We start from the raw sequence: 114,892 nt of genomic DNA, 5'->3' as shown, positions 1-114,892 counted from the left end.
AGTTACAGTTCATTAAATTAAATCAGTCAATTGAAATAAATAAATTAGGCACTAATCTATGGATTTCACATGACTGGGCAGTGGTGCAGCCATGCGTGGGCCTGGGAGGGCATAGGACCACCCACTTGGGGGCCAGGCCAACCCACTGGGGAGATGATACCGTAGGTGAAGAAGCCGGATGTAGAGGTCCTGGGCTGGCGTGGTTACATGTGGTCTGCGGTTGTGAGGTCGGTTGGACATACTGTGACATTGTGTTGTGTGACAAAACTGTACATTTTAAAGTGGCAATTTATTGTCCCCAGCACAAGGTGCACCTGCGTAATGATCGTGCAGTTTAATCCGCTTCTTGAAATGACATACCTGTCAGGTGGATGGATTATCTTGGCAAAGGAGAAATGCTCACTAACAGGAATGTAAACAAATTTGTGCACCAAAATTTAGAGAAACAACCTTTTTGTGAGTATTGAACATTTTTGGGATATTTTATTTCAGCTCATGAAACATGGGACCAACACTTTACATGTTGCGTTTATATTTTTGTTCAGGATAGTTTGTAAGTCATTCGTCAAAGTTACACATATTGTTTGTCTACAATCTTTTTAGCCTGGTCTGTTTTTGACAGGCTCTTTCAGAGATGTGGAAGGGAGTGGACAGACACATGGGGTATTGGCTAAGTTCCCATTATGTGGCTTCAGTTGTAGTGGGGTGCTTCCTCCTTCACATCTCCTCTGATCTCGGGCAGTAGGAAGTTCAGAGGGTAGACGAGTGGACCAGAAGCCAGAAGGTTTCCAGTTTGAATCCCGTGCTGGACAATAGGGGAGGTCAACTGGCCACCACAAGGTAGATCACAGATAGCCTCTCCTGCATTTGAGCGAGTCACTTAAGCCCTACAATCTTCCAGGCGCGCTGTTCTGCAGCTGAATCTGTGCTCCCAATTTGTGGCGTCTGTCTGAGCCATTCGGGAGCTTAAGGTAAAATGTCCAACTTTGATGGACTGTCAAAGTCTTTAAAAGTCTCCTCTTTGTCCATGTTTCAGTTTTTCTCTAGACCTTTGTGTGCCAGCGACATTGCCAAAGCAGCAAGGCGCCAGCCCAAGTCTGCAGGCCAAACATCCCCCAAAATCAACAAATCATCTAATATCAGTCTGGCTTGATCAATATTTCCAGTCAGTGGACCTGCTTAATCAACAACTCATTACATAAATATACAGTTTACGTATGGCTATGTCCCAAGAAAAATGCTGGCGAGCCATAATGTCCCAGAGTATAGATTAAATAAATTGCAGGATGTGCACCAACATAAGAACCAGATTCAGAGTGATGCCAAATGATGTATCGAATGATGCTGTATTTGTAATATAAACATACTGTCTAACATGTTGTTCACTTCATTAAACAAATAAATACAATGCCAACATTGTCGGTGGCAATGTGGAAGCCTAGTAGCCTATCAAAATAATTTCAATGGAGGTCTCAAACAAAGTGTTGCATAAGGAGCCAAGATTTAGTCCCACGTCCTCCTACTCTTTGGATGAGTAATTTAGTGCTTTGCAAATCTGTCAGTGAAGCTTAGTGAGACACGGGGGAGAGGGGGGGCTACAGAATGCATCACATCATCACATATAGAGATAAATAGATACTGTAGATATACAGTACTTGTCAAAAGTTTGGACAAACCTACTCATTCAAGGGTTTTTCTATATTTTTATTATTTTCTACATTGTAGAATAATATTTTAGATTATTTTGAAGTAGCCACCCTTTGCCTTGATGACAGCTTTGCACACTCTTGGCATTCTCTCAACCAGCTTCATGGGGGTAGTCACCTGGAATGCATTTCAATTACAGGTGTGCCTTGCTAAAAGTTCATTTGTGGAATTTCTTTCCTTCTTAATGTGTTTGAGCCAATCAGTTGTGTTGTGACAAGGTACGGGTGGTATACAGAAGATTGCCCTATATGGTAAATGACCAAGTCCATATTATAAAAAGAACAATAAGCAAAGAGAAATGACAGTCCATCATTACTTTAAGACATGAAGGTCAGTCAATCCGGAAAATTGCAAGAACTTTGAAAGATTCTTTGAGTGCAGTCGCAAAAACCATCAAGCGCTATGATGAAACTGGCTCTCATGAGGAATGCCAAAGGAAAGGAAGACCCAGAGTTACCTCTTCTACAGAGGATAAGTTCATTAGAGTTACCAGCCTCAGATTGCAGCCCAAATAAATGCTTCACAGACTTCAAGTAACAGACACATCTCAACAACTACTGTTCAGAGGAGACTGAATGGTCAAATTGCTGCAAAGAAACCACTTCTAAAGGACACCAATAAGAAGAGACTTGCTTGGGCCAAGAAACACGAGAAATGGACATTAGACCGGTGGAAATCTGTCCTTTGGTCTGATGAGTCCAAACTTGACATTTTTGGTTCCAACCACTGTCATTGTGATACGAAGAGTAGGTAAACAGATTATCTTGGCATATGTGGTTCCCACCGTGAAGCATAGAGGAGGAGGTGAGATGGTGTAGGGGTGCTTTGCTGGTGATACTGTCTGTGCTTTATTTAGAATTCAAGGCACACTTAATAACCAGAATGGCTACCACAGCTGTCATCAAAGCAAAGGGTGGCTACTATTAAGAATCTAAAATTGATATGTTTAACACTTTTTTGGTTACTAAACGATTCCTTTTGTGTTATTTTATAGTTTTGATGTTGTCACAAATAATACTACAATGTAGAAAATAGTAAAAACTAAAGAAAAACCATTGAATGAGTAGGTGTGTCCAAACTTTTGACTGGTACTGTGCATATATATATATAGAGAGAGAGAGAGTAAGTGAATAAGTGTGTGAGTTAATGAGAGTGAGAGACAAAGAAGGAAATAGACAGAATATAAAGTAGATTGATGGAGACATTATATCACACAAAAGGATAGGATACAGACACATAGACAGGTCAGTGTGTTTGGAGAGACAGAACAGAGGTGTGAGTGTTTGAATGTGAAGCTGACCTACATCTCCCCATTGGTTTGTGAGTTGGGGCGGGAGAGCTGCGCATGCCCCCGGTGCCTTGCCACCAATCAGCACGATGCATCGGCCTAGGCCGAGAGCGCCTGTCTCTCCAGAGCTGTCGGAAAAGACGAACACTCCGTGCCGCAGCAGGCCGGCGTCTACACCGGAAGCGCCGCCTGCACACCCTCGTAGCCGTGAAGCCTCGCGACCCTAAAACTCAACAAGCACTTTGCTTTGGCCCCAGGAGAGACTCATTAAGTCACTGAAAGGCTCTGGTCATCCAAAGAGAGCTTTTCACCTACCGCTCGGGAAGTGAGCTAAAATAGCATAATGCCACACTCAAAAAGAGTGTCACTTGTCTAGTCAGGGAGTGGTTCCAAGCTGGTATTCCCATTTTGTGGTAACATTGAGTGAAAACCTGAAAGGAAACCGCAAAACCCAGAACAATACAATAAAGAGTAGAACTATTCAATTTATTTGAGTCGAACTGATATTTGTGTTTCCAAGCATTTCTATGTGACGTGTGTGAACTGCCATAATGGAGGTCCCATTAGGAAGTTAATAACATGTATAGCTGAAATGTAAACACAATATAAATATGATTCCGAATAATTTCACGAACGCTGGCGAACATGTCTTAGAAACTATCGGCAGCTTACTGACATAATTCACACGTTATGGAGTATTATGACATGCTTATGACATTATCATGAAGGCAACACTATGCCTCCTATAAGTGAATGGCAAACAGCTGATAAGTAGAGCCAGATATAGTAGAGCTTAGTAAGAAGTTGCCCTGAATGAAAGATCTAGGATCAGATTACCCTTCGCCTGTTTTTACTGTGTTGTTTAAGAGACACAGGTCTCCAATTTATTAATGACACAGGTTAGGTCATAGGGTCTCTCAGTACATGTACATACATAGTACAATCGTGACATCTTTTCTGTTTCACGTACAAGGCCTCAGAGTGTTGTGGCGAGTGTTCTTGGAGTGCTATCAAATGGCTGACTACAGCGTCATCCTCCCATGCATACAAACAGCTCTCTTCAGCGTACCATCATCAGCATGATCTGTTACTGGAAGATATCTGACACTCCCATTGTCCATGTGAGCGACTGGGCCTGAATGGAAGCAGAGTGGGGCTTACTATTCTGAGGTATTAACTGATCTTCCCCTTTTGGAATAGTGCAGAATAGTGTAGTGTCATGGAGTACAAAGCCTGTCTCCAGGATGGGGGAGTCAGAGACAGTTTAGGAATTACAGCTGGCGTGGCCCGCTGAGTCATCCACTACAGGCAGGGAGGCAGGCAGGGAGGCAGGCAGGCAGGCAGGCAGGGAGGCAGGCAGGCAGGCAGGCAGGCAGGCAGGCAGGCAGGCAGGCAGGCAGGCAGGCAGGGAGGCAGGCAGGCATGCAGGCAGGCAGGCAAGGAGGCAGGCAGGCAGGCAGGCAGGCAGGCAGGCAGGCAGGCAGGAGACACAGCACTCTCACCAAGTGGGAGGAACTAGTCCTTCAGAAGCCAAGATGCAATCTGACTCATCTTCAGTGAATGACGAATAATCAACTTGTGATAAACAATTATCCCAATATGATATCTCTGATGCAGAGTGATCGGCAACACTTCATTCCAGGTTGATAAGTACTTGATTTGAGTCATTAGGGACTGGAGGTCTTGCAGAAGACATGCTGACAGTAAATGAATGATCAAATCCTCAACTTTGCACAGAGCAAAAGTATGTCCTGTGCGTTGGTGTAGTCTCTATTGATTAAGCAATCATAAAAGAGCGAATTATGACAAATATTTTGGGGAGTTCAAAAGTTATTCGGACTCAAAACCATGAAAAGGAATAACTCAAGGAGGTCGAGATGCAAAAATAATATACTCAAAAGAATGCATAGGGTGAAAGTGGAAGGTGCTGTAAAACAAAACTATATATTCAAATCTAATTTTGGGGGGGTAAATAAAAACAAACTACTGTAAAAAAAAAAAAAAGTCTCTAAACTTAAAACATTTATTAACGTCATGATATGTTCTAATTCAATCCAAGCCAATAACAAACACATATTCATTGTTAAATGAATGTAGTACAAAGTCATTGTTTATAAACTCGTTTCTATTGAGAGGTGGCTGTTTGAAAAAAAAAGCCATTTTTAACACCATTATTTCAATCAAACATCTTGTTATGACATTGAAATATACTGATCTGATTAGGAGTTGTTTTAATCTGTCCCACTTTTTGAAATGGACTGGGATTGCATCCTTCTCCAGCAAGGCCCCATGGTGAGTAGTCTGTCTGCCGAACATCTAATATATCAAGAAATATGTCAAGTACGGTTTTGGGACTAAAATATGTTTACTGGGATGTCCATCTGTCCAAATGAAAGAAAGCCAGCCATATTTTACCTATGGGGATTCTTTAAAGTCCAAAATAAGTCAAAACCAAAATGATCACAACCAAAACAATTGACACCAGAGATATACACTCACCGGCAAGTTAGGTAAACCACCCTGTTCAAGAAACTGGATCGCTCCTACAGACAGTGAGTCACATGGCCATGGCTTGTTATATAAAGCAGGCAGACAGGCATCGAGGCATTCAGTGACAGTTCGATTGAACGTTAGAATGGGCAAAATGAGGGACCTAAGCGACTTTGAGCATTGGATGATCGTTGGTGCCAGGGTGCCGAATCCAAATCTCAGAAACGCCTGCCCTGCTGGGCTTTTCATGCATGACAATGTCTAAGGTTTACAGAGAATGCTGCGACAAACTAAAACCATCCAGTCAGCGGCAGTCCTGTGGGCAAAAACAGCTTGTTGATGAGAGAGGTCGAACGAGAATGGAAGCTAACAGACGGGCCACAAACAGACAAATGACGGTGCAGTACAACAGTAGTGTGTAGAACGGCATCTCAGAATGTACAACTCGTTGATCCTTGTCACGGATGGGCTATTGCAGCAGACGACCACACATGGTTCCACTCCTATCAGCTAAAAACAAGAAAAAGCATCTCCAATTGGCACGCAATCACCAACACTGCAAAGTTGAGGAATGGAAAAATATTGCCTGGAACATGACAGCGAGTTCAGTTTACTTGAGTGGCCTGGTCAGTCCCCAGACCTCAACCCAATAGAACATCTTTGGTATGTGATGGAACGGGCTGTTCGCAGCGCGAATGTACCGCTGTCCAATCTGCAGCAACTGCGTGATGCCATCACGTAGGCATGGACCAACATCCCTGTGGAACGTTTCCGACATCTTGTAGAATGCCCAGAATAATTCAGGCCATTCTGGAGGCAAAGGGGGGTCCGACACGGGATTAAATTGGTCTACATCATAAACTAACCAGTGAGTGTATAGAGGTCTCATCTTTGTATCTTTGCCATTATGGCAACTGTGACAGCACGGGCATCTCGAACTACAGAGGACCACTGTACTGTGCACTACTGTACTGTACTGTACCCCACTGTACTGTACTCTACTGTACTGTACTCTACTGTACTCTACTCTACTGTACTCTACTGTAGTAGGGATGTGACAAATGGAACATATCTCAAACCGAAAACGTGGCCCCTATGTCCTGTATCGAGGGGCCGCTTTCTATTGTGATCACTGTTTAATAGTTTGATAGTGGTTTTGGTCACTCAACATTCCAACTGCCACGTAACAATATTACAAAATTCTAAATCCATTTGTGAGCATTGTCTCCCGTGACCTGTTGTGCAGGTCACTCGCTATGAAACACGGGCACTGGGACAGACACAGACGCACACTCTGATAGACAGTGAGAAAACAAAATGACAAAATGACTTCTCTCTACTCATGCACAAAATATGTGCAAGTATATCGGTCACCAGTGATTTCCTCAGCTGATTTAGCTTGTTGTAGCCTGCCTAGCTAGCTAGCTAGCTTCACTGACAAACACAGGGGCAGGTTGACGTTTATTGTCATGAGTCTTGTCCTGGAAGCAGAACTGAGTGACCTCTCCTTAGATAGGCGAGCTGCAAAGTCAAAATTCGCTCTAAATATTGCTTTTTGGACTTAATTTAAGGTTAGGAGGATAAGCAGTATGGTTAAGGTCAGGGTTAAGGTTAGGATTAGGTTTTATGATTTTGTGGCTGTGCCAGCTAGTGACCACTCTGCAGAGCTGCCTCCAGAACAAGATTCGAAAAACGCTAACCTGTACACAGGGATGGAACTTTAGCAAGCTACAATAGCTACACCCAAAAGGGTTCTTCATCTGTCCCCATAGGATAACTTTTTTGGTTGCAGGTAGAACCCTTTTTGGCTCCAGGTAGAACCCTTTGGGGTTCCATGTAGAACACTCTGTAGAAAAGGTTCTACATGGAACCCGAAAGGGTCTCCCTGCAACAAAAAAAGGGTTGTCCTATTGGGATAGCACCTTTTCTCTAAGAGTGTAAGGATGTTGGGCACTGCACTGATAAACAATGTGTAGCTTGTCACTCATTTGCAATAGTTTGACAGCTTGCTGATGAAGTTCCCAGTAGTCAGTCTGTACTTCAGCATGTTTACAAAGCACCAATCGTTGTAACATTGGGTCAGCTAAAAGCACAGCGCAGCAGCAGACTCCATATACTGACTCAGGGCAGAGCAGGCTGTTCTCTGCTGTCGCTTGCCTTTCTCTGCCACTTCTCCAACTTAATGGTGGTAAAGTGCAGAGCACTTCCTATCTGTGGTAAATCATTTGAAAGATGCATATCTCCCAACTTTACAGCATTGCTGCGTTAGGCATTTTTTGTAATTTACATTTTCCCCTTTATTATGGTGATCGTGACCTGTTGTTAGTGGTCGTTTTTTAATAACTGCACTGGGATTTTAATTTTGTGAGAAAAAACTTAAACAAAGAAATGGTTAAGGATTTTTTTTATGTTAACATCCCAATTTTGCTCAAACATTTTAATGTTTAAAAGTTCACACCCCTATACTGTACTGTAACCTACTCTACTGTACTTCACTGTACTCTACTATAATGTTCTCTACTATAAATTTGGTCTTTAACTTGTCATGCTCTCAACTTGCTAGGTCTGGATCTTGGAAACAATGTCCTGGTATAAATATTGGTCTTGGAACCTAGATATAACCTTAGTTTTTGGTTTACAAACCATAGGAAACCCAATTTGAAGAAGACTCCAGCCACCCAAGTCGTAGACTCTTCTCTCTGCTAAATAGCTAATCATAAATGGCTCGGGACGACCTGCATTGACCCATTTTTGCACTAACTCTCTTGCACTGACTAGTATGCACACACGCTAGACTCTACTCACACACTCACACGGATTTACACTGACACTCCAACACACACATACAGTGCATTTGAAAAGTATTCAGACCCCTTGACTTTTTCCACATTTTGTTATGGTACAACCTTATTCTAAAATTGATTAAATCATTAAACAAAATGCCCCATAAAGACAAAGCAAAAACAGCTTTTTAGAAATGTTTGCAAATGTATACTTTGTTGAAGCACCTTTGGCAGCGATTACAGCCTTGAGTCTTCTTGGGTATTCAAGACCAGGCTCTGGCTGGGCCACTCAAGGACATTCAGAGACTTGTCCCGAAGCCACTCCTGCATTGTCTTGGCTGTGTGCTCAGGGTCGTTGTCCTATTGGAAGGAAAACCTTCGCCCCAGTCAGAGGTCTTGAGTGCTCAGGAGCAGGTTTTCATCAACGATCTTTCTGTACTTTGCTCCGTTCATCTTTCCCTCGATCCTGACTAGTCTCTTAGTCCCTGCTGCTGAAATACATCCCCACAGCATGATGCTGCCACCACCATGCTTCACCATAGGGATGGTGCCAGGTTTCCTCCAGACGTGACACTTGGCATCGTGTTTCTCATTGCCTTAGTCCTTTAGGTGACTTTTGGCAAACTCCAAGCAGGCTGCCATGTGCCTTTTACTGAGAAGTGGCTTCTGTCTGGCCACTCTACCATAAAGGCCTAATTGGTGGAGTCCTGCAGAGGTGGTTGTCCTTCTGGAAGTTTCTCCCATCCCCACAGAGGAACTCTGTAGCTCTAACGAAAGCCCTTCCCCCCTATTGCTCAGTTTGGCCTTGCGGCGCAGTCTTGGTGGTTCCAAACTTCTTCCATTTAAGAATGATGGAGGCGACTGTGTTCTTGGAGACCTTCAATGCTGCAGAAATGTTTTCGTAGCCTTCCCCAGATCTGTGCCTCAACACAATCCAGTCTCAGAGCTCTACGGACAATTCCTTTGACCTCATGGCTTGGTTTTTGCTCTGACATGCACTGTCAACTGTGGATCCTTATATAGACAGGTGTGTGCCTTTCCAAATCATGCCCAATCAATTGAATTAACCACAGGTGGACTCCAATCAAGTTGTAGAAACATCTCAAGGATGATCAATGGAAACAGGATGCACCTGGGCTCAAGTTCGAGTTTCATAGCAAAGGGTCTGAATACTTATGTAAATAAGTTATTTCTGTTCTGATTTTATACATTTGCAAACTTTTCTAAAAACCTGTTTTCCCTTTATGGGGTATTGTGTGTAGATTTCTGAATAAGCTTGTAACGTGACAAAATGTGGAAAAAGTCAAGGAGTCTGAATACTTTTGGAATGCACTGTACACACACAAACACTACATACGCCCACACACACATAACATATGCACAAACTCACACACACACTTTTACACTCACCACATTCGCTGTTGCTGCTGTCTATTATCTATCCTAGTTAAGTGCCTAGTTACTTAACCCCTACCTACATAGCTACCTCAATGACCTCATACCGCTACTGATACTCCCTGTATATAGCCATCTTATTTTTACTCCTTATTGTTATTCGTTATTCACTGGATATTTATTCCTCGTGTCACTATTTCTATTTTTTATTACATTCTTTTTATCTTTAACTCTGCATTGTTGGGAAAGGACCCGTAAGTAAGCATTTCACTGTTAGTCTACACCTGTTGTTTACCAAGCATTTCACTGTTAGTCTACACCTGTTGTTTACCAAGCATTTCACTGTTAGTCTACACCTGTTGTTTACCAAGCATTTCACTGTTAGTCTACACCTGTTGTTTACCAAGCATTTCACTGTTAGTCTACACCTGTTGTTTACCAAGCATTTCACTGTTAGTCTACACCTGTTGTTTACCAAGCATTTCACTGTTAGTCTACACCTGTTGTTTACCAAGCATTTCACTGTTAGTCTACACCTGTGTTTTATGAAGCATGTGACACATTTTATTTGATAATTGGCTTCCAACTCACCTAGCTGATGGTGGAATGGCAGTGTCTATGCTAAAACGAGTTACAGTGCCTTGCGAAAGTATTCGGCCCCCTTGAACTTTGCGACCTTTTGCCACATTTCAGGCTTCAAACATAAAGATATAAAACTGTATTTTTTGTGAAGAATCAACAACAAGTGGGACACAATCATGAAGTGGAACGACATTTATTGGATATTTCAAACTTTTTTAACAAATCAAAAACTGAAAAATTGGGCGTGCAAAATTATTCAGCCCCCTTAAGTTAATACTTTGTAGCACCACCTTTTGCTTCGATTACAGCTGTAAGTCACTTGGGGTATGTCTCTATCAGTTTTGCACATCGAGAGACTGACATTTTTTCCCATTCCTCCTTGCAAAACAACTCGAGCTCAGTGAGGTTGGATGGAGAGCATTTGTGAACAGCAGTTTTCAGTTCTTTCCACAGATTCTCGATTGGATTCAGGTCTGGACTTTGACTTGGCCATTCTAACACCTGGATATGTTTATTTTTGAACCATTCCATTGTAGATTTTGCTTTATGTTTTGGATCATTGTCTTGTTGGAAGACAAATCTCTGTCCCAGTCTCAGGTCTTTTGCAGACTCCATCAGGTTTTCTTCCAGAATGGTCCTGTATTTGGCTCCATCCATCTTCCCATCAATTTTAACCATCTTCCCTGTCCCTGCTGAATAAAAGCAGGCCCAAACCATGATGCTGCCACCACCATGTTTGACAGTGGGGATGGTGTGTTCAGGGTGATGAGCTGTGTTGCTTTTACGCCAAACATAACGTTTTGCATTGTTGCCAAAAAGTTCAATTTTGGTTTCATCTGACCAGAGCACCTTCTTCTACATGTTTGGTGTGTCTCCCAGGGGGCTTGTGGCAAACTTTAAACGACACTTTTTATGGATATCTTTAAGAAATGGCTTTCTTCTTGCCACTCTTCCATAAAGGCCAGATTTGTGCAATATACGACTGATTGTTGTCCTATGGACAGAGTCTCCCACCTCAGCTGTAGATCTCTGCAGTTCATCCAGAGTGATCATGGGCCTCTTGGCTGCATCTCTGATCAGTCTTCTCCTTGTATGAGCTGAAAGTTTAGAGGGACGGGCAGGTCTTGGTAGATTTGCAGTGGTCTGATACTCCTTCCATTTCAATATTATCGCTTGCACAGTGCTCCTTGGGATGTTTAAAGCTTGGGAAATATTTTTGTATCCAAATCCGGCTTTAAACTTCTTCACAACAGTATCTCGGACCTGCCTGGTGTGTTCCTTGTTCTTCATGATGCTCTCTGCACGTTTAACGGACCTCTGAGACTATCACAGTGCAGGTGCATTTATACGGAGACTTGATTACACACAGGTGGATTGTATTTATCATCATTAGTCATTTAGGTCAACATTGGATCATTCAGAGATCCTCACTGAACTTCTGGAGAGAGTTTGCTGCACTGAAAGTAAAGGGGCTGAATAATTTTGCACGCCCAATTTTTCAGTTTTTGATTTGTTAAAAAAGTTTGAAATATCCAATAAATGTCGTTCCACTTCATGATTGTGTCCCACTTGTTGTTGATTCTTCACAAAAAAATACAGTTTTATATCTTTATGTTTGAAGCCTGAAATGTGGCAAAAGGTCGCAAAGTTCAAGGGGGCCGAATACTTTCGCAAGGCACTGTATATCCATCTAGTCCTTCATTTACAGTGCTTTCGGAAAGTATTCATACCCCTTGACTTAATCCATCCACATTGTGTTGAGTTACACCCTGAATTAAAAATGTATTAAATATGTGTTTAAATGGTCACCCATCGACACACTATACCCCATAATGGCTAAGTCAAAACATGTTTTTAGACATTGTTGCAAATTTATTGAAAATTAAATACAGAAATATCTCATTTACATAAGTATTCACACCCCTGAGTCAATACATGTTAGAATCACCGTTGGCAGTGATTACAGCAGTGAGTCTTTTTGGGTAAGTCTCTTAAGAGCTTGGCACACCTGAATTGTACAATATTTACCCATTATTGATTTCAAAATTCTTCAAGCTCTGTCAAATTGGTTGTTGATCATTGCTAGACAACCATTTTCAAGTCTTGCCATAGATTTTCAAAACTATAACTCGGCCACTCAGTCCTCTTGGTAAACAACTCTAGTGTAGATTTGGCCTTGTGGGTTAGGTTATTGTCCTGCTGAAAGGTGAATTAATCTCCCAGTGTCTGGAGGAAAGCAGACTGAACCAGGTTTTCCACTAGGATATTGCCTGTACTTAGCTCCATTCCATTTATTTTTTATCCTGAAAATCTCCCCAGTCCTTAAAGAATACAAGAATACCCATAACATGATGCAGCTACCACTATGCTTAAAAATATGGAGAGTGGTATTCAGAAATGTGTTGTGTTGGATTTGCACCAAACCTAACACTTTGTATTCAGGACAAAAAGTGAATTTCTTTGCCACATTTCTGGCAGTATTACTTGAGTACCTTGTTGCAAACAGGATGCATGTTTTGGAATATTTTTATTCTGTGCAGGCTTCCGTCTTTTTACTCTGTCAATTAGGTTAGTATTGTGGAGTAACTGCAATTTATTTAGCAAAACTTATTTAGGTTTGCCATAACAAAGGAGTTGAATACTTATTTACTCAATACATTTCATCTTTTCATTGTATATTAATTAATAAAAAATTCTAAAACATACAGTACCAGTAAAAAGTTTGGACACACCTACTAATTCAAGGGTTTTTCTTATTTTTTACAACTATTTTCTACATTGTAGAATAATAGTGAAGACCTCACAACTATGAAATAACACATATGGAATCATGTAGCAAACAAAAAAGTGTTTTTACAAATCAAAATATATTTTATATTTGAGATTCTTCAAAGTAGTTAATTATTTTTATTTCAGTTTACTAAATTGTTTTTTCATGATTAGTTTTGGCTTAAATTTCAGTTTTAGTTTACTATAATAACCTTGCTATCTAGTGCACCTGCACTAGATATGATTCATAAGCTGCCTTAATTAATAGTACTGAATGACTAGGAAGCATCTAATTTCTGTTCAGGTGTGTATGCTATGGAATATTCTCAAGTCATGTGCAAATGCATAGGCTGCATGTAATTTGGTGTATGATTGCATGTATAATTGTATTCAAGTGTGTACCTGAATGTGTATTTGTGTCCAGTATATTGGTCTTTGTTTTCAAAGGTGTGTGGTAAATGTGTGCTCATGTTCAGGTGTGTGTAAGAAAGGGTTTGTACTGGTGCTCAGATGTAGGCCTATCAATGATATATAGATAGATGTCGTATATGAGATAGTTCATTCACTTGTTTCATGTGATGAGTAACCTTGCCGGAGACCTGAAAGACTTGTAATTTTGTGTTTGGGCTGAAAGACCCAACAGTCTCGGCTTTTGCTTAGCAGGTTAATGCAGTCCGGACGATACATGGTCAGTAACACTGGTGCCAAGATTGAAAGGAAGAGTGAAAGTAGTGGAGCCAGTTCACCAGACGGCCAGAGACCTAAACAAGATGCCAGAGACCTAAAAAATTGTGTAGTGGCTCTCTCAGAGATAATGTCTAAGGTTTAGCTCAGTAGGCAAATGTGGTCTTCAGTCACACCGACAACCAGTTTCCAATATCCTGTCAGTTGTGTAATATATGGTAATCTACAGACAAAAGTGGAGGCAATAAGCAGTTCCTCCGTCCCTTTCCTTATGGCCCTGTTAGACAATACTTAAATGATTAGGTTGGTGCAAACAACTGGCTACAATGCAACGCAACGGCAGAGCCAAGAAAAATCATTACCCGCCATTAGACACGAAAGCTTGGTATAACTTAACAAAAACGAAAATGTTTGACGCAATTCAATAGGAAACAAAAAAGTTGAGACAAAGTACTACAGTCTCTGCCTGAGGATGAATATGTGCCTGATATAAATGATTGATCATGTTCACAAGACACCATTGTAGTTGATATATTGAAAAGGCGCAAGAAAGGGAAAACCTAGTCAAGTTCCACAACTGAATGCATTCAACCGAAATGCCTCTTCCGTATTTAACCCTCTGTCTGATTCAGAGAGGTGGGGGGGGGGGCTACCTTAATCAAAAGCCTAGGGAGCAGTTGTTCTTCAGTGTACACTACCTTGCTCAAGGGCACAATGCCCACCTTAGGGATTTGAACCAGTGACCTTTTAGGTTATTGGCCCATCGCTCTTAACAGCTAGGCTACCTGCTACGTTATACCAGAAGCTTTGGGGAGTCAGGCTGTAGACCTAACCACAGATGCATCCATTTTCTAGTAATTTCTGTATTGTAATTGACTGTTTTCTATGCTGCCAAAGCGTTGTATTTTCTGAGATCCAATTCCATATACATAAAACACGCAATTCATAAAACCATTCAACTGTCTTCTATCTTCTTCTCACAAACTCTGAAGTTCTCAATCCTTTAATTTTAAACAGTTCAACCGAGTTCTTGCAATGGAATCATACGTAGATATAGCTTCTTCACTCTGACTGCAGGCAATGTACAGTAAGCCGTGACTTCTCCGATGATTACAGCGCTCGTGCCTTGTCAATTGATAACGGTTAATTCGTTTCGAATTCTGTCTTGTTCATCAAATTAGGCATATTAACATTTAATAAAATGCATCCAAGGATTACCTCCTATGTAGGCACAGTTTATGCTATATTTTATTCAAGAGGTTTGCATATAAATTCTAGTCTCTGGTTTTCTAGTCTATGAAGGGTTGGTTTCGCCATGACATCAACATGTTAAGTGAAGAGAAATACAGTTTACCTTAAGCATTGAATTGGCAATAATAAGCCATTTTGTTTTGTTTTAATAAACAGCATTAGTAGCTACTTATCTGGTTCATAAATCATTTAAATAGGTTTGTTAAATTAATCTAATCACCCAGCCTCGAGAATTATGCGTGGATGCTTAGGCTAATGTTGTATTCTTACCTTATGAAAGATTCCACCCGCAGACTATTCCAATCTTTCTGTGATATTACTTTTGCTGTAGTCCACAAAAGTCGTGGTCAGTCTTTACATTCCGAATTGAGGAACGACACCGGCGACCGTTAACATCAATCCAACAGTGTGATTTCGAAAATGAACGGGCAGATTTGAAACAGTATCAGCACAGCTGTACGTGGCCATTATTGTAGCGTGCGCGTCCTTTGTCCTATTTGGAGAAAATAACGTATATTTGACGGCTGGCGGTGCACACCACTAATGGAGTGTCATATCTACAAAAATGAGTCATAAGAAATTATATTGCTTGTAAATTTCCCCATTTAATTAAGGCCACAATGCTCCAAATCACATAGGATGTAGGCCTACCCGCCGCTAAGAGAGGCAGTAACTGAACGATATCTGATTGCGCCGCTGGATGGATGTGGCATGCTTAGTTCCCCGTGGCAGTGGGAGTAAACCGCAATAATAAGAAATAATTTATTGGGACAATATCATTTTCTTGGTTGTCGTCTCCTCTGTGCTTAGCCTATATTTGTAACATCTATACAATACAATATTGATGCGTAATTTCAACTACCCATTTTTTTCTTTCCCCTGATTGAATATTATTATTTGACTCAGAGGAGAAAAGACTCCTAAGATCTATTTTGATCCAGATGTCATTGCAAAAACATTAGAACTATACTGAACAAAAATACAAACGCAACATGCCATTTCAAACATTTTACTGAGTTATAGTTCATATAAGGAAATCAGTCAATTGAAATGAATTCATTAGGGCCTAATCTATGGATTTCACATGACTATGGAATACAGATATGCATCTGTTGGTCACAGATATCTTAAAAAAGGCATGACAATGGGCCTCGAGATCTCATCACAGTATCTCTGTGCATTCAAATTGCCATCGATAAATGCAATTGTGTTCGTTGTCCGTAGTTTATGCCTGCCCATACCATAACCCCCCGCCACCATGGGGCACTCTGTTCACAACGTTAACATCCGCAAACCGCTTTCCCACACGATGCCATACACGTGGCCTGCGGTTGTGAGGCCGGCTGGATGTACTGACAGATTCTCTTAAACAATGTTGGAGGAGGCTTATGTTAGAGAAATTTACATAAAATTAACTGTGGCATAACTGCACATTTGAGAGTGGCCTTTCATTTTACCAAGCACAAGGTGCACTTGTGTAATGATCATGTTGTTTAATCAGCTTCCTGAAATATGAAATATGCTTTTTGTGTGTATGAAACATTTCTGGGATCTTTTATTTCAGCTCATGAAACATGGGACTAACACTTTACATGTTGCGTTTATATTTTTGTTCAGTGTATATTGTAATGCTGGAGAACACAAGTTGACCCGGATGCTACATTTTATGCATGTGTGGTTGCACCGGCAGTGAAATGTATTTTTGTCAAATTGAAGCTATACTGGACAAGACTTTGCATCGATAGCTGAGTAACGACGTGAATTATGAATATACTATATCTTAGTATATCGTTGAGCAAATGGATACGAAAGAGAAATTCTTTTCAGTTTGAGGGATCTGGGATATCCTTCCGCCTGGCGAGATATAAATATCAGAGTAAATCCGTACCATGGGTGTGATGCGCGTGCCCCCTATAAATACCTGGGCGCATAGAGTTACTTCCTCTTTTCTTCCCTCGGCTACATAGTAGAGTGAGAAGTGGATGAAGACTCTGTAGATGAGTTTTTGTTGAGTGTGTAGAGTATACTCTATTCTGGGAAGAGCTTAACCCTCCCAGGAGTGCTCTGCAGTGTTTTGTCGTCAGTTAAGATTTTTCTTACAGGTCGACACCGTGCTACGAAGTAGAGTGAACAGGTTGGGCCAACCTGTTCACGGCACTAGGCTCAGTTTTCTTGTCTGTCCGCATGTTAGCCTCCTGGCTAATTGCGTTACCTGTTGCTTGTTAGCTTCAGCTGGGAGCTAGTCTCTTCTCTGGAGATTGAGGCTGGGTACCGCACCTACCCAGGATAGGGGAAACTCTGTGTGTTATCTAGCTAAACACAGTTGCTCTCCAGAAGTAGGACTGATGATTTCTGAGTCGCACCTTAATTTCCAGGCTTCGCATCCTAGCTAGCATACTCTCTTGCTGGCTTGAGCTGCAGCTGTTGCATTTAGAGCATGTGCGCCTCCGTAATCTCGCAAGAGTTGGCCAGTCTGTTCTCAGGACATCACCTCACACAGTCTGTTACTGTGTCAGTTGAGTTTGGCTCCTCACATCCATACATTTTGGACATTGTGAGTGGAATTCCTCGAATGTATTCTGATATCCATAGAATATATTATTACTTAATTCACATATTTCCCTGAGAGCAGAACTACTTTAAGACTATTATCTGGTCTATAAGACACATCTGTATTTCTGCTTATGTCTAGACGAGGAGAAGATTATCCATGCCATACTTTTGCAATAAATGCAATGCTGGCTTGCATGTTTTGTGCTACTCTTGGCCGATGCCTATGTGATGCACGATTAGCTATGATGAAGGAGACAAATGCTAGAGGCTCCAGGATCAGTCTCAAGCGTAACAACCCTCCCCAGCGGTGGGCCCTCCCACCAAGCAGTCCAAGAAGGACAGGGGACCTACTCTAGATGAGTTGGAGGCCCAGGCAGCCTCTCTGTTTTCGCAGGTCCGCTCTCTCTGCCCGATGGGCCACCTCAGTCATCCTGATGGGTGTGGCCCCGGTATCGGCCTCTTCTCCCAAGCCCATCGGGAAAAGGGGTAGGAGCTTGTGGAGTGCCTCTGGGAGCTGGAAACAGTCCCACAGGGGTACAAACTCCAGTCCCAATGCCGGCCACCATCATTCAGTGGGGTTTGGTCAACACAACAGCCGACTCCTTGAAAAGAGAAGCTCTCCAACTGGAGATTGCCTCCCTGCTGGAGAAGAATGCAATCAGACAACGCGAACCATCAGAACAGCACAGTGAGTTCTATGGAGTATATTTCCTAGTCCCCAAGAAAGATGCTGGCTTTCGCCCCGTCCTGGACTTCAGGCCTCTCAACCATCCCGCATCCTACAGGCTATCAACCCAGGCCAGTGGTTCACCACTCTCGACCTAAAAGAGGCCTACTTCCACGTACCGATCCACCCGGCTCACAGGAAGTTCCTGCGCTTTGCATTCAACGGCATTGAATACAAAGTGGGCCTTCTACACCTGCAGAGGTGGTTCAATGCTCAGGGTTTACATTCCAAGGAACAAAGGTATTGTCACATGACTGTGTCTAAGGAATGTGCAGGAGCACTGGCAAGGTGGCGATCCCTTAAATTCCTTCCAGGCAGGAAACGCTTGGGCAGAGTCCATCGGAGGGAACTGGTTCAAACAGACGCCTCCTTGTCAGGCTGTGGAGCAGTATTGAGGGGGAGGGCAGCCAGCAGGACATGGAGCCCTAGCTGGTCCAAACTCCACATGAACACTCCAACTAGCTCTGCTAAATTTTCTCCCAAACATAAACCACCAGGGGGGTCTGGGTTCCATCTGCCTACACCAGATGGCACATACCCTTCTGCTGTGGTTACAGAAGAATCTGGCCTCACTAAGATCTGTACACCTCCCAGGGATCCTGAACACTGCAGTGGACATGCTGTCCAGGGAAGGCCCTCCGGAAGGTGAGTGGCGACTACATCCCCGAATAGTGAGTCGCATGTAGGGATTATTTGGGGAAGTGGAGGTGGATCTGTCTGCCTCAGAGAGGAACACACAGTGCCCCCTCTGGTTCTCGATAACCAACCCCCGGACCACTTGGCCTAGATGCCCTGGCACACGAGTGTCCGAGGAAGAGGCTATACGCCTTCCCCTCCAATCCCGCTGATTCCAGCGACTCTGGACAGAATCGGGAAAGCGGGCCACCAGGACCTTCTGATTGCCCCGAGATTGCCGAGACGCCACTGGTTCAGCACAATACTGTCAATCCTAGCAGGGAGAGCATGGGAACTGCTTTACCTTGGAGACCGGACCTATTGTCACAGGCGGAGGGCACATTTTGGCATCTGAAACTCTCCCTCCTACAGCTGTGGGCCTGGCCCGCTGAACAGCAAAAATGGTCTGGTTTAGATTTTGAACCCTCTGTAGTTAACATCTTACAGAGTGCCAGGGGCCCGTGCACCACATCAACCGATGACACAAGGTCGAGCGTGTTCTGCCAGTGGTGTGGGGAGCAGGGGGTTGCTCCAGAATCTTGCGGCATAAAAACTGTGCTCCTGTTTTTGAGAGCTTTGTTCGATGCCGGCTGGGCTGCATCCACACTTAAGGTATACACAGCAGCCATTTCAGCATGTCATGATAAAGAGCAGGATGGTCCACTTGGGAGCCATCCGCTCATGGCAATATTTCTTAAGGGAGTCTGTAGATTACGCCCCTCAAGAGCCCCCTCAGTTCCCAAATGAGATTTGGATCTGATTCTGGAGTACTATCTAGACCTCCCTTTGAACCGTTAGACGCTATAGACTTGAAACATCTCTCTCTTAAGACTGTGTTTCTGGTAGCCATCGCCTCTACCAAGAGGGTTGGCGAGCTCCATGCTTTATCTGTTAGTAATGGATGTTATCGCCTGGGCCCGGGTAAGGCGAGCGTTATTCTGCGGCCTAATCCTGCCTTCCTACCAAAGGTCCTGCCCCCCGGTCACGACAACAGGGAATTTGTGCTAACAGCCTTGTCCACCTCCATGCCCCCTCCATGCCCCACTCATGATGTTGATGTACGTGCTCTGTGTCTTGTGAGATCCCTAAACACATACGTGGACCGGACGTTGGAATACAGGGTAAGCCTCTCTCAAACCAACGGTTGTCAACGGTCGTCACATTGGATTGTTCACACTATCCTGCAAGCATGTAGCCTAGCTGGCCACCCAGTGCCATCCTCTATTGTAGCACACCACTAGGGGAGTTGCCACCCCCTGGGCACTGCTTAAGGAAGTCCCCCTCTCTGACATACAGTATGTGCGGCTGCTAGCTGGGCGCCCCCCAGTACCTATATAAGTTCTTACCAGGAGAATGTGGTTGACCCTCACGGTGTGAGCTCAGCTGTTCTTGGTGCTGCCTCGGACACTTATGGTGATGTGTTGCTCTAGGCAGTGACCCACGCAAACCGACTTACTCTGGTATTGTCATCCTTAAGAGTGACTAGCATAGTCTCTCAAGCGAAATAGAACAAAGGTTACTCATGTAACCACGGTTCTATGAGCTAGGGACAATGCTAGTCCAGATGTCGGTAACCTTGTATCCTCGTGAAGTGTCTTGAGGAAGTGACGTGCGGGGGGCTCACACATCACACCCATGGCACAGAATTACTCTGATGTTAATATCTCGACTCATTCTGCCGCCACTCATTGAGTGACACGCATAGTCCTTAGCTCATAGAACCATTACACCCTCATATTTATCAATAGTTTTTTGTCCTCAGCCACTTGTTCTCCAATAATATTCTTTATGCTTTTCTCGTGGTCCCTTTTCGCTGACATTATTGCACTTGTTACGTGACACATAAGACTTCTTTCCTGGTGATTCTGCATGAATGGGTTTCCCTCCTTGGGGCTCAGATTGTACGCTAGTGAGAAATACTAATAAACATAGCTACATGACAACCATGAGAACAGAGATTAAATAGTTGGGCAGCATTATACAAATCAGGTGAAGTTATGTCATCCTTGGCAGAGAATATCCTTTTTCCATCTCAAAGTGAGCTGCACAATGTACTGCAGTGCATACAGGGCCTGACATCTTTTTGTGGGCCCGTTATGCATTTCAACTGATGTCCAACCTGCGATGTGCAGTATGCACTGTAGGCTACTTGAAGGCTGAAGGTGAGGCTACATCTTCCAGCTAAGAGGTAACCATACTGGAAAGCACAATCTGGAAACAAAATATTCTATAGTGTGAATCAGGCAAGAGGATCTCTACTCACCTTTATAATTATTTTATTTCATTTTATTTTATTATTTTCTGGGGGGTGAGACAATGTCCTACACAACAAATTGGACAGTGTTACCTAGTGTTGATTTTTCAGTGTAACATTTCTGGTGTTGATTCAGAGTTACAAATGAACTTTGTAAGTGTTAAATTAACACTCATTGGTGTAAAAGAACCCCAGTGTTGGTGTTAATAACCAGAGTGGGTCAAAACATGATCATATTTGCCAGCATGCTCAAATGTAGGTTGATTTTGACAATTGTTTGTTTCAATGTAAATGTTTTTGCATTTACATTGAATAATTAGTCTTATGCTACTCAAATATAAATAACATAAACTTTTCTAAACTAATCCAATCTCTTACTTGGACTTATTACGCCCATTACTGAAATGGTTGTTCCAGTTTAAATGCTTTAGGTAGTCTCATATTGTAACGGTTCTCTTGTGGTGAAGGAGAGTCGGACCAAAATGCAGCGTGTAGATTGCGATCCATGTTTATTAAACTGAAGTAACACGAATCTAAATACAAACACTACAAAACAATAAACGTAACGAAAACCGAAACAGCCTAATACTGGTGCACATACACACAGAACAAGGACATCAAGACAATAAGGACAATCACCCATGAAACACTCAAAGAATATGGCTGCCTAAATATGGTTCCCAATCAGAGACAACGATACACACCTGCCTCTGATTGAGAACCACTCCAGACAGCCATAGACTTTGCTAGATAACCCCACTAAGCCACACACCCAACACCCCACAAAACCCCAAGACAAAACACACCACAATACACCCATGTCACACCCTGGCCTGACCAAATAAATGAAGACAAACACAATATATTACGACCAGGGCGTGACAGAACCCCCCCCCCCCCTAAGGTGCGGACTCCCGAACGCACCTCAAAACAATAGGGAGGGTCCGGGTGGGCGTCTGTCCATGGTGGCGGCTCCGGCGCGGGACGTGGACCCCACTCAATCACTGTCTTAGTCCCTCCTCGCGTCCTTGGATAGTCCACCCTCGCCGCCGACCAAGGCCTAGTAGTCCTCACCCAGAACCCCACTGGACTGAGGAGCAGATCGGGACTGAGGGGCAGCTCGGGACTGAGGCAGCTCAGGACTGAGGGGAAGCTCGGGACTGAGGGGAATGAGGGGAAGCTCGGGACTGAGGGGAAGCTCGGGACTGAGGGGAAGCTCGGGACTGAGGGGAAGCTCGGGAGTGAGGGGAAGCTCAGGAGTGAGAGGAAGCTTAGGCAGGTTGATGGATCTACCAGATCCTGGCTGGCTGGTGGTTTCGGCAGATCCTGGCTGACTGGCAGATCCTGGCTGACTGGCGGATCTGGCGGATCCTGGCTGACTGGCGGATCCTGGCTTACTGGCGGATCCTGGCTGACTGGCGGATCCTGGCCGACTGGCAGTTCTGGCAGATCCCGGCTGACTTGGGGATCTGGAAGAGTCTGGTTGACTGGCGGATCTGGAAGAGTCTGGTTGACTGGCGGATCTGGAAGAGTCTGGTTGACTGGCGGATCTGGAAGAGTCTGGTTGACTGGCGGATCTGGAAGAGTCTGGTTGACTGGCGGATCTGGAAGAGTCTGGTTGATTGGCAGATCTGGAAGAGTCTGGTTGACTAGCAGATCTGGAAGAGTCTGGCTGACTGGCAGATCTGGAAGAGTCTGGCTGACTGGCAGATCCTGGCAGACTGGCGGATCTGGCTGCTCCATGCTGACTGGCGGCTCTGGCTGCTCCACGCTGACTGGCGGCTCTGGCTGCTCCATATAGGCTGACAGCTCTGGCGGCTTCTTACAGACTGGCAGCTCTGGTGGCTCCGTGCAGACTGGCAGCTCCTTGCAGACTGGCAGCTCCTTACAGACTGGCAGCTCCTTGCAGACTGGCAGCTCCGTGCAGACTGGCAGCTCCGTGCAGACTGGCAGCTCCTTGCAGACTGACAGCTCTGGCTGCTCCATGCAGACTGACAGCTCTGGCTGCTCCATGCAGACTGACATCTCTGGCTGCTCCATGCAGACTGACAGCTCTGGCTGCTCCATGCAGACTGGCAGCTCTGGCTGCGCTGAACAGGCAGGAGACTCCAGCAGCGCTGTAGAGGAGAAAGGCTCTAGCTGCGCTGAACAGGCGCAGTAAACCCATGTCACACCCTGGCCTGACCAAATAAATGAAGACAAACACAATATATTACGACCAGGGCGTGACACATATCTTAGTCTTGTCAATGCTGGAAGTCATTCTGAATGCAGGTTGCGGGTGAATAAAAACTCCAAATGTTGGATATCTCCACTCTGGATACCAATAGAAATTACACATCACTTTTGCAAGCCAGCATAATGTGTACATTCTGATTGTGTTAAGAAATGTCATTTTTATGTTACATATTCAATTAGAATCTCACTTGGTGAAGGCCACAGGATTGAAAATGAACGAATGCAACAACCATGTCTTTGTCACTAACAAATACAGTCATGAGTGGTAACTCACAATTCACTTGAAAGGCAAGGTAGACTGGAAAATATGCAAATAAGGCTTTACACTAAGCAAATTATTAATTTAACATTGAAACGTGTGGACCCATAGACACGTTTAAAGGAAAACTCAAAACAATCTTTTGGTATGTAACTTTCAAAATACAGAAATCCTCCCCTGCATGATGCATTTTGATTGAACCAGAGAATTTGCTGTCTATATCATCTTATATTGTGTTTCCAAGATAGCTCATGAAAAAGGATTTGGGACCTTATTTTGAGGGCCTCTACATTAGGCCTACAATCCGATCTGAAGGACCATGCAAACATGCATTCAACATCAAATATAACATTTCAAATGTTATCCCACCCATACACCACAATTAGCAACAAGGTCACGGGAGGCAACCTATAGCCATTGCATGCATTGCCTTACATGTATTGTCTCAATACCGTTCTGGTGTCCATAGCAATGCATTGTGTTAGGTGATTGTGTGCTCCACGTGACATGCTTGTAAGGAGTAGCATTAATGAGCATCTGTACTGTAACAACATCTCAGGATGGAAATATTCCATTAATTGAGCACCCCAAGCCACTTCAGATGAGCTGAGTAACTATTTGGCTGTCTGTAACATCCATACCAAATATTCATCATTCTGAGATCATTCCCACGCCGGAGGATATTCAAAGTGAAAGAAAAAAACGAATACTGTAGTACTACAGTGTGTGTGTGTGTGTGTGTGTGTGTGTGTGTGTGTGTGTGTGTGGTCTTGTTCTTCTATCCTCGAGGGGACCTGAAATCCTCCAAAGTCCTCGTGGGGACATTTCCCACGTCTCCACGAGGAAAAAGGCTATTTTAAGTTTAGGGGTTAGATTTACGGTTAGGATTATAATTAGAGTCTGAGTTAAGGATTATGGGTTAAGATTACGGTTAAGGCTAGGGAAGATTTGGAATGGAAATCAATTTTAGGTCAATTCTCAATCAATTCTTTATTGTGGCTTAACAAACTGGCATTCCAGCATCCCATCTATCCATAGTAGTAGATACTATTGATTTAATATAAGGAGACCAGTGAGCTTTGATCACTGGATGAGCACACTGCAAGGGTATCACAGGTCATGTATGAGAACAGAGAGAGAGAGAGATGGAGAGATAGTGAGAGAGGGATAGAAAGAGAGATGGAGGGATAGCGATAGAGATGGAGAGATAGTGAGAGAGGGATAGAAAGAGAGATGGAGGGATAGCGATAGAGATGGAGAGAGATAAGGAGAAAGACAGAGCAGGGCCCTTTCCTGTGTGACGCTTCGTGACCTGGAAGTAAAGTGACAGAAGGCATCCCCGCCCACTGTGTCTGCAGGGCAACACCGGGCTGCCCATCTCCCACCTCCTGTGTGAGCTCAGCCAACCTCCCTCAGCAGTCCTACTGTACACACCAGCATTGAATACGTTGGGAACACATTTGAAGGCCTGCTTATTAAGTTCAGAGGTCAGTAGAAGCAATAACAATAACAACACAAATCTACATGACTTCAGGTCGAATCTAAACTAGTCTGTGCTTGTGTTTGTGAAGACATTTTTCAGTTTCTGGCAGCAAAGAATTCTTAAAGCATGACCCTTTAAGCAGCCGTACACTCACTACCCTGCTGACAAAAATTGCATAGAGCAGCATAGCTTGGTCCAGCATAGGTGCTGGTGTTGCTGGGGACCAGCCTTCACTGTGTTGTCGTGGTGACCAGGCTCCGCTGTGCTTTGCTGTTGACCAGCATAAGCTGATCCCCAGCAAAACCAGCATCAAGTCACATCATGCTGGCTTGCAAAGTTATGTTTATTTTCCTATTGGAATGCAACCAGAGTGGGGATATCTAACAATTGGAACTTTATTTCACAGAAATATGCATTCAGAATGACTGCCAGGCTTAGAAAGGAAAATAAGTGTGACTACTCAAACCATCTAAACTGGATCAACCAATTTCAGTAACAGGTGCAATAAGTCCAACAAACAAATTGGATTAGTTTACACAAATGTATGTTATTTATCTTTGTGTACAACAAACAAAAAAGATAATGAAACAAACAATCCTAAAAATCAACTGCAATAGAGCATGCTGGGAAATATGATATTGCTTAACCAGCTAGTGTCTGACCATGCTAGATCAGCAACACAGCAAAGGCTGGTCACCAGTGTCCAAAACACAGCGGAGACTGATCACCAGTGTCCAAAACACAGAGAAGGCTGGTCACAAGTGTCCAAAACACAGTGAAGGCTGGTCACAAGTGTCCAAAACATAGCGGAGACTGATCACCAGTGTCCAAAACACAGTGAAGACTGATCACCAGTGTCCAAAACATAGCGGAGACTGATCACCAGTGTCCAAAACACAGCGGAGACTGATCACCAGTGTCCAAAACACAGCGGAGACTGATCACCAGTGTCCAAAACACAGTGACGGCTGGTCACAAGTGTCCAAAACACAGCGGAGACTGATCACCAGTGTCCAAAACATAGTGAAGGCTGGTCACAAGTGTCCAAAACACAGCGGAGACTGATCACCAGTGTCCAAAACACAGTGAAGGCTGGTCACAAGTGTCCAAAACACAGCGGAGACTGATCACCAGTGTCCAAAACACAGTGAAGACTGATCACCAGTGTCCAAAACACAGAGAAGGCTGGTCACAAGTGTCCAAAACACAGTGAAGACTGATCACCAGTGTCCAAAACACAGAGAAGGCTGGTCACAAGTGTCCAAAACACAGTGAAGACTGATCACCAGTGTCCAAAACACAGAGAAGGCTGGTCACAAGTGTCCAAAACACAGTGAAGACTGATCACCAGTGTCCAAAACACAGAGAAGGCTGGTCACAAGTGTCCAAAACACAGTGAAGACTGATCACCAGTGTCCAAAACACAGAGAAGGCTGGTCACAAGTGTCCAAAACACAGTGAAGGCTGGTCACAAGTGTCCAAAACACAGCGGAGACTGATCACCAGTGTCCAAAACACAGTGAAGAATGATCACCAGTGTCCAAAACATAGTGAAGGCTGGTCACAAGTGTCCAAAACACAGTGAAGACTGATCACCAGTGTCCAAAACATAGTGAAGGCTGGTCACGAGCAAAACCTGCTAGACCATGCTGGTAAACCAGCATAACCAGCTAGACTATGCTAAGACCAGCATCTGACCAGCACTGACCAGCATAGACCAGAAAATACCAGCATGAAATGTATGCTGTTTTCTTTTCTTCAGCAAGGTGCATGGGATTGGTTCATTTAACTCACTCTTTTTCCAGTGGCAGCATCTCGTATTTCTAGGTGTGTGTTCTTCCTCTAGCTCTCAACGAGTAGGCCAATATCCCCTTGTTATTTATCTTCTAGTTTATTTTTCTCCAACAGCAAGTTGCCTCTAACAGTATGCCTGTGAGTAGACTCGGACTGTTGGCCATAGTATACAGCATACTAGAGTTTTAAAATTCAAGAGCTTATTTGTTTTTACATGAACCTTGTGGATGTTAGCTAGATAGGCTGCATTTCTTTGCTATTCATCCTTTAACGGTCGTTTGGCCTTGCCATCAGTGAACACCTTAGTGATCGTGACTCTCCCCACTATGCACAGCGGGTGGAACCTATAAAACAGGCCGGGAGCCAGCGTTGATGAAACCAGATTGCTCTCTCTTTTTCTCTCTCTCTCCTCCGGCTCATTTATTCCCTCCATCCCTCCCTCCTAATGGGTTTCCTCCCATCATTGTGGATAATTCGTCTTCCAAATAGCCTTGTCAGTCTCCACATTGGGTAAGAGCGCGAGGCGGCCGCAAACCCCCTAAGGCTGGGCTGGGAACACGTCCGGGGCCGCACGAAGGAGGAGGAGGAGGAAACGACCTGAGACACAGTCTTTATGAAACAGGTTAGGTTAGAGAATATAGATACACTCCGCAAAGGAGCAGTGGTGTCATGTACTTAAATAAAAAATACTTTAAAGTACTACTTAAGTCGTTTTTTTGTGGTATCTGTACTTTACCATTTTACTTCACTACATTCCTAAATAAAATAATGTACATTTTCCTTGACACCCAAATGTACTTGTTACACTTATTAAGAGAACATCCCTGGTCATCCCTAATGCCTCTGATCTGGTAGACTCATTAAACACAAATGCTTTGTTTGTAAATGATGTCTTGAGTGTTGGAGTGTGCCACTGGCTATCCGTCAATACATTTTTTTTTTTTTTAATTGTGCCGTCTGGTTTGCTTTAATATAAAGAATTTGAAATGATTTATACTTTTACTTTTGATACTTAAATACATTTTAGCAATTCCATTTACTTTTGATACTTAACTATATTTAAAAACAAATACTTTTGGACTTTTACTCAAGTAGTATTTTACTGGGTGACTTTCACTTTTACTTGAGTCATTTTCTACTAAGGTATCTTTACTTTTACTCAAGTATGACAATTGAGTACTTTTTCCACCACTACAAAGGAGTGCCAGTATGCATCTTATTTGTATTGTTGGGAGTGAGGAACAAGGATGTGGGGGTGTGAGGATGGACAGTGAGATATACTCACAAAACGAAGTAGTTGATGTAGTTAATAGAAGGCGTGTACTCAATGCGTTTCAGCACATTGAAAGTTCCTCATTATTACTTTAAACTGGACTGTCTCAGTAAATGCAGCATTTAAAACAATTATAATAATCAAAATGATACTAGTTTGCTCTCCACTATCTGGTTAAGGAGTTGCAGGCCTGGTTGTGTGTATAGCCTGGTATATTAGCAGTGTTATTGAACAGGCCAAATACTTTCCCCCCATCTGAGATAAAACTCTGTCTACAACCACCTTTCCTCTCCTCATATTCCCTCTTCCTACTCTATCCTTCATTAAGGATCAAAAATTAAATGCCCCCCCCCCCCCTAATTTCATTTTCAATGGGAAAATTAAAAGCACACAGCTGTGAAGACAATAAACTTCGGGAGTCCAATGACACACTGTCTTGCTATGTAACCTTACGCCTGTTTAAATAGTAGGAAATACTATCTCAAACAGCCATATAGATACTATCCCAAAATGGTAAAACTATACTACTATACTTTTGATGGCTTTAAGCAGTGGTTAACAACCTTGGCTCATGTTTGTTATACATTTTCTTGATTTAGATGGTGTCTCCTATTAGTTGCATCTTTACCGTAGCAGACAGGTGACTAGGTGAAAGGAAATCTAAGACCAGGGACTTCATCTTCTGAATGTAGAGTTGCCTCGGGATATTTGAATAGCTGTTGATCTATGTTCATTTAGCTAGGGATGTTGGTTGGTCCCGGAAGCAACAATCTACGTGCCAGAGGTCTGTCGTGTTGCATGGAAACCCACCACACACACGCACACACACACACACACACACACACAGGCTAAAATGTCGTACAGTCCTATCAACACATCAGGCAACTGGAGAATCCCTGCATCTATCGAGAGAGAGCGAAAGAGAGAGAAAGAGAGAGAAAGACAGAGAGAGAGAGAGAGAGAGAGAGAGAGAGAGAGAAAGAGGGAGAGATGAAGAGAAAGACAGTGAAACAGTGGAGAGCGAGAGTAGGGAGCCAGATTTAAGGGTTGTTCCACCTCAAGAAGCACAAGAAAGAGGATTTTGACACCCACCATCTCAGATTGTGCTGAAATTGTTTCTGTAGTTAAAAACAAATAAGATTGTCATTCCTGAAACATTATTTTGTTGATATATAATTGGATCTTTGGACCATAATGAATTGCTTTTATGCACAACTGGCTTGACCACACAATTTATTTTCATCATGAGCAAAAGCTATTAGCTTTCTACCTAAAGTGGCAAAGAAAATATTGTGATCCATTTAATTGAGACCAGCAAAATTCATATAAGGGTGTGGCAGCAGCAGGAACAGCGCCACCTAGTGGACAAAACCTGTTACTTTCAAACAAATGTATGAAAAAGAATGCAAGAGACTTCAATGGCAGATTTCTCTGAATAGGGGGAAAAAATATCAGATTCACAGGTTACATGGGATGAAGAAGCAATACTCCAATCCACAGCTCCATACTACTTGTCAGACATAGAGAACTGATACTGTAAACTGGTTGTAGGGGTGGGATTGGCGTGGGATATGGGGGGGTCCGTGGGTGGCTTTTTTACCATTTTATTGGATTCCTCATGTCTTACTCAATGGTAGGAAGAAGTTTGCTCCAAATCGGATGTTGTGTACTATAATTATTGGATATTATATGAATCCCATCATTAAAAAGGGCCAATTTGGTTGCAATAAGTTAGCTTAATTAGCTCAAATAAAAATGCAACAAAATAATGTTGCAAGGAACGCTAATGTCATCTGTTTCTAACTACCAAAACGATTCCTGAACAATCTGAGATGGGGGGTGTCATGTCTTGCTGAAATGACAAGAGAGCGAGTGAGTGAGAGAGGGAAGGAGCAGAGTCATAGCCCCCGAGCCAAGGACTGATTTCTGTGTGAACGACAGAATGCATAAAATATGTTTAGTGGATGCCCTCTCAGCCAAGGCAAGCCCGGGCCTAGGACATCAGTGAGCAAGCAAAGGACAGACACCTCTGGCTACCATGTACAGTATTTATTTACTTTAAATTTATTTATCAATGCATATACAGACCCATAACTTTGCACACAGACTGATCGTCGATAGCCTTCTTAAATAAAAATCTTTGACGATAAAATAAAGATACATACGTATCTCCTTTCTTTTACATACACATATAGACACTTTGGTGTGCAGCAATGAAACTTACATTAAAAAGTCAAGAAGAGTCAGACCCCATCAATTTTAGTTTTAGGTTTAGTAATAAGATAGGGAAGTTTTCCATCTAAGTGCTGTGGGTTGGATGATGGAGTATTCGGGGTTGTGGTGTCATTGTTGGCGCTCCTTGTCTGCCAGTCTCTTTGCCTTATTCTGGAGATATCGCATTTTGCCATCCTCAAAACGCCTCTGCTCCCCATCTCCTTCAAGCTGTGGAAAGAGAAAGGCGGCCATTTTTAGTACAGTTTCACCCAGATCAACAAACACTTACACACACCGTGTCTTTGAGCCCCATCCACACTCACTTCTGTCAAGACTTTTACACCCCTGTCGACACTATTGTTGCGTGGGACTATTTTCTTCAGCCGCGCTGCACTTGGCTGCATCATGGGAAGACTTGGTCGCTGGCTGCACAGTGTTAATGAAGCTGCCTGGCAACCTCATGACAACCTCACGACTAACACAACAATTACAGCAGTGTCAAATATCCTTACATGGTACTGTTTCATCGCTAGGATGTTGCTTCCATCCACTCACAGTGTATAGTGACAGGGACACTATCAATACGTGTGTGTGTGTGTGCATGTGTGCGTGTGACCTATTTCCCTGCATTCCCTGTCTGCTGTGAACATACACACCAACAAAACCCAAATCCTGTCACTTCACTCAGGCTGGTGCACAAGGCAAGCCAGGGTGACACATTGATGGATGGATGCACCCATCACACATGCCTCACTCGTACTGAAGCATATTTCCCCGAAAATTTCTAGCATGAGTTCCACTGGAATATTGTGTGGCTCTGATGTTATGCTCACTACACATTGGAGCGATTTCAGTATCACTTCTGTGTGAAACTGAAGCAATTTCAGTTTGTATAAGCAAGTATAATATCTTCTGATAAGGCTGATAATATGTTGTCTCTCCATGTATCAAAATGTTCTCCCGAGTGGCGCAGCGGTCTAAGGCACTACATCTCAGTGCCAGAGGCATCACTACAGACCCTGGTTCAATTTCAGGCTGTATCACAACTGTCTGTAGTTGGAAGTCCCATAGGGCAGTGCACAATTGGCCCAGCGTCGTTAGGGTTTGGCCGGGGTAGGCCGTCATTGTAAATAAGAATGTGTTCTTAACTGACTTTCCTAGTTAAATAAAATAAAATATCAAGTCCACTGGTTGTGTAATGAGTGAGTAATGTTGAATAAAATGTGTGGGTTACTATAAAGTTCATAAAGGTGTTACAGAACGTTCATGTCAGGGGTTATAAACAGTTCTAATAATAAATCATCATGTTTCATCTGTAGGGTGCAAGTTCTGAATGCCTATACGCTGTGCACTTCTTTCAAATTGTATCACCTAACTGTTCACGTCATGACACATAGAATCTCACACTGCAAGCTCTGAATACAAAATCAATTAACAGCCTGAATCAACCAGTTGCAACCATGGCTGTTGGCACACACACGCATGCACAAACTCGTGCACACAAACACACACACATAGACACACACAAACATACCGTGGGAAAAACTGTGCAATTTCCCATGACTCTGCATATTTGTGCACCTGTTGACAGATGGCATCTCAACCTTATGGCACACCGTGGATTCACCACATCCAGCTACAGGGTCCTTAGCCATGACAAACCCATCTTCACATAACTATTAATCAGCGGGTGGCGGTGGCCCAGTGGTCAAAGCCGCTGCCCTTGGAACTTATGAATCAGGGCTCACATCACATGGGTTCAAAGCTGACCCATGGCTTTTATTGTACACTTCCTCCTCCTACTTATTCTGTCCCCTGTACTAACTGTCATATCCAATAGACAAGATATGGTCCGGTCCATAGAATGATTACTGACTCAGCTCCCAGGTACCTATCAAATTTAAATGTAAGTGTCTATCTGGTAAGAACACCTATTGATATACCGGCGCTGTTGAGTGGAACAAACTACCACAGCAACTGAAAGCAACGCCGGCCATAACTTCATTTAAAAAAGAATGTCAAGTTAAGTTGTGGAATTTCTTTCCTTCTTAATGCGTTTGAGCCAATCAGTGTTGTGACAAGGTAGGGGTGGTATACAGAAGATAGCCCTATTTGGTAAAAGAACAAGTCCATATTATGGCAAGAACAGCTCAAATAAGCAAAGAGAAATGACAGTCCATCATTACTTTCAGACATGAAGGTCAGTCAATACGGAACATTTCAAGAACTTTGAAAGTTTCCTCAAGTGCATTTGCAAAAACCAACAAGCGCTATGATGAAACTGGCTCTCATGAGGACCGTCACAGCAAAGGAAAACCCAGAGTTACCTCTGCTGCAGAGGATAAGTTCATTAGAGTTACCAGCACCTCAAAAATTGCAGCCCAAATAAATGCTTCACAGACTTCAAGTAACAGACACATCTCAACATCAACTGTTCAGAGGAGACTGCGTGAATCAGGCCTTTGTCGTCGAATTGCTGCAAAGAAACCACTACTAAAGGACACCAATAATAAGAGACTTGCTTGGACCAAGAAACACGAGCAATGGACATTAGACCTGTGGAAATCTGTCCTTTTGGTCTGATGAGTCCAAATGTTTTATTTTTGGTTCCAACTGTCGTGTCTTTGTGAGACGCAGAGTAGGTGAACGGATTATCTCTGCATGTGTGGTTCCCACCATGAATGGAGGAGGTGTGATTGTGTGGGGGTGCTTTGCTTGTGGCTGTCTGTAATTTATTTAGAATTCAAGGTGCACTTAACAAGCATGGCTACCACAGCATTCTGCAGCAATACGCCATCCCATCTGGTTTGCACTTAGTGGTACCATATATATCATTTATTTTTTCAACAGGACAATGACCCAACACACCTCCAGGCTGTGTAAGGGCTATTTGACCAAGAAGGAGAGCGGTGGAGTGATGCATCAGATGACCTGGCCTCCACAATCACCCAACCTCAACCCAATTGAAATGGTTTGGGATGAGTTGGACCGCAGAGTGAAGGAAAAGCAGCCAACAAGTGGTCAGCATATGTGGGAACTCCTTCAAGACTACTTCTGGGGCAGCAGCGTAGCCTAGTGGTTTGAGCATTGGACTAGTAACCAGAAGGTTGCAAGTTCAAACCCCTGAGGTACAAAGTTGTTCTGCTCCTGAACAGGCAGTTAACCCACTGTTCCTAGGCTGTCATTTAAAATAAGAATTTGTTCTTAACTGACTTGCCTAGTTAAATAAAGGTAAAATAAAAAGACTGTTGGAAAAGCATTCCAGATGAAGATGGCTGAGAGAATGCCAAGAGTGTGCAAAGCTGTCATCAAAGGCTGGCTACTTTGAAGAATCTTTGTTTAACACTTTTTTGTTTACTACTTGATGTGTTCTTTCATAGTTTTGATGTCTTCACTATTATTCTACAATAGTAAAAAATAAAGAAAAACCATTGAATGAGTGGGTGTGTCCAAACCTTTGACTGGTACACATAACAAAACAAAGAACAGGAAGATATTGTCATAGCCTGTAGCATTGTATACAGACATCAACAGTTGTTTTCTATTGCTGTGAGTAGGTGTATCCAAACTTTTGACTGATACTCTCCCGACCGTTGTATAAATAAGTGGACCAAGGCGCAGCGTTAGTAGATTTCCACATTTTATTAATAGTGAAACTTCCAAAAACAACAAAGATAAAACGATCGTGCAATACGTAGCGCACATAGGCACTAATACAAAACAATATCCCACATTGCAGGTGGGAAAAAGGACAAACTAAGTATGATCCCCAATTGGAGGCAACGATAATCAGCTGCCTCCAATTGGGAACCATACTCACACACCAACATAGAAACACAATACCTAGAACACCCCTAGTCACGTGACAGGTACTGTATGTGTAATTATCCGCCGCCATTGTTGCAACCCCTTTTACCATTCTGTTCAACCTCTCTTTCGTATCGTCCAAGATCCCTAAAGATTGGAAAGCTGCCGTGGTCATCCTCCTCTTCAAAGGGGGTGACACTCTAGACCCAAACTGTTACAGACCTATATCCATCCTGCCCTGCCTTTCTAAAGTCTTTGAAAGCCCAGTTAACAAACAGATCACTGACCATTTCGATTCCCACCGTACCTTCTCAGCTGTGCAATCAGGTTTCCGAGCTGGTCACGGGTACACCTCAGCCACGTTCAAGGTACTAAACCATATCATAACCGCCATCGATAAAAGACAGTACTGTGCAGCCGTCTTCATCGACCTGGCCAAGGCTTTCGACTCTGTCAATCACCATATTCTTATCGGCAGACTCAACAGCTTTGGTTTCTCAAATTACTGCCTCGCCTGGTTCACCAACTACTTCTCAGATAGATTTCAGTGTGTCAATTGTGTGTCAGTGTGCCTGGTGTCCGGACCTCTGGTAGTCTCTATGGGGGTACCACAGGGTTCAATTCTCGGGCCGACTCTTTTCTCTGTATATATCGATGTCGCTCTTGCTGCGGGTGATTCCCTGAGCCACCTCAATGTAGACGACACCATTCTGCAAACATCTGGCCTTTCTTTGGACACTGTCTTAACAAACCTCCAAACGAGCTTCAATGCCATAAATGCATGCTTCTGAACCGATCGCATCCCGCACTCGCCCACCCAACTAGCATCACTACTCTGGACGGTTCTGACTTAGAATACGTGGACAACTACAAATACCTAGATGTCTGGCTAGACTGTAAACTCTCTTTCCAGACTCATATTAAACATCTCCAATCCAAAATTAAATCTAGAATCGGCTTCCTATTTCGCAACAAAGTCACTCACGCTGCCAAACATACCCTCGTAAAACTGACTATCCTACCGATCCTCGACTTTAGCGATGTCATTTACAAAATATGCCTCCAACACTCTACTCAGCAAACTGGATGCAGATAAATCACAGTTCCATCCGTTTTGTCACCAAAGCCCCATATACCACCCACCACTGCGACCTGTATGCTCTCGTCGGCTGGCCCTCGCTTCATATTCGTCGCCAGACCCACTGACTCCAGGTCATCTATAAGTCTCTGCTAGGTAAAGGTTGCCTTATCTCAGCTCACTAGTCACCATAACAACACCCACCCGTAGCACACACTCCAGCAGGTACAGTGGGGCAAAAAAGTATTTAGTCAGCCAACAATTGTGCAAGTTCTTCCACTTAAAAAGATGAGAGAGGCCTGTATTTTTCATCATAGGTACATTTCAACTATGACAGACAAAATGAGAAAAAAAAATCCAGAAAATCACATTGTAGGATTTTAAATTTATTTATTTGCAAATTATGGTGGAAAATAAGTATTTGGTCAATAACAAAAGTTTATCTCAATACTTTGTTATATACCCTTTGTTGGCAATGACAGAGGTCAAACGTTTTCTGTAAGTCTGGTATTTTGGCCCATTCCTCCATGCAGATCTCTTCTAGAGCAGTGATGTTTTGGGGCTGTTGCTGGGTAACAAGGACTTTCAACTCCCTCCAAAGATTTTCTATGGGGTTGAGATCTGGAGACTGGCTAGGCCACTCCAGGACCTTGAAATGCTTCTTACGAAGCCACTCCTTCGTTGCCCGGGCGGTGTGTTTGGGATCATTGTCATGCTGAAAGACCCAGCCACGTTCATCTTCAATGCCCTTGCTGATGGAAGGAGGTTTTCACTCAAAATCTCACGATACATGGTCCCATTCATTCTTTGCTTTACACGGATCAGTCGTACTGGTCCCTTTGCAGAAAAACAGCCCCAAAGCATGATGTTTCCACCCCCATGCTTCACAGTAGGTATGGTGTTCTTTGGATGCAACTCAGCATTCTTTGTCCTCCAAACACGACGAGTTGAGTTTTTACCAAAAAGTTATATTTTGGTTTCATCTGACCATATGACATTCTCCCAATCTCCTGCTGGATCATCCAAATGCTCTCTAGCAAACTTCAGACGGGCCTGGACATGTACTGGCTTAAGCAGGGGGACACGTCTGGCACTGCAGGATTTGAGTCCCTGGCGGCGTAGTGTGTTACTGATGGTAGGCTTTGTTACTTTGGTCCCAGCTCTCTGCAGGTCATTCACTAGGTCCCCCCGTGTGGTTCTGGGATTTTTGCTCACCGTTCTTGTGATCATTTTGACCCCACGGGGTGAGATCTTGAGTGGAGCCCCAGATTGAGGGAGATTATCAGTGGTCTTGCATGTCTTCCGTTTCCTAATAATTGCTCCCACAGTTGATTTCTTCAAACCAAGCTGCTTACCTATTGCAGATTCAGTCTTCCCAGCCTGGTGCAGCTCTACAATTTTGTTTCTGGTGTCCTTTGACAGCTCTTTGGTCTTGGCCATAGTGGAGTTTGGAGTGTGACTGTTTGAGGTTGTGGACAGGTGTCTTTTATACTGATAACAACGAAGGAGTGGCTTCGTAAGAAGCATTTCAAGGTCCTGGAGTGGCCTAGCCAGGCCCCAGATCTCAACCCCATAGAAAATCTTTGGAGGGAGTTGAAAGTCCATGTTGCCCAGCAACAACCCCAAAACATCACTGCTCTAGAGGAGATCTGCATGGAGGAATGGGCCAAAATACCAGCAACAGTGTGTGAAAACCTTGTGAAGACTTACAGAAAACGTTTGACCTCTGTCATTGCCAACAAAGGGTATATAACAAAGTATTGAGATAAACTTTTGTTATTGACCAAATACTTATTTTCCACCATAATTTGCAAATAAATTCATAAAAAATCCTACAATGTGATTTTCTGGATTTTTTTTCTCATTTTGTCTGTCATAGTTGAAGTGTACCTATGATGAAAATTACAGGCCTCTATCATCTTTTGAAGTGGGAGAACTTGCACAATTGGTGGCTGACTAAAATACTTTTTTGCCCCACTGTATATAGCGTCACGTTCGGTTTGTTATTCTTGTTAGTTTGTTTAGTGTTCTTCGTTAATAAAAGAAGGATGTATTCATATCACTACCTCACTATGATGAACACAGGTGGTTGTATTTTGTTTTAAATTGTGAAATAAATCTGTCTATCTATGAGAATATACCAAAAATATGTAGCTCAAGGGTTCTCAACCCTTTCCTTTCTGATGCCCACTGAGATCCGACAATATTATTATTATACATACAATAATATTCTTTAGAAAAATCTGGGTTGTCTTTAAATCAGGGATAATATTGGTATTCTTAAAAAAAAACACGATTGGCCGATTGCAGCCATTGGTGGCCAACGTATTTTCTCCAGGTGAACTCTCGTTAAACCATATGAGCTCAAATCCCCCGCACAGCTGATCACAATTGAAACCATTACTGATCACTGTACTACCGCTCTCTAAAGCTTTTATCTGTGTTAAATTCTACTCTTGCTTTCCTCCAAAATCTTTCAAGAGTTTTCAACCTCCACAGGATTTTATTATCTCTGGTATAAATTAAACCTACTCATTGAGCCAGACTAATGTCACGTCCTGATCTTAGTTCCTTTTGTATGTCTCTATTTTAGGTTGGTCAGGGCGTGAGTTGGGGTGGGCATTCTATGTTTTGTTCTTGTGTTTCTATTTCTATGTGTTTGGCCTGGTATGGTTCCCAATCAGAGGCAGCTGTCAATCGTTGTCTCTGATTGAGATCCATACTTAGGTAGCCTGTTTTCCCACTTGTTTGTGGGTGGTTATTTTCCGTTTCAGTGTTTTCACCATACGGGACTGTTTCGGTTTTTCCTTTATTCTCTTGTTCGTTTGTATTCAGTGTATTAAAGTTATCATGGACACGTACCACGCTGCATTTTGGTCTACTCCTTCTTCCACCAACGAAAATAGTTACAACTAAGCATAGATTTAACCATTCGACAATCATTCTGTGCAACTGAAATCAAATTTACCCTACACATTTAATGAATGGAAAACTCATGTTGGTGTACTTACTTTTTCATTTCCGCAATTAACATAATCCATAAATAGAAATGTGTCTTAACATTTACATGTACCTTCACTTCTAGATTATTTTACACGACTACTGCACCACACACACTGCAAAGGTGAATCTGTATTGCAATAAAGAGGAAAACATGATCCTACATTAGCCAGCAGTTAGTGTAACATGGACATGGTGCATGTCTAAAGCTCTCTACAACGCTGAGGCCATCTGACAGCTAAAATAAACATTTGTCTTTGCCTCAGCTGTTTTTTCTTCCAAAGGATGACATCATGTGACCTTGAAGGAACTCCTTCCTGGGTCACTGGCTGTCCTGTTGCTCTGGGCATTGGGTGTGTGTGTGTGTGTGTGTGTGTGTGTGTGTGTGTGGGGCGGGGGGGGCAGAGGGCACTAAACAGTTCCTGTCTTGAACAAATTGAATTAAGCTGAAGGGGCAGAGGCTGTGTAGTCAGAGAGACTACATGGCACACAGCCCAGCTGATTAGGTACTAACAGTTAAGGCAGGGAGGACTTAGGGAATATAACAAACACAACCTTTTGTCAAGACGATGGCTCACCACACATAGACATACACCTGGTCCTGTGTGGCTCAGTTGGTAAGTGCATAGCACGGGCAAAAAAGAGATTGTGGGTTCAATCCCCCAAGGCATCACATACACAAGCTAATAATGTATGAACTCACTCTACAGTGAGGTGTTTCTGATAAGAACGTCTGAGAAGTGGTATATCTTATACACCACATGTCTTCTTGTTATTTGTATTATCTTAAAGCTGTTTGCATGCAGCGGAGGATACAACACTGCACTGTAATATCTCTACCCCTCGCTCTCTCTCTCTCTCTCCTCTCTCTCTCTCCCTCTACCCATCTCTCTCTCACTTCCTCTACCTCTCTCTCTCCTTGCTCTCTCTCTCTCCTCTCTCTTTCTCCCTCTACCTCTCCCTCTACCCATCTCTCTCTCTCACTTCCTCTACCTCTCTCTCCTTGCTCTCTCTCTCTCTCTCCTCTCTCTTTCTCCCTCTACCCATCTCTCTCTCACTTCCTCTACCTCTCTCTCCTTGCTCTCTCTCTCTCTCTCCTCTCTCTTTCTCCCTCTACCTCTCTCTCTCTCCCTCTACCCATCTCTCTCTCACTTCCTCTACCTCTCTCTTCCTTGCTCTCTCTCTCTCCTCTCTCTTTCTCCCTCTACCTCTCTCTCCCTCTACCCATCTCTCTCTCTCACTTCCTCTACCTCTCTCTCTCCTTGCTCTCTCTCTCCTCTCTCTTTCCCCCTCTACCTCTCTCTCTCTCTCCCTCTACCCATCTCTCTCTCACTTCCTCTACCTCTCGCTCTCTCTCTCTTCCTCTACCTCTCTCTCTCTCTCTCTCACTTCCTCTACCTCTCTCTCTCCTTGCTCTCTCTCTCTCTCTTCCTCTTCTCTCTTCCTCCCTCTCTCTCTCTCTCTTGCTCTCTCTCTCTCTCTTCTCTCTTCCTCCCTCTCTCTCTCTCTCTCTTGCTCTCTCTCTCTCTCTCCCTCTCTCTCTTGCTCTCTCTCTTGCTCTCTTTCTCCCTCCCTCTCTCTCTCTCCCTCGCTCCCTCTTTCTGGGTTTTATGTCTAATTACACATGTAACAAAGGACACTGCAGTTCACAACAGGTATAATGTGGCATTTTGTCTAATGGGAGAAGCCAATTAAAATCTAGATCTGACGGTTGTTAATGTACAAGGTAGCTCATAACAGTCAGTGTGAAATGTGTCTCGCTATTGTTTTGTCATCGGTGGGGAAATTATTATGGAGAGGATGGGAAGCTGAGGTGTGAGTGTGTGTGAGACAGGGACAGAGAGAGAGAGAGAGAGAGAGAGAGAGTGTGTGTGTGTACATGTTAAACTTTGATTTGATTTGACATGCATCATCGTCCATGTGTGTGTGTGTGCATGTCTATGTGAGTGTGTGTGTGAGTGCATGTGTTTGTGCACCCATTGATGTGCATTTGCATAACTACATGAGACACGCCAGTGCTCGGCTAAATATCCTTTCTGTGTCTCTGCATCGTTTGGTATTCCCTCGGTGGCTTTGTCCTAATCACCAATGATAACGCTGCACCACCATCTCCTTCTACTGTTTAACCCCCCACACATGTAGATGTCACGATTAGAAAATTATTCAGTCACAACAATCCCCTTTATAACGTTCAAGCGGCATTTCCCATATTTTTCAGATTATATTCATCTGTTTTATGAACGCTTATGACGGACAGCAATCTGGTCTGGTAGTAAAAGGAGTGGTAAACTGCTAAATGAATGTTGATTGGCTGACAGCCGTTGTATATCACACCGTATACCACGGGTATGACAAAACATTTATTTTTATTGCTCTAATTATGTTGGGAACCAGTTTATAATAGCAATAAGGCACCTCTAGGATTTGTGGTACATGGCCAATATACCACGGCTAAGGGCTCTATCCAGGCACTCCGCGTGGCGCCGTGCCTAAGAACAGCCCTTAGCCGTGGTATATTGGCCATATATCACACCCTCTCTGGCCTTATTGCTTAACTATATTCATGTTTTTATAGGACAGACCAAACCACTACTGTGTTGTGGTTTGTATCTTTGTTTAAGGCAATCAATACACATCAAGGTTAAATCAAATCAAAAATCAGATCTGGGTTCAAATATGATTTGAAATCATTTCAAATACAGTGCTTGAGTGAGCTCGCCTGGCTTAATGAAGGTCTGTTACACATATATTTCACACCTTCTCAGATTCTTTCATAAAATACCCCGACTTTTGAAAGAGAACAGGATTCTTTAACAACATCCCTGAATTTTAGACAGTGCTCTCCTCAGCTACGAACTCCAAATACAGGACTATGTGGTCAGCCACAATATCTCCCCTTTGTCTTGTTTTTCCTTAACTGCCCACGTAGCTGCGCTCATTGAATTTCAATGGCTTCTCAAATCAGCCTCAATACACCATGTTCAGTCAGTTGGAAGCGCTAGACGCGCGGTTCCATTTTACTAGCGCTGCGGGACTTCTTCCCTCTCCCTCTAACTGACCGCTTTCAAATCAGTTTCCTTCCTTTCGGTTTCCACCCCCCCCCCCCCCCCATCAAATCTGTCGCCTTTGAAGTCTCACTTGCAATAGCAAACAAAGAGAATGCTATTCACTGTGAAAAAGCTTATGGCATTCTCCCAAAACAACAATTTACATACTAACCGAAAACAACTACATTGCATGATGCACAATTCAGTGGTCCACTCACCTCCCTTTTTTGCAGGACACAGCCATTTTTGTTTCAACAGTAGACTTTAAAAATGAGTTCACTACAATATACAGTTGAAGTCGGAAGTTGACAGACACCTTAGCCAAGTACATTTAAACTCCGTTTTTCACAATTCCTGACATCTAATCCTAGTGAAAATTCCCTGTCTTAGGTCAGTTAGGATCACCAGTTCATTTTAAGAATGTGAAATGTCAGAATAATAGTAGAGAGAATGATTTATTTCAGCTTTTATTTCTTTCATCACATTCCCAGTGGGTCAGAAGTTTACGTACACTCCATTCGTATTTGGTAGTGTTGGATTCAACATTTTGAACATTGAGATATTAAATAAATGATAGGAAAGAAGCATAGAATCAAAGGAGAAAGAGACTGGGCCTCTGTAGAAAGACAGATAGCTGTGGTATGTGTTGGAATGTGTTGGGGGACAGGAGCAGAGCAGGGGAGACAGTTGATACAGGGGAGACAGATGGACATCTGTGGATTAGATGAAGGAGGGGTTGAGGTCAGGGGGTGAGGACAGATTCCCTTAAGGGAGTAATAAGGGTTTGATATTCTGTTACCCTCTTTCTGTTGAACCATAAGATGTAAGGACTGGAGAGAAGGTGTGTCTTAAGTAGGATGTATATAACTGTGATGAAGAGAAATGTTTTGGTGTCTGAATACAGCTGTACAGAACCTTTGGGAAGAATTAAACTTGGTTAAAGCTTCTCTAGTGTCCGTGAGTAATTTATTCTGAAAAATAAGAACCTAACAGTAGCATTGCCTTTAAATTGTTTAAGTTTGGTCAAATGTTTCAGTTAGGCATCCACAAGCTTCCCAAAATAATTTGGGTGAATTGTGGCCCATTCCTCCTGACAGAGCTGGTGTAACTGAGTCAGGTTTGTAGGCCTCCTTGCTCGCACAAGCTTTTTCAGTTCTGCCCACAAATTTTCTATGGGATTGAGGTCGGGGCTTTGTGATGGCCACTCCAATACCGTGACTTTGTTGTCCTTAAGCCATTTTGCCACAACTTTGGAAGTATGCAACCAAGCTTTAACTTCCTGAATGATGTCTTGAGATGTTGCTTCAATATATCCACATAATTTTCCTCCCTCATGACCCCATCTATTTTGTGACGTGCACCAGTCCCTCCTGCAGCAAAGCACCCCACATGATGTTGGGATGGTACTTCGGCTTGCAAGCCTCCCCCTTTTTCCTTCAAACATAACGATGGTCATTATGGCCAAACAGTTCTATTTTTGTTTCATCAGACCAGAGAACATTTCTCCAGAAAGTACCATCTTTGTCCCCATGTGCAGTTGCAAACCATAGTCTGGCATTTTTATGGTGGTTTTGAAGCAGTGGCTTCCTCCTTGCTGAGCAGTCTTTCGGTACTTTTGTACCGGTTTCCTCCAGCATCTTCACAAGGTCCTTTGCTGTTGTTCTGGGATTGATTTGCACTTTTCGCACGAAAGTAAGTTCATCTCTAGGAGACATAACGCGTCTCCTTCCTGAGCGGTATGACGGCTGCGTGGTCCCATGGTGTTTATACTTGCGTACTATTGTTTGTACCGATGAACGTGGTACTTTCAGGCATTTGGAAATTGCTCCCAAGGATGAACCAGACTTGTGGAGGTCTATAATTTTTTTTCTGAGGTCTTGGCTAATTTCTTTTGATTTTCGTATGATGTCAGGCAAAGAGGCACTGAGTTTGAAGGTAGGCCATGAAATACATCCACAGGTTCACCTCCAATTGGCTCAAATTATTTCAATTAGCCTATTAGAAGCTTCTAAAGCCATGACCTAATTTTCTGGAATTTTCCAAGTTGTTTAAAAGCACAGTCAACTTAGTGTATATAAACTTCTGACCCACTGGAATTGTGATACAGTGAATTATCAGTGAAATAATCTGTCTGTAAACAATTGTTGGAAAAATAACTTGTGTCATGCACAAAGTAAATGTCCTAACCGACTTGCCAAAACTATAGTTTGGTAACAAGAAATTTGTGGAGTGGTTGAAAAATGAGTTTTAATGATTCCAACCTAAGTGTATGTAAACTTCTGACTTCAACTGTATGTCGATGATATGAAATGGCTAGTCCTGTATGGGTAGCCATTACGTGCCTGCTGTTGCTGGGTTTCAAGGTATATACTACTAATATAGGCTACTGTAGTGTCAGAGACAAAAAGGGGTCTTGTACTGTAAGTGGTTTGTTGCGTCCATAATGGGTCAATTAGCCTCTGGCATTAGGCCTTTGTAACTGGCCTGAGAGCGACTGGGTCCTGCGTAATATAACATTATCTTGAGGTTACTCAAGGATAGACACTCAGAGAGAGAGAGAGAGAGAGAGAGAGAGAGAGAGAGAGAGAGAGGGAAAAAGAGAGAGCAGAGAGAGACAGATTTACAGCAAAATTGCTTTGCTGTTAAAGACATCTGTACAAGATGGGGGTGGTAAGTGCTTGGATAAGAGTGTCTGCTATATGAAACAAATGTACATCTAAAAAGTAATTGAGATGATGACCATGTGACCAGCCAACTCCAGCCAACTCGTCATGAACTATTAACCAATTGAAAACACCCAATCTTGGGTGAGTGCTTAAATAAAAAAGTCATTGGATCTGGCAAGCAGTAAAGGTACAAGCTGGGATCCTGTGATACAAAGGGAATGTGAGCTCTGGCCAAAAGTAGTGCACTACATAGGGAATAGGGTGCCATTTCAAATGCAAGACCAGTCCCAGTACTCCCATGACCTCCCAAACTCATAGAACAGTCATCTGCAGTCTAAAACAGGGCCTGCTCAAAATTATTTACTGTATATGCAAATAACCCTGTGGGTTTGGGCTGCCAAAAGCAGCACAACATACCTTGAAAAGGGAGCCATTTCAGACACAGCCCCAGTACTGAGACCTACAGATCAGTTGTCTGTTAGCTGTTTAAAAGGAGGGCAGGAGAAGGCTGTAGACAGACTTGAGGATGGTGATGGATGCGGTGGCATAAACTTGGCACCCAGGGTGGAGGGAGGCCAGCTCAGAGGGTGCCCAGCTCAGAGGGTGCCAGAGAAATGCCAGAGGGCTCCGCTGTGTTGGCATGGCCTGTTATTGGAGCAGTCACGGGCATCAGTGACATGCCAAATGCCACCCTCGCCTGAACAGTGGCTCTAAACAGTAACTAACCAGTGAGAGAAAAATAATAGCCATCTGCACTAGTGGTATGTGGTTGGATGATGTCCTAGGTGTGGGGACCAGAAGTCCTCACAAGGATAGTAAAACAAGGAAAATTTGGACAAGTGGGGAATATTTCGCCAGGCCCAACAAGGAAAAAGGCTATTTTAGGGGTTAGGTTTAGGGTGAGGATTACAATTAGAATCAGGATTAGGGATTGGGGGTGAGGTGTAGGTTTCGAGGTTAGGGGTAGGTTTAGGGGTTAAGGTTAAGGCTAAGGAAAATAGGATTTTGAATGGGAAAAAATGTTTGGTCCCCATAAGTATAGTGTTTTTGTGTGCGTGTGTATGTATGTGTGTTTATTTGAGATAAAGGGTGACATTTTGACTATTCAACTTAGCATTTGTTGTAGTCCAAATAGTGTTTAGTTTCAAATACACTGTGTGGCAAAGCTCTAAACCTAAATACAGACTTTCGACCCTCGCATGGATGTCACGCTGCCCAATTAAAAGCTTCTGGAATACATGAAACAACACATTGAGTCAAAAATCTAAATCCTCCCTGTTGGCTTTTCATTCGAATCAGAGGTGGGATTCATCCCAACAACTTTCATTCCCTATTCCCTCCCTTCTAGAATCGAATACGCTATGATATGCCATCAATCCACACATCGTCAAAATTGATCTTATTTTACAAGTCGACTTGTTCTCACTACCTTTGATCAGTGGACTTGACGGGGTAGTAAATATCTTTGAGAATATTATTAACCCTGAAAGAATTATTGTTTCGAATACATTGTTGAGGTACAATCCTGACATGGGCACAGCCATTAACCGGTTGATGATGATCATGTTCAATGGGAGGCATCTAAAAATAATTGCAGGCTGCTTCATGTGATCTAGTGGAGGTTGCCACGACAACCCTGTTTGTTTTCATGTCAAAGGGGCCAGCTGAGACTATGCCAGCTCTGTAGCGGGATGGAGTGAGGCAGGGAGGGATGGAGTGAGGCAGGGAGGGATGGAGGGAGGCAGGGAGGGATGGAGGGAGCCAGAAAGAGGAGTAAAAACCCAGGGCTGTCAAGTCACTCTCTTCTTTTCCTCCTCCTCTTCCTCTTGCCCAATCTTTCTGTCCATCTTTATCTTTATTCTCTCCCTCTCCATCTCTCTCTTTCTGTCCATCTTTCTCTTTCTCTCTCTCTCTCTCTCCATCTTTCCCTTCCTCTTTCTCCTCGTCTTTCTCTCCATCTCTCTCTCTCTCGCCCTCCAGCTCTCTCTCTCTCTCCATCACAAAATGTTTCTTAATCTCTTTGCAACCTGGCCTCAGGGAAATGTGTAGGATTTGGTATGTAAATGAGTCCCCTCCATTTAGTATGATATATTACTTGACGTTAGGTCACGTCATGAATTGAAAAGTGGTCGTACAATATCATACGAATTGGATGAAATAACTTATCATTCATATTATAGTATTATACATCTTTTTCTGAAACCAGGCTGCTTAGGAGGTACATTTTTAGTTAGCTGAACAAATGACAAAAGTTGACAATGACAAAAGGAGAATTTACTTAAAAGGTTAGGAGAACTAATAACAAAGGTTAGGATCATTTACATAGCAGGTTAGGTGAATTAAGTTAAGGAAAAGGGTTAGGGGAAGGTTTAGCTAAAATGTTACAGTTGTCCCCAACGCGACTCCAACATGTAACCTTTGGATTGCTAGATGGTATATGCCCACCCATCCGACCTCCATCATTTTGTTTCTGTCTTAAGTAACCAGACCATTGTTGCATTTGTAACGTAACATATCATACTTGGAGTTGCAAAAATCAAATGTAAAAAAGTCGATGTCTGTCTGCTCTTTGCCCAGTATCTACTGTCCCTCCCATCTGTACAGAGAGGAGAGCCTAATACATGGGCATACCACTCCTGGCTCCATGGAAACACAACGTACTTCAGGGACACACAGTCAGTGGACTCATTTTCACTATTTTCTTACTGTGACCATGTTCAAGGGTACTGATGCTGAGGCTGATTCTCCCCCCTCTCCGCTCCTATCCACAGACACTAGCAGCCAATCCCAACTACCCCCCCCCCCACACACACACACACACACTCCCCCCTCCCTGCGGAGCTAAAAATGGAAAGGCTAAAAATAGATGGCAGAGATTTTTCACTTGAGAGAGCAAAAATTACCTGGAGCCAAAAAATGTCAGGCGGAGGCCTGTCGATGGGCTATTTATAGTGTTGGAACATGTGTAATCGGTCACAACGTGACAAGAGCAATTACAGAAGGAGACGTTGACATTTGTTCAGCCAATGTTCATATTATTTTTATAGACCCTGAGTGAACGGCAACCAAAACACTGCGTTGTGATGTTATTTCAGTACCGAGTCAACTCCACTCTTTTTGCTCAAATTGCACATGGTTCAGTGCCCTGAGTAAGAACACACAAAGGCCAGAATTCGCACACACACACACACACACACAAACACACACACCAACTGTCTGTTTATTTAGTCTTTTCATGAGTTTGATGATTTTTTTTGGTTTTCAGCTTATATAGTGCCAAATCCATTATGATAGCCAAGACCTAGAAAACAAAGCGACTTCTTCCAGGAGATAGCGGATCAACCCAAAATAATTGCCCATATGAATTTAGTCATGTATTTCTATTTTGACATTTCATTTCAAATCAGCCGTGGCAAAGGTTAGGATCATTTACATTTGATTGTAGTGATACACGTTACACGTTTCCTCTTGCACGTGATGCCAGCCTCTGGGGCTCAGTGGGATTGCTAGGAAGAGAAATGTTCAGATCAATGGTGTACAGATGGGTACACCGTCCGTCGTTGGAGCGCTCGGCCAAGCCATCAAAAGTCTTCATTACGACCCCTCATCCCCAACGATGTTATCTTCCTTGTTAGTACTGATTGACTGATATTGATTTATTACTATTAGTGTATCATGAGGAATATACATAATGGGCCACTGAAATCTACCATGTTATGTTTGTTATTGTTTTTGCCAGTAATGTGATGACTCAACACTGGCAGCCTCATTTGGCCTAATTCTTAAAAGAGATGGATGTTTTTAAAAGCGTTTCAAAAGCAAGCGTGCACCAGAGATTACAATCATGTTCGACGTCACTCGTCGGTCTCCCTGAAAACAAAGGCCTTGTGATCAGGATCTGAAACACCGTCTAAAATGGTAACCTAGCTGATTAATGCACAAAGGACAATGCTAAAGCCAGAGAGGTTTGTCTGAAATGGAAATGTGTGCTTACTGAGAAGGAAGACTAAAGGGAGGGGTTCAGTTCTGTCTTTCTGATGTGGCTAGGAAGTGTCTAGGCTAGGGATGCAGTCTGTGAAGGACAGATGGTGTTCCTTTCCAAAAGGGTGGAGTGTATACTGGTGGTATTACAATCCCCTTGGCATGGTAGTAAAAGCAAGACAGAGAACGACACAGAGCAGAGTGGCTACGGATAGGTGTGTGTGTGTGTGTGTGGGGGGGGGGGGGGGGGGGGTAAGCTCTGTATTACCTACAGTGCTCTAAGAAACGCATCACACACCGCCACAGCAATTCATTTCCGCACTTTGCTTTTATCAAAACTAACTTGCAAGCCTTTCATCTTGCACATGTTCCATTCCAGCCTATTTTCAAAGAAACAACACAGGAAAAATCAATGTACTCCATCTGCCTTTTGCATCGTTCTTGAATTGCAGTGGCATTTGCGCATGGCATGGCATAAAAATAAAAAAAAGAACTTCAATTTTCTCAACAACAAAATAATATTTAAATGTATTTGTGTATATATTCCCATTCTAAATCAACTAATATGGCAGCTTAATGACTTGAAATATGTTTTACCATTTTGACACCATTGTGTCACCAGTAGGAGTAGTAACATCAATGACAATCTCTCACGGACAGACTTAAATAAACGTACGTAAACGTAAACATAAATGGTAATGTAGGTCTGTCATGATACCACAGGATGTGTGCGATAATGAGCAGTATTAGTTTCCCAGGTGTTAGCATCTTTTACATTTCGGAAGGGGAGGGGACATTTGGCCTGCCCCTAACTTGCCAAGAGAGAGGGTGGAGCTCTTCGTTCCAGGTTCCGATCCTCGTTTTGTCTCTTGTCTTAACACGTATGGACCCAGAACTTAATCGAGCATCTGACCAATTACGCAAGTCTTTGGTTCTGGGTTAACTGAGATTATACCATTCGACAGTTACGCCAATGATCCATTTGAGGTAAAATAGGATGTTCTGAAATGGAGGCCACAGATGCTCAAATCTAACCTAATTAACCCTTTATAAAGAATTTACTAAAGTGATATGATTAATCATTTTGCTCACAATGTCATTTCCCTTCATTTAAATTGAGTAACACCAAATGACACTTTTGATCAAATTATCAATGGAATTCTCAAATGTATGACAGACTAAAAGGGTGTGATTAGCTAATACTTTTCTTTAATATAGGCCCCTCCCCCAATAACAATTTGCCACTAGAGGGAACGCTAAAGATCCTTGTATATCTTTGTAATCGTTGTGATTTTCAAGGCGTTCACACCAAATGACATTAAACTTCGGGACACATATGATATTTGTAGTTATTTTAATAGGCGTCTGTCTTTTTATTGATGATCTATACAATATATACAAGTAGTTTGTTTACTTTCTATCATAAACAAATAATAGATATCTAAATCTCAATAGATCTCAAAATCCCCGAAACATGTCACTATACAACTCTACTGGGTTACTACTGGGACAAGCAAATTGGCTTACTCTAAGTACTTTAAAGATGGAATCCGCATTAGGGGAAAACAGCACTACAGTCCACCCCATGGCCGTAGTTATTGTTTTGTTGACGAAGCAGAGGTGGGGAGCGTCACGCATCGAGGTAAAAATTGCAGTCCATATTGTGCTGTTCTATCGCTCGTGCAGTGATGTCAGAAGGGAAGAAAACGGTGTTTGTTGTTTGCAGTAACTTCTTTGTTGTTGTATAATATCCCAAACTGACATGGCTGTTTCACCAATTAAGGATTCTAGCTTTAAACAATGCATAAACAGAAAGTTTTGCTGTATAAATGACTTGCATTACGTTTTATCATTGATAAACAGACCAATGTAAACAAAATCATGTACGATGTGTATCTATTTAGGATAGGGGGAAATATTTTCACGTCCGGATGAAAAGCGTGCCCAAAGTAAACTGCCTGTCACTCAGGCCCAGAAGCTAGGATATGCATATAGAATGGTAGAATTAGATAGAAAACACTCTAAAGTTTCTAAAACTGTTAAAATTATGTCTGTGAGTATAACTGAACTGATATAGCAGGCGAAACCCCGAGGACAAACCACCCCCCCAAAAAATAAATTCTCCTTACCACTGTTTTCAATGGCTAGTACTATAATTATAAGCCCAAGTCCTCCCAAATTGCAGTTCTCTGGGCATCCACTAGATGTTAACAGTCTTTAGAAAGAGTTTCAGGCTGGTTTTTGGAAAAATGACCCAGAAATTGTAGTTTTTCTAGGTGGCTCCCATTTTAGCTGTAGTGTTTCCAAGCGCATGGAGGAAAGCGCATTTTTTTCTTATTTATCTCCGGTAATGAACATACTATTCTCCGTCTTAAATTGTATTGTTTATTTGCGTATTAGGATACCTAAGGTTGGATTATAAACGTTGTTTGGAAAAGTTTATTAGTAACGTTTAGGATGAATTTTGTATGCATTTTGATGGAGGGAAACTGAGTGGATTATTGACTGAAGCGCGCCAGCTAAACTGAGTTTTTATGGATATAAAGAAGGACATTATCGAACAAAAGGACCATTTGTAATGTAACTGGGACCTTTTGGAGTGCCAACAGAAGAAGATCTTCAAAGTTAAGGCATATATTATATTGCTATTTCTGACTTTCGTGTCGCAATTCCCTGGTTGAAAATGATTTGTTATGCATTTGTGTGCTGGGCGCTGTCCTCAGATAATTGCATTGTTTGCTTTCGCCGTAAAGTTAAGCTTTATTTTGATGTATTGCACTTGTGATTTCATGAAAATGTAATATTTATAGTAATTTAATTTGAATTTGGCGCTCTGCCGTTTCACAGGATGTTGTTGAGGTGTCCCGCTAGCGGCACGCCTTTCCCAAACAGGTTTAAAGTGTTTTTCATGGTTGCAAAGGCGAGGGACGCAAATGCTGCCGCAATTCAAGAATGACCCTTTTAGCTCCTTAGATGTACTGCCACACTCTCCTGGGCCCGTATTCATTAAGCGTCTCAAACAGGAGTGCTGATTTATGATCAGTTTCGCCTTATAGATCACAATGAATAAGATTACAAGGATAGGGGGCACTTGATCCTAGATCAGTACTCCTACTGTAGAGACGCTTTATGAATACAGGCACTGGACTTGTTGGCTGAAAGTCTTCAATTAGTGTGCTCAACTAAATTGGTCACTTACACAAGACAATGCATATTCAGTTTGCAGCTGTGGGCTGAAATTATCCTGGCTGCCCACAAAAAAAATCTTAGCCCATTGGAAATTCATGAATTGCATTTCAATTTACTTCCTGAACAGACTGAATTTCAAACGGAATTGACTCCAACCCTGCTGTTTGGTGTCTACCATAGAAATATAATTCCTAGAACATAATTCTATATCTATGGTAGGCACCAAGCAATGGGGTTGGAGTCAATTCCCTTTTCTAAGAATTATATTTATACGGTACCTTCATAGGGGGGATGGATAGAGGCTTGCCCTGCTTGTCCAGGGAGATGTAGGTGAAGAAGGCTGTGACGGCCCGATACTTCCCCTTCTCAGCCTCTATCAGAGGATCGGCGTCCACAAACACCTCGATCTCCATAGACTTGTTACTGGCGAATGTCGCCCTCCCCGAGACAGTTACCACACAGCCTGGGGACGAAGAGGGAACATTTCATCAATGGACCCTATAACATAACAGGAATACTGCAGCATGCAGTTACCACATATAGCACATTTGACGTGATATCTACATAAATAATCGCCAGCTCCTTTTGGACAGTTTTCAAATGGAAGTTGAGACATCCCGCGGCTAGAGGATTTGTCAGTATTACAGCAATTTAGGCCACGCTGTGCATTACTATAAGTAAAATGTTGCCAATGGTATGACAATAATAGTCTGAGTTGGCTAAAGTACGGGGTTCTGGAAGTGAATTAGACCTCTGAACCTGTGTTCCGGTTCAGATTTGCGAGAGATTAAAGTCAAACTATGAGTAGGCACAGGAATTACAAGTTGAAGGTCCCAAGATGCCAGGCAACAGTTTAGAATTTGGCTTTGCAAGACCGAAAAACAACAACACTGGCTTCGTCACATGTTTATTACAAAGTCATTCAATGACTTGTACAACACAATATCTGATGCCTGTGCGTCTGAGTGAAAGATATCATGAAAAGAAAGAACACATCTTTATTTCTAAGCACTGAACAACTCAACTTTTTTCATGTTCCATCCACCCAGGAAATAATTAAGACTTATTTGTTTTTCATCCTTGTTCACTTTTATCTCAGCCAACCATGTTAAACAACTACAAAGTGCTCACAGCAGCATATCCTCCGGCACAAGACGACAACTAAGTGTGAATTTAAATCTGGTTGGTTTTTGCTAATGGTCTTTGTTGAGAACATAGACACGGAATATAATCGGTGCTGTAAAACAAGAAAAACGTTATTGGTTGACCACTTTATGGTGTATTTAGAAGGAAAATGTTGTTTTTATTGTTCAAAGTCATTATTTTTTAATGAACATTTCAATGTATCTGCAACATGGCTGCATTCAAAATAACTCATCAAATGTGCAAAACCTAGGCCCATTCACGATAAAACTGAACGGAAAACATACAAAAAATGTGGACGTGAACCTGAAAGGCCAAACAGGCAGTATATCTAGAAAGTACATCTGCCGCTGGCACTGAGACCAGAGACTTTGCACAGACGTGCGTCAACCGTGCCAGGAACCACACTCGTCATCCAAAGTTTCCCTCTCACGTCTGCTCGCTTTGATCTTATCAACTCTGGATCTCATCACAATTTCACCTCTTTTATTTTTCCATTACACTCGGCCAGATGAGAGAGACAGCCTTACGAGACATGCCTCTCCTGTAATGCCTGAACTACTGAAAATACAGTCTATACAGTCAGGGGGGTTCAACTCGGCACCACGAGTTCTGATGGTTTTTGCTTTGGGTCTAGTACTGGTCTCAAGTGGTAAACACACTCAGCCTAGATCTTTCAAATGGTCCTGATTCCAGAATCTGGCAATCTCTCTACAGCTCCAAAATAATGCATATAGGTTCCACTTTCATAGGTACATCTTTTACAGTTAGGAGACATATCTGTTTTCATTCTATGGAGTCTCAAAGGAGTATAATAACATTTGTACAAAAATTTGTAATTAGATTCTTTCATTTTTACATTGATAGAGGAGCAGTATACCCTGTCGCAAACCTCTGCCCATAACTCATCACTGATAGTCAGACCAAGGTCCTTTTCCCAGATTATTTTCAAAGGAGTAAAGGAGGAGCCTCCTTTCTCAGAAAGGAGTCTATAGATGTAAGATATTTTGCCTTTAATGGATTGTGCTGTGACAAGAAGGGTTTCAACTTCATTCAACTGAGTTCTAAACCTCCTCTTGGAGGTAAATGAGGAAATTACATGTCTAATTTGAAGATATTAAAATAAATGGGATCTTGGCACATCGAATTCACTGCAGAGCTCTTGAAAGGATTTCAGTGTAGTGGTTTTCTGATGAAATAGGTCTGAAAAGGTCCTGATTCCTAGAGTATGCCAAAGATTAAAGTTGGCATCCCTCAGGGCTTTTGGCAAGTCTGGGTTGCCTACTATAGGCGAGTGAGAACATATTTGGGAGGAAATGCCCAGGTATTTCTTACAGTCCCTCCACGCTAGTAGGGTGCTGTAAATCACAAAGGTTTTGGCTATGTTGCCCACTTCACTAAAGTTATTAATTAATATGATTGAGCTTAAGGGCAATGAACCACAGGATTGGGCTTCTATCTGAATCCACGTTGACTCTTGTCTGTTTGTGATCCATGTTAGCATGTTGCGGATTTGGGCAGACCAGTAGTACAATTGAAGGGAGGGAAGGGCAAGACCACCCTTAGATTCAGATTTCAATAGAGTGGAAAACTTGATCCTAGATTTTTTATTGCCCCATATAAATTTGGTGATGCTTTGGTTAGTTGTTTTGAAGAAGGAAACTGGGAGATAGCATGGGAGCATCTGAAATAAGTAGTTCAGTCTAGGGAGGACGTTCATACGGATGACATTAATTCTTCCTACTAAGCTAATTCGGAGGGAGATCCAGGTTTGGAGATCATTCTTGATTCGATCCAGGAGTGGAAGATAATTTTCCTTAAAAAGGCTATTCAGATCTGGTGTTATGAAGATCCCGAGGTATTGAAACCCCTGTGTTTTCCATTGGAAAGGACATAGTGTCTTCATCGAGCTGGTGAGTGTAATATTGAGAGGGCAGACAGTGGATTTGTTCAAATTGATCTTATAACCTGAAAACTTGCCATACTGAGCAATTGTGTCTAAAATGAGAGGGAGGGATTTCTCAGGGTTGGATATGTAGAGCAAGACATCATCCGCGTAAAGCGAAATCTTGTGCTGCAGGCCGCCTGCAGAAACACCCATAATATTTGGATTGCTCCTTATCAGCTCTGCCAGAGGCTCCGCCCCCAACAAGTAGAGCAGGGTGGACAGCGAGCACCCTTGTCTTGTGCCCCGTTCCAGAGGGAATCTGTCAGAGTTCAGTCCATTAGTAGTCACCATGGCATTTGGATGAGAGTATAGTGATTTGATCCATTTAATAAAATTTGGGCCCATATTGAACTTTTCTAAGACTGAAAACAGAAAGCTCCACTCCATCCTGTCAAACGCCTTCTCAGCATCCAGTGAAGCCAGCAGGACAGGGGTCTTCTGTGCGTTTACTTGATCAATAATATCAAAAAGACGGCGAATGTTATCAGAAGAGTATCTGTCTCTAATAAATCCAGTTTGGTCAGCTTTTATTATTTTGGGATGAAGAGTGTTTAGACTTTTGGCGAGCAATTTGGTAATTATTTTATAGTAGAAATCCAACAAGCTTATGGGCCGGAAGGACGAGCAGGATAGGGGGTCCTTGTCCTTTTTTAGCAACACTGTAATGCGAGCTGTGTGCATTGAGTCTGGGAGAACTCCGTTTTTGCAAAAATCCTCCAGCATTGACATGAAGATAGGGCTGAGCTGGGGCCAAAAAGCTTTGTAGAACTCTCTGGGCAATCCATCTGGGCCTGGGGACTTATTAGGTGGCATGGAGGTAATTGCCTCCAGGATCTCCTCAGGAGTGAAGGGGGAGTTGAGATCTTCTTGGTCGGTCTCTGATAGTTTAGGTAGCGAGATTTCCTCTAGGAAAGAGTGGAGTTCTGCCTCCGTGTGTTTTCTCTCAGAGGTGTATAGTTTGCAGTAAAAATCATGAAAAGTTAAATTGATCTCTTTTGGGTCATATGTGACCTCGTCCTCTGCTGTTCGGATAGCCATGATTGTACGCTCTGACTGCTCCTTTTTTAATTGGTAAGCAAGCAATCTACTGGGCCTATTGCTATACTGATGGTATTTCTGTTTAGTAAAGAAAACTTTTTTTTCTTCTCCCGAGTGTAGTCCAAATTCAGTTTGGCTTTGGCTGCTTTAAGATGACTCCAGGAGGTGCTGTCTGTGGATTGTTTATGTATTCTTTCACAGCATTCCAGCTCCCTCTCAATATCTAGCCTGTGTGCTTCCATTGCTATTTTCTTAGAGGAAGCATATGCGATTAGATGGCCTCTTAGTGTGGCTTTAGCAGCGTCCCCCATTGTGGCCGGAGAAACAGGAGAATCTTTATTGTCTTGTGTGTAGTTGTCTATCCATGTAGTTACCAATGTATGGAACACTTCATTTGATAGCATGGAGGTGTTGAATTTCCAGCTCTTTGACCTCGGTATGTTTTTGCAAAGGTCAAAGCGGAGGTGGACAAAGGCGTGATCTGAAAGTGCTATGGGTCCGATTGTACATGTGGCTGAATTTATGAAACTCTTTGGGATAAAAATTTAATCGGGTGTTATGGACATTAGAGTAGTATGTATAGTCCATAGATGAGCTATTAGTCTCTCTCCAGATATCTATCAGTCCCATCTCTTCAGTAAGAGAGTTCAACATCTTTGCAGATCTAGGATTTGTGGTGGGGACTTGAGATGATATGTCTAGGGTTGGGTTAAGGGTACAATTAAAATCTCCGGCCACCACGCCAAAGGAGACACAATGCTCATTGAACAGGGTTATCATTTTTGACATGAAGGCAGGAGTATCTGTGTTAGGGGCGTATATGTTTAATATAGTAATTGGTTGACCATATAGTGACCCAGTTATCAAAAGAAATCTCCCCTCCGGATCAGATATGTTTTTGTCAATTATGAATGGAACATTTTTATGGATAAGTATGGCTGTGCCTCTACTGTTTGATTTGAAAGATGAGAAATACACCTGTCCCACCCAAGCTCTGTGGAGTTTGGCATGTTCAGCATCACCGAGGTGTGTCTCTTGTAACAGCGCGATGTCTGCTTTTTCCTTTTTTAGAGCACATAGTATCTTTTTCCGTTTTATTGCATGCCCTAGACCATGGCAGTTCCATGTCAATAGATTTAAGGTACTAGTCATCGTCATCGAACAGTAATCGAACTTTAGTGCAAGTCATCGCTGGGTAAAAGTGGATAGTAGTTACAGCTGCGTTCACATAAAAGGAAAATAAATGGTGTACATAAAATAATAATCTCTGAACACCCCAGCCGAGTTCCCAAACAACTCGACACATCCCATTGGATCTATTACCCCCCCCCCCCCCCCCCGCTCAGTCTCAATTCTGTGTTCCGAATAAAACAAAAACCGGGAACAGTTAGCAACGCACAACGTCTCCCTCTCCCCACCAAAGAAATGCCTGTGAATCTCAGGAATCTCAGGAAACGTATGGTGATTGGGCTGCTGGTGGGGGCCTCAGTGCTCGGTGAGCTCTCTCTCTATGGGCCTGTCGGTGGACAGGTGGAGCCACTCGGGAAGTTTGTCTTGCAGGTAGCGGATCAGTGGCATGTTTCCCTCTTCTTTTTCGCCCAGATTGAATAGAACACAATTATTCCTTCGCCCCCTGTTTTCCAGGTCCTCTGTTTTCTCTTCCAGATGCTCGGTTTTCTTTTTAGCATATGCTATTGTTTGGATAGGATTCGCCCCTCTGCCTCGTCCAGGCGCCCCGCGTTTATAGTTATCTTGTTGTTGATGTCAGGCAAAGCGTTTTCCAGGATTGTCACCTTGCCCCCTATCGCACTGAGCTGAGAGTTAATGGCATCTAATTTGGTGTTTAGTTCTGTACGTTGGGATCTCAACTCAGAAAGGATGTCTTCGACAGAGTGCGAGGTTGGCATTCGTTGTGCCTCGGGGGGGAGCGGGTTCACTTGCTCCTGGCTAATGGCGCTAGTTTTTTCTGAAGCTAGCTTCTTCTTGGAGGCTTTTTCCGTCACTAATGCTCGAGTCCGGGTAAAAATGTCACCTGTAGTGTCGCCTTTTGTAGCCGCCATGACTTTTTCTTACTAAAGCTAAATGAGTTTGAACTTGGAGTGGAGGTAAGATTAGGAATTGGAAACTACTTGTGCGGAGCTCTTAGTTCATGCGGCCATCTCGTTCAAGGGTCACGTGATCCCCCCGGTACAACCTTTTTAAAACAATTCCATATAAACGAATCAAAAAAAGAAACGTCAACTGCGTTTATTTTCAGTAAACTTAACATGAGTAAATATTTGTATGAACATAACAAGATTCAACAACTGAGACATAAACTGAACAAGTTTCACAGACATGTGACTAAAAGAAATTGAATAATGTGTCCCTGAACAAAGGGGGGAGGGGGGACAAAATCAAAAGTAACAGTCAGTATCTGGTGTAGCCACTAGGTGCATTAAGTACTGCAGTGCATCTCCTCCTCATGGACTGCACCAGATTTGCCTGTTCTTGCTGTGAGATGTTACCCCACTCTTCCACCAAGGCATCTGCAAGTTCCTGTACATTTCTGAAGGGAATGGCCCTAGCCCTCACCCTCCGATTCAACAGGTCCCAGACGTGCTCAATGGGATTGAGATCCAGGCTTTTCGCTGGCCATGGCAGAACACTGACATTCACGAGCAGTATGGCTCGTGGCATTGTCATGCTGGAGGGTCATGTCAGGATGAGCCTGCAGGAAGGGTACCACATGAGGGAGGAGGAGGGAGGAGGATGTCTTCCCTGTAACACACAGCGTTGAGATTGCTTGCAATGACAACAAGCTCAGTCCGATGATGATGCTGTGACACACCGCCCCCAGACAATGACGGACCCTCCACCTCCAAATCGATCCTGCTCCAGAGTACAGGTCTCGGTGTAACGCTCATTCCTTTAACGATAAACGCGAATCCAACCATCACCCCTGGTGAGACAAAACCGCAATTCGTCAATGAAGAGCACTTTTTGCCAGTCCTGTCTGGTCCAGGGAATGGTGGATTTGTGCCCATAGGCGACGTTGTTGCCGGTGATGTCTGGTGAGGACCTGCCTTACAACAGGCCTACAAGCCCTCAGTCCAGCCTCTCTCAGCCTATTGCGGACAGTCTGAGCACTGATGGAGGGATTGTGCGTTCCTGGTGTAACTCGGGCAGTTATTGATGCCAACCTGTACCTGTCCTGCAGGTGTGATGTTCGAATGTACCGATCCTGTGCAGGTGTTGTTACACGTGGTCTGCCACTGCGAGGACAATCAGCTGTCCATCCTGTCTCCCTGTAGCGCTGTCTTAGGCATCTCACAGTGCGGACATTGCAATTTATTGCCCTGGTCACATCTGCAGTCCTCATGCCTCCTTGAAGCATGCCTAAGGCACATTTACGCAGATGAGCAGGGACCCTGGGCATCTTTCTTTTGGTGTTTTTCAGAGTCAGCAGAAAGGCCTCTTTAGTGTCCTAAGTTTTCATAACTATGATCTTAATTGCCTACCGCCTGTAAGCTGTTAGTGTCTTAACGACTATTCCACTGGTTCATTAATTGTTAATGGTTCATTGAACAAGCATGGGAAACAGTGTTAAAACCCTTTACAATGAAGATCTGTGAAGTTATTTGGATTTTTACTAATTATCTTTGAAAGACAGGGCCCTGAAAAAGGGACGTTTCTTTTTTTGCTGAGTTTAGCTTAGTAGTACCCCCAGCCCCGGTTTAGACAGGATTTAGACTCTTAGGGGATTAAACCATTAGTTTCCATTTACAGAGAAAAGTAGGTTGGAGTCTCGGCGCTGTGTGGAAGAGTGCACTGCTACTTGTTTAAAGACTTCCTCCAGCGATTTTCAAACTTTTACTGTCGAAAAGCAATATCCCAAGTATGAATACAGTAAAGTACACAAACTAAAGGGTAAAACATTTTTTTAAGCAAAATAGTGTTTTTTAAACACAACGGCAAACCAGGAGTAAGGCATTCAGGGAGTTGGTCTGATGGGAATCCCTGATGTCATCGCCCCCACCCCACCCCCCCTCTTACTTGAGGAACAATAGAGGAGCAATAGAGAAAAAAACAAAAAAGGCCCCTCACCCAACTTGTGATGTCATGATTTACCTGGACTACCTATTGAGATTAGCCCTTTGTTACATATATCAGGTGTTAAATGAGGTGAAAAGGCAACTGGGTGGGCACATTAAGGGCTCAGTCAAACCATGTGATACATGGTAGTGAGAGTGATCTTTAAATCCACCATTTACCTTATTGAATTTGATCTGTCTTCCCTTCCTCTCTCGCTCTCCCTCTCTCTCGCTCTCTCTCCCCGACACATTCAGGGTGATGGATGAGGTGCAGAGAAACAAATTGAACCGCTGCCTCAAACTCCTCTACAGCCGCAAAACGGACTGCCAGATGGGATACATCAGACCAGGAAACTGACTACGTAGAGAACAAGTCACTTACTCTCACCCATCTCCCATCTCCTGCTAGGAAGGTAAGCCTGCATGCCCCAACGTGTCAAGGGAATATTCACCTAAAATCTTCAGATGTCATACGCCCTATATACTGCTCATTGCATTTCAAAATGAGCATGGTAGCGCATAAATCGCAAGTAACACATATATATTCACAGCCTTGACACATACATAGTAAAAAATACAAGATCATTCCTGCTACAAACATTTGAGTATTATGGTGTTTTTGCAACAGAGTTCAAGTGCTGTTTTACGGACCAAAGACATTGTACACCATAAGTCAAAGTCCTGTATAAACACATCATTAATTGTGTGGGTGCAGAGAGTAGGCCAAGGGAACATGTGTTAGACATCGGTGGGACCACCCACAACTCATAGAAATCAAATCAAATCAAATTTTATTTGTCACATACACATGGTTAGCAGATGTTAATGCGAGTGTAGCGAAATGCTTGTGCTTCTAGTTCCGACAATGCAGTGATAACCAACAAGTAATCTAACTAACAATTCCAAAACTACTGTCTTATACACAGTGTAAGGGGATAAGGAATATGTACATAAGGATATATGAATGAGTGATGGTACAGAGCAGCATACAGTAGATGGTATCGAGTACAGTATATACATATGAGATGAGTATGTAGACAAAGTAAACAAAGTGGCATAGTTAAAGTGGCTAGTGACATAAGAATGCAGTCGATGATCTAGAGTACAGTATATACATATGCATATGAGATGAATAATGTAGGGTAAGTAACATTATATAAGGTAGCATTGTTTAAAGTGGCTAGTGATATATTTACATCATTTCCCATCAATTCCCATTATTAAAGTGGCTGGAGTTGGGTCAGTGTCAATGACAGTGTGTTGGCAGCAGCCACTCAATGTTAGTGGTGGCTGTTTAACAGTCTGATGGCCTTGAGATAGAAGCTGTTTTTCAGTCTCTCGGTCCCAGCTTTGATGCACCTGTACTGACCTCGCCTTCTGGATGATAGCGGGGTGAACAGGCAGTGGTTCGGGTGGTTGATGTCCTTGATGATCTTTATGGCCTTCCTGTAACATCGGGTGGTGTAGGTGTCCTGGAGGGCAGGTAGTTTGCCCCCGGTGATGCGTTGTGCAGACCTCACTACCCTCTGGAGAGCCTTACGGTTGAGGGCGGAGCAGTTGCCGTACCAGGCGGTGATACAGCCCGCCAGGATGCTCTCGATTGTGCATCTGTAGAAGTTTGTGAGTGCTTTTGGTGACAAGCCGAATTTCTTCAGCCTCCTGAGGTTGAAGAGGCGCTGCTGCGCCTTCTTCACGACGCTGTCAGTGTGAGTGGACCAATTCAGTTTGTCTGTGATGTGTATGCCGAGGAACTTAAAACTTGCTACCCTCTCCACTACTGATCCATCGATGTGGATAGGGGGTGTTCCCTCTGCTGTTTCCTGAAGTCCACAATCATCTCCTTAGTTTTGTTGACGTTGAGTGTGAGGTTATTTTCCTGACACCACACTCCGAGGGCCCTCACCTCCTCCCTGTAGGCCGTCTCGTCGTTGTTGGTAATCAAGCCTACCACTGTTGTGTCGTCCGCAAACTTGATGATTGAGTTGGAGGCGTGCATGGCCACGCAGTCGTGGGTGAACAGGGAGTACAGGAGAGGGCTCAGAACGCACCCTTGTGGGGCCCCCGTGTTGAGGATCAGCGGGGAGGAGATGTTGTTGCCTACCCTCACCACCTGGGGGCGGCCCGTCAGGAAGTCCAGTACCCAGTTGCACAGGGCGGGGTCGAGACCCAGGGTCTCGAGCTAGATGACGAGCTTGGAGGGTACTATGGTGTTGAATGCCGAGCTGTAGTCGATGAACAGCATTCTCACATAGGTATTCCTCTATGACCAATCAGCTGAAAGCTGCCGCTTTCAAAGCATGCCAGTTATACAGTCTTTTTCCATCGCCGATAAGCGGAAACACCCCCCTACCTTGTGTGGGTTGACAGGTTGAAGAGATGACCAGCATTCTGTGCTGAACCACGACATATTCCGGATGCACTAGCATCCTGTTTGACTCTCCCGCATTGTCAATGTTCTCTCAAAAGACAAACGGTTGCATCCTGTGTGTGTATTCACCGGTGCGTGTATTCAACAGCGATCACACGGCCCGAACGCATTGGTTTACGCAAGAGTCAGTGACAGTATTGATTGCGTTTTTGTCTGAGGTGTCTATCTGAGAGGTCTAAGTGGGTCTGTCCACTCTTGATGGATGAGATGCAGAGAGGCACCATTTCGACTACACTCTCTTAATGCTAACAGACCACATACCTCTATGGTGGTCTCCTACTGATCCCTACATCGTGGGATGGGAACACCGTGCTGGATGACAACCATAACACTGGCATTACTGGAATAAATACAGCACTGTGTATCTGGATCATGTCATAACACAACAACTTTAGTGCTCATTGCTCAGCCTCTAACGGCTACGGTTTTCCAAATCTTGGCAAGAAATTCAGACAATTGCTTGGCTTCTAAGGGCTAGTACTTACCACATAACCAACTGTCAGCTCCTTCCATCCATGAAATCAAAATGGTATTTATTTTACTAGGCAAGTCAGTTAAGAACAAATTCTTATTTACAATGACAGCCTACTGGGGAACAGTGGGTGAACTTCCTTGTTCATGGGCAGAATGACAGATTTTTACCTCGTCAGCTCGGAGATTGGATCCAAGCAACCTTCCGGTTACTGGCCCAACGCTCTAACCACTAGGCTACCTGCCGCCCCTCATCAAATGCACCTCATCAAGTAACATGGCTTCCATGAGATACATGATGAAGAAACTTTTGTTGAGAACAAAACCCATCTCTAAAAGCATGAGCCTGTACAACTAAACAACCAAATAAACCCTGGAATGATAACACCGGCGATGGTTTTATAGGTTTCAAGTTAAACACGGTTTATTAAAGAATCACAAATTGTAAAAGCTCTGTCAAGTTCACATCACACAAATAGACTAAGGCAGGTCTGGAGTTTCAGATGGGTAATTGAGCCAAGACTGTGACATGGCATATGGGTCAACGGTGTCATTGAATCACTCAAATTATGCAGATAGAATGTCCATTTTTCAGAAATGGATGTGTCCCTCTGCCGGGTTTAATTGATAATGGCCTTCACCCAAGATCAACAGTACATCAACATTCTGTGTGAAGGCTCCTATTGCACTTGCTAATCTGAGTGTATTATGGCTCTAGCAGAGAATCAGGAAACAGGAAGGAAACAAAGAAACAGGAAGTAATGGATTGCCATCAATGATTTATATCCTCTCAGCAATAAGCAATATTAGCCTAGCCAGGAATAATGTCAATGGGAAATAAGGTAAAATACCATGGTTTTTTCCAGATACGGTGCACAACAAAAGTGGCTGGTATTGATAAGCTCAAATGTGACACAGGTTAGCTAATCCACATGCAACATGCTGCTTGTCAAAGGTTGAAAAATGAAGGCAGTTGAATTTGACACATTCTCAGGTAATGGTGTGTTCTGAAGCTGTTAATCATCAGTTAGCAGGTCAGCCTACACTAGAAGGAGCGCCATGAAAGTAGCTGGGACGTACTGTACCGTTGCACCACAGCAGTCATGCTAGTAAACATGTGTGAATAAATCAAATATATTTAATATAAAGCTGTAAATAAATCTCCAATCAAGTGAATTACCTGTAATTATGCAGTATGTACTGTATATTATTTAGTATTGACACATTTTGTTCTACATTGCTTGTAGTAAATCGGAGGGGACCAAGGACTACGATCTGAGGGACACCCGTACGGACAACAGTCCGTTTACTATTTCCTTACCTTTCATGATCTTGCGATGGAAGTTGATGGCATCCACAGAGGCGGTGACTATGTTGGTCTTGCAGTGTCGGGCTGCCACGATTCCGGCCACCTCGTCCATCAGTTTCATTGTCACACCTGGGGAGACCAGATAACATGTGACTCCTATGTTGTCATTAAATCAAATCTTTCCTCTAATTAAATTTCCCCCACAGTATATCAATAAAAGTATTCTGTCTTTCATATACGGCATTGATCAGTTTCAGGGCCATAAGAACATGACCTACTTTGCAGTCTATTTTTCAGACTATTTAATCACTTTCCCCCCCTTTTAAAATGTATTGACAATTAGCTCATGCGGAGGAGGCACTAGGAATGTCAAAATGGAAGACTGGCATTGGGCCTAGTAAGAAAATGGAACAACTGCATTTGTTTCAGTCCATTCTAATCAAATGCATGATCTCTGATATCGATTTGGAGCCTCAAAATCAGTGGTGCGCATCTCTGTTGCATAGACAGAGAGAGCGAGAGAGAAAGTGAGAAAGAGAGAGAGCGATAGAGAAAGAGAGAGATGCACAGCAAAATAGAGAGTTAGGAGGGGTTGTACTGTACATCCATCGCTGATGATGATGCCAGATTGCTGTCGGCTGAGAGTGCACCGAGATAAGGGGAAGGGGGATGGATTTCCTGTGTGGAGACAGGATGTGATGTATGAGGGCTGGCAGACTGTCCAATCATGCCGTTCATGGCCACAGCCAGAGATTGATGCCGACCAGAGGTGTCAGCGCTGACAGGAAGATAGTAAACGCTGCAGAACTCTTGATACGTTCCCCCTCTGCCAGAGAGCTCTATGACAATAAATTGCCTATTCACACCTACTGATGCACAGACCTAGACACGCATACCCATGAACACACAGACACACACACACAGTTCTGATGAAGACCTAATTACAACGATCAGAACTTCAAAGATTGTATCTTGCAATCAGAATGTATTACGTAGCCTGGCTCGACATGAGAAGTGAGACGGCACAGCTCATTTTCTCTGCGAAGTACCAGACATTTAGACGAGGCCAAATGTAGTCATTATGCTGGTAGCATCTTAAGTGCTGGGAAAGATGCAAAGCCACATTTGAGATTGCTTATGTAATAGAGTACCAGACATGAATGCCCATCACTCTCAATGCTTCTCTTGCTGAGGAAACGTAAGCACAGGGTTCTAGGATAGTAGCCATAAGATAGAAACATGCACACATCCAGTGGATTTGAGCAGGTGCTGGAGATCAAAGAGAGCTATAAGTTCAGCAAAAACACAAAGATACGTTTTGGCTCACTATGATCTATGCTACAACTTTGAGGCGTGGGTATGTTAAAGCTGAGAGAACTCATTTTATGAGGTTGACACTTCTAACAGCCTGCCGACGTAGCTGCAGTGTGCTTTAACTTGCCTGCATGAGGTTGCACGTTGCACAGACATACTGTAGATAGTCATGAATGGGGCTTAATGGTCGTTTTGGAATGGTAAAAAAAGATGAATGTTGCAAGGGTTGAGCCTATAGGCAACACAGCTACCTCCAAACTGTATACTAGACCAGTGCTATGGCTCTGGAATAGGTTTGATGGCATACAGGTGTGAAAGTAACCCATTTTTTCAATTATATTTAACCTTTCTTGAAACCAGGAAGTCCCATTGAGGAAGGACATCTTTATCAAGGGAGACCTGACTAAGAAGGGGCCTCAATACATGCCGTAAAAACAGACAGTATGTGGGAGGCCATTTACAGGGGAGGCAATCGCATCCTTTACCTTCTCACCTCCCTCATCTTCACAATGGAAGACAGCAGGAAGCTGCCCCCTGGAAAAAAAAAGTCCCTGCCCAGCTTCCTTATTTTCCTTGTTTCTCCCATTTGATGTGGTTGTGCATCTAAAAAGGTGACAGCATCCAGCGTGCTCTCAGTGTGTGGACAGGGGAAGTTATTATCCATCGGTGTAGGCTCATTGTCAATGACCGTGTGTGTGATGAAGCATCATGAGACACTGCATTGTTTTTTTTCCCCTCTCAGCCCCACGTGAAAATTGATGGGATCTCACCTCGGATTGAATTTCCCCTGAGTCTAGGGAAATGCCACTAGCACATATTCAGGAGCTGTCGGAAGTCGTGTCTGTGCATGCAGCCGCCCTGCTGCTGCTGCTCACTGCTACCACTTCCTAGAGACCTTCTTGCGAGCTATTAATCAGAACTGAATGTAAACAGAACTGGATGTAAACCAGAACAAACTTAGTGTTTTTCTCTCAAAATACGCACTGTTTATTTTCCTACATGCATTGGTGCCTTTGGCTTTAGGCAATGAAGTCTCTCTCTGCCTTTATTCAACATTTATTAGAACGTTACAGTCCTGGAAATGACAGTGTTATCAAGGAATTCAAAATGGCGAAGTCAAATCTGTTGGAGTCGAGAGATGCTGCAAATGGGATTATACGCTGTATATGACAGTTTTATGTCATGGTGTTTGTTATTCCCTGGTATTTCTTCCTACGCCGAAATATATCTAATGTGCTAACACTATATTATGTTATCACTAATGCTAATGGCTAACACTAGCACCTCCCATCGTTTAGCTTGAAAAAGCCCTGCGCCTGGAGACACATCATGAGTTTATACCTCCTCTCCAAACCAACCGACAGGAAATATCTTTCAAATGGAGAGAAAACCCATCTACAATGAAAAGGGAAAGGAAAGGGGGATACCTAGTCAGTTGCACAAGTGAATGCATACAACCGAAATGTGTCTTCCGCATTTAACCCAACCCCTTTGAATCAGAGAGGTGCAGGGGCTGCCTTAATTCGATGTCCACATCATCGGCGCCCGGGAAGCAGTTGTTGTTGGGGGTTAACTGCCTTGCTCAAGGGAGGGAATGTGTAAGAGGTCAGTGTCTCGACTGTATATTTCAAAATATGGCAACAGACGAGAAGGGGGACGGAGCGTGTTGAGATACGACTGGCCTCTCTTTGGATTGACCCCCGACTAGGGCTGTGGCGGTCACAAAATTTCGTCAGCTGGTGATTGTCAAGCAAATAACTGCCGGCCTCACGGCAATTGACACCGTTAATTAACATAAACACATTTAACATCTCCTGGCTTCTACACATAGCCTACAAGCCACTGATGTAGACCTTTGGAACATATACATTTAAAAAAAGTCTAATAAATTCATATAGCCTGCACCTTCACAATGAATCCATTATTTATCTTAGACAGGTCTAAAGAAACATGATATGAAGAAAATGTAGTCTATTTCAGAAGAACAGAATAGCATACTCTGAGTTGAAACCCAGGCTTTAGGATAACAAAGGGAGATCTGGGCAGCGCCAAGGTGCTCGCTCGTCTCCCATCAGCCGTGCCCACATTCATGGCCTCCCCAGGATGCTTAGTTGTAAAACAAAAACAGCACTCCCCTACGGACGGGGGTAAATAAAATCTCCCTCTCACTCTTTCTCTCTCTCTGTGTTTCTCGTTCTCTCTGCAGCGAGTGCTATAATCAAATGGCTCAACCTGCCTCCTAATGAGGTGTTACCATAGAAACAGGTCCCGTTAATGTTTTCGCAAGTAGCTCCCGAGGTCCTGAAAAGCCACATATTTTATGTATATTTGTCTGCTGTTTTAGAGTTTGCAGCTGTTTCCTGCATAAACAACTTCCCACTGGGCACAGATAACAAGTGGGTGCTGTATTCTACAAATAGCAAGTGGGCGCTGTCATGGTTACCATAAAAATTGCTTCGGCTGATCAAGGGCTGGCAGGAAACAGTGTCACGATACTAGAAATGGCTTCAAAGTTTCAGTGGGATATGGAGAGCAAAAAGGAGGGACAAACAAGGCTGGATAGATGTGTTAACAGTGATTTGACCAACAAACATATACATATATACTATTGGTTTATTTACGTTCTGAAAATTTAAGAGACACTTTTATAACAGACAGACTGACTCTAGCACTCAAGCAAGCCAAGTTTGCAGTGTTAAGTTGATTAACACTTACAGTAAATGACAGTGTGTGTGTGTGTGTGTGTGTGTGTGTGTGTGTGTGTGTGTGTGTGTGTGTGTGTGTGTGTGTGTGTGTGCACCCGTCATGTTGGTGATGCGGCAGGTCAATGTGTTTTGTTAGTTTCTGTATCAGCTTGAATTGAAGCAGAATTGAATTGAATTGATTGATAAGCACACACACCCACACAAATATATATACACACACACACACACACACACACACACACACACACACACACACACACACACACACCATGGCCCCGTTAGACGGCAGGCCTACATCTGATCGATGAATGCTCCAACATGCCAAACAATTCTGAAATTAAACGACAAAACCTTTGAATCACCCATGTTTTTTCCATTCATCTGTCTATTGTTTAATCACTGTCATGATCTCAAAGCCTGTCGCAGTCAACAGCTGTTTCCATGGAAACACGTGGAAAGCTTCCTAACAACACAAGGAGAGAGCTAGTGAGAGAGAGAGAGAATGAGTGAGTGAGTGAGTGAGTGAGTGAGTGAGTGAGTGAGTGAGTGAGAGAGAGAGAGAGAGAGAGAGAGAGAGAGAGAGAGAGAGAGAGAGAGAGAGAGAATGAATGATGGTTGCCAGGGAGCGATATCCTCTTTCTTTCCTCACACCAGTTAGCCCTCAAGGAACATTGGATTGGTCTGAACATGGGCTAGAGAGGAAATGTTCACCTGATTTACACCAGTCCATCTCTTTTAAACCTCTGAGGTTGGGAGTGAATGGATACACACTTTGGCGAAACAGAGAAAGGGAATTCAGCAGCACTCTAGTGTGGAGAGTCCAGGCTATGGACTGCAGATGGAAGTTGTTCTTAAGCACAGGATCAGCTTCCCCTACCCAATTCCTAACTTAATCCATTAGCTGATCTAAGATCAGCATCTAGGTCTAGGGGCAGTGTCCGCCTACCCAGAAAAACCTTTTGATGAGGCACTTGTCCTTGACCATGTAAACTGTGGCTGTGACATCCAGTTTGGCTGTGAGGGGGAGACACAGTCACGGCTCCCTGGGCTGGCCTAGTTTGAAGGACTTCTGAAGTCCAGACTCCACTCTGTCATGGATGGACCCCTTAGGCCCCCCTCTCACTGCCTGAGAGCCTTGTGCTCCCATCCATCTATTCACTTTCACTGAAATCAATGGTGATTCATCTGCCCTGGACTCATCTCCTGAGTCATTAGAAATCAGTCATTAAAGATGCTGCGCAATCAAAATATATATATATATTTTTTTAGATAGTTAATTTAAATACTGTGTTTTAATGGTTTATTTTGTTCAGAAAGCAACAAGATTCTTCAGACAAAAACACACACACACACACACACACACACACACACACACACACACACACACACACACACACACACACACACACACACACACACACACACTGCATTCCAAGGCTTTCCCAGCACAGTACTAACTTTAAAACCCTGCATCAGGCAGCGGCTTCAACCACTGTACTATTCAACCCTGCAGACAAGCTTATTGGTATTCCCAACAACACTCCATAGGACCATCCCTGGGCCTGTCTAGCATGGAAATCCTGCCAGAGATACGATGAAAGAGAAAACCTTCATTATCTGAAAAGAGGGAGGGAGGGAGAGAGCGAGAGGGGTAAAAGGGCCCACGAGGACTTTAGCTGTGTATGATGAGCGATCGATAACTGGCGGCCTGGGAACCTTGTTGCTCCTCATCTGTGATGTGCTCATTACCACACGAATGGACATCGGAGAGAAATACAGATCAGCGCACGGGAAAAGTTCTGTGTTTACCTTCTACAGATGGTGTTGAATATCAGATTTTACCGATACTGGGCATTCAATTGCAGTCCTTTGAAGTTTCAATCTCTTTAAGCAGCAGCAGATTTGAAAAGGTCTGACTGATCGTTAACGTGACACAGTGATAATGTGTCAGGTCAATGTTGTTGTTGTGCGACAATATTACATTTCCGTATTCATTTGCATTGATCGCTACAGAGGGAACGAAGAAATAAACAAAAAGGAGGAGAGAGAAAGAGAGACAAGGGAAGAAAGGAAAGGATAGATAACAGCAGAGAGGGAGAGAGTACAGAGACGTGGGGGGCAGAGAGAGGGGGAAGACACATTTAAGAGGCTGATGCGAAATGTCTGACTTTTTAATTTGGACCCACTGAGGAATGTGTCCAATTAAGAGGCAAATGAGGAACAAGCGGCGGTGGCCATTTAGAATGCAGTTTGTGCCCTTTTCATGCTTCCCTCCTCGCTCACATGGAGTGGCTCATTAAGGACGCTATGCAGAGAACGCTGCTGAGGATGCTAGCACTGTCGTGATTACATAAGACCTCCTGGCTGGATGCTGCTGCCTCTCTGTCTCTCCCTTCCTTACTCTCTATCCGGAATGAACAAACCATTTCAAACTCTGTTGAATGACACACACACACACACACACACGAGAAGTGATCGAGCGGATTTACTCACCTCCGTGTACGAAGCCATGCAGCGTGCAGTCTGAAGGCCCCACCAGATGGATCAGACTGGACTGGCTAAAGCCGACCGTATAGGGCTCTGCAACGCACACACACACGCGCACACACACACGCGCGCACACACACAGACAGAAAAAAACAGGGTTGAAATATAAGTATTGAGACAGTTAAATGGCCTCGGTATTACTAAAATAAATCAGGGAATAACCAGGAATACTTTGCGAAGCGTTCAAGGATGGAACAATTCCATCCATCCATCCCAATATCTCTGTGCTGACATGCATGCAGTCTTTAGTCTTTTAAAAATCCATACCTTTTGTTGTTCTGTCTGTGCAGCAGGTCAAACGAACCAGGAAAATCAAAATTAGATGGAGAAAGAAAAACAACATGCTATTTTACCCACTATTTTACTGTCAGATCAGCTGTTCACCAGTAATACACACACTATCGAAATGATACCATACTTTGTACTACTTCGGTTTAAGCTGGCACTTCAACTGATCTTTACTTATTTACTAGGGTAAGAGTGATTTATGTGATAAAAATGTATACTTTCCGGCACCTACATCAAATACAACTGGTAACTACTTTGTGACGAGAAAGGCAGAAGCACCATGGCCAAACCAACTGAGCCATCACACTTTTACATTCATTTAGTTTACAACTAGGGGAATTCAAACACGCTTCTCAAACACAGCAATTTGACATTTTTGTCATTGAGCAGATGCTCTTATCCAGAGCAACTTACAGGCGCAATTAGGGCGAAGTGCCTTGCTCAAGGACACATGCACAGATTTTCACCCAGTGGGCTTGGTGATTCAAACCAGCAACCTTTGCATGAGTCCCTTTTTACTAACCCAAAGCTTTTAACCCCAAGGCTAAACATACTTTCTGCTAATGGGTGATATCTACACTACTGCTCCGATTTAGACATAGGGTGTGTGCCCTCTATCTAATTCTATCTTTGCCATTATGGCAAACGTGCCCTCTATCCAACCCTTAGGGCTTAGATCGTATGGAGGAGATAAATCCCATAAGTCCTAGAGGTCAGAGGACAGCAATAGGGGTAAGTGGTGTTTACCCGGGGCAGACACAGGCATGAGCAGCTCTCCGTTCCTCTCCTTCGTCTCTAGTCTCTCCATCTTCTGAGCTTCGTAGCGCTTCTTCCCCTCCTCCTCCTGCCCCGGGCTGGCATACTAGAAGGGACACATGCACGGTAACCATCATGTGAGGGAAATGCTGAACTAACCATAGATCCGTGTCTAGGGTCAACTTCATCCTTCTCTGTGCATTGACCCACCTTGATGGGAGGCACCTCTGTGACATTGTCCACGTCTTCCAGAGAGAAGGGGACATACCAGAGCGCAGCCCGGTTGGTCATCTTCGTAGCCCCTGTGAAAGTGAACATGAGTTTACTATGACATAGCATTTCATGCCCTCCCAGTTCTTCAAACATCTGCAGCGACTGAAAGGTGCAATCAGCAATTTGACATGATCAAACACAATATCAACAATAAGACTCAAATCTGCCAAGAAAGCCTATTGGCTCTTTTCAATTAGCGCCCTCCTTGTGGAAGGAAGCGTTAGTGATTTGTTTGTCAATGTTGATATCTGTAAGCAGGAAGTCGCCCCGCTGTGTGTGAGGATGTCATATTGCTGAGTCCACTTTTAAAAATAGCAAGGACATGCCGCCTCCAACATATAGGGATATGATGGAAATAATGAGAGACTCCTTCAAATGATATGACATCTATGAATTCAGTGTTAGACTGCTAGTAAAGGCTAGCACTACAGCAACCTTTTTTGGTGGTGTAATTTTTACCCCCCTTTTCTCCCCAATTTCATGATTACAATTTTGTCTCATCCGTGCAACTCCCCAACGGGCTCAGGAGAGGCGAAGGTCGAGTCATGCGTCCTCCGAAGCATGACCCGCCAAGCCGTGCTTCTAAACACTGGCCAGCTGCACCAATATGTCGAAGAAAACACAGTTCAACTGACCACTGAAGTCAGCCTGCATGTGCCCGGCCCGCCACGAGGAGTCGCTAGAGCTCTCAAGTGTCTCGACACAAAAATATTCAGGTATCAAATTGCACCGCTTCCCGTCGTCAGGCAGTGGCGTTGTCATGGCGATATCAGCTCCTTCTTGACGAGGTATTTTCAGTTCTTCGCTGACTAACTGCGAGCGTGTTTTTGTGTGTGTGTGTGTGTGGGGGGGGGGGGGGGGGGTGACTTTTTGTTGTACACAACGGATGCACAGAGGAAAGTGTAGGTGAGGTATGCAAAGATCAAGAAAACCCACTCTTCATATCACATCGTTCCTGGCCATGCAACCTAATTAACTCAGGTCGGTATTCAATCCGATCAGGGAACACATATGCAGAGTGCAACAGAAGAGCAGAATGTCTTTTGGGTTATTAACATCATTATTGATTACCTTTATATGTAGCACTTTGAGCGTAACGTTTGAAAAGCGCTTTACCCATGAAGTTGATCATTATCCTTACTGCGTTATCAGGGGCACGTGAACACCCGTGCAATAAAAAACAGGACGTCTTAGCAGAAGCAAGGGTACATTGACATACAGGGAGGCTTCATTATTATCACCCAGACTGTTGTCATGACGACCTCCCAATTGCATAGTGATGTCATATGTGATCCGTCCAGATATAGACAGCATAGATATGAACTGTGCTGCATATTGTGCACTACATCACACTGAAACAAATGATGTTCTACTAATTCCCATCATCTTATATACTGAACAAAAATATAAACTGCAACATGTAAAGGTCCCATGTTTCACGAGCTGAAATAAAAGATCCCTGAAATTTTCCATACGCACATAAAGCGTATTTCTCTCTCAAATGTTGTGCACATATTTGTTTACATCCCTGTTAGTGAGCATTTCTCATTTGCCAAGATAATCCATCCACCTGACAGGTGTGGCATATCAAAAAGCTAATTAAAGAGCATGATCACCTTGTGCTGGGGACAATAAAAGGCATCTCTAAAATGTGCAGTTTTGTCACACAACACAGTGCCACAGATGTCTCAAGTTTTGAGGGAGTGTGCAATTGGCATGCTGACTGCAGAAATTTCTACCAGAGCTGTTGCCAGAGAAATTAATGTTAATTTCTCTACCATAAGCCACCACGAAAGTTATTTTAGAGAATTTGGCAGTACGTCCAATTGGCCTCACAACCATAGACCACGTGTAACCACACCAGCCCAGGACCTCCACATCCGGTTTCGTCACCTGCAGGATCGTCTGATACCAACCAGCGACCCGGACAGCTGATGAAACTGTGGGTTTGCGCAAACAAAGAATTTCTGCACAAACTGTAAGAAACCGTCTCAGGGAAGCTCATCTGCGTGCTTGTCGTCCTCATCGGGGTCTTGACCTGACTACAGTTTGGCATCGTAACAGACTTCAGTGGGCAAATGCTCACCTTCGATGGCCACTGGCACTCTGTAGAAGTGTGCTCTTCACGGATAAATCCAGGTTTCAACTGTCCCGGGCAGATGACAGACAGCATGTGTGGCGTCGTGTGCCCCATGGTGGCGGTGAGGTTATGGTATGGGCAGGCATAAGTTAGACAATGAACACAATTGCATTTTATCGATGGCATTTTGAATGCATAGAGATACCATGACCAGATCCTGAGGCCCATTGTCGTGCCATTCATCCCCCACCATCACCTCATGTTCAGTGGTGTATTTTATTTTATTTTATTTCACCTTTATTTAACCAGGTAGGCAAGTTGAGAACAAGTTCTCATTTACAATTGCGACCTGGCCAAGATAAAGCAAAGCAAAGTACTGTAAAGTACTAAAGTAAAAATACTTGAAAGTACTACTTAGTAGTTTTTTGGGGGGTATCTGTACTTTACTTTACTTTACTATTTATATATTTGACAACTTTTACTTTTACTTCACTACATTCCTAAAGAAAATGATGTACTTTTTACTCTATACATTTTCCTTGACACCCAAAAGTACTCGTTACATTTTGAATGCTTAGCAGGACAGGAAAATGGTCTAATTCACACACTTATCAACATAACATCCCTGGTCATCCTTACTGCCTCCGATCTGGCAGACTAACTAAACACTTGCTTAATTTATAAATGATGTCTGAGTGTTGGCGTGCCCCTGGCTATCCGTAAATTAAAACAAGAACATTGTGCCGTATGGTTTGATTAATATAATGAATTAGAAATGATTTATACTTTTACTTCTACTTTAGTAGATTTAAAACCAAATAATATTACTCAAGTAGGATTGTACTGGGCAACTTTCACTTTTACTTGAGTCATTTCTTATTAAGGTATCTTTAATTTTACTGTATGCCAATTGGGTACTTTTTCCACCACTGCTCAGGTTTCAGCATGATAATGCACAGCCCCATGTCGCAAGGACCTGTACACAATTCCTGGAAGCTGAAAATGTCCCAGTTCTTCCATGGCCTGCATACTCACCAGACACGTCACCCATTGAGCATGTTTGGGATGCTCTGGATCCATGTGTACGACTTCCACACTATCCAACAACTTTGCACAGGCATTGAAGAGGAGTGGGACAACATTCCACAGGCCACAAGCAACAACATGCCTGATCAACTTTATGCGAAGGAAATGTGTCGCACTGCACGAGGCAAATAATAGTCACACCAGATACTGGCTGGTTTTCTGATCCACACCCCTACCCTTTTTTTAAAGGTATCTGTGACCAACAGATGCATATCTGTATTCCCAGTCATGTGAAATCCATAGATTAGGGCCTTAGGAATTAATTTAAATTGACTGATTTCCTTATATGAACTGTAACTCAGTGAAATCTTTAAAATTGTTGCATGTTGCATTTATATTTTTGTTCAGTGTAACAATCATATCCTCTGTCACCACTGTGTTCCTTACGCCTTAAGGATAAATTAAACATGTTATTCTTATGTTTAGTTCACACAATATAATTTAAAGTATGCATTTAAGGTGCCTGTAATATAATACATGTGGCAAAAACGAATGAGGACATTAACAAATATATATCTATAGCTTTTAAAATATGTTTTACACTGGTGGGGATGCCAAGACGGAGGCAGGGTGGCTTTAACACAGCTTCCCCTATCAGTCATCTAGTGTATATATACTTATTTGGTTTAGACAGGCAGCCTAATTATGATATTCTTTTCACTAATAGGTATTTTGACCAATCAGATCAGCTCTGAAAAAGATCTGATGTGAAAAGATCCGATGTGATTGGTCAAAATACCAATTATTGGAAAAATATCAGAATTGGGCTGCCTGTCTAAACGCAGACTTAGTAGGTGACAATGGAACAAACATCACACACATCATTACATGCTGTATGTAGCCTTGGTCGGTAGGCTGTAAAAACGTAGCGCGGCTTCTGAATGGAAGAGGAATTGTGACAAGAAAGACTGCATTTGGGATTTGCATTCACGCCCAAGTTATAGCTGTGAAGACAGATGGCGTTGCCATGCCAACCATGCGCAGAATCGGGTAGCGCTTCACCCGGCCTCGTTAGCTCACTGCTCTCTACCACCCAGGAAGTCCCTCACATATGAGGAAGCAGAGGTTTATTTACATATCCTCAGCTCACCAAGACTGACACTAGGCTATAAATAGCTCTACTGGACCTCTTCACTGAAATGTAGGGGAGAGGGTGGGAGGGGAACGGATGAGGGAAAGAATCCGAATGAAGGCGATTCCCACTCCAATTCATGACCTTTCGAACCGATGGGGAGAGGAGTGCAATGCTATCAGATCACTGGCTCTAAATTTGAAATGGCTAATATCGCATAAGTGAATGTTTGATATGGCGTTGTAGTCTTGACGGGCTTATTGCAACCATCGATGGCCACCAGAATATCGCCAGCTGATCTCTCGTTAAACCACCAATACACGCTAAATTCGCCCGCACAGTTGATCTCAAAATGCAACCATTAGTGGTCAACACATTACCGCTCCCTAAAAGCTGATTTCGGTGTTACCTTAGTCCTGCTTGCTACCAAAGTCATTCAAATCCTTGGAATAAACAAACTCTTCTTTGTTTTTGCTTTGGAGGACTGAAGGGGAAGAGATGCTCAAATTGAGCTAAATCTAAGAAGAGAAATTTGCTCCCAGACTGGCCTAATTCAAACAACATTTGTATGCGGGGTTCACTTAGGTGAGGAGACTATCCTTGACTAGTCTGAAGCACAAAGTACATTCACATCCCCTTCCCTAGTCAATCCTTCATCCCATTCTTGGGAATTCTCCAAGGGAAGAATTCCATTCCTAGTGACTTTAAACACTCAGAATCCGAACCCCAGAAGAGATGGCCCCAAGATCTTTCTTTCTGTCCCTTCCATCCCCAAATAATCCATATTTTACTGGCTCTTCAGAACAATGTGTTCCAAGTACAAAGACAGGACAGCAGGGATCGTTTAACACTTGATCCGATGTTCAAAACCACAGACTTTCCATAGAAGTGAGCCAAGCTAAGACCAATGCAGAACTGCCGGCCTGCTGAACAGAACAGATGGGGAAGATAGACTATAAATATACTTTAGGGCGGGATTAAATCTAGTCATCATACAGTGTACTTTAAACTAAAGTAACGGCTTTTTGAACGGAGTAAACATTTGCTTATTTGATTGATGCTCAATGATTCACACAACAATGCATTTCTCACTCGAGGAATTGTGTTTAGTCTTATTGTCTGAGAATTTAGCCAAACGTCCTATAGAGTTGGTAGTGGATAGGCTACATCTGATGTGAAAACTTCAGTGTAAATCTCTGCTCCCTGTGGATGTCTGAGATGTGACTGTTTACATGCGAGACAATTATGCTCAATTGTGCGTGTGTTTGATGTTGATGATAATGTGTTTTCCTGTGTTCCAAATACGCCAGATATTGTTGTTGTGGGTGAAGGCCAAAGGGAGGTGCTCATTTTGGAAGTGGGTTGCTCATTTGATTGTTACATGGAGCAGGCCTTTGCTGAAAAACTTCTTAAATACCAGCCCCTCTATCACACTTGGACAGCCTTGGATATACTTGCAAGTTGGTGGCACTGATATTTGGCAGTCTTGGCCACGTACATAGGCTTACGGTACGTGGCCTTCAGATTGCCGGCCTGTCTAAGACAAAAGCAAAGCAACTGGCAAGGTACTTCTCTGTTTCAGCCACTATGGGCAGCCTAGCTGTGTGGAGAAAGTGTTTTTTTTGTATCCTTAAGTTTCCTTGTATTCAATACCTTTGACGTGTGTAAATCTTTCTTGATGTAATGTGATTTGTGGATTCAAGTAAAGTATTTAAAATGTGTGTGTGTGTGTGTGTGTGTGTGTGTGGATGGTCCACCCTGCGGGGAAAATCATCACGGCTTGTGCACACAGTACCCAGAGTTCCCCTGGGGGAGTGTGAGTGAGGCCACGCTGACGAGATGCACACTGACTGCTTGTGAGGAACCTGGGAGCCCGGTCATGTGACCACACAAACACACACAGACACACCCACACCCCTCACACATACAGTACATATATGTACCAACACACACACATTTACATTAACATACATGCAGACATACACACACACACCCTCGCACACCACATACACACACCAGCAAAAACACTCACACACACATTTACATTAACACACACAACCCAGTACCCAGCCGTCCATCCGTCACCCAGGGAAGAAGAGTATAGAGGCTAGTTTTCTATGAATATACAAAACCATCAAACCCTTACCACAACACTTCTATCAGTGAATAGGACTGTGGAATTATAACTGGTCTGTACAAGGTAGACGAGTAGGCTTGGGAGGCTATGGTCAAAAAAGAGGCACAAGAGGGCGAAATCTCAAATGTCACTTGGTGAAAACAGCCATAGATGTCGAACGATAAAGAGGCAAGGGCTTCTGTGTGTCCACAGAAGCCCTGGTACACACTCACACGCACATCTCTCTCTCTCTCTCTCTCTCTCTCTCTCTCTCACACACACACACACACACACACACACACACACACACACACACACACACACACACACACACACACACACGGCGTCTGTAGCCGACTGGGCCGCTGTTTGTGACGCCTGACACTGAGTGGAAAGGACAGAAGCAAATAATGTCTGCTCCCGTTAGCTTCTCTTCCCCTAGGGCCTGCAGGAGCCTTTAAAGGGCCAAACACTGGCACAGCACACACACAGTGGCACACATACACAAACACAAACACACAAATTAACACACATGCATACACAAACCCACATACATGCACACACACACACACACACACACACACATACACACAAACATACACACCTATATACATACACACACATGCATGCATGCACGCACGCACGCACGCACACACACACACACACACACACACACACACACACACACACACACACACACACACACACACACACACAGGGAGAATATGTCCCATGCCAAAAGGGAGAAACCCTGCTATCCTAAACATTGCTAGCATTTGTTTATGTACAGAATGTTATACTTCTATACTATTTAGTGGACAAAGTCAGTAGGATAAAGAATGAATGGAAATGAACAAGCGCAATCTTGTTAAAATGCCTACTGCAGCCCATTGTATTTCATAGGACAGACCTAATAGACTTCCCCATGGCTAGTTATAGTCCCTCCCCTCCTGACTGAAGGGTGTCTTTGGCTGTGCCAGTGTGGAGCAGCAGCACCAGCAGCATCAGCTAGCTCCTCTCTCTCCACCTGTCATCCTCATCGCTCTGCCCCCGCGTCTCCCAACCTGCTCCTGCCACACGGAGAAACATTGTTGCTGTGGCAACGGCCGCCTGGGGGATCACACTTTTGTTTCCTCTTCTCATCCCCCTCTCTCTTGCTCTCTCTCATCCCCCTTTCTCTCTCTCTCTCTCTCTCTCTCTCTCCCTCTCGCTCTCTCTCTCTCATCCCCCTTTCTCTCTCTCTCTCTCTCTCTCACTCCCCTTTCTCTCTCTCTCTCACCCCCCTTTCACTCGCTCTCTCTCATCCCCCCTTTCTCTCTCTCTCTCTCTCTCTCTCGCTCTCTTTCCTCTGATCCATTATTGATCTTAAAGGTAGACTCAGTGAAATGATGTTGCCATGAGCAGCACCGCAGATATTGAGATGGGAGTGATGCAGGACTTCACTCTCACACAGTCACACAGCATCTTGAGCATGTGCACAGGTTCACTTCAGGCTGTACACAGCGTGGTACCCAGGGTACCAAAACAGCGGAGAGGTTGAGCCTCGTGCTTCAACGCTCTTAGTTGTTGCGGAAATTGACCCCAATATGCTGTTTACTTTTTGCATCTGCCTCATTTCGCTGAGTCTACTTTGAACTAAAACACACAAATGTACATTATTTCAGCTTAGCATGCTAGTGGGAATGTCCAGTGTATTCATTGTGGCGATGCTAGGATCCAAACAAAACACACCAACAGTCATAACATACATGACTATTCTGTGTGTTTACTTCAAAGACAATTAATGGCCACAGCCTTTTTGGCCAAGACGCACATTGGATTGTCTCCTGCTGCTTTCCGTTGAGGTCACAGATATGATCAGAGTACTGCTTGGCCAGTCATTCGCAGCATTGTCATGTCAGCTGACATTTCAGGGTCAGAAGAGCATGTCAGGCCGTGCCACTGTGCTGTTCGCTCCCTTCATCCACGGGGAGTCTGTGTGTGTGTGTGTGTGTGTGTACCTGAATCATAAGTGTGTGTGTGCGTTTTAGCCGTGTGTGTACCTTCCAATATCCAACCTCTAACAGCAGTCTATATTTGTCTACAGTGCATGTCCACTCAGCCCAAGATTACATACATACAACAACACGCACATGAATGTGGATATTCAGCTGATGTGGATATACAGCTAATGTTCCAAAACATAGTAGCTAGTCCACACATAATGCCAAATCATGAATTGGGGACCAGGCAGGGGACTGATGTGTGCAGCTCATTGAGGAGTAGCCATGAGATATGAAGACAATAACTGCACTCACACCATTGGAGCACCAACATATCAAGTTAAATAACTACACCAGAATGTCACCACATGTAAACACCAAGTCTTTCCATTCTGAAGCATTTGATTGTACTGTGCAGACGATGTCAGCGGGGTAACATTATTCTGGTACGTATATGACATCATAGAAGTAAAATGTCAACGGAAGCAACATTAATGTCACAAGCCCTCATTTTGGGTCCAAGAGAACACAATAGGAAGTATTTTCTTTCCATTTTGTTCTTTGACTTACGCCGCGCTGCCCCCTAGTGACCGACCACCGCCAAACACAATGAGGTCATTCGTTAACCCACCCAGAGCCAATTCCAATGTACAATATTTGGCTAATTGGTCGTCCAAAAGTGTTGTGGCCAGACACACTCTCAGACAGCAAGTGTTACATTTGAATATTCAATGACATTCATCGACATGAAGGAGGGTACACTCTACGTTTTATTGGAAGAGGTACGCGTAATGGACTGTCGCTATGGTTACCTGTGAGGATGTTCTCTGACATCACGTGGGCCTGCACCTCAAACAGAGTGTGAAGGAGGGTACACTTTATGTTTTATTGGAAGAGGTACGCGTAATGGACTGTCACTATGGTTACCTGTGAGGATGTTCTCTGACATCACGTGGACCTGCACCTCCACGGAGTGTTTGGAGGCGTAGGTGATCTCGGCACTGACATGAGCCACCTCCCCGATGAACATGGGGTACAGGAAGTCGGTACGCTCCACGCGAGCCAGCTGCGCTGCGCAGCGATCCTGAGAGAGAGAGAGAGAGAGAGAGAGAGAGAGAGAGAGAGAGAGAGAGAGAGAGAGAGAGCAGAGAGAGAGAGAGAGAGAGAGAGAGAGAGAGAGAGAGAGAGAGAGAGAGAGAGATGCAATTCAGTCCAGGTTCCCAGCTTTGACAATGGCCAAACATTTCACATCATCTAGGTTAGATATGATCCTTCACAACCCCTGGAAATATATTATTTTTTATGGCCTGACAAAAAAAAGACACACAAGCAATGTCTTAACACCGACAGTTGTCTTTCATGGTTATATGTTTGGTTGTCTATGTAAGGAGCAAATGGTGTCTATACCCATTCAAGATATCCATGCAGACGTTCTCAGCCCTGGAGAGCCACCTAGTGGACTGTATAAATATGACAAGGTACTGGGAACGGCTATTTGTGTCTAGACAATGTTTATTACAATCTCTAGTACAACGACCAGATACGGACTATCTGCCCAAAACCAGGTAGGTTTACTTACATAACTATTTGAAGAGAATTTGATCATTCGTCCTCCTTGTTTCCCTATTGACAAACCAAAGACCTTCATTCAATTCTACTTTTCAAATTGAACTGCATCTCCATGTAGCACTCCCTAGCCTTCTACCCTCTCCTTTTCCCTTTATCATTCACCAGTCAACAACACAAATCTGTCGGGGATCAAGACGCCTTTGCTCTCTCTGATACCAACCAAACCTGTTTTACAGGATACTCCAACCTAAGCAAAAGCCAGCGCAAGAACAAGGCCACATCCGGAGCCAAATCCAAGACCACACCCAATGCCACATCCAAGGCCATATCCGAGGCCACATCTGGACCGGACAAGAGTTGGTATGAGCAGATTTATGGACAAACCTCCAATAATGTCAAATCAGCAACAACAAAAAAGAAACGTCCTTTCGGTGTCAACTGCGTTTATTTTGAGCAAACTTAACGTGTAAACATTTGTATGAACATAAAAAGATTCAACAACTGAAACATAATCTGAACAAGTTCCACAGACATGTGGCTAACAGGAATGGAATAGCGTGTCCCTGAATGAAGGGGTGTCAAAATCAAAAGTAACAGTCAGTATCTGGTGTGGCCACCATCTGCATTAAGTACTGCAGTGCATCTCCTCCTCATGGACTGCACCAGATTTGCCAGTTCTTGCTCTGAGATGTTACCCCACAGTTCCACCAAGGCACCTGTAAGTTCCCGGACATTTCTGGGGGGAATGGCCCTAGCCCTCATCCTCCGATCCAACAGGTCCCAGACGTGCTCAATGGGACTGAGATCCGGGATCTTCGCTGGCCATGGGAAAACACTAACATTCCTGTCGTGCAGGAAATCACGCACAGACTGAGCAGTATAGCTGGTGGCATTGTCATGCTGGAGGGTCATGTCAGGATGAGCCTGCAGGAAGGGTACCACATGAGGGAGGAGGATGTCTTCCCTGTAACGCACAGCATTGAGATTGCCTGCAATGACAACAAGCTCAGTCCGATGATGCTGTGACACACCGCCCCAGACCATGACGGACCCTCCACCTCTAAATCGATCCCACTCCAGTGTACAGGCCTCGGTGTAACGCTAATTTCTTCGACGATAAACGTGAATCCAACCATCACCTCTGGTGAGACAAAACCACAACTCGTCAGTGAAGGGCACTTTTTGCTCTTACAACAGGCCTACAAGCTCTCAGTCCAGCCTCTCAGCCTATTGCGGACAGTCTGAGCATTTATGGAGGGATTGTGCGTTCCTGGTGTACCTCGGGCAGTTGTTGTTTCCATCCTGTACATGTCCTGCAAGTGTGATATTCAAATGTACCGATCCTGTGCAGGTGTTGTTACACGTGGTCTGCCACTGCAAGGACAATCAGCTGTCCATCCTGTCTCCCTGTAGCGCTGTCTTAGGTGTCTCACAGTACGGACATTGCAATTCATTGCCCTGGCCACATCTGCAGTCCTCATGCCTCCTTGCAGCATGCCTAAGGCACGTTCACGCAGATGAGCAGGGACCCTGGGCATCTTTCTTTTGGTGTTTTTCAGAGTCAGTAAAAAGGCCTCTTTTAGTGTCCTAAGTTTTCATAACTGTGACCTTAATTGCCTACCGTCTGTAAGCTGTTTGTGTCTTAACGACCATTCCACAGGTGCATGTTCATTAATTGTTTATGGTTCATTGAACAAGCATGGGAAACAGTGTTTAAACCCTTTACAATGAAGATCTGTGATTTTTACGAATTATCTTTGAAAGACAGGGTCCTGAAAAAGGGACGTTTCTTTTTTTGCTGAGTTTAGAAGCATTGACTTCTAAATGAGCCTTTCTCCTATGATCAGATTATGCCAGCCATGACACGTTACATTAACATGCTCAAATATTGGCCCTTCCCAATTCTTTAGAAATGCATCCAGACAAAGATTCATTCAAAGTCTGCTCTGCATTCTTTACCTGGGTTAAACAATGTGGAGTATTAAGATATGGCCCTCAAGGAAGGGAGGAAGGAACGGATGCATGTTAACAGTATTGGGACACAGCCATTTTCTTTCAAACACACCCACACCTACACACACGCATACATATCCAAAGTCGTTTTGTCTGGGCAGATGAGGTGATGTTAATTTGAGGGACAGGTTCAGTTACAGTATGTGAGGAATGTTGGAGTGCCCTGAAAATGAAACCGGAGGCCATCTTATCTCTCATATAGGAACACCATGTGACCACTAACACAGCACACACCCCAATGAGCTTTGGGGGACTCCAACCCTTATCGAGGGGGTTGGGATCCCCCCAGAGGTCGGGCCCCCCAGATAGCATATAAACACGTCAAAAGCCATGAAATAAATGTTTAGAATTACAGTAAATTAGCTTTAAAACTGCAAAATATTCTCTCAGTCCCATGGAAAAATGTTTAGAATAGCAGGAAATAGCAGGAGATTCTTGATAAATATTGGCTTTTAAATATTATTACTTTCCATGTCGGCTCTTCGCCTGGAAATGTCCTTGTCTGGAGAAAAGGATCTCAATTTCAAACTCTCCAAAAAAGTGTTTAAAATGAAAGAAAACTGGCAATAATGGATATTAACTGGAAAAGTATCTTATGTAGTTTCTTGCAATAGCCCTCTGTGACTTTAAATAATATTTCTCTCAAAACTGCGATTCCCAAAAGATGTATCCGGAGATTTGGTCAACTCTGTCAGATTTGTTTAAAATGCTGAATGAATGAGCAGGGCCAGCTATACCATAAGGACCCCGTATTCATGTCCTCATTACATGTAGTGCCACGAGATCACTAATGGTCTGTAAAGTTCTCTACTTTTGATAGATTTAAACAAACAATATTGGAATCTCCATGGTCACGGACAATTTTCTTTCTTTATTTGTAATAATGACAATTACAACAATACTGAATGAACACTTATTTTAACTTAATATAATACATCAATAAAAGTCCATTTAGCCTCAAATAAATAATGAAACATGTTCAATTTGGTTTAAATAATGCAAAAACAAAGTCTTGGAGGAGGGTAGCCTAGTGGTTAGAGTGTTGGACTAGTAACCGGAAGGTTGCAGGTTCAAATCCCCCAGCTGACAAGGTACAAAATCTGTCGTTCTGCTCCTGAAAAGGCAGTTAACCCACTGTTCCTAGGCCGTCATTGAAAATAAGAATTTGTTCTTAACTGACTTGCCTAGTAAAATAAAGGTAAAATAAATAAATAAATAAAATTCCTGAGAGTGCATTCTGATGAAGATCATCAAAGGTAAGTGAATAATTACAATGCTATTTCTGACTAATGTTGACTACCCAATATGGCGGATATCTTTTTGGCTGCTTTGTTGTCTGAACGCTGTACTCAGATTATTGCATGGTCTGCTTTTTCCGTAAAGTTTTTTTAAATCTGACACAGCGGTTGCATTAAGGAGAAGTATATCTCTAATTCCATGTATAACACTTGTATTTTCATCAACATTTATGTAAATAGTATTTCTGTAAATTGACGTGGCTCTCTGCAAGATCACTGCATGTTTTAGAACTACTGAACGTAATGCGCCAATGTAAAATTAGATTTTTGGATATAAATATGCACTTTATCGAACAACACATACATGTATTGTGTAACATGAAGTCCTATGAGTGTCATCTGATGAAGGTCATCAAAGTTTAGTGATTAATTTTATCTCTATGTGTGCTTTTTGTGACTCCTCTCTTTGGCTGGAAAAATGGCTGAATTATTTGGTGAGTTGGTGGTGACCTAACAATTGTTTGTGGTGCTTTCGCTGTAAAGCCTATTTGAAATCGGACACTGTGGTGGGATTAACAACAAGATTACCTTTAAACGGTATGAAATACATGTATGTTTGAGGAATTGTAATTATGAGATTTTTGTTGTTTTGAATTTGGCGCCCTGCACTTTCACTGGCTGTTGGCGGGGTGGGACGCTACCATCCCACATATCCCAGAGAGGTTAACCCACCATTCCTAGGCCGTCATTGAAAATAAGAATGTGTTCTTAACTGACTTGCCTAGTTAAATAAAGGTGTAAAAAAAAACACAAAAAAAAAAACGGCCAAATAACGATTTCCGATTGTTATGAAAACTTGAATTAATCGACCATTCCGAATAATCGGTCGACCTCTACTGGACACATGCGCATAAAAACAGTATCCACGAGTTCATCTAACTCTGGGGAAGAAGATAAAGGGTATTTTTGCAAAAATCCCAAAGTATCCCTTTAAGACAAATATTTGTGGGGAAAAAAGTCTTTCAAGAATCCCTGAGCTCTAAAACAGCAAAATGTTCTCTCGGCATCATGGCAAAATGTGTAAAATAGCATGAGATTAGCTTTAATAATAATAATAATGCTCTTATAAAAATGTCACTGCATGTGACGCAGATGATTGTAATTACTAAAACATGTTCAGAATGTGCTAAGAATGTATAAGACAATACCATGAGGATGCAAATCAAAAGGAAGCTACTGGTGAAACTGACGAGGTAGGTACAGCTCAGGTGAAGTAGACTCTAAGACAGGGATGGGGCTTCTTATTAAAAAGCAGAGGGCAGGTGTGGTATGTGCAGGCTTTCGTTCTAGCCAAGCAGTAAGACGACAGATTATATTAATAAAACTGCAATTGAGGAACATTTTGCCTTCAGATATGCTGGTAGTGCAAGCACTATAAAATATCAACTTCGGGCTAACGTTTCACAGCTTTAGCAGCCACTGCTTGTTCCTAGTGCAAATCAGTCACACACACACTTTACCCAGTTCCGCACAGGCACACACGTACCCCAGGCTGCGTGTTGCAGTGGCGTGTTCCTATGATGCATCCAGCTTCCTCAATCATCTTCAGGATGGTGCCACCATGCACGTTGCCCACGATGTTGGCATCATCGGGACGCATGATCCTGGCACAGACAGAAATGGACAGCATCACAAATTAGCATTAGGAATAGAAGAATACAATGGCTTACTGTTCTCAAATGAGGAAGTTCTCTTCACTGCCTCCTACGTAGGTACATGAATTGCACCAGTACAGTTGCAGTAACATCTATAGGTGACAGTCTCAATAAGAAGGTTAGATCAACTGATCAGTAGACAGGTAGGTACTGTCGACAAAAGAGCAGTGCTACAGTTTTTTTTCTGTGACTCCCCAGAGCTTTTCTTGGTGCTACATTCGTCATTAGATCCCACTTTGTCAGCTGTTTCCCCAAAACCATTTTCTGCACTATAAATAAAGTATAGTAACTCTCTCTCTCTCTCTCTCTCTCTCTCTGTGAATGTTGATGCATTAGTTGAATATGAGGTGAAGTTAAGAGTTTTTGTTATTGAAAGTTTTTGTAGCTGGAGGGCTACAAAAGCCATTCTGTACAAACATTCATACACGCATTTGAATACTTTGTTTGTACTCCCATTGGTTCATTCTAGATCCAAAGGGAGTACCAATATTTTTTAATTCACACATTCTTGGTTCAATAATCATAAATCATTCTTATCAGTTTCATAATCAGAATGTTATATTTGTATAAATATTTTGATCAATGCTTTTTATGTTTTGTTTTTTGGTATGTCAGCGTTCAACGACCCTCACACACGCACACACACACACACACACACACACACACACACACACACACACACACACACACACACACACACACACACACACACACACAAACACACACACAAACAGCTCTCTCAGCTATTAATCATAGAAGTTACAAGGCAAATCTCCACTATTTCTGGCCAGATGGACTGAGCTTTTCTGTCTCCCAACAAATTTGGAGTATCATAGCAGTTAAGTCAGATTGATCACCCCCCATCAGCCGTCCCTAACTAACTGTGGCACGTTTCCTCTTTCTGTTCACAGGCCCCACTGAAGTGTGCTCCTACGTTTCCTCTTCCTGTCCACAGGCCTCACTGAAGTGTGCTCCACCTAAAAAGCCATCTACATCACACACCCCAATGAGTTAATGGCCTGCTCTGTTTGAATGTGTCATTAGGACAGTGGGCACACAGACATGATGTAGCGTCAATACACCCTGTTCAAGACTCCTGACAAACTCACTCATGCAGACCGTACACATCCATGACCTTACGTATCGGCGCACACACACACACACACGCACACGCGCACACACACGCACACACAGATAAGCATCCACAAATAATAGGACAGTCTTATACAAATCCACATTGTGTAAGCCTGCTACTTCTGATAGTAATCTTTAACATTATTTCACAATCATAAATTGACATTTTACATTTTGGTCATTGCAAGTAAAACATTCCTTAATAAATCAGCTATCAGTGAAATCCGTGCCAGTAAGAAGAGCCAAGTGCACTTCCAATTGGTCTCACTTTGATTCATATTCAATGCATAACTGATCCCTAAGTAATAGGGAGAAACTAATGACCAATAGTTTGCAATGTTATAAAATCAGCATTGTAATCACAATGGAGGTTACTGTATACTGAACCTGTCTCTTTACTTAATTAACTGACTAAATGACAAAAGGACACAGGTAGTCTGTCATAACTCACTCAAAGAAGTAGGCTACAAAGCATGATCATGGCCTCTGGGGGAAAAAATGTGTGTGTGTGTGTGTGTGTGTGTGTGTCAACTCTACCTGCTGAGTTGCTGTTTGGGACCCATCTCCAGTCTGCTGATTGAGGGAAACCTGTGTGCAACCTGTGTGTCTTAACACTCCTGCTGTCTGTCTGTCTATCTGTCTCTACAACCAGTCTGTGACCAGTCCATCAGCCTCTCTGCTTTTCATTTGCTGCTCTTCATTCACCACTCATCTCCCTGTTACAACCCACAATGACATCATACTCTGACACCATCACACTGACCCCGCCTCTGTTGTGATTTCCGGACTAACTGGCTTCCTAGCACTCGCTCTACTGCCCATCCCCATGGGACCTTGGCCAATAAGAGCTTCCCTCTCCATGTGGTTGCCATGGCAATTGCCATATTTGGAGAGCAGGACAGGAAATATTGTGGGGAGGTTGAGCTTTCATTTGATCTGGCAATGTAAATGTCATAATCATAGTCATTTTAATAATGAGTTACAGGAAAGAGATGTACGGTGTGATTGGCATGTGTAAAGATAATACAAGAACATCTGTCTGCATTACACTGAGATCAAATGTAATGCATGTGTGTGTCTGCCTATGTGTGTGTCCAGGGTTTATGATAAACCAGATGAAGCCCAGCACCTCCGTGTCTCTAATCTCAGCATCTCTCTTTTATGACTCGACACAGTGACACACACTTTCCTCCTTCTAACAAAGAACCAAATAGCCAGGATCTGTAAACCCGATAGGGACGAGAACCAGTTTGAATCTCTTAGATCAAAGCTATTTTTAAATCCATAGCCATCACAACATTACACATTTTCCCAGGAAAACGCCACTCCAGGGCCCAGTTTCTCAAAGCATTTAATACAGCTCAAAATGATCCTGTGTTGTGCTAAATTCTGTTCCACGTTAATTTTGTATCTCCCTTCTTTTGAAAAGTAACTGCTTAAAAAGTGGAACAAAGTTCTTATGCTATCATTATCATCCCATGTAGGCTAACCGGTATGACTATAACAGACAATAAGTCAACAGATCAGTGTAGAAAGTGTTCATTAAATCATCGCCAAACGACTATAATGTGTTGCTGATTCTCCTTTCGAGAAATCCATGTCCAGCTGACATGCCACAAGAAGAAACAACAACATGCAAAATACAAAATACAAAAACAGTTTACCTAAGCGGCGAATGGCAAACGACCAAACATTTTGCGTGCTTTCGAAAAATCCGCCCTGTCCCATGAAAGTGCATCATTGATGTAATTAAGACATTAAAAGCTGTGGTGCGTCCACAGGTACTACAAGCATATGACTGACTGAGGTTCAGCATCACCAATATTACATCAGGGTCGTGTTCAGTTGGATTTTTTTTTTTAAATGTTTCTAAACAGAAAATTTGCAGTACTTGATGGACACTCCAAGGTAGTCCCTACCAGTTTCAGTCTGTTTTCTTACATTTGATGCCTAATGAACACATCCCAATGTGTTCTCTCAACAGGCCTACCTAGCGAGAGAGGTATCTGTGAAACAAACACACACACAGCTGTTCCTGGCAGCCACTCCACATACACTTGTTTTCCAGTGACGTCTTCTCGATTAATATGGTAAGGAGAATAATTAAGGGGAATGAATAGCTGAAATATACGTGAAATGGCTTAACTGAATGAGCATCTTCAGGGTTAAGATGATACATTGCCTCTTGGAGATGTTCAAAGTAGTAAGCTGCACCAAATTTACTGTAAACTAAGTCTGCTCGTGACAAGAACAGAGAGGTATTGTATGTAACAAACGCATCATCTACAGTAAACATGTATCCAAAATGTTATCAACAGACTCCTTACCATGGCAGAGGCTGCAAAGTTGGTTCATACTAGCCTAAAGAAATCAGCGGTCAATTCTATCATTATGACATTTCGCAAAGAAAATAAGTCAGTTTGCAGAATATGCAATATGCTTCACCACAAAATGACATATTTGAATACATGTAAATTCACACAATATAATATACTACGTGTTGTATGTATCTTGTTAGTACCTGTATTCTTATGATGGCACCGGAGAGAATGGCTCCCCTTTTACGGTCTCCTAACCAATTGTGCTATTGTGTGTGTTTTATGGCGTTATCTGCTACTCTCTTATGACCGAAAAGGGCTTCTAGAACTCAGGACACCGATTACTCACCTCGTCTTGAAAGACAATTTTTTCTTTAATAAGTCAGAAGAGAGGGATTTCCTCCAGACACCTGACAAGGCCCTCATCCCCGTCATTCGCAGGAGAAAGAGACGGAGATATCGAGGACGAAGGTCAGGTGCCTTGTAAGGATCCGGCGGCAAGTGGGTAATTTGCCTTTACCATCGGTCCTATTAGCCAACGTACAATCATTGGATAATAAAATAGACAAACTACAAGCATGTATATCCTACCAACGGGACATTAAAAACTGTAATATCTTATGTTTCACTGAGTTGTGGCTGAACGACAACATGAATAACATACAGCTGGCGGGTTATACACTGTATTGGCAGGATAGAACAGTAGCCTCTGGTAAAACAAGGGGTGGCGGTCTATGTATATTTGTAAACAACAGCTGGTGCACGATATCTAAGGAAGTCTTGAGGTTTTGCTCACCTGAGGTAGTATCTCATGATAAGCTGTAGACCACACTATTTACCAAGAGAGTTTTCATCTATATTCTTCGTAGCTGTCTATTTATACCATAAATATGCTATTATTTTATATGGCCATAATCAAATAGGAAAATGCTCAACCAGAGGCGGAGCTCCTAGTGGCAGGGGACTTTAATGCAGGGACACTTAAATCTGTTTACCTCATTTCCAGCATGTCTGTCTCATCAGAGGGAAAAAACACGAGACCACCTTTACTCCACACAGTGAACCATCAGCTCTCCTCACCCTCTATTTGTCAAATCTGACCCTATCCGAGTTACAAGCATCTCCTCAGTCAATAAAAAGTTGTCAGATGAAGCAGATGCTAGAGGTGTTTTGCTAAGTGACTCAGTCAGTTGTCCACAGATGCTAAGCTGGATTGATATTCCAGGATTCTTCGATGTCATTGAGCAGTACACCACATCAGTCACTGGCTCCTAAGTCCATCGGTGGCGTCCCCACAGTGACTGTACATACTACCCCAACCACGCCATGGATTACAGGCACTGGCTGAGCTAAAGGGTAGAGCTGCCACTTTCAGGAGCGGAACTCAAACCCTGTTATAAGAAATCCCCTATGCCCTTCTCGCGGCAAAGCACCAAGCGTCAATAGGCTCTGTCAGGACTAGATCCTCTACATGGCTCCTATCATTGATATGGCAGCTTGCAAACTATTACAGACTTCAAAGCCACCCCGAACTGCCCAGTGACACAAGCCTACCAGATTAGCTAAATAACTTCTGTGCTCTCGAGGCAGTAATACTGAAGCATGCATGAGCATCAGCTGGATGACTGTGTGATCACCTCTCCAAAGCCGATGTGAGTAAGACCTTTAAACAGGTCAAGATGGAGCTGACACTTCCTCCGGGGAAGGACTGCCCGCATTCCATGACCATCTGACAAGTGTCTTCACGACATGTTGACAACTCCATTGTGTCAAACTCTCCAGAGCGCCAAGAACCTTGGCGTGATCCTGGACAACACCCTGTTCTCACATCAAGGCGGTGGCACGTTCATAGGTTCATGCCTACAACATCCTGCTTAAATGACTACCGACCCATAGCTCTCACATTGGTAGCCATGAAGTGCTTTGAAAGGCTGGTCATGGCCCACATCAACTCCATTATCACAGAAACCCTAGACACACTACAATTTGCAAGCAGCAACAGATCCAATCCATGATGGAATCACTTGTCATCTCCCACCTGGACAAAAGGAACAATTACTGAGAATGCTGTTCCTTGACTACAGTTCAGCGTTCAACACCTGGGCCCTCAAAGCTCATCACTAAGGTGCCTGGGATAAACACCTCCATCTACAACTGGATCCTGGATTTCCTGATGGGCCGCAGCCCAGGTGGTTATGGGTGTAACAACCTCCGCCACGCTGATCCTCAACACGGGGCCCCTCAGGGGTGCGTCTTAGTCCCCCTACTGCTCCCCGTTCACTCATGAATGCACGGCCACTGGCTCCAACACCATCATTAAGTTTGCTGATGACACAGACCAGTGGTGCTGATCACTGACAACGATGGACAGCCTATGAGGGTCAGAGACCTGGCCGTGTGGAGCCAGGACACAACCTCTCCGTCAACGTGATCAAGATGAAGGAGTTGATTGTGGAATACAGGAAAAGGAGGACCCACACCCCATTCTCAAACGGGGCTGGCAGTGGAGCTGGTTGAGAGCTTCAAGATCCTTGGTGTCTTGCCTCCCTACCACTATGATGGTCCAAGCACACCAAGACAGTTGTGAAGCAGCCCAGTCAAAACTATTCCCGCTGACTCTGGCCCCCAGATGGTGGAACAAGATCTACCTGCACCATCGCCAGGACAGCTGACTGGTCAATCACCACCTTCCGGAGACTACAGAGGGTAGTGCTGAAACCCCACCAAGTTTCTGACATTCAGGAATACCAGGGATCAGGATAAAGTAAGACCTTCTCTCCCCTTAAAAGATTTAGATGCACTATTGTAAAGTGGCTGTTCCACTACCCCCATGTCTTAAGACTCTGAACAGCCAATCAAATGTCTAAGACGGTCTGCATTGTCCCCCTCTTTTACTCTGCTGCTATTCTCTGTTTATTAAAAATGCAAATCACTTTAACTCTACCTACATGTACATAACCTCAAAGGTAACCTCAATTACCTCGGGGTGGCAGGGTAGCCTAGTGGTTAGAGTGTTGGACTAGCAGCTGAAAGGTTGAATGTTCAAATCCCTGAGCTGACAAGGTACAAATCTGTCGTTCTACCCCGGGATAGGCAGTTAACCCACTGTTCCTAGGCTGTCATTGAAAATAAGAATTTGTTCTTAACTGACTTGCCTATTTAAATCAATTAAAAAACAGTGCACCCACTCATTGACTGTGTACCGGTACCCCCTGTATATAGCCTTGCTATTGTTATTTTACTGCCGCCCATTAATTATTTGTTACTTTTATTTCTTATTTTTCACTTATCTATTTTTTCCTTAACACATATTTTTCTTAAAACTGCATTGTTGGTATTCGGCGCATGTGACAAATAAAATGTGATTTGATTTTGATTTGACTCTAATGACAGATTGACCATACTCTTTTCTACCCTCAGAATGACAGAAGACTCCATGGTGGTGGCCATGTGCAGGAGTGGGAAGTGGTGGAAATGGTGAGGGCCAGGAATGATATCGTGCTGACAAAAATAAAATGATTTAGTATTTAGTGATGCACCGATATTACATTTTTGGCTGATACCCGATATTTTCCTTGCCAAAAAAACAGATTCTGATACCGATGACGATATTGAACATTTTTGTGGCCTTCTAGTAGAGTTAAATAGTTAACACACACACATGGACGCATCGGTCTAAGGCAGTGCATCTCAGTGCAAGAGGCGTCACTACAGTCCTTGGTTCAAATCCAGGCTGTATCACATCCGGACGTGATTGGGAGTCCCATATGGAGGTGCACAATTGGCCCAGCGTCATGCGGGTTTGGCCCGGGGTAGGCCATCATTGTAAATAAGAATTTGTTTTTAACTGACTTGCCTAGTTAAATAAAGGTTACACACACACCACACAGACCAAAAAGTTATTTTGTTGGCATTTACGTATTTCCTCATTACCAGTAAAACCTAATCAAAACCTATTTCTTTCACTAACTTGCTGTGCTGTTTTGTTGTTAATTTGTTCAGTCGTTTCATTCTCGATCAGGATTTCTCAAACTATGAAACGGCGTTTAGGTCGGCAATCAGGACCTGAATATGACTGCACGTCACATAATAATTTAATTTAATAATTTAACATAATAATTTAACACCTTAATACATTTTTTTAACGTAGGTATTACACATTCATTACACTATCACTTTATTTCATGTCACAACGATTCATCGTATGCTATGATGCTGGTAAAGTTGTCTCGCGCACCTACAGTGTTGGTCATAAAAAAAAGCTAGCTAGCTGATGGATGCAAACAATGTTCTTCCCCAAAAACATAGCAAAACGACATAATCTGTTTCAGTAGCTATAGCTAACTAACTATATAGCTAGGTGTCATCATCTAAAATAACCCTAATTTACAAGACAGTTATTATTTGATTAATGATGGTCGGACCCATCTATGTGAAGCTAGCCACAATAAGGACTAGCTAGAATAGTGGACTTTGCGGTTAGCCTTCAAAATAAAAGTCTGCCATTGACAGTAATGCAAATTAATACAAACAGTAGAATTATGCCATAATCATGCTAAACGAGGTTGGAATGTTCTTATATAAAATCAACAAAAGACAATAATTTGTTAATTTGACAAAAATCTGTTGAAATCACACTGGATGTATTATACTTTAGAATTGCATTGGGGGCATACTTATTTCACTGTACAGCCTTTACCTATGGATTGTGGATCAAAGACATGGGGTATCAGTCTACTCAGTGACACCCAGAGAACATTAGCGTCGTAGCTATTATTGCGGGACTCTGAAACAACTGAATTGAGCCACATTTATTGTCAATCTATGTGTATTGAATACTATTCCTGAGGAAAAACAATACTGGGTGGATGTTTTGGAGTCTGATAACTCTGAGGAGGACATTGGGAAAAAATATTGTGGTAAAGCTGTACAGTACAATATGAATGTCAATACAAACAATAGGCTGACTGGGGAGGTGATTTCACACAGTCACAGTCCTGCGATAAGAGCTACAATGCTAATATTTGCGTAAACTCTTCCCAGTTGTGTTCTGTGGGTGTCACCGAGTATTACGTCATGTACCTACATTATATAGGTATGCACATCAGCTTTGACATCGGCGTTAAACTAGACATCTGGCCGATACCGATGTTGGCATTTTTTAGCTAATATCGGCCGATTCCGATATGTTTACCAATATATCTTATACACCAATGCATCCCTAGTAGTATTGGGTCCTACATTGAGTTCCTAAATGAGACTGAGCAGGCCTGTCAAGGTGAAGGGGTCACCTATGCCATTGTGTGGGACAATGTCAGGTTCCACCATGCAGAGGTGGTTCAGGCATGGTTTCCAGTCCATCCCCGATTCCTGAACCTATACCTGGCCTCATACTCTCCTTTCCTCAACCCTATCGAGGAATTATTTTCAGAATGGAGTTGGAAGGTGTATGATCGCCATCCACATGAGCATGCCCACTGATGAGTCATGCGATGACATCAACCCAGACCAATGTCAGGCTTGGATTCCCCATACCAAAAGGTTTTTCCCTAGGTGCATCAACAATCAGGACATTCACTGCAATATGGATGAGAACCTTTGGCCAAATGCTCAAGACAGGCTTGATGCAAACTACTGCCTGTTAACTAGTTTATTTCTTTCAATTGTTTCCTTTGTTTAATTTCATCTGTTACAGTACACCCACATTGTAATTATATCTGAAAAAAAACAATGTATTCATGCATCAATAATTGTGGAAGATCTACAATGATCACACCTTTGATCACACATGAGATAGAAATGATGGAAATGTTATTTTCAGTAAATGTTGATGGGTAGTACAAGTGTATAACCTCATGTTAAAACAGTGTAATGTACTATAGTTTACAGTACAGTAGCATATTACTTTCAGAAACATGTATCTTGTATTTTTTGCTATTGGATTAACTGGTTGGTAGCCCTTTTGACTCACAGCCACTGTCATCCTGTACACGGGTTGAAAATGGCAGGTTTTGACATTGATAACCGCCTAAATTGGAATGCAGTGGCTGTACAGTAACATGCTATACAAGACATTAAAGCTCAAGTTCTCCGCTTCACAGCACTGTATGGGTTTTGACTGACAGCAGTTATACACTTTAGCACCACGTGTGCGACAAGAAGATGTCCCCATCCCTCTGGCTAATTGGGCTACATTTGCAAAAATTGTTTTTGTCTGAGTGAGGGAAATGCTGTAAATCGAGAGGAGTCGATGTGTTCTGAAAGATGAGATTATAATAAATACCGCTTTGATGTCATAGAAGCAAACCACACACCCACACCCAAATGTGCACTTCACATTTCCATTTTTGAAAACGAATGTCATTTACAGCATCGATGTTTATTATCGCTATGTTCGATCCACAGTTACAAGGATAACATGTTACACCCTGGCTTGCCCTGAACAGAATGAGCCCATGTTCGTTGTATTGTGGAGACAATTAGCTGCGGAACACACACTTGAATGCACTCATGACTCCATTCTATGAGCACTAAAATTACAATCTGTTACTCTGAAGTGCCTTTTGAAAGCCTAACACTGTAAGATCGTATTTTATAACTTAGCTAGTCATGTTGCAATAGAATAAGCTTTCAAATGATGCACATCTGACCCGGATTGTAATTTATTAATGGAACGTTTTTGGATTGCGTAAAAAAATAACTGTAATTGTGTTATGGTGGGAACTACAAGTGTGCTTGCTTCAGTTCCTCAATGGCAAAGCTAGGAGAGCTCAAAAAAAGCACCTTATAGTTGAAGGCTCTTTCCTTGAGTCAAAAAAGTGCATTGAAATGACTTAGTAACTGTGCAGTTTGGAGAGGTGTGTGGCCACTTGGAGTCACCAGTTAGACCTCTCACTCAAACCCTTGTCATCCTTTTTTCTTATCTTGCACCTACTCCAAGATTTCTATGAATATTATTGTGTTACTGAATGTATCCAGAGTATTTTGAGATTTTGTTATTGACAGATGGTGTGAAAAGTACAGTAAATGTCAAATGCATCTGGTTGGTGGCGAGTTTCCTGCAATTCTACAAATTTTGTCATGGGGTGCAGAGGAAATGGGGCTGTTTTAAAGCAAATGTTCTTGCAATTCTACACATTTTGCCATGTCTAATGTTTATGAACCCCTACCCTAAGATATCTTACAACTTTACACTGGTGTCATCTGCTGACACAAGGGTCACAAAAAGCATTGTCTCATCATTTGAATCAAAACAGTGCATATAACAGCATGTGAATACAAGGTTGTTACTAGCGTAATTACAGTGTTACACAGGCACAAGATGAACTTAATATAAAGTGTCGGCCTGCACGGCTATGTGTCCAGCGCTCATTTAAGATACTTTATCTGGGATTGATTGCGTTTGCCTGGCACAATGAAACAAATAGAATATAGTCGCAAGAGTTCAAACCCTGCCCATCTGGCACTCCAGGCAGACTACAGCAAACGCAAAAATGATTTGAATGATTTCAAATAGTCTATTGTCTAAGCTTAGTGAAGTCATCGACAACAGAGAATAGATTTGATCTGATTCAGATAAGGCCCAAGCTGGGAGAGCAAGGTTTTGTGTAGTCATGCCCTACGGTCTGGTTGGTCAAGTACCTAAAATAAGCACTTATAACTTGTACCGAACACTATCAGACACATTTTAACCAACATTACAAGAAAGTACAATCACATTACTCCAGATTAAGCCTCGCTGCATTGGCTGCCTGTAAAGTATCAGACCGACTCTTAAGGTTTTAATTTGAACATGCGAAGCACTACATGGCATTGTCCTCTCTTACCTGGCAGTAGTCACAGACATGCTTGTTCCATACAATCCAGTATAAATGCTTCCCTCCAAATTGACTGACCCAAGTGTAAACAAATGTCAGGGGAGGAGCCTTGGCTAATGATCAACGTATATGGCCGGTACATGTCTAGAAACTACTCACTCTCATTTACTGCGTTGCTATGTCATGGATCTGCTCCACCCTGATTTATGATCCGAAAGGGAGGTGAAGTTAGTTGGATTTCCGCTTTTGCAATGGAATGTTCCAGAGTAGAACCAAGATGATTTTAATACATTATAAATTATTTTAGTATGTGAGAGTCATAAAGCATTGTAGCCTACTACAACTTACAAACAATGTTGTATTATCATTTTATAGCTGACGATACTAACAAGCAGCTATGGTGTCCAATTGAATAGCTGCTACATAGAAATACATAACACTAGTATCCTTATAATAAGATAATAAGTCTTGTAATAAGACATTAATGATTATAACAAACTATTAAAGCATTATAGCAATCAGTGTTAAGTATAGGCTAGTCTGGCCTTTTTTCTTCTTCATGGGGCATGTTCATATTGAGCAATGCCTTTGTCTCTCTTGGTGTGGTGCAATGCTTCTTTCTACCTTTAGGAGGATGATAATACAGAACCATAATGCAGTGCAAATGGACGCTGCTGTAGACTACATTGTAAGACTCAGCAAAGGCATTTGATAAGATGAATGCTGCGACAAAAGCCAATGCAAATATTAACAAAACTACCGCCGACGGGAATGCGCATCATTTATCTGCCCATGTTTTACTGTTCTGTTTACTTTTTACGACAACCGGAACCGTTTGGGAGACGATTTAAAATGGATACAATTATACTAGTCAGAACATACTGGTCTGACGTTTGCCCATTCAAACTGAATAGCGAGAGGTTATTTGGGAGTTTAATTATTTATTTATGTATTAGGCCTACTTGTTTGGTGTGATTTACAGGGGTCTCGCAAATATACTATAAATGCCCCAGGACGACCTTAAGATGTCATTGTTTGCCTCTACGCATCTTGTACCGGTTCGTCATCATATCCGAGCATCATTGTCGAAAAGATCCTCACACGACATGTGATCGCGTGCACAATTTGAGGCTCAGCTCCCGGTAGTCGTTCTGTATTGTACTAAGAATAACAGTATTTGTCCCTATTATAGTGTGTCGGCCTTATGTGACTTCTATGCAGTCAACATTTGCCGGAATAGACCGAGAGCAAAATCTATTTGGCGGATTATCGGGCCGCTTTGAAATGTGCACGCAAACCGGTAGTTGAGCTGCTCTCCACAGTACACTCGTTGGATCTCATCCAATATGTCACAGATAAAGAAACATATACATTACATTTCTTAACACAGCGCATCGTTTTGCTTACCTGCATATCTGGAGGGATGAGGCTGTGGCTTGCGATTGTGTTCCCGACATGATGATAATGATGACTGGCTCTTTGTTGAGCTTGTCTTGGCGCAAGTCTCCTGGTGCAGTGAGGATAGCAATATGCAGACTCAGTCGGGTAGCATGCTATTGCAGCCGGCTAGCAAGATCAAGGGACATGGTTTTGACAGATCGTAAATTTAAGGAATAGCCTACCGGTGAAGTTATAATGTAGCCTATTACTAGCTAGAAATGATCAGTGGTGTAAAGTACTTAAGTAAAAAATACTTTAAAGTACTACTTAAGTTTTTTTTGTATTTGTACTTTACTTTACTATTTTATTTATTGACAACTTTTACTTTTATTTCACTACATTCCTAAATAAAATAATGTACTTTTGACTCCATGCATTTCCCCTGACACCCAAAAGTACTTGTTACATTTTGAATTCTTAGCAGGACAGGAAACTGGTCAAATTCACGCACTTATGAAGACAACATCCCTGGTCATCTACTGCCTCTGATCTGGTGGACTCACTAAACACAAATACTTCGTTTGTAAATTATGTCTGAGTGTTGGAGTGTGCCCATGGCTATCTGTTAATTAAAAAACAAGAACATCGTGCCGTTTGGTTGACTTAATATGAGGAAATTGAAATGGTTTACATTTACATTTAAGTCATTTAGCAGACGCTCTTATCCAGAGCGACTTACAAATTGGGTTATACTTTTACTTTTGATACATAAGTACATTTGATCAATTAAACTTATTTTGATAGTATATTTTAACCCAATTACTCTTAGATTTACTCAAGTAGTATTTTGCTGGTTGACTCACTTTTATTTGAGTCATTTTCTAATATTAACATATGTTTACTTTTACTCAAGTATGACAATTGAGTACTTTTCCACCACTGGAAATGAAGTATTAAAAACAGTTATTCTACATTTTGTTACATAGGCTGTAACATTACAAAATAATGTAATTTCCTCAGTGTACTTCTAAAGCTAAGTTTAGCCAAATAAATTAGTTGTTTTGTTGACAATGAAATGAGTCGGTTTCTTTGAATAGCGGTCTCATAACTGATTGCAGGCTTCCTGTGCACTATTTAGGCAAACATGTTTGTTTAGGTTAAACTGACAATGCATACAAAGAAAGTACTATATTTCAAAAGTTACCTGTTTTTGCTGTGGATCAGAACGAACGAACATCTAAATGTTTATTTAGGAGGTTAGCTGGCTTTCACAACTCACAACAGATGATCAGTTCCGTGAGAAGCTGTCAGTGTCACCCTTTACAGGAAAAGCTAGCTAAACTGTTTAAGAACTTGCGGTCACTGGCACATAGAGTTCAAATCATCACGATAAAAGACCGCGCGAGGGCAGCAGAGACTATCCCATTTGATGGGTCGCAAAGATTTTTTTTGTCGTCTGCAGTGGCGCGATTGTTCCTCACAACGACTGTCAGTCTAAGCGCCTATGCAAATCCAACAGCTGCGATATGTAACTTTTTGGGAGACCCAACCAAATATAAATGAGTTAATAGATATGTAATTGTAATTGAAAGCAAGTCTAAGTTGCAGTTGATCTGTTCCATGTTAGCTATTTCTATGCTTCCGGTTCATACGCTTGGTTTTTGCGTCTTTTACTTTCGGTTTTGTACACCAGCTGAAAATACAATATTTTGGTTATTGACAATATATTTCCACAGGGGTTTAGATGGTACAATGCTTCTCTACACTATGCGCATTGCTTGTTTTGTCACACAAACTGAAATTAGGCGAACTATTAGAATCCTAGCAACCAGTGCATATATGGCACCTTAAACTTTGGTGTAACAGTTGTTGGGTGCACCTTGATTAGAGCGCTTTCCGTGCATATATAGAGTACGAATACATTTTCTTACCAAGTAAAATGAAATAACGTTTAGGCGCTTTGTCGAGGGCTATGTTCTGGCCTACATGCCGAGTCATACCAAAAAGGGATAGTTGAAATTAATAGGACGAGTAATATACCACAGTATTGTAGTTTTTAATACAGTTAAATATATGTACAATGCGCAATAGTAATAGCCTACATAATAAAATACATACCGAAAGTAGAAACATAACACAATGTGCTTACATATCGTTTATCTGCACAGACCCAGGATACTGAAGTCTAGTGCAAAATGATGTACATTATATACTAACCCTTTGGGGTTTACAGGGGAGTTTTATGTGTCTCTTTATCATTTAACCCCAAAGAAGACTAAATATAACAAAATCCATGCAGGTCTTAAATAATAAGAAGTCTTTAAACTTGTCCACTTACTGGACAGAAGACGTGTACTTCGGTATATAATACTTAACTAACATGATTTAACATGAATTATAGCTTTTCATCAAGAGAATATGACAATGAATGCATCTCTATAGCTTATTAGTGATAGGGGTCATTCTACAAAAATGGTGGCTTTCCTGTCATGTATTGTCATGTTATGTCTTGTTCCTGTTCTTTCTCTTCACTCCGTTTCCCCCTGCTGGTCGTATTAGGTTACCTTCTCTTCCTTTCCTTCCCCCAGCTGTTCCTGATCTTCTCTAACTACCTCGTTCACCCTTTTCCCACCTGTTCCCCTTTTCCCCTCTGATTAGTTCTCTATTTCTCTCTCTGTTCCTGCTTCTGTCTTTGTCAGATTATCGTTTGAGTTTCTCATGCCAGAACCAAACTATCGTCTCGTTTGCTTCACCCTTGTATCGTCCTGTCGGAATCTGCCTGTTCTTCTGATGCTACGTGTGATCAGGTACCTCTGTCCTCTACAACCCGCGCCTACCCAGAGAGACCAGCAGTCTGTCGCCGCTAACCCTGCTATTCTCCTCTGCTGCTAAGAAGGGGACTCTTCTGTAATATCAGAAGGACTTTATGATTTATTTGTCGCCCTCTCTGCGGGTTGTCTATTTTGCCATTCAATACATCTGAAGAGGATCTATGTCTTCCCTGTGTTTTGACATTAAAGGACTCTGTTTCTGTTAAACCGCTTTTGGGTCCTCACTCACCTGCATAACATTTCCTGTACCTGCCTTATTCATCAGGAAAAACACTTTGTTTTATTGACCTTTTATTATTAATAAAACACATGTAAGACAGTTATATTGCTAACTATTTTTTTTATATATTGTAGAGCACGGTCAGTACAATGAAATTGGCTTGTCCCTCTGGTCAGGAGTCATGGTTTAGTGACATATTTCTAGTTTAAAAATATATTTTTCTCCCTCTTTAAATGTCATAATACAAATGAAAGTATTATAGTTATTTAGTAGACAACTTAAACAACTAAAATATCAAATAAATATTACAAATCATTTACAAGTAATAGCTGTCCCTCAATTTCATGTCACTGGTGTTACAATATGTAAAAACCACCACTTGAAAAAATGCAACATCCATCCAAATTCTTCCTGGGTCATTGAAGGTTCATTGGTGATGGGACTGTTTTGAAAGCACATGGTGAGTGTGCACTCTCTCATATGTTAACAATTTGATGATTAACTTGGTAATTTCATGCAAGGACTTAAGATGTGTCACTGGTGTTATACAGTTTATAGTAAGGGGAAAGGAAATTGGATTAAAATGAATGATAAAATTGCATGATTAAGTGATTTATTTAAAACTTAAGAAGTGTGGTTTGAGAGAGTGGCCGCCATCTTAGATATGCCATCTTGTCTGCAGATTTGTCACCGGTGTTTCAGTTCTATCTGGTAACATCGGTGACATGACGATAATGCATTATTTTGCATTTTATTACTTTCAATATTGTAATCACATAATATGGCTTTCCTTTTGTTAGATATGGCGAAATGGGTTCTGCTGAAAAGCGAATACTCTACAGACAGCGCAGGGATGCTGACCCACACCACAAAAACACCAGACTTACTTAAAGGATTTAGAGAGTTAAAAAAGTTTTTTTTTTTTAAAAGTGCTTCACGGTTGGGACGGTGTTCTTCGGCTTGCAAGCCTCCCCCTTTTTCCTCCAAACATAACGATGGTCATTATGGCCAAACCGTTCTATTTTAGTTTCATCAGACCAGAGGACATTTCTCCAAAAAGTACAAACTTTGTCCCCATGTGCAGTTGCAAACCGTAATCTGGCATTTCTATGGTGGTTTTGGAGCAGTGGCTTCTTCCTTGCTGAGCGGCCTTTCAGGTTCTGTCGATATAGGACTCATTTCACTGATAGATACTTTTGTACCTGTTTCCTCCAGCATCTTCACAAAGTCCTTTGCTGTTGTTCTGGGATTGATTTGCACTTTTCGCACCAAAGTACGTTTATCTCTAGGAGACAGAACGCGTCTCCTTCCTGAGCGGTATGACTGCTGCGTGGTCCCATGGTGTTTACTATTGTTTGTACAGATGAACGTGGTACCTTCAGGGGTTTGGAAATTGCTCCCAAGGATGAACCAGACTTGTGGAGGTCTACATTTTTTTGGCTGATTTCTTTTGATTTTCCCACGATGTCAAGCAAAGAGGCACTGAGTTTGAAGGTAGGCCTTGAAATACATCCACAGGTACACCTCCAATTGACTCAAATTATGTCAATTAGCCCATCAGAAGCTTCTAAAGCCATGATTTTCTGGATTTCTTCAAGCTGTTTAAAGGCACAGTCAACTTAGTGTATGTAAACTTCTGAGCCACTGGAATTGTGATACAGTGAATTATAAGTGAAATAATCTGTCTGCAAACAATTGTTGGAAAAATTACTTGTGTCATGCACAAAGTAGATGTCCTAACCGACTCGCCAAAACTATAGTTTCTTAACAAGAAATTTAAACTTCCGACTTCAACTGTATATGCAAATTAAAGACTGAAATTACATTCTAGAAAGACTGAATTGTCATCGAAAATATAGGTAACACACCAGTGACAAAAAGGCAGCACAAGCATGTTTTTATGTAATGTAGTAAAAATCAAAACATTTGTTAAGCTGTCATTTATGATGATATATAATGTTAAGGCGTTAACTATTATCTGACTATAAGTTATGATTTTCTTTAAATAAATAAAATGTGTACAAGTTGGTTCTTCATAAATCCACCATTTTCATATATAATTATAATAATAAAAACAATTTAACGTTTTTGCTTTGTCATTATGATGTATTGTGTGTATATTGATGAGGGAAAAAATATTTAATCCATTTTATAATTAGGCTGTAATGTAACAAAATGGGGAAAGTGTCTGAATGCTTTCCGAATGTACATGAGAGTTATACCGACATGTACATATCATGCATTAGATGATCACACCAGATACCGACTGGTTTACTGATCCACACCCTAATCTTGTTTTTAAAGTATCAGTGACCAACAGATGCATATCTGTATTTCCAGTCTTGTGAAATCCGTAGATTAGGGCCTAAATTATTTATTTAACTGATTTGCTTATATGAACTGTAACTCAGTAAAATCTTAGAAATTGTTGCATGTTGCGTTTTATATTTTTGTTCAGTATATGTAAAACTGTTGAGACCCCTATAAAGCCCTCAATTGGCCTAATGCTTTTGGGGTAAAGATCTGCATAACATAAATATACAAGTCTCTCTTATTCATAGATTGCTTATGTTTAATCCAATATGTGTATGCATAACAAGGTTGCTTGTGTGAGCTGTGGTCCAAAATATAATTTCCTGCCACCCTTTGGTGATGAAACGTATTGCAATTTATCAGTCGAATATGAACGGAGAGCCATAGTGCGGAGATAGAGAACTCCACCCTACTCCCAATAATTATGATTGCGGTGTCCTTTCGCATGATGCAGGCCAAACTATTTGTTTCTGGTCGATGTCAACAATTAAAGGAAAAATCCACCCCAAACCACTAATTCCTATAATTTACAGTGTTAAAAACACTCATATTTGAGAACATTCTTTTTTTGTGAACAAATGGATAATTTTGTCATTATAGTAAGGTTGGTAGCAACATGTGAAAATCTGTTGCAGCTCAAATCGAATACAAAACCCACAACGCAACACTAGGTAGCATAGCTAGCATATGGTTAAGTGTGCCTTGAATTCTAAATAAATCACTGAGTGTCACCAGCAAAGCACCACCAACCCACAACGCAACACTAGGTAGCATAGCTAGCATATGGTTAAGTGTGCCTTGAATTCTAAATAAATCACTGAGTGTCACCAGCAAAGCACCACCACACGATCACACCTCTTCCATTCATGGTGGGAACCACACATGCAGAGATCATCCGTTCACCTACTCTGCGTCTCACAAAGACAGGGTGGTTGGAACCAAAAATCTCATCTTGGACTCATCAGACCAAAGGACAGATTTCCACCGGTCTAATGTCCATTGCTTGTGTTTCTTGGCTCAGCAAGTCTCTTCTTATTATTGGTGTCCTTTAGTAGTGGTTTCTTTGCAGAGGTCTGCACAACGCATCACCGGGGGCAAACTACCTGCCCTCCAGGACACCTACACCACCCGATGTTACAGGAAGGCCATAAAGATCATCAAGGACATCAACCACCCGAACCACTGCCTGTTCACCCCGCTATCATCCAGAAGGCGAGGTCAGTACAGGTGCATCAAAGCTGGGACCGAGAGACTGAAAAACAGCTTCTATCTCAAGGCCATCAGACTGTTAAACAGCCACCACTAACATTGAGTGGTTGCTGCCAACACACTGTCATTGACACTGACCCAACTCCAGCCACTTTAATAATGGGAAATGATGTAAATATATCACTAGCCACTTTAAACAATGCTACCTTATATAATGTTACTTACCCTACATTATTCATTTCTGAGGCTGGTAACTCTAATGAACTCATCCTCTGCAGCAGAAGTAACTCTGGGTCTTCCTTTCTTATGTCGGGCCTCATTGGGAGCCAGATTCATCATAGCGCTTGATGGTTTTTGCGACTTGAAGTGCTTGAAGAAACTTTCAAAGTTCTGGAAATTATTGACTGACCTTCATGTCTTAAAGTAATGATGGACTGTCATTTATCTTTGCTTATTTGAGCTGTTCTTGCCATAATATGGACTTGGTCTTTCACCAAATAGGGTTATCTTCTGTATACCACCCCTACCTTTTCACATCACAACTGATTGGCTCAAACTCATTAAGAAGGAAGGAAATTCCACAAATTAACTTTTAACAAGGCACACCTGTTAATTGAAATGCATTCCAGGTGACTATCTCATGAAGCTGGTTGAGAGAATGCCAAGAGTGTGCAAAGCTGTCATCAAGGCAAATGGTTTAGATTTTTTAAACACGTTTTTAGTTACTACATGATTCAATATGTGTTATTTCATAGTTTTGATGTCTTCACTATTATTGTACAATGTGGAAAATAGTTCAAATAAAGAAAAAAAATAAAGAAAACCCTTGAATGAGTAGGTGTGTCCAAATCTTTTGACTAGTACTGTATATATAAAAAACAGATATGTATCTATAAAAATCATTTTCTATTTAAAAAAAAAAGATTATTAAAAAATTTAAAATTGTTGGACATAAAACATGTAAAAAAACACCAGGAAATCAGCTCCCAAGTGATTTTAATTTTTGAAATATGATGATATAGCTCTTTTCTACCAACTGAGGTACTCAAAGCGCTTTACATAGTAGGGGGAAACTCACCTCATCCACCATCAATGTGTAGTACTGACCATTTATGTGCCAGAACGCTCACCACACATCAGCTATCAGGTGGAGAGGTGAGGAGTGATATATGTCAATTGGGAATGATGGGATGATTAGGTGGCCATGATTGAATGTGGCCAGGTTGGGAATTTAGCCATGACACTGGGGTGAACACCCCTACTCTTACAATAAGAGCCATGGGATTTTGAATGACCACAGAGAGTCAGGACACCCATTTTAACATCCCATCCGAAAGACGGAACCCTACGCAATGTCCCCAAACATAATCAAGGTTTGAAATGACTAGGTTTTAGTCAAATATTATATATGTTTAGGCATATTGAAGTGAATTTGCAATCTACAAATATTTGTATTATGTTCGGGCCCCCTGACTATCTGCTCAAAACAAATTTGGCCCCCGGCTGAATCTATTTGATGAACCCTGCCCCAAATATTGCATAATCCTTGTAAAATGATTTGTGAAACATATGGTGAATACCTTTGGAAAGTGAACAGGAATTTGCTGGCTTCTTTGCCTTCCTTGAGTTTGTGATCAACTATATGTATTTTATCTGATTCTTCAGAACTGTCTCTGTTTCAGAATTGTGCAACAATGCCCAAATTTGGGAAAACAAAAATCTTTATCCTGGGAAAGGAAATTCCATTGAGAGGCAAAAAAAAAAAAACAGGCACATTGTCCCTCAGTGCTGCACCTCCAGCTCGGAACGTCCTCAGTCCCAAAGGGAGGACCAAAGGGAGGACCATCGTCCATCTACAAGTCATACCCAGTCTACCAATGCTCAGAGGAGAAAATGGGAAACAGTGACTGCATGGAGAGAAATAAGGGAGCATCTGCACGGACCCCCCAGTAAAAATCCATCTGCTCCGTGTGTGGGATCGAGCCAGAGATAATATGGCGGTGCACTGACTGTGGGGCTGAGACAATATTTAACCCTGACTGCAGGTCATTATCAATGACAATGTTTCATCATATGCCCAATTGACAAAGAAACTCATTTCTCAAACATCGGTTAAGTGAAATGGTCAGTGTCTGAGGCCTTCACAGAGGTTTCTGTTTCTCTCACTCTATCTGATACATATTTCCACCCACAACTTACTTATTTTCACCAGGTCATGCTTTTTAGCCATGGCTAAATCATTGAAACCAAGCCCAAGCTCTTAACCAATACTCTTCCTCTTAAGGATGGTCAATTCAAAAGGACCCTTCCGTTTGCTTTTGAATGGCACTGGAGGCAGAGAGGTGGCCATAAGTGCTCACTCAACCACAGTAGACCTCTGAGGGTATTTGATGACGTTGAGAAGTAATAAATGCATTTGTTAGTAATATCTTACAGTAAACAAAAATCTTTCAACTTCCTCTCTATATAACCTTTTTATTACGTAACAAGTTCAAGGCAATTTAGTTTGCATTTTCAAATGAAATAAACTAAGTGGACAAAACATTAGGAACACCTGCTCTTTCCATGACACAAACTGACCAGGTGAATCCAGGGGAAAGCTATGATCCCCTATTGATGTCACTTGTTAAATCCACTTCAACCAGTGTAGGTGAAGGGGAGGAGACTGGTTAAAGAAAGATTTTAGAGCCTTGATACCATTGAGACATGGTTTGTGTGTGTGCCATTCAGAGGGTGAATGGGCAAGACAAAAAATGAACGGGGTATGGTAGTAGGTTCCGGGCGCACCGGTTCGTGTCACGAACTGCAACGCTGCTGGGTTTTTACACTCAACAGTTTCCTGTGTGTATCAAGAATGGTCCACCACCCAAGGGACATCCAGTCAACTTGACACAAGTGTGGGAAGCATTGGAGTCAATATGGGCCAGCATCCCTGTGGAATGCTTTCAACACCTTGTAGAGTCCATGCCCCGACGAATTGAGGTTGTTCTGAGGGCAAAAGGGGGGTGGCACACAACTCAATATTTGGAAGGTGTTCCTAATGTTTGGTTTACTCAGTGTATACCCCTTGATTATGACTTATGCCCTAACTGTAGTAGCGTAACTGTGTTACGAGATCATAACTAGAACAATAAGAAACTATTACTGGATATAGTCATGGGAAACTTTTAAAACAAATTATTTGGCTGGCCACCCCTTTACGACTCAAAATACATGGTTTTGCGGATATTAAAAGTGAACATGACAGTTTCAATTGCCCTCAAATCATTGAAGGAGAAAACCTAAAACCCCAGTTGTCAGTTACAGCATCAGACAATATGCAGAGGATGTTGTTTATTTAAAGCAGAATGCACCCATCAACTCAGTGGCCTTGGAGTTAGTGTCGGCCCTGAGATTGGAAGGTTGGGTTTGATCCCCAGTTCAGTCATACCAAAGACTCTAAAAAGCGTGACCTAATGCATCTCTGCTTGGCACTCCGCATTAAGCAGATGGAGTTGGGGTAAGGCATTGCGATAGACTAGCACCCTGTCCAAGGGGTATATCCTGTCCAAGGGGTTTACTTGTATATCTAGTTACCTCACACTACTGAAACAGGAGATAGGCTTCTGCCCTATGGTCTGTCATGGCTGGGACAAGGCTAATTATAATGCACCCATGTGGTAATGTTATTTCCCATACATTTTTCACCAAACCTCAACTTTTTCAACTTGTTGGCCATGTTTACTATGCGAAATGCAATGTTTTCTACGTTGTTGACCCCGATTGATGGTGAAACTGAATTCCTGACTGTGGATTGTCCAGTTACGCATCACAGATATGTCAAAGAAAACAATTTATATTTGCATTGGAAATGTGTAGTTTTTGCTCCATTTTTTTTAATAGAACTTTTCATGACTAACTATTTTTCTTCTTTCAGGCCGAGTGCATGATGTGAGAGTAGAGCTCTGCCAGTGTGAGCCGGAAGCAGTGCCATTGGTCAGGTACATGAGCCAGAAGCAGTGTCATTGGTCTCGAACACCCCACCAGCCTCAGACTGCAGTGGTCTGCTCACTACTCAAGCGGATAACCAGCCTGCAGCTTGAGAGTGGTGTCACTGAGGGCCATTGGCCTGTCATTCAATTTTCATCATAGGACAGTGAGTAATCACTTTTATAATCTGATTCTATACTATTTTTACTTTGTCTGCAAAGGTTTTTAACCAAATTCCTGTTTTGATAAACAGATCTGTCGTAGAAACCCTGTTCTACTTGTATGTGAAGATGCATTTGCTGTATGTGTTGATGTCGTACTCTGATGGAATGCAGTAATGAATCAGAGTGTTGATGTCCTACTCTGATGGAATGCAGTATTGAATCAGAGTGTTGATGTCCTACTCTGATGCAATGCAGTAATGAATCCGAGTGTTGATGTCCTACTCTGATGGAATGCAGTATTGAATCAGAGTGTTGATGTCCTACTCTGATGGAATGCAGTAATGAATCAGAGTTTTGATGTCCTACTCTGATGGAATGCAGTAATGAATCAGAGTGTTGATGTCCTACTCTGATGGAATGCCGTAATGAATCAGAGTGTTGATGTCCTACTCTGATGGAATGCAGTAATGAATCAGAGTGTTGATGTCCTACTCTGATGGAATGCCATAATGAATCAGAGTGTTGATGTCCTACTCTGATGGAATGCAGTAATGAATCAGAGTGTTGATGTCCTACTCTGATGGAATGCAGTATTGAATCAGAGTGTTGATGTCCTACTCTGATGGAATGCAGTAATGAATCAGAGTGGTGATGTCCTACTCTGATGGAATGCAGTATTGGATCAGAGTGTTGATGTCCTACTCTGATGGAATGCAGTAATGAATCAGAGTGTTGATGTCCTACTCTGATGGTATGCAGTAATGAATCAGAGTGTTGATGTCCTACTCTGATGGAATGCAGTATTGAATCAGTGTGTTGATGTTCTACTCTGATGGAATGCAGTAATGAATCAGAGTGTTGATGTCCTACTCTGATGGAATGCAGTAATGAATCAGAGTGCCTGTATGCGACTCTGTTCATTCATTTCAGGGAAGAGACTTGTATACCGCCCTGACAAATGAGGCCTATGAGGAGTTCTGACATACTTGATATGTTGTGCCGTCTGGCCCCAGAAACTGCCGATGGAACCCAGTGCCCACTCTGTCCCAAGGTTTGTTGTAATTGCTTTGGCCTATTTCATTTTTTATCACCCCCAAAAACACATCAACGCATAAAATATCAATTGTGATGTCTCCCTCTTTTATAAACACGAAGTATCTATTTGAAACATCTCTGTTCCATTTTTGCCAAACAGATTTACAGACAAACAGACTTCTAGTCTTTCATTTGATTTGTTTTTTTGGGGGGGGTCCCCATCATCTGTTACAAAGCAGAAGCTACTCTTCCTGGGGTCCAAAAACTATAAAGTTCTATCCAAGTATTTTTGACATCTCTTTACAGGACAATGGAACAGTGGTGGTAGCAGCGAATGGGCTTTTTGGTTTGCCTAGGAAAGTTGTCTGGATCAAGTTATGAGCCATCAAAACATGAGGAAAAAGTTCACAAGTACTTTGCAAACCAAGCTGATGTGGATGGATTGGTTTGTAAGCCCATATCACTGACGGGTAATACCTGAATGTAATGTGCACTGCATTTTAAAGATACCTTCCATTATTACCTTATGCACAACTGGAAGGGAATGTGAACTAAATCTAGAATGATTTGAACTCATGATACCAAACCTTGCCACTAATTCACATTTAAATGTTGCAGTGGTCCATCCACTTCATCTGTTTGGCTCAGTGGTCTTAAGGTTGGAGACGGTATGTTGGTATTGTGTGTGTTTAATGTAATATTATTGGTTGTGTCATGCAACATCCATTTAGGTACTGAATCTGGCACCACTGTTTGTGATCTGCTTCAGGCAACAGCTCAGTACGTTATGCCTGTACTGTACTTGATATTTAAAAAAATAATGTTTAAGGTTGCCATGGATTTCAAGCGGGCAACGCCATTAGGTCCAAACCCAAAATAACGGAATTGGACGAGACAGGCGTGTTGGGGCGTTCCTGCGAGAACGAGGACCCGATTCACTTCCTGAACATGAAAAAGGGTGAAAGGTGGGATGCAGTAATAAGGAGTTTTTTTTTCATTTTCTTTGTAAAAAATGTTCAGTGTTTGATTAATTTAGCTTGCAAATAATGATATATCTCTTCTGTAGTTTGTCAAATGCAGTGTACTTACTGAGAGAGATGAAGGAGGGTATGAGAGGCAAGAACATCAATCTCATCTTCATGTATGACATTGCATGCAAGATGCAGCCACACATGCAAGTAATTAACCTTTTTTATTCAAAATCTCATTGACTTTAACATTTGAATGGCAGTTTTCGCCTAAAATTGTTTTTAATATTAACATTTAGACTTTTTAGAGAAATTTTCCTGAATTGAAACATAGGACCAAATTTGTTGTGCCAGTTTTCCATGCTTATGGACATGACTTGCCATGTCAGGTACTTGAACATGATCATTCATATTGTCAGTAGGTATTTATTCATATTTTACCAGGTTTAACCAAATAAACCCTTTGTATGACATGATTTTATATTTCTAGATGAAATTCAAGACTAGGTATTTCGAAGGTGCTGGACTGGCAGATGGGGAGCAGATGGAGAGGTTGTGGTTGTATCTGAGGCGCTTTGGGAAGCTCACCAAAGAAATGACGCCGTCCCATTGTATTGACCTCCTGACGGATGCACCTCTCCACCATGGGAAAAAGATACGCCAGAGGCAATGTTAGTACACTTGGAATTGTTCTTCATCTACTTGATGCTGCTTGACTCTAGTGATGTTCCTAACATGTCCTGTTTTTTGTTTTGTATTAGTGGACTCTCAGCCACAGAGGCTTTACCGAGCAAGATAAGTTGCAACAGGCAGGAAGGGAAATGGCAGAAATTTGCATAGTCTCTTCCATGTAATTATTGTATCAATAATGTCACATCCTGACCTTAGTTCCTTTTTTATGTCTCTATTTTAGTTTGGTCAGGGCGTGAGTTGGGGTGGGCATTCTGTTTTGTTCTGTGTGTTATATTTCTATGTGTTTGATCTGGTTTGGTTCCCAATCAGAGGCCAGCTGTCTATCGTTGTCTCTGATTGAGAACCATACTTAGGCAGCCTGTTTTCCCACTATGGGTTGTGGGTAGTTGTTTTCTGTTTTGTGTGTATTGCACCTTGCAGAACTGTTTGTTTGTCGTTGTGTTTATTTTTTTTTCAAGTATTCGTATTTATTTAAAGTATTATGAACACTTAATACGCTGCACCTTGGTCCTCTTCTCCTTCTCCCGACGATAACTTCTCCCGACGATAATCGTTACAAATAATCTAATCATTGAATTTCAGTATTGATTAGAAATGTTGTCACATTTGTCACTGGTGTTATGTTTTAAGTACAACTCTGGACAACATTAGGGATTGGGGCAGGAATGTCAGTGTCACCATTGAGAAGCAAAAACCTGCTCTGTGCTGGGTGGAGCAATATGTTGCAATGCAACATACCATTGCAATGTATGTAATTTATTTCAAATGACTAAACAAAGTTGTTATATTTTGTTATGCATTATTGTATGCCCTCTAATACATTTTTGATTTTTCACGGCACAGCAGGAAAGTGGAGGTGGAATATCTGTTTATCAGCTTGTGCAGATCGAGAGGTACTTCCTCAGTGTGTTTTGAAACAGTACAATTGTTAGATCAATGAATATAATTGATCTCCCTGGTAAAATTATTTAGAACATTTCTGATTACAGAAAACTCAAGACGTTAGAGAGACAGAACAGTATCCTCAATCGATGGTCCCCCACCAGCAGTCGCTTCCAAACTGCACTCCACAGACAGCAGAGTAACAGATTGAGCACCAATCTGGAGGGAACCTTCAGTCTGCTGCTAGAACAGAGGTTCCTCTGTGGCCTGATGAGAAAATATACAGGTTATATACAGTGCCTTCGGAAAGTATTCAGACCTCTTGACTTTTTCCACAATTTTTTATGTTACAGCCTTGTTCTAAAATGGATTTTAAAAAATGAAATCCCCAGAAATCTACACACAATACCCCATAATGACAAAGCAAAAACATTGCTTTAGACATTTTTGCAAATGTATGAAAAATTTAAAACATGAATACCTTATTTACATAATTATTCAGACCCTTTGCTATAAGACTCGAAATTGAGCTCAGGTGCATCCTGTTTCCATTGATCATCCTTCAGATGTTTCTACAACTTGATTGGAGTCCACGTGTGGTAAATTCAATGGGTTGGACATGATTTGAAAAGGCATACGCTTGTCTATATAAGGTCCCACAGTTGACAGTACATGTCAGAGCAAAAACCAAGCCATGAGGTTGAAGGAATTGTCCGTAGAGCTCTGAGACAGGATTGTGTCGAGGCACAGATCTGGGGAAGGGAACCAAAATATTCCTGCAGCATTGAAAGTCCGCAAGAACACAGTGGCCTCCATCATTCTTAAATGGAAGAAGTTTAGAACCACCAAGACTCTTCCGAGAGCTGGCCGCCTAGCCAAACTGAGCAATTGGGGGAGAAGTGCCTTGGTCAAGGAGGTGCAAAGATGAACGGAGCAAAGTACAGAGATCCTTGATGAAAACCTGCTCAAGCGCGCTCAGGACCTCAGACTGGGGCGAAGGTTCACCTTCCAACAGGACAACGACCCTAAGCACACAGCCAAGACAATGCAGGATTGGCTTCGGGACAATAATCTTTTTGGGCATTTCGGTTTAATTGTTAGATGCGATACAGGCAATTTTTGAATGTAATTTACTATTTATGTCAGGGTGAGGGGAACCTGACATGATCCTGGTATACCCCAACCTCAGTCTAATGGAATAGACAGGTTTGCTTCCTCCAAAGTATTGTCTTTTCATTGACCTGTTAGTTGTAGAGTTTGTAAATATAAATGTAGATTATTTTAAATATTGTCATTTGAACATCTAGATCACCATTACCATCTTTAAATAAAATCATAACTTCTTGCATCTGATCCTGCCTGCAACATTTAACTGTCCAAAAATGGTTTTAGCAATTAAACATTCTAGCTTTAGCCTCTAGAGAAACAAATGTAGAGATCAAGCCTTATAGACTCATAATTTCTGATAAATTGACTTAAGAAAGAGGAGACTGGAGGCCATGGTGTCAGGGGAGTTCTGTATAACAACCTGAACTCTGACTCTCCTATCTGCTGCGGATGAAACAGGCTTAAAGGGCTCTATTCCATCCGCGTCACTGAAGTTCAGTT

General features: G+C 42.5%; 1 protein-coding gene and 1 long non-coding RNA gene across 6 annotated transcripts; one reads left to right on the top strand and one right to left on the bottom strand.

Annotated features, from left to right (window-relative positions):
• Positions 1–30,239: 30,239 nt before the first annotated feature.
• acot7 (acyl-CoA thioesterase 7) lies at positions 30,240–100,350 on the bottom strand. Of its 5 annotated transcripts, none has more exons than XM_029664244.2 (11): positions 100,205–100,350; positions 99,028–99,186; positions 86,183–86,300; positions 80,744–80,900; positions 71,418–71,509; positions 71,199–71,313; positions 70,431–70,445; positions 70,110–70,196; positions 63,610–63,726; positions 51,466–51,650; positions 30,240–30,647 (listed from the first exon to the last, which is right to left on the bottom strand). In XM_029664244.2, the coding sequence occupies exons 2-11, from the start codon at positions 99,075–99,077 to the stop codon at positions 30,549–30,551; spliced, it is 1,035 nt and encodes a 344-aa protein (XP_029520104.1). In that variant the 5' UTR covers positions 99,078–99,186; positions 100,205–100,350; the 3' UTR covers positions 30,240–30,548. The 5 variants fall into 5 exon arrangements, with proteins under 5 accessions (XP_029520104.1, XP_029520105.1, XP_029520108.1 ...); XM_029664245.2 differs by having other exon boundaries at positions 99,028–99,127; XM_029664248.2 differs by lacking the exon at positions 70,431–70,445 and having other exon boundaries at positions 100,205–100,349.
• Positions 100,351–109,493: 9,143 nt separating this feature from the next.
• LOC115132791 (uncharacterized) lies at positions 109,494–114,637 on the top strand. Its single transcript, XR_003864118.2, has 5 exons — positions 109,494–109,708; positions 110,637–110,757; positions 111,048–111,706; positions 111,808–111,919; positions 112,200–114,637. It is a non-coding gene; the product is annotated as an uncharacterized LOC115132791 (long non-coding RNA).
• Positions 114,638–114,892: the final 255 nt, after the last annotated feature.

This window comes from Oncorhynchus nerka, linkage group LG7, assembly GCF_034236695.1.
Source record: "Oncorhynchus nerka isolate Pitt River linkage group LG7, Oner_Uvic_2.0, whole genome shotgun sequence".
Lineage (NCBI taxonomy): Eukaryota > Metazoa > Chordata > Actinopteri > Salmoniformes > Salmonidae > Oncorhynchus > Oncorhynchus nerka.
This window is presented reverse-complemented; position numbering and strand designations above follow the sequence as displayed.

Excerpts from the sequence above, each read along its gene's own strand:
- acot7 (XM_029664244.2), bottom strand. The coding sequence starts at position 99,077 with ATGTCGGGAACACAATCGCAAGCCACAGCCTCATCCCTCCAGATATGC. Across the intron at positions 71,510-80,743 it reads GTCAGAGAACATCCTCACAG|GGGCTACGAAGATGACCAAC; the intron begins GTAACCATAGTG and ends TCACTTTCACAG. Across the intron at positions 71,314-71,417 it reads CAGAGGTGCCTCCCATCAAG|TATGCCAGCCCGGGGCAGGA; the intron begins GTGGGTCAATGC and ends TGTCCCTTCTAG.